This window comes from Ischnura elegans, chromosome 3 (assembly GCF_921293095.1).
Source record: "Ischnura elegans chromosome 3, ioIscEleg1.1, whole genome shotgun sequence".
NCBI lineage: Eukaryota > Metazoa > Arthropoda > Insecta > Odonata > Coenagrionidae > Ischnura > Ischnura elegans.
Window position 1 is genome coordinate 96,283,214 of NC_060248.1, and position 123,090 is coordinate 96,406,303.

A 123,090-nucleotide genomic window follows, 5' to 3' on the forward strand; every position below is an offset into this window, starting at 1 on the left:
TTTATTTTATGAAGGAAAATAATTGTGTTTTTATATTTCGGGAGGGGGGGGGGGGGGGGGGGGAGGGGTCCGGACCCCATTGGCTACGCTACGGTATTAGCAGCTCTCTTGTTCTCCCTACTTCCGCCATTGTCGTGAATGTATCGGGAGCACATTTCTGCATCCACCTAAAAATTTAAAAATTTTACTTCTGCCTTTTGGATCTCATGAAGTCAAGCTAGGACCTTGATTTTCAAGGTCCGCACATTCATCATGGGTCGACTCAACATCCATTAAAGACATCATCCTGACACCTTAACCAGGTTAACCAGCCGAAAAATTGTAGGTATGGTATGTTCATTGGTACATATCGCATCCACGCACATGCAGAAATCTCTTTCAATGAAGGGTTATTCTTCAGTGAGTTAACCAGAACTCTAATGCTCAATTTAACTCATGAAAAGTCGGCAGTGATTTTCACGCTTTTCTTATTCTGAACTTACGTGAGGGAGGGTTTGTTTTCGTTGTAATTTATCTTACCGTTTCATCCACCGAACTCTTTCAATTTCGAAATTCGATTCAATTTCACTCGATTCAATTTCGGTTTCGAGTGAAAGACGCCTTTATGCGTCACACGAGCTGCATTTCAAACTTGAATTCGAAAGAAGCTGTTCCCCTTAACGTTTTCCAAATTTGCCTTTAATTCTCCCTTTTTAGGTTACGTGAACAAATGACCCGCGTGAAATTCCTACCCCCTTTCATTCTATCTAAAAATTCTATTCTCTTCCTTCCTCTCCCTCGTTTACCCAACATTAAAACTTTAAAAAACTGAGGAAAAACCAATTTTTTAAATTCATTCTAAATGTTCAACAAATTCCATTAAGTATCGCCAGAAACCGCCAAATTCAAGTTAGAGAGGGATAAATATATTCGAAAGAGGAGCACCCTGAGGAGGGGTGCGGTGGCAGCACCCCCTACGCTTCCCACTCTCACCCTGCGTAGGGCTGCAGCCGAGGGGGCGTCCCCTCCCCGTACTCCGCCAGTTAAAGAGGGGGCGTGTGAGGCAGGGGGCGGGGGAGTGTTGGCTGCCTCCTCGACCAGGACCGTCTCTCTCTCCAAAGGGGCATATCTCCTTCCGCGCCGACGCCAGCGGGTGTTGAGCGCCCAAATCGTCGCTTGCTCCGAAAACCCTCCCCGGGAGCCGCGCGTGCGCTCAAAACGCCGAGAGGACTGCCGCTCCCCGGTTGGGTTGACCGCGATCGCCGCCGGGCGCGCCACCGGAGGACGCCCACGTGGTTCCACAAGGTTCCGCACTTGGACCCATTGACTTCCTCAAAGTGTTGGCGATTCTTTCCGCGAGCTCGTTTGTGACTTTGCGCCCGAGTGCTCGGCTTGTTAAAGTGTGCGAAAGTGTGTGTGAGTGTTCGTCGGAGGAGAAGAAGAAGAAAGAAATTAAGTGGCCGCGAACGAGGCGGAGGAGTCATGACGAGAGGCTGATTAGACCCTTCGACGACGTCGTCAAGACATGTGCGCGAGAATTTGAAAAGAAAAAAAAAGAGCAACAAGGGAGGTGGAGGAGGAGGAGGATTGGGGACGGTGACAGTGGTGGTGTCTTCATCGAATTGGCTGGCGGAAAGGGCATATCAGCGAGGCGATTGGAACAGGGTGTCCCGGGCCAAGTACCTCTCCTCACTACCCCCAACTCCAACCGTCCGCGAAAAGACGAGGAGAACACCGAGAGGGAGGAAGGAAGGGAGGAAAGGGGTCATCCCCCCCAGACGGAAAGCCTTTTGCCGCTAGAAGAGGCCCCTTCCACCTCGACTGGACCGTAATCAGGTCTCGGCGTACCGGGCCGATATTTAAACCACAAAAGAAGTCTGGGAGAGAGGCGAGAGGTGTGAAGGGAGGTTATTCCGATCCAAATACCTCCCCCTCCCTACACTCCCCACCCGTCTCCTCCACCTCCTACTCCTCTCCTCCACTCCACCGATGACACTTCGCATCTTCGCCCCACAAGGAGCCCGCGACATTCCCGGCATCCTAATTGGGAGACGGTCGCATCCAACAAACTCTCTTCCCCCGCTGCCGACAATTATAACGGCGTCGGCCAGCTTTTGAGCGGGAGGATCCAGCATCCCTTCCACCACTTCCCTCCCCCCACCCACCCTCGTCAGCCTTATCAACGGAGATCTCCATCCGCGAGTCCGGGGGTCGAAGAAAGGGGGTGGCGGCGGTGGAGGCTGCGGAGAGTGACGACTGCGCGGCCGATCTTCCTGTCTTCGCCCGCACGAGAGGAAGGAAAAAAGGAGGTAGGACATTTTGTCTTTCTCTTCTCCGGGATCGTCCCTCTTTCTTTAACCCCGTATCTCTTTCTCCACCTTTCCCCCCACCTCTTCTTCCTTTCGCGTGACCCGCTCAAGTATAAAAGTTTAATCCTTTTGAGTTTTTCGCCCATTCCGTCTCGCGGTGTCGTCAGGTTGAAAGTGCGCAGTTCGCCCGACGCGGTGGGATATCATCGAAGCGGCCGCGACACCCTCGGGGCGATATCCGTCGCGCCGACAAATCCACACTGTCCTTCCGGATACTCTAAGGACGGGGATTAATTTATACGGGATAGGGTGGATGTCAATTCGTGAAGTGTTCCTTCCAATGGAATAACAGTTTCGACGAGCGGCAGCGTGAGAGGACGAGACACTCCCTCACGCCTGGTCGTTTCTTTTTTCGCGTCGACTTATTTATTAAAAACTTGCTTTATATTCTTGAAAATTTCAGAGTATATCAAGTACTCCCTCGTCAACATTTCCCTGTAACTAGATTACAAAGTCAAATCTGACAAAATATTGCAGGAAAATTTTTATTTTTTTAATGCTGACTAGCGTTGACAAGCTAACAAGATAGACACAGCCGTATTAATTTTCCATACTTATTTATTTATTTCACCGGTTTCAACCAGTATGCACAAGTTATTTTCAGGGCTGTCTCTTGAAAATGACGCGTTTATGAGCATTGAAACCGGTTGAAATGAATAAATAAGTGTGGAAAATTACTACGGATGTTTCCGTTTGCTACCATAAATTTCCAAAAATTAAACTCGTCGATAATCGAGCAGATGTTGACAAGGGTTCAATTTATATAAGTGACTAGAAGTTTTGAAGTTGATAGCATAAGTTCCAGACTAGTTAAGGAAGTCCTGGAAACACCGGCGGAGAGGAGTGATGCGCCGTCTTAAGCTCGTTTTTTTACAAGAAGACATTTTAAGGCAGTTTATGAGGCGCAGTGAAAATTGTATCATGTGACAAAATCACGGCAACAAATCACAGATTCGAGCTAGACAAAATAGGCCCCCTCACTTCTTTTAAGGCACAGTGAAATCTGTAAATGTTGCATGCATCACCGAGAACATCTCCAGTGAATTTACCTTTAAAAGGGGTAATTAAAAAAGACTACACGCCATGAGGAGTCGCCTGGCATTTATAGAGCGGAGGCCTAAACGGGAGCAACGGCATCTCTTCTCACTTTTCATCAAAATAGCGTTCAGTGAGGATTACTGTGTGAGGTGATCTGATTGCATCAGTGTCTCGGCAGGAAAATATAATTTCACATCGGGACTGGGTCCATCGTGGAGTGTTTTCTTGAAGGGGGTGGGCCATTTCTCGGCCAATCAAGTGCGAGTGAGATGGACCCCATAAAGAGGCTGAGCGCATGATTGAATGGGAGTCTCCAAGATAAACGATATCGTGGTTGGAATCGGAGGTATCTGCTTTCAGGTTAGTGCATATGATTTAATATTAACGACAATGTGGAGATATTTGAGCCCCTCCTGTGGAAAACGTGTGATATTAACATGCCCGTAGTTTAGCACGGAGTGTACACTATCCTCAATAAACGAAACCAGACTCCGGCTTGAATCGCTAAGTGAGTGAGATTAATTCACATCCAGATACTACCCCGCAAGCCGCCTAAAAGGTGTGAGGCAAGGGGGTGTTAGGATACCAGCCGTTTACACACAAAAGGGAAATGTGAAATTACGTTTAGCAGATATTAAAGTCCTGTATGGCTCCAGGGAAAAACGAATTCCCATAACTATCCATAGAGACTAAGAAAACTTTTCACCTTAACTGAGCAATAAAATGCAAAATCGAGGAAATGAGTAATTTAATTTCAAGTAAAAAAAAGTCATTTTTCTAATACTGCAAAACGTAAAAATTCGATTTACCTCCAAATCGTATTCAAATGAAGGATACGCTATGGCAAATATTTATTGACAAAATAATGTTTCTGAGTGATGAATCGATGTTCCTTTCGCTTCGTTTATGCAAAAACGTCACTTATTTATTAAATTGAATAATTTTCCTTTGGCTGAAACAGATAGTCTATTTAAAATGCACATTATAAAAGCACTAAATCTTTCCGATAAATATAGAGTGAGAACAAACCTTTGGACTGCAAATATTGTACCAACATTTACATTCCTAATCGGAAGTATCTTTCATTTAAGCTATAATTATTCAATATTTAGCCATTTTCCTTGATCCTGGGCAAAAACCATTTAACAGTGGATTGGAACTCTCTGGTTAACTCTACGGTGTAATCGAATCTGCTGTTCCAACAAACGTTGCCAGAATAGTCGCTATCGTCATTTTTATAGGCTCGGATGCATTAATATTAACAATAGTAATAATAAATGCAGAATAATACTAGAATAGTGATAGATTGTCATTACATAGGTTAGCAAATCGTCGACCAGACCAGCGAGGAAGTTTTCCAAAAAGGAATTCCACTAATTTCATCAAACATATTTTAGATCCCTTTCTCGAACATCAAGGAACATGTTCCGACGCGAGTAGAATGTCCACTCAAACGATGATGAGTTACTCTTGACGCGATTAACTAGACTTGATGACAGAAGAGGGACAGGCAAAGATGATTTATTCACTATTTGAGCAGTTGAATCACCCCGCATCATTGTTCCCATTGTCATGCATCAAAGCTTCACAAGTCATTCAATGCTGCTAATGAGGATTGACTCAAAGAAAAAATTCCGGAGACGCTTAAAGAAACGATATTCCTTATCCTCCGAAACAAAAATTCTCTTATTTCGTCTTACGTGCAATCTGCCTTCTGCCGGAATCTGCATGATCTGTTTCAGTATAGGTACAGTAGACTTCGTTATTTGGGCCATCGGATATTAAGGACAGCTGTTGGCATGGGACAAACCTGCAGAAGAAATATTCAATGAGGAATGAATTACCTTGGTGAGAATTATAAGAATGACTTCGTTGTTCCACATAAAATAATTACGGATACCCCTTGGGTTTGGAGGTAAGACTTCAGTTCAGACCTGAAGGTGAGACTTACTTAGAAACCCGGGTCGTTTCAGTAAAGTTTTACTTATGGAATAACGAAGTAATTCATAAAATTTCCACGATGAGTCGTTTACACGAATTCACGCCAGAAACCATGAATTTTAGAATTACCTTGAGTTTTTTTTTTCAAGTTAGCTGGGAGAAAATGCGGTTTTTACGGGTCACACATCGGCGGAATTTGTCCAATACTTACATCAAGATATGCAGTGTCTTAAACACTAGAGACCAATTTTGTGAGTTGTTTCTCCCCATTGAAATAATCCTGGGCACGTATCCTCTTTCATCCTATCTCTTACCGCTGCTTAAATTACAAATACACGTTCCCGTAGGTGGAGGCTAAAAGAAATAAGCAGTTTTAAATTCCTCATTAATTCTGAAAAAATTTAGCAATTTTAATTTTTTTCCGGACAATATATAGAAGAACAATAATGCATTTTAATACTCAAACAATTCTCTCTTTTACGTTTGAACGCCAATGTACCTATCCACACTTACGGGATTCAGCCTTTACAATGCATCTCTGGAATATGAATCAAATAAAATTGGGATCACTATGTCAGCCGCTTACTTGGGGATAAGTGTACTGGTTATGTACGGCAACCTACTCTAAACTTCGACAGCGTCTTGCTATCATAACCATCGTCATCGCCTTCACAACCTCAGCCGTATCCACGGATATATTGCTGCGGCAACAAGTTAACCAACCAACGAGTTAACGAAGCCAACATTTCTTAAGCACAATTTAATTTGGGTGTTCAAATTTTCTAATTGGGAATGATTTTCACGCATTCGGTCTATTATAAATTCAGTCGTTCATATTCATGTTATAAAGGCCAAAAATGTAAGAGAATCTTTTACAGGAAAAAATATTTTTGCACTTGTAAAATTTTTGGATATATGAGGATGTGAGGTAACAGTAAAGCTTTCACCGGCAAGTTTGCAGCGTTTACATTTTCATCGGGAAGTAGTAAATTTTAATGTGCGTCAATACAGACATCCCCATCTATGAAACCGAAAATATCATGAAAGAAAGTCAATAAAGGTTTACTTAAGATTGCCAAAACTAGGAACGACTATGGTTTATTATTCCAGTGGGAATTTCATCATGAGAAGCAGATCATCTCGATGGCTGATTAAATAGTAAGTCTGTAAAAACAAACTTTATACGAAATATACATAAGAAGTATACAGGCATAGTGAATTCTGATTCCACTGGATATTAGGGACATCCATTTCCTAGAGACAAATCCCCTATAACGGAACCCAATTGAAGACCATCACTAGCTTCCTCCATTTATTTTAGTGTTTTTAAATTCAAGAAACGAATTTCGTGCATTATCCTCATCATCGAACTAAACATGGGGACCGGGTCTTCTTTTGTTGTATTTCTTGCCGCGGCAAAAGACTTCAATTAATTATATTTCTAAAAATCTACACGAAGAATTTCAGGAAATATGTCTCTATAGTTAGTTTTTTTTACTTATAGTTTGAGTGTGTATTACAGAACAATTATGAATTTTAATCTCAATTTTTTATTTGTTTCACTTCAACGTTATCGATGAATATTTACGGAATACTTCTGGCTATTGGGGCAATCGCATGGTTGCGGTGTACTTACATGTGCCCAGATTTATTTTCATTAACCGGCTTCCTCTGCATTAGGGAAATATTTTCGATACCGATGCACCACTCATTACTCTAATCAGATTCACTACTTCCATCGATGGTATATAAAAAATCGATGACCTGTTTCATAATTCTTTTCAATGATTTTCGTCTACCGCTGTCGTCCAAATATTAATGTTCTCTTGAGGTGGTTTTTTATGAGCGCATGTGACTACGGTAGCGGACATTAAGTGCTGAAAAGTAACTCCTATGAAGCTCGATTTTATGTTTAGCAAGATTTCGCGCTGAATACGGAATTTTGATGACGCAAGCGTTTGCAAGCTAATTCACTTGTAACCTCAGAGAAACATGTTGAGATAACTTACCTCTTGAATATGTTACCGGACACTCTAATATGTGATATCCTTATGAGAAAATTAGCGAGTATGAGGGTACCTAGCCCGGATATGAATAAAATAGATGTACCCTTGGACACTTTCCAAATTTTAATTTGGATTTGCAAAACACCAGTGAATACACTGCGATTTTGCGTGGAATTTCAAATAATTGACTTCAAAAAGGAAAATTTCACCGCGGGCACGTAATGACCACCTATTTCCTCCGAAGTAGATGCAAAATTGACGCAAACTTTCCACCTTACGAATGCAAAATTTCACAAACCCGAGCTCATGTAAAATAAATAGTTGAATTTATTTATATTTATTTGAAATTAAACCGTTTCATGACAGGTGCTGCAGCGATTTAAGCAAAATTCAGGCGATATTTTCTCAGTTCGCATTTAACGATGGCCATTTAGATACTACTTCGAAGATTACTTTTTTCTGTTGTGACCCGGTATAATTCACTACGGGTTATAAATACCTGAGTTTTAATTTCACACAATAAAACTGCTGACTCAAGGATATCCACGTCTCAATCGCCTCAGTACCATTGTAGTGAATTAGAATTTTAATGGTATTGAGGGTACTTGGTCATTGGTGACTTGGAAATCCACGGTCTACGTATCATATTCATATCATATCAATGGACAACGTATCATAAACATGGACCATTGGAAAAATTGACCAGAAAAGACTTGATGCCTTCGAGACCAGGAGATAGGCTGAAGGAAAATTGGATGGAGAGGTTGTGTAACGCAGAGGTGGGCAGGAGAATAGAAGGATAAATGGGAAATGTGGACCACCATACGCAAGATAAGGACACTACGGATAGACCAATAAGGCGCGCACAATGATTACATGGGCAATATAATGAAGGGAAAAATCTAAGGGAAAGGTCATAGAGTAATGCCAAGAACTTCGGGTTAGCTAAGAAAGAAACAAGAAACATTAGTGAATTGATAAGACTAGCATGGGAAAGGGAAAAACAGAAGTCTTTAGCGTCACTACATTTAAAAATCCTTTACCGACCACCTACTGATTCATACAAATGTTTGGAGTGAACGGGACGAGATACGACGAAAAGTCATGGAATCGATTCCCTCTAAAAAATAGTCTGAAACTGTAGAAAAAATCGTCGAAAAACTAAATTTTCCCTCAATTATAGTGTTTCCAACTTTCTCCGCGTCTCTACTTTTTGCGGGAATTTGGGAGTAAAAACAAATCGATTTTTCAAAAATGTATTTTTTCGAATCTAGACCACGTAATACATCGAGAAACCAAATTTCAAACCGATACACAGGATAGCATAGGAACATATTTTATGTGGGCCAAATAGTGCAATTTTACTATTTCGTGAATTGTTTTCTCAACAACGGAACAAGGAACGGGGAAGAGAAGCAATATTAACAATCTTGGGATTGCATTAACTTGAATGCATTTATATTTATACGTTATTTCCGTAACCTTCCAAGCCTGTCTACTTTATACATTTAATTTTAATTTTTTTAATTTTCAAACCACCGAATACAGCTCATATTGGCCATTTTATATCAGAGTATTCAACAAATTTAACAATTTAACGTACACGAACAACACTGCCCTGGACAGGGGAAATCTACCCGGGATGGACTCGAATCCGCGATCGCTTGTTTGGCAGGCGAGGACGTTACCCCGGCGACCCATGTTAAAGACCCATATCACCACTTACTCCAAGTTGAAAAAATATTTTCTTCGAGGGCGTGATTTGGAGATACGGAGAAGAGAAGCTATTGACAATCCCAGGATTGCATTACCTTCGTATTTATCCAATATTCTCCATGACTTACCAAATCTGCCTTCATTCTTTGAAAGGACTTATTTCTTCACTTTCTCCAAGTAGCGAAAAATTGTCTTTTTCCCCTTTATCTTGACCTCATTTAATTAATGATTAAAAAATACTTGGAGTATAGGTCATATATAATGCAAAAAAGTCGTTAGCCAAACGTTTCAGTTTATTTTATTTTTAACCTTCATCACGACTATGAATGAAAACATGAGAACACAATAAAATACAATAATATACAATTGTTACATAAATGAAGGTTACAAAAGAGTTTTTTATAATAATAAAATTTTAAAAATGCGAAGAGAATACACAAAAATTTTGACATTATTTAAAAAAATTATATTATTATAAAAACTCTTATGTAAACTTTATGTATGTAACAATATTGCATATCAATGTATTTTATTGTGTTCTCATGTTTTCATTCATAGCACTGATGAAGGCTTTACAATAAACTGAAACGTTGGCTAACAACTTTTTTGCATTATATATGACCTATACTCCAAGAGTTATTTAATCATTAAACCATTTTCTTTCGAGGGCCTGATTTGGAGCAAAGAAGTCTTAAACCTTCGTGCCTATCGCTCGCTATGATTCACCCACTTCTCTTCCGCTGGTGCAGGAGGCGAAGCGGCCCGTGACTAGAGGCGCGGTGGGTGCGGAGAGGAGGCGGTGGGCCCTGTGATGCACCCACACCCGCTGAGCACGATGGCCACGGGCATCGGGCTGACCTCGGCGGGCGACCGACCCGCCCCCGCGCTCTCCCTCGCCGACGCCGGAGTCCCCGGTTCGACGCTCGTGCAGCCTTCCGTCGGGACCCACGCCGCTGACGCCATGAGCGCCTGCTGCTACGAGTGGACCACTCACCACCAGCAGCCACAGCACCACGCGCCCCCAGCCTACACCACGCCCATGAAGCAGATGGAAGGTAAGCGGAGGAGAACCGGTCACCACGTCAAGTGTCAAAATTCGTGATACAATGCTTGAATTATGCGATGATGAAGGAGAGGCAACTTTCTTTCTCGCCGGTCGTATCGTGTCTTCAGCCTGAATCACATGATCATTTTGTTCCATCCCTTTCGAGGGACATCTCCAGCGATCGCTCCAATGATGGTGGAAAAATGACGGTTCACGCCATTTTCCGCAATGGCTCGAGGGATGGGTATCCCATCCCTTTTTCCATCTCTCGGCACGTCCCTTTTTCCGTCGCTGAAGCTATCGCTGGTAGCGTCCTCCACCCAATCAGAACGCACGGCCAATGATAGGGATTTAAACGTCACGCTTGGATTTTAAGTGAATGACAGTTGTAAATACGAAAAGTGACAGAATAAGCGATGGAAAAAGGAACGATGGGAATGACCGTGTGATTCAGAAAATGATGGGTCGAGCGATCACATTTTTAGTCGCTGAAAACCTATCGTTGAAGCTGTCATTATGAAGGACAGAAAAAATGATCGTTTGATTAAGGTTTCATTTTAACTTCAGTTCAGTTATTATATTTCAAAACTAGGCAATATTTTTAAATATATTTTTATTTAATTTCTCCGATGCTTTGGGGGGGATCTATCCCCTCATCCCCCCATAGTCACGCCACTGGTAGAGCTACAGGGTATATAATAGTGATATCGTCAAGAGAATTTAGGACTAGATAGTCCTTTCTAACAATTATCTTGTTGACATACATCCATCCCCTCTATGAAAGTAAATACACCCAGGCGAGATTCGTACTCACGGCCTCACGTATGTTTGCAGCTGGGGAATGGGGACGTTACTCCGGCGCCACTGGGAGTGAGTAAAGCTCTGCCACCATTTTCTCGTATCGTATATATAATGAGAAAACAATGGGGTAAAAATGTCGAATTTGAGGACAGACAAATGTTAACGAGGATGTAAAGAAAAATTTCAAGAAGTTAGCGTAAGTTTATAACGAGTCATAGGTCACATAAAAATGCCGAACGTACGTGAGTGATGCGTAGGGTGAAGGTACGGTTAAATGGGGCATTTTGAGAATCACCCCGCCATGTTTCCCCTTCCAGATTTAGCTTCCTTCTTCCATAAAAAAAGTTCTATTCCTTTTCATGCAATCTCTAAAACTCATTTTCTCTCTCGCCCTTCCCTACTTACCAAAGATCCCATTTTGTATATCATTTTTTTTTAGCATCCCCACTTACAACTATTACTCGCTCCATCCCCTGTCTGCACCTTATCTCCTCTAGAAGTTTCCTCGCCTTGACCATACCCACGTATCCCGAGTCTTGATGGTACCCACGCGCTTAAGAGTTAGGTGCTTCAGGCAGGCAGGCAAGAAACTATGGATTATGGCGGAAGTGTGGTAAGAACGCATCCGCACCGTGAGGCGTGCGCACTTTCGAGTTAACTGGGTCGACATGGTGCAAGAAGTCCTATGAAGACCGGACATGGCTGGTGAAGAGAGGAAATGTGTGAATCGATACCCAGGTTCATTCCTACTGTTGTTGGCGCATGACGTGCACACATCAGAGTCTTCAGAAAACAGCAAGCAAATTATAATTAAAGGTGTTAAAGGCAGTCCCGTGCTGGGCCGCCGGGACACAGGGAAGTATCCCTCTGCTACCTCGAGCCTGGAAATCTTTGGCGCCCTCCTTTTCCGAAACTCACAAATTTTACAGTCGGTATACCAACACTGAGAAGTTAACTTGATTTCAATTATTTCTCATTTAACAGCATAATAAACACAGTCTTGAGCAGGGATGCCGGCTTAGAAAAAATATTGGGGGGCCCAAACCGGGGATCTTGCCCCGGGAAATTTTATAAGTAGTGAGTTTTAAGTTTTTTAAGCATTTTAGAAGAGTCATATGATCAGCATTAGAACCCTGATAACTCGAATCTCGATATCTGGACACTCTGGGGAAAATTGACAAGCCTGACACATTTTTTCCTCATACCCATAAAGAATTCTTGAGGGGGCTCGGGCCCGCTCAGGCCCCATAGAGTCGGCGCCACTGGTCTTGAGCAAACAAAATGATAATTTAAATTAATTTAATTCAATCTGGTAAGATTCAATTCAATATCAAGAGGATAAGGATTAAAATTTCAAAATATATTTATTATATTCCACATCCCCAGGACCCCTGGTAGTCCCCCTGCATAGTGCTGGCGCCATGGCCGTCCACCACCCTAAGAAGGGGTCCAGTAGGGGCCTGGTTAAAGGATAAGGAGGAACTTAAATAAAGATTAATAGATTGAATGAAGGCTATGCATTGCAGAAATAGGGTGGTTTCCTATTATTTTTTTATTGCTTAAATAGAAAGATTATTACTCCTGGAGTATATATTTTACGCTTTTAGATTTTTTAATGACGATATATATTTCTCGCGATTAGATGAAAAGTGAACATTTTCAAGGGCGCGAAAACGCGACGGATAACTATGAGTGCTGGGAAAAGCCCGTGTGACGTCTGGCTGCTGCTGTGTGAGGCCACGTGTGTGCGAGGCTATGAACGCCGCTACGATGCAGGCTCCTTGCTGCCGAACATGGTGGTAGCTTAGCTCTTTGCAGGTAGCGCTTAGCTTGAATAAGGATTATTAATACCCCATCAAACGAGGGAAACTCTGGCAATTTTAATAGGTGATTATTAGGAGATGTTTCCCTGAGCTCTGTGCCTCATGCATGCATTGGTAATCTCAGACGATGTAAAACTCCTATCTACTCGTACAGAATCTAGGTCCCTGTGACGTCACGTGGATTGGCATCGCATGGGCGCCAATCTGGCCTTTTCCAAATGCGCTTTAAATTGACCCTTAACAGTCGTCTAAACTGGGATTTCTAAAACCAAATAATTTGTATATTATGAATAAACTAATGTTGGGCAACGAATCGCAATCAATGCCTTTCATTTTCTTCGATGAAGGAAACTACCCTATTTCGAACATAAATCATCGTGGACAAAACGAACGCACCACCCCTTCGCTCCTGTCCTAAATTATCCCTCCCTCTTGGCTTGACCCTTTCCGTCACTCCTCAAGGAAAAATATGTTATAAGCCTTGTGTGAAATATGCGATGAGAGGAAACATCTAGATAATATGGCTTCTTCTGTCGGACTCCCCCACAGAAAATCATCGACATGTGTGGTGGTTTATAGGCAGGAACTGGCCCCTCTACCTCGCATGCGTGATAGAACACGACTGTGACTGAATCTGGGGAGAGCTCTACCCTCACCTATCCAAAACAACGTAAAATTTGAATCATTGCGTGAACGTGGGTCACACAAATCATTAATCGAGGGTGATTCTGAGGGGGAGAGTCACTTTTTACTTAAAAAGCGACCAACAGCTCTTGTCGATGAGCCGGCATAATCGCACTTTCATCAAGAGTGCAGCATATTCCTGTAATTTTCTGTGTGCTACGGCAGAGAGGCTGGGCTCTCTTTCTTCTAGGAGGATTGCGACTTATTGCGTTATTGAAATTTGCATACTCAGGCATTAATTTGTTTACATCAATAACGTAAACTCAGTCACTAAAATATTTATTTATTTGAGTTTCCCTTCCTACGCCCTCATTCCTATTTCCTTAGACACTGTGACAGCATTAAGGACAGCAGATGTATTCCTTCACTCGAGGATGTTAGCTTTTTTCCTCTCTTTGATGTCTTCTTTGTAACTATGCACGAGATTATGAGTAAATTTGGTAACTTGAACGATCAACAGCTTCCAGGAAAATGACATCTCACAAGTATGCAATTCAAAATATGAACTGCAATGGGAGGCACGCCTTCCTTTTAGAATTGTCGAGTCTTCCATCCACAGGAAAAGGCCGAACGAACAAAAGGGTGTAATGACTTTATAGGCGTTTCCACGTACATAATTTCGATGAATTCAGATCAGACATTGATGGAGGTAGGGCAATTAAATTATTATCCCAAACGGAGTGGCAAGAGCGTAGCGCCCCAGTGAAGTGGGATTTAGGACTGCGGATGTGGCTCTGTCGTTACAATTATACTGTTAGATTTTGATGAACTTGAAACTGTCTGGACCGGAAAGGGAAGTATTCGCGTAGCTGAAATGGAATGTTCGTCCCAAGTATCAGCCTTTTATTGGGGGTCGAATAGAGTGCAGAATCTGGTCTTCCAGGGCAGGTCTCTGATAGGTACCGAGTTCATCCCCATGGAACATGCTTGTGACTTACATCACCTGCGTCAAATAGATCTCCATTTCGAGCAAGTTCAATGGAATCCAAACCGTTGAACCTTTTCCACTAACAATAGTTATGTCTCGCCCTGCATTCCCCCATCTCTTCTCCATTCTATAACTTCTTCAGGTTAAACAAAGAAATGGAAATGCCCATGCACGTTTTATGAATTTAATTATGAATGGTAAGCGAGGAGAGGAAATTTCTAAATGATATGGCTTCTTCTAGAGGCCAGTAAAGTCATCTATGCAGACACTTGGACGCTAAGGAAGGAGAGCGATAAAATACTAAATACCATTATTACGGAGGCTTCCGCGGTGATTCATGATTGATGATTGGTTACTGGGTTAATTCCATAGAGACTCATTTTTGGCGGACGATAGTTCGCTTTTCTTTCGGGTTTTTTACCCGAAGACGGGAGCTGGAACGCGCCCGAAACTGTCGTCCAACAAAAATGAGTCGACGCGGAATTAACCCGGATATCAATCACCAATACATTCAATACATACAATACATTCGAGATGTGGATGTGGAGGGGAATGTAGAAGGCGAAGTGGAAGAATAGGGAGAGGTACGAGGCAGTGCAAAGACTTGGTGAGGAGAGTAAACTTGTAGGTGAGATATTGACGAGAAAGAGGGTTTGAATGGAGAGAGTAGGTATATAACTTGGGGAGGACGTTGAAAACCGAGTTGGAGCAACCTGAGCATTGAAGGGGTGAAGACTATAACGAATATAGATAGAAAGTAAGAGAATAGGCCATACTTTGAATTGAAAAGGGAAGCTGATTTCTGGGAGGGAGATGAGGCCGAAGTAATTCGCAAAATGGTCCATGTAAACCTACCGTAACAGGAGAAACATCATTAGTAAAAATCCACTCCTGCTGACAATTAATCCAAGTAGATCCACCAAGTGAATAAGACAATTTAAAACAGTGAAATGATGAAAGGACGTTATTTAAACAGTCAAAGCGAAAGATCAAGTAAAATGGCTTAAAGCTGTACGAAATACGTTAAGGATATAATTTCACTTTTCAGAAAGCTCAAATGCGGCAGTTGCAAGGAACTGAAGATAATGTCATTTTGCCGGCATTTAGTTGCCTTCGTTGGTCACGATTCACTAAATGCGAGAGCAATTTTTTTATTATCATTTTCGAAATATAGGGAATGCAGTGAAATCTTTTGAATAATAGATAAAATTATGGATGCACTAAGGAACATAAAGAAAAAATTCTCAATCTTAAAAAAATTAGCCATTTCATCTCCTTATTGACTTTTCAACCCAGGCAATCGCATTTTAACCGAAATGAACAGCCTTAAAAAAATCTTCGCCATCATAGGCACCAATTAAATGTTTTAAATAAATAATAAGGAAATTTCCACACACCTTTAGAATTACGAATAGTATGAAATTAATGTTTTGAAATTCATCCAAAAAGGCCCAGTCACTCACAAAGAAGTTCTCGCAGTGCAAAAGCCACTCTAGACAAAGGCTTAGAGATCTACTCATCGGACGCGTATCTATCCCTAAAGCATCCCTTTGCCAATACATCTGGAACATTTCCAGTCTGGCTTCGAACGCATTCAAGCCCACTGAATGGTAACTTCGTGTCGAACCAAGGTAAATGATGACTGCTTCCTTGGCATTGAAATCGTAACAGACCCGACCCAACTTTCAACTAGGAAGTGCAATCTTAATCTAACGTAGGATCACACATAGGTTCTTGTCTACCTGAAAACGCAATTCAAGAGCTGAGAAATATCTGCGGCAAGTTTTGAGATGAACAGTGAAAAAAGTAGCATCGTTTAATTAATATCCGTTTTCAGAAAATATCCGAGAATCGAAATTAGATCATGAAAGTAAGTAATTTCTATGGGCTTTATTTCATTATTGATTTTTACGCATTTTCCGATAATAGAACACCTATAATTTGTAATTCATTAATATTCAACAATGATTTTTGGAAAAGGTTGAATATTCCTGCGGCATGTATTGAAGGATTTACTCTACTAGCAGATATATCATCCTAAGTTCTCCAGGTACGCAGAGGAGAATTAAATACTTGATGCTGCTACTTGAAACTGATTTATAACCGTGGGATGGAATTCATGACATTTTCGATGATCAAGGAAGATTGAGGCAAAATGTAATGCATCTATAGAATTTAAATTACTTAACAACTAAAGTGAATGGATATCCATTTGTGTAATACAGTTCTATTTCGCAAGAGTATTTAGGTAGAAATGCAAATTTTTCCGATCGTCACTTTTCACATTTTTGTACAGTAATTAATAAAATTATCCTCACATTAAAATAGGGAAACAAAAACTGGTAGAGGTGAATGAATTCTGTTATTTGGGAAGCAGGGTCAGTAGCGATGGGAGACGCTAGAAAAATAAAAATCAGCAGAGTAGCCCAGGCGAAGAGAGCATTCCACGAAAATAAAGATCTACTTAAGCAGGAAATTTAAGCATAGAAGTAGGCAAACAGTTTATCAGAACTAGCATTGGGAGTATGCTTCTTTATGGAAATGAGGCATGGAGAATAACAGAAGATTGGAGATCAAGGGTAGAGATTTTCGAAACGTGGTGCTTCAGAAGAGTGATGAGGATCAAATGCATCGACCGAGTGAGTAATTAGTTAAGTCCTGAAAAGAGTAGGAGAGAAGAAAGCGTCATGAAAACCTGACAAGATGACTGAACAAGCTCTCAGACCATATCGTGAGACATGATGGCTGGAATATACGTAAAACGAATGGAACAGGTAAAAAAAAGGATGTGAAAGACAAGAAATGCGTAGGTGTGAAAAGATTAGCTGATAGGAGAACTGAGTGGAGAGCTGCGTCAAACCAACCTTGGGATTGTTGACCAGTGATGATGATCCTCAAGTCCAACTTTCGAAGTTGGTCACACAAAAAAACAAAAGAAAATGATATTAATTTAATCCACGAAAGTTCTTGATTTCTAAAGGAAACTTGTTTTACTACGTACAAATAGCGGCACCACAAAAGTCATCGGTATACTTCCCTCCCCCAGTAGATGTACTTGTACCAACACTAAGCATTGAAACTTTCGCTTTTTTAGCCGAATTGTTTCGAACTGTGGCCTGCTTCACATGAGTAGGTAAGCATAGTTTTTGTGGGGAGGGAGCAACAAAAACGATACGCATAGGAAGTCTGTGGGAAGGGCAGAAGCAAAGGGAAGAGGGGCGCGAGCAGCCTCTCCCTCCCAAACTCCAAAGAACCTCTTCTCTCGCACAGCCTCCGGCGTTCCCTCAGCAGTCGTCTTCCCGCGTTGACACCCGACTCTTTCCATGCCTTCCCTCATCCACTTCTTCCTTCCTTCCACTCCAACAGCCCCGCTCTCCGTCCTCTTAGCGCTGCGTACCCCGGGAAACTAATTGCCAACAAGTTACGCCGTAGATAGCGATGCTTTGCCCGCCATCCCTCACTTTTTTCTTCCTCGGAAATATTTCATTATGCCACACTCCCGATCGCATTGCCTCCCCCATCGCGCAATATATCCTCCTCACATCTTCCTTCCCTCTCACACGCCCATCTTCCTAAACAAGCTCGCGATTGAAAAAAATGCTCCTAGCTGGAGTTTTCTCGAGTTAAACCACAAGGTTTTCATGGTAATAACCACTTAATAGTGTGGGTAAATGGTGGGGGAGAAACCAAAGCCTCATTCTGTATTTGTATATCGTTATTGAAGTACACTAAGGAACAGGGCAGCCCACATAAGTGATGTATGGCGCAAGTTGCGCCGAAGAAAAAAGGTAGGGAGGATTTAAATTTGGGGGTATTTTAGAATCCATACGATATGCCGGTGGGAGGAGTAGCAGTTTTTGGGAGTTGGGGTTGGGGGATGGGGAGGAGCAATGCGCCATCTGATTTTGGGAAAGTGGGAACCCATGATTATTAGTATTTAATTTTGAATAATCAAAACTCACAGTCGTTTGAGAACTTATGGGACCGAGTTACGATGTGACATTATCTCTTTAGGGGATCGATCAGCTTTTGGCTTATGAGCTCTCCAGCATAAATTGGGCCTGAGGTCAGTATAGTTTTTATGCTATATTTATTCAGCAACGGATCTTCAAGGAACAATACGAAAACTGTGGTGATTTGTATACATGCATTTTATTGAAAGAACACTGTTCGAAGATCGGTAAAAACAAGAATTTCCAAAGCTATTTGTAGCGCTTACATATAAATATATATGTATATCTGTCAAAAAGGCAGCAATTCGACCATTCGATAGCCCTTAGTTAAGAAGGTAATAAGGGCGTAAATAAGGCATAAAGTAAAATTCAGCGTCCATTCTCATCGTTACCGGAAGTGAATGTCAAGGGGAAAGTGTTTGGCGCGATGGAAGGTGACTGTTTCTCAGACCGTTACTCCAACCACTCCAACCGTGGCATATGCTGGATACTTGATATGGGAAACTATCCCTCCTAAAATGCTTTCTTACCCATCCAAATTTCTCATCGACGCTTAGTAAAGTGATAGAACGTCAAATCAACAGAGATGCAAATGAACAAAGTAAAGCAATTGTTCGAAAGAGTTAATATGAATTTTGTGAAGATATGAATGATGTAGTAGGACGTAGATGAAACGACTCTGTACATAAAATTCTCCCTCAGTACCAATTAGAGAACTAATCGCAATCTAATGCAAGAAACAAGGGTGCCTTCATTTAATGAAACAAGACTTATTCACGGCATTTTTCCATATATTTACGATAATTAATTGATGCACGCTAAAAGATGTTTGTGCACATTTTAAATTGACCAACATCATCATAATTTTCCGTTTGGTTTACTCATTGAAAGAACACTGAACCACGCCCGTACTCGTACATTGTTCAAAAATATGACTCTACGAGAATTATTTCACACACTTAAGAGTTACGACGTTTGAGATGAAAGCAGTATTTTTATCAATCAAGTAGACGATTCATTCTCCAGGCCATTAAAAACAGAAAGCAAAAACGGCTGTTATTTCGTGCTGGAATAGGTTGAATGAACGCCGACAAGAGATTGTAAAGGCGACACGGACCGATTACCTCACACGATGTGTTCAGCTTCTTTTAGTCAAGCAGCCAGAAGGAAAGTTCGAGCCCCTCAAGCCTGTCCGAAACAAGCCCACGGTGATTATAAAAGATGGGAAACATTTTAAATCCCATCTGAAAATCCATTACATCTCGTACCCTGAAGCACGCAACTGGATCGAATTACGTCGACGGGATTGAGATAGGGCTTGCTCAAGCGTCAAGGGTTGATCCACACTCCTGTCCATCAGCTTGTCCCCCGAAAAACCTCTAAAGTTCCTCTCATGTTAACATTCAACCCGTCCCTTCAAGATATTCCCCTCTGGAACGCTAGAACGGGGTACCGCCGCCGCCTCCAATTTCTCGCCGCGTTCCCTCCGTTTCCTTCCGGCATCCTCCCCGCGTCTTTTCCCGCTGACTTCCTCTCCTTCTGCCGGGACACGTGAAGCTTCGGTGTCGCGCTCGCATAGCTCCATTAATTCTCATCATTAGCGGCGACCCCTTAGGCGTAAGAAGTCAGTCGTGAGTTGTGTCGTCCCAACGGTTTGGCGATCTCCCGAGCAAAACGCTGACGGGAGATTTATCGGCGAAACGTCCGCTTTTAAAAGCGCCACCTCTCCGCTGCCGTCTCGAGGGTTTTTGGAAGAGGGCGGGCGGGCAGCTAACAAGCTCCCGCCACCGCAGCGCGCGGCGGTCGTCATTTTCTCCCGAGTTGATTGGCCGCGGTGAGCGGGGATGACGTGAGATATTGTCGCCGCTGACGGTGATGGTCGTAACCGGGAGCGTGAAGGAGGAGAGACATTTCTCAGCCGCAACCGAAAGCAGTGAAAATTTGATGAAGATTTTATTATTATTATTCTATTATTATTAATTTTAAATTGCTTCAAGTAGGCCATTGGCCTGGCGGCAACATTACCATACGGTGAAAACAATTGAAAACATTATGAGAAACCCTTGAAACTTACTTCTTCAGCCGACTTTTAGAAATACTTAAATTTTTCGCGAAGGGCTAAAATATTTTGCTGGTTGGTAGTTTCAGTCCCGTAAGGCCCTGTTCAAGAAGGAGAACTGAATTAATTTTTGTCCTTTGTGATTGGCACTTTTTCTTGAACTGGTGGTAATTTGCTCCCACAAAGCTTGGTTTTGTAGTGTCCATCCCAAATTCCTCCCATGCTTTTTTCTCACTCACTATTATATACATAGGCTGCTCCTTGTCCCCCTCTCCCGTAAACTCTCCCAGCCCAGTTCTCTAAGAATTTCTGTAACGCTCTGTTTTTTTTGTGTTTTCCCAACACATACCTAGCAGCTTTTTTCTGCACCTTCTCCAAGTTCACCACCTCTCTTTCATTGTGTGAGTCCAAAACAATACTCTACTCTAAGGTAATATACATAAATACATCCAATAAAATAGGAACATAGTGGATTCTACCAATCCGAAAGCAAGTGTTACTAATTCATGAAATTATTACATTATTGGGGGAGTGTGATGGCCTAGAGGGTAGAGCGCTTGGCTACTGAGCGAAGAGTCCTGGGTTCAAATCCCAGGTGAAACGATTGCACACCCCTCAAACAAAATCCTCGGGGCACGGGATGGCTCAGGGAAAGGAATTGGCCCTCCTACCCTGAACGTGTGATGTTTACGGTTCTACCCTCAAACATCCAAACTAGTATTCGGGTTGAATCATTTGGTGAGTGATAACATTATTAACATCGGACACTTATTACCTAATTACTTGCCTTTGGACACCCCCAAATAAAATCCTCTTAGTGCGAGGAGGTCCAGGAAAATAAATTGTGCCCCATACTCGGAATATGTGATACCAACACATCTGTGGCTAAGTCTGGAGTGAGTTCTACCATTTCCCATGCAAATTAACCGAAGGATTGAATTACAAAGTAGTTGAAAATACTTCGAGGCTTGTTTTTCTGGAACTGGAACTCCGGGAGATCGTTTTTCCGGAACTCGGTATACGGATACATTTTTGTTGCATGCATTTAACGAAAATCCATTCGATAATATGCAAACAAAAATCTGAAATTCCGAAAATCAAGTTTTAACAGAATAGTCCGTTTCACTTTTGAAAAGATGATGAAAATATTAGCCAGTCAGGAAACTTTTCATGAAATTACTTTGGAATCGCAAAAGTTCTCCTTTTGCTATATCAATGATATTTCCATACAAATTATACTTTTTCACTGTTATCATCATTCTGTTTTAAACGCGGATTACCATTTTACTTAATCATCAGACGTAAAGGACAATCACTATTAAAGAAAATACCACCTATTCTAAATATCATGGTAACTGCCTTTCCTACATGCACTCATGCCTCCATGACCCTTAACTGATCTGTTAAATATATGTGCACCGATATATCGCATAGACATTTTGGTGCAAATTAAATAGTGACGGAAAATATTAGTGAATTTAGCCAGGAACATTTAGAATTCCCCTCAAATTTTTATTGGGTTTTCAAAGGCCATTGAGTCTCTTCAAAACTGATTTCTTGCCACTGAAATATTTTCACTAACTTTCAATCATTGGCTACCGAAATAACAGAAAATATGGAATATAGAAGGTACGCCGGAATGAAAGATTTGTAAAAATTTATTAATTTAAAGTTAAGTTTTTTGCGTTAAAATTTGCATCACAGATATTTTCTTCAAAACGAAGACTTAAATGGGATAATAGCACGCAGATAATTCAGTCATTCATTGATAAATGTACTCACAAGACACTCCTAATTAGACGACTTGACAATTTTGAATCGTAGAAAACGCCTACCTTGATCCTCGGTATAAAATCCCTTAAAACAGGGGCGGCTAATCCGAAGCCCTAGGGCCGCATTCATTGTATATTATTCAGCCAGCGAGATTTATCTTACTTTTACAAAATGCATTTATTTCATAATGGGAAAAGTAGTGAAAGCATAGGAATAAAAATTTATATTCTAATATAATAACTAAAAATATACGGCTAATATGGATATGGTATATACATATATGCATAATAATATGGGGGTAAGTAATTTTATATGCGGGGCGTGAAGTTATGATGTATTTCCAAAGTGGCCCGCAGGATACACACACGGTTGGACACCCCGGCTTTAGTATGAACCCCATTTCTTCCCCTGCCCACAGCTTGTCTGCAGAGCGCCGGGAAGAACAGCCTTGCCGGACAACGCAGGTCCCCTCCCTCCTCCGACCTCCAGGACCCCTTGCAGCCGCACCACCGCACCCACATGCACCACCTCCACGACTACCTCCCGGTCAACAAAGGCCACAACCACCACCACTCGGCACCGTCGTCGCCTTCCCCGCACGGCCAGCGCCCGAAGGAGCGCCGCGACAGCGGTGGCAGCGAAGACGGCGACGAGGCGGAGGCCAAGGGGCGGAGGGGCCGCAGCAGCAGGTGCGGGCGGGAGGGCGGCGGCGCGAGGGAGCGGAGCCGGAGCGGCGGGAGGCGGAGCGGGGCCGAGGGATCGCCCGGGAGCGCGGCGGAGTCCTCGAGTGCGGAGTCGACGACGGTGGTGGGGAAGCCGCTGCACCCGCGCCTCGTGTGCGCCGGAGCCTCCCTCGAGATGAAGCCGCTTTGGGACGAGTTCAACGATCTGGGCACCGAGATGATCGTCACCAAGGCTGGCAGGTACGTATCACTAATAATAGCAATAATATGGATTATGGAACAGGAATTATCTCTGCTGCCGGAATCGTACCGAAACAAATACAAAATAGTTGAAAAGTACTTACCCTTAATCCAAATACGTATGTTGTTAAATCGCAAAAGGATATAATAATTTCAACAATGGAATCACTCCAAAAATATACGGATATGATTAAAAAAATACAAATCAATTTATTCTGAAAAGACTCGCTTCCGAGCCAAACTCTTACTTAAATAAAAAAATTACTGTTTGCGCAGAGAACGGTTTAAAACATTTAACAGCATTTCAGAGACTCCCTTAGTTTGTAAACCTATCTCCAATTAACCTTAATATTCGTTTTGCAAACAAAGGTGGCAAATGACGAGAAAAAAGATATTACAAATTATATGCATGTATCTCCCTCTGACTTGTAGGCGAATGTTCCCCACCTTCCAAGTACGGCTGTACGGTCTGGACCCTGCGGCCGACTACATTCTCATGATGGACTTCGTACCGGTCGACGACAAGAGATACAGATATGCCTTCCATAGGTAAGCCTCGCGATTATTTTTCGCTGGCCAGTATCGTTGTCTTAGAAAAGCTACTAACAACTCACCTATCTTCTCTTCCCGCAGTTCCAGTTGGGTGGTGGCGGGAAAGGCGGATCCCGTGTCGCCTCCTCGGATCCACGTCCACCCGGACTCCCCGGCAAAGGGCGGACAGTGGATGAAACAGGTCGTCTCCTTCGACAAACTCAAGCTCACCAACAACCAACTGGACGACAACGGACACGTGAGTGACTTATCTTACTTATTATAATTGCTTCAGGAGTTAATGCAGGTGTCTACATCTTATGATCTACATCTGCACCTGGAGTGCCGGTAGTATTTTTGATGGATGTTAGAGGCAACATTTCTTTCCTCGTAATATAAAGGTTAGCAACGGTGTCTCGATTAATAGAATTCACGGCGTCCCTCGCTAGGTCGTTTCATTACATGTTTTTATTTTTTCCATTCTTATAATATTGCATGGATTTTATGTAGGAATTGCAATATTTGTTGGCACATTTTTTTCTTTTCATGAATTTCCACGTATTTTTTTGTTATTATACGATATATCTTATGACCGTGCGGTGCGCATCTTGCGGTCCTCTTGCAAGATGCATGTTGGTGATTGATCACCCCCTGCTAAACACCCTAGATGTTGCTCGCAGGGGAATATGTAGATGTAGATGAACATTGAAAGGCGCCAGCATTTTTTTGCGGATAGGACGGAAGAAAGACTAGAATTTCGCTGATAGACTATACGAAAGTGTGAGAAAATGTGTTTAAATGTAGGAAATCAATCAGAAAACTTGTAAAAATTAATAACTTACCTAGTTTATTAATAAATGAAAGGGCCTGTGGTGAATCAAAAAGGGGCATTCTGTCCCTCACAACCTACACCAATGACCTGCACACCATCTGTCAAGCTACCTCAAGGTGAAAGGCAGTGCAGGTTATAAGGATAAAAGCTGTGCAAATCCAGAGGGATTGTGAAAAGATTAATTAGCTACGCTTTAGGTGTACCGACTGATGTCTGTCTGATGACTGATGTACTGCTTTATCTTTCTTGCTCGTAATTTACGGCCCATGATTAGTATACCCCTCCATTGACGCAGCGAGGAGGGGTTTTGGGGGGATAAAACCCCTCACAAATCAAGAGAAAATTTTAAGTTAAATCCATTTGACTGAATTGCATTAATATTACTTATAGAATAGTGCAAGGAATTATAAAATATCCTTCAGAAAGTGGTAAAACTCACCTTTTTGAGCTGTTTATCGTAAACTTTTTTTCTGGGGAGGGCCCCCGTACCTCCCGCTTACCCTGGCGGGCGTTCCACACCCTCATACACCCCAGTATTAGTTGCGCCTAAAACCCCATGTAGCCTTAATTCCTAGCTGCGCTCCTGTACCTTTCTACCCCCTTAAATTCTTATCTCCTATATTCTTTATTTCTGGCCGGCTCAGGTACACTGTCCCAGTCCCCTGGCCAAACGCTATTATTTTTGTCACAGTAAGAAAAAACGCTCACGGTTAATCAAGAAACCTAATTGTGAGCAGGGTGAGCGGATTCCGTGTCTCTGGCGATAACAATCCCCCCGCGATCAAAGCTGAGTTATATCTCTTCTTCGATCTCTACCCGTGAAATACGAATCCGGCTGTTTTCCTTTATGTTCCATCCAGCATCACATTTATACACCCAAGGTAGCTAATACTTGCGGCGTAGGTACTCAAGGCAATGATACATTAGCGGCAGCATCAACGACTTATTGCAGCTGAATAGTGATAACTCTGAAATGATGTTTTTTTAACTGAATATCCTTTCCACCGGATTTCGTAAGTTTTGTCAACAGCTTCACGTCACGTCAACAGCCACGTCAGGCGGAAAAACTGTAATAAATTGGACTTCTTTTTTAATCCCACAAGACAGTTGGTACAACACAAATTTCCCTCCATACAATTATCAAATCGATATCTACAATTCAGAGGTGAAAGAGCATAGTAATACAGCTTAAAGTTGAGTTGACATGAGCGCAAATTTGAGGAAACAATTTAAAATTTCGTCTCAGAGTTCATTCTCAACAATGTGAAGATGAATGTTTAGCTAAAACCGGAGCGAAATGAGATAAAGTAAATTATTGAGGAAGCATAAAAAATTAACTGTTTCAGAAGTAATTAAATTCAATCCGCACATTTCACTTATAACAACGCGAAAATTCAGTCGAAGCTCAAGGATGAGAAAAAGTGGAACCCGATAAAAAAGGTGTATGGGTTATAAAAATATATATCCAAACAGATACGCGTTGGCAACGGAATAAATAACTAGATACGAGGCGATGAAAAGGCAAACTCGGGAAGGATAAAACGAAAAAAATAAAGAAAATAGAGAACCCAAAAAAAAGAACGACGAGATGCGTGGAGAAGGGGATGGAGACGAGGAGAAATTCAAAGGGAAATATAAGGGTGAGATAGAAAAAGAGGAACGGCAGAGAGGGTAGATGAGAGTTGGGGAGATAGTAAGGGGGAGGGGTAGGGTTCGTTAAGGAATCCACGCGGCACGGATATTCGTCGGGTTTGAATAAACATGGGATTTTGAGGGAGGCAGAGTGAAAATGAATACGTACGGGCCGCTCTGGTGGGAGTTATGATACGACCTAGGCGATAGGGAAGTGGGCGAGGGAGAGGGGGCAAAGGAGGAGGAGGGGGAGGTGTCGAAAGGTCGAAGTGGAATGGAGTGGGAGGGGGGGAAGAGGCGGGTGGGGGAGGGGGAGCGGCTTCGGGAACGGCTATTATTAATCGCGGGATGGAAGGGATCGTGAATCGGGGAGGACGTCGCGATATTGTGCTCTGTAAATGCGATGCACAGATCGAGTTTTTTCGAAGTAGGAGCCCGAGAAACAGATTGTGATCGTTTACCTAATATTTTGAAGTCCGCGGGAATTTCATGTGTGAGTTGTATGAAACCCAGGGTTTTTGATGTTTTTTTTTAAATAAAATCCAGTACATTTAGGAGCTCGTGAAATTCGTACGTATAGGTTTCCGCGGCGCTGTTCACATTGACTGCTTAATTCCAGATTCTCCAATCGCGTCTATCGTTATTGATGGACTACAGTAGTACTGAAAAACAATTACGATCATTATCGCTTGTCACATTTTCAATACATTAATACTGGTAGAAATAATTATCTTCATCGACGCCAGGAAAAAAATTTCAATAAAATTGTTTATATTAAATCCAATGGAGTCCTTTCCCTCAATAATCACAGAACTCACCACTCTGAAGTAATTATATGTTCAGAAGTCCTCGCCAAGAGTCAAAGGCTTAAGTTAAGGAATTATATGAAATTCTTGTCGGTGCAGTTACTTTCTCCATGCATATATTACTTTAAGTATAATTAAATAATTTAGGAATCGGCAAGAAAAAATGCCTTTAAATGAATCATTAAATCGACCTCAGAGGCTCTCTCTCGTTTTAAAAGTGACCGATACTCTATTGATAATGTACTGTAACTGCATGAATCTTTTCACTGATACGCAATAAAACAAGAAATAGAATTTTTTATCGAAAGATGTGCTAACAGCAGTGCTGGCAGAATATAACTGCCAGCCTTCAGCTTACATATGGACAAACAGTGGCGTGAATAGGAATACCTATTTATAAATGACCTAAACTCCAAGAAATACTATATTTTATATTAAACAAGGTCAAGAAAAGGAAAAAAAATAGTAAAAAGGAATATGCCTCGGGGGGGGGGGGGGGGGGGTTGGATGGCCTGGAGTGGCGCTTCTCCCCCCCTGAAAAAATCTGGTAAAATTTTTGAAAAGTGACATGCCTGGAAATACATTTTACATTATTTTGGCACTAAAAATTGAACTTGAAGCAGATGCAGTTATTATGTGTCAAAACTAGACAATAGCTTTAAATTTTTTTTTCTCTGAAGCTTTACCTATACCCTCATTGTGACGGCTGCCCGGTCCCACGCTACTGCGCTCGCCGCTCTTCTTTTGTCATCACTATATTTCCACCTCCGACCGCGGCGGTGGCGCATCGTAAGGAAGCGAGGAGGTGAGCCAGAGAGGGATACTCGAGGCAGTCGTTCGAAGGAGACCCGACGGCGATGCCTGCCCGAATCACTGAGGTTTCAATTTTCGGTAGCGTAGTTTTTTCTTTATGTTGGCGAGTGACCTGCTGCCCAGATCCTCGCTTCGAGTAAGCTCATCCTGTTTGGGAAAAAGGCCAGTCTATACCTTAGTTTTTTTTTATCCTGATTACCTTCCCCTAATTCCCGGTGATGAAAAAGGGAGTGGTTTGACCGCTAGCACGGTCCCCCCCCCCCAACTTTTACTGAGGGAATTACATTCCCCAAGTGGGAAGTTGGTATAATTCCGTGTACGGGCGGAATAATTTCACTCTTGCTCAGCATCCCGTACTGGCGCCCAATAGTTCATCACAACGGACCTCGACCCATAGCTTAACCCGCGGCAGAACTGTCACATCATCCCCCCATAGTTACGCCGCTGTGGAAAAATATCGTCTCGCGGCCGATTTAAGTTTGATGACGCATCTGCACTACGTCGTCTCAGAATTTGAGGTTAGTAACTGAGCGATACCATCACTCTTTTACACCCGCAGCGCTAAGACTCATTTTTCACCCAAAAAACCTCTCACAGACGCAGTTTTCTGAGAAACAGAAATGAACTGCGTATCCTCAAAATATTGCAAACAGCCGAACTAAAAAATGGTCGCTCGATTGCGAGAATGGTTTAGAACTGGATGATCACGAGAAACATTTTTTTATTTCTGCACAATAAAATATTTTAAAGATACGACTACCATATATGAGTACTAGTGTCGAGTACAGGGTTTTGGTATTTATTTCAGTACGTGAAACATCTTATTTCTCCTAATGAAATTCCTTGTATATTTCCACTCTTATTCATTTCAAACGACCCAGGATTTCGACTCATGTTTCTAGGAGACCCAGTTTTTCACCTTGAAAATGACATGTAATGCATAATGGCATTATGCGCCGAAACCAGGGTCGGATGAAATAAGTGTGGAAATAGACAAGTGCTATAATACGTTAAATATCTAAGATTTTTTAAGAATTTTAAGAATTACACCGGAAACTGTGTTAGAAGCATACGTTAGAAATGCAACCGATTACAATATTTGTCACGGGTACTCGGAATTGATAGTGTACACAACGGAGAAATTAGCCGCCAGAATGTCGGGTGAATAGTCTCGTTTGGTCGCACGAGTGGCGTAACTATTGGGGGGGGGGGATAGATTCCTCCAAAGAGTCAGACAAATACAAAAATTATTTAAAACTATTTTCTAGTTTTGACAAATGGTAACTGATTATTATTAAAAATGGTAACTGAATCTGCTTAAAGTTAGATTTTAGTGACAAAATGATGTAAAATGTATTTTCAAGCATGTCATTTTTCAATAAAATTTCCCGGAATCCTCCTTGCCTGGGGGGGGGGTCCCCCCTCCTGTGCCTCTCCATCCCCCCAAAGCGTATTCCTATTTAAGCTACTGAGTCGCACGTATTCGTGAAACCAGCCAAGAGGAATCAAGCGAAGACCGTCTGTGAAAAATAGATTTTCGAGAAATCTTTACCTCTGGTCGTGGGATGGATCTCTGTGTTTTATTTAGGAAACTCCGTCACTGTAAAATATCAAATCGTGGCCCTCCAGGCGCCTTTCATTAAGAACAAGCTAATTCTAATGATCTTCCATTTCTCTTCACCACTCTTCGATTCTTAAGCGCCCCATCATTTACATCAGCCCAACCATCACATGCCATAAATATCCACTTACCCTCATCTGTCCAACGCCTAATAAACCAACCAGTGGCTCTGCGAGGGGGAGGGGTCCGGCCACCCCAGAAATAATAATGCGCACTTACTTAGCATCGCAAAGGAAAACCAAATATTGAAAAATCTTGAATTTACAAAAGATTTCTTTGAAAAATGAAGTTTTTTCGATTATGAAAAGTATGAAAATTAGTTTTAAATCCTTTACTTAGTACCCTGTTTTTCAAAAATTTTCTCCCCTGGATTTGCCCCGCCCCCCACTCCGAACAAAAATCCTGGCTATGCCACTCAAACAAACCGTCAAATCAACCGTTTGAAACCACTGCGCGTTGTATTAAGAAAATCATTTTCCGCGAAAATCATTTATTCTTCATCTTAAAATATATAAACCAAGGATAAATAATTCCTCTCTCTCTCTGTCGAAAGGGACGTTGTCTGTCTGCGTGAGGCTAATCAGCGTGGGGATACTCTTTCACTTGCTTCTACAAAGTCTATGCGGATTCCAGTACTCTAAAGTATTCATCAATGCTGGAGAGTGTTTGTTTGCGTAGCACAAAAACATCAGATATAATTATTTATTATTTTAAATACAGGCTTCGCTATAGATAGCCTTTATTTGGATTTAAGGATTGAATCATTGAACGAGTAAATGAGCCAGATCCCAAATGACTTCACCAACTTATGATAAGTGGGTGGCAACTGTAGCAATTAGAAATTTATACCTACGAGGGTATGGATAAATGGAGGAGATTTATTTTCCGTCGCAATTTATCTTCCCCCTCCATCCATCGAAATATTTTAATGATTGCGATTCCGCGTTCGGGTGAACGATTCCAATAGGTATAACCGTAGCCAAGTTGTAAAATATTTTACGTGCACCTTGCCTTGTTATCCAACCAGTGGCGGATTACATTTCTCGAAAATATCAGAAGATGGAAAATGCAGTTTTTAATTCACCAGTTAAAAAATCTATGCTAAACAATAATTAACGGATAACTAAGAGCCACTTGTCAACGCATATCAGACCGCGGACGCATTGTCGTAGAGAGGCAATGCATACCACGAAAGCGTCGCGGAAAGTGATCAACAACATCTCCCCCACTCCGCCATTCCCACGACCTTAACCCGCCCAATTATACTCCGAAACCTAATGTTGTTTCAGTACGAGGGCCCCGAAATACATTTCCCAATGAAGAAAAGATACCTAATACGAGGTGTTCAGGAAAAACGGAAACTAAATCTTTAATTTTTCGCGAGTTGTAAATGTCCGATTGTCAATTTTTTATTATGCTGGTATACATGCCTCTGACGTATGATAAAATTTTCAGTTGCATTCATTGCTTAATTTGTCTGTGGGAGCCGCTAAGGTTAGACTTTTTTATGAGCTCAGCGATTTTCGGCTCGTACTCAATTGCTTGTAGTGATTTTTTTGCCAAAAACAATAGAGTAACTATGCATGGGCATACCCAGCAGCTGCCCCTGGAGATAAAAATAAATTTATTTCAAATTGAAAATTTTGAACAAATTTCCTTTGAATTCAAGAAAATTGATATTATTATAAAACATGCAATCAAAATAAAAATATTTTTTCCGAGGAAATATTTTAAAAACCAAAAGGCGCTATTACGTAGGCTTCCGCGGTGATTAAATTGATGATTGGTTTCCGGGTTGATTCCGCGAGGACTCAGTTTTTGGCGGAAGATAGTTTCGACCACGTTCCTGCTCGAAAGAAGATCCAAATACGGGAGCCGGAACGCGCCCGAAAAAAATGAGTGGACGCGGAATTAACCCGGAAACTAATCATAAAAAAGCGCTGTTATAATGTTCTTGAAATTTTCGTTTCATAACCTTTTCTGTGTTACAACTTCAACGACCACGGCTTGCCCCCTCTAGTTTTGATGCTGGGTACGCCCTTGTAACTATGCCCCAGCCCAGTGGCGTTACTAGGAATATACTTTTGGGGGGGGGGGGCCTAGGGGGCGCCTCCCCCCCTCCAAAACAATCGGGGTCCGAGAAAATTTTTGAAAAATGACATGCCTGGAAATGCATTTTACATCATTTAAGTACTTAAAATTTAACTTTAAGGAGATGCAGTTATTATATATCAAAACTAGACAAGAGGTTTAAAATAATTTTTTTCCCCTAGGCTTTGGGGGGAATCTATCCCCCCCCTAGTTACGCCACTACCCCAGCCTCCATATTCGCCAGACAAGACTCCTTGTGGCTATTTCCTATTTCCAAAAATAAAGAGAAACTTCAAGGGCCGTTGTTTTACAAGCATAGGTGACATTAAAAGAAATCGCTGAAAGAGCTGAAGGCTATCCCAAAGATCGAATTTGGGAAGTGTTTCTAGGATTGGAAGAAGCGCTGGCACAAGAGCATGCTATCAAATGGGACTCTTTTAAAGAAGGAAAAATTAATGTACACGAGAGAGAAATATTTGTTGCAGAGCCCTGAAAATAACTGGAATTCGTCAAACGTATACTGTGGGAAGATTTTCGGACGAGAAGTAAAAGAGTGGTGCTATTTCGCACCAATCCGGCCACACCATGAATATGCATCGAGCGTATGAGATTCGGTGCACAATGACTTAATCCTTGAAATTAACAAAATACAAAAGAAAGCTGCGTGATTCGTCAAAAAGTGCTACGGGCGTACAGAAAGCGTTGCACATGTTAAAAGAATTTGGTCGGGAGCCGCTTGGGACTCGTCGGCTGCACGCTAGACTTAGGTACATTGCTTGAGCAATAGGGTAGTTTCCTTCATCAAAGAAAACGAAAGGCATTGATTGCGATTCGTTACCCACCATTAGTGTATTCATAATACACAAATTATTTGGTTTTTGAAATACCGGTTTAGACGAATGGCAAGGGTCAAATTTTATCCTCATTTGAAAAAGGCCAGATTGGCGCCCATGCGATTGATTCCACTCCACGTGACGTCACAGGGACCTAGTTTCTACACGAGAGGATAGGAGTTATACATCGTCTGAGGTTACCAATGCATGCATGAGGCACAGAGCTCAGGGAAACATGTCTTAATAATCACCTATTAAAACTGGCTAAGTTCGGAAAGTTTTCTTCGTTTGATAAGGTATTAATAAACCTTTTTTAAGCCAAGCGCTACCAGACAGCAAGGTACTAGGCTAGCCGCTAGCAGCCTGCGTCGTATCAGCGCTAAGCCTCGCCTCAAGGTCACCTCGCAGGGCGGGAGGGGGAACCAGAAATACGTCACGCAGAGAGACTTCCCGACATTCATACTTAAGCGTCGCGTTTTCGCGCGCTTGAAAATTTTCACTTTTCATTTAATCGCGAAAAATAGATGTTGTCATTTAAAAATCAAAAAGCGTGAAATACGTACTCCAGGAGTAATAATCTTTCGATTAAAGCAATAAAAAAATAATAGGAAACCACCCTATTGACATTGGCTACATGGGCGTACCCAGCGAGGGGCAGGAGAGGGCAGCTGCCCCCCCTCTAGAATCAAAAATCGCAAACGTCTTCTAGGAATATAATAATTTTTCAAACAAATAATTTGAAAAACTAATAAATAGCTATTACAGTTTCCTTAAAATGTTGATTTCATTCACCTTTTCCATGCTCAGGGATGCCGACTAACAAAAAATTTGGGGGGCCCAAACCGGGGATCTTGCCCAAGGAAATTTTATAAGTAGTGAGTTTTCAGTTTTTTAAGCATTTTAGAAGAGTCATATGATCAACATTAGAACCCTGATAACTCGAATGTCGATATATGGACACTCTGGGGAAAATCGACAAGCCTGACACATTTTTTGCTCACACTCATAACGAATTTTTGAGGGGGCTCGGGCCCTCGGGATCTTTAAGAGCGACACGGAGAACATCATACTACAACCGTATTTTTCCCATCACGATAAAGGAATTTGGATTTGAAATGAATGGTTGGCGTAATTTCTTTAGAGCATTTCCCTTTTATGTGTCAACGGATGGTGTTCTAACATCCCCCAACACACGCCTATTGAGGCAGCTAGAGGGGTAGGTACTACGTAGATGTAGACGAATAAATAAATATATTTTTCAATAGCCCCGTTATTTTGTGAACACACCTCGTATGTATGAAGATCGTACGTATGTACGCAGGCGTATATCACTAGAATCGCAGAGCTCCCTCGTCTTCCTGGCCATAGTTCACGAGGGCCAAAATACCCTCACAAACCTCATCTCCCCTTCTCCCTCGCACCTGCCTTCCTGCCCCATCGCTATTCGCGCAACCGTCCCCCCACTCCAAGCGGAGTTCCTTGCGCCCCGTTGGAGGTGTTGACGGACATAGGCGGTCCTTTGGAGCCGAGGAGGGAAGATAGGGGAGGGTTAGCTGCCGCGGGGTGTGGGAGCAGGGATTCAGGACAAGACGACCGGCATCGCAAGGGCCACTCACAATTAGACGGGCAGGGGCGCACAGAAGATCCAGACATGGCGGCATTAGTCGAAGGACGATCTAAAATCTCTCCATGGGCTCTTCAACAATTTATTTATTTATTGAGAGAGTTTGAAGAATGAAGAGAGAGCCGCATTTTTTTTTGTTTTTCCGATACGTCGCCTACTTCTCGAGCTATTCGTGGCGAAAAATCGAGGGAGTAAACCCTCTCGCAGATAAGTTGATGACGTCACCGATTCATGAAAAGTGCGTGGCAACTTTCGCGTTTCTTTAATTTAAAAATTATGAGAGAATGGTTGAACAAGGAAAATTTATTTTTCGTCGTAACTCATTTTTCTCTTTCATCATGCCGGGGTGCAGCTAGGAATTGAGGGTAGTGGGGGTTTAAGGCGCAATTAATACTGGAAGGTTTGGGGGGCATGGGATACCTGCTAGGGTAAGCAGAAGGTGCGGGGACCCTTACCCAGAAAGTTTTCTATATAAATTGCTCAAAATGGTGAGTTTAACGGCTTTAGGAGGAATATTTTAGTAATCTTTACGCTATTTTGTAAGTTATATTAATCCAATAAGTAAAATGGATTAAAATGAAAAATTTCTCTGAGCTCTGGGGGGTCGGGGGGTTATCTCCCAAAACACCCCCTCGCTGCACCACTGACCTAGTGTATATTAACATCATTAATTAACAATCTTAAGATTGGTTTGACGCAGCTTTCGATTCCGTACTACTGGCTGCTAACTCTCTCCTTCTCTGCGGCTATCAACGTCCAAGCCTCGCTTCCATATAGAAGCATGCTCCAATCGTGGCGTCTGATGAATTTTATTCTTACTACTATGCTTGTATTCTCAGCTGTAAGAAGAATCTTCTTTTTGTCGAAAACCCTCTTCGTCTGCGGTATTCTACTATTTATTTCTTGCTTTGTTAGTTCGGCTTCCTAATTATCAAAACTTTTCCGACTCTTCAAAATTATGTTTTCTTGGATTAATGTTTGTTCTGGCCTCCTCCCTTTTGCCGCATATTGGTATCTTAGTATTATTTTAATGAATAAATATTTCGAATCTGAGTTGATGACCCCCATTTCTCAACTGTGGAAAGCGATAGTAAAATATTGTCAACTTATAAAACTATTTACTGCTGTGAAAAAGAAAATTTTGGAAATTTCAGAATATTGTATTAATAAAAGAAAAATCAAAATTTCAGGGTTTTTATCAGTATTGTCCACAAAAAAACAAGGCGTTGGTGAATTTTACAGAACTTCTTTGTTGTAACAATTCTAAACTGTATGTCAAAGATTGTATACTAGTTCTCGATCTCTTTAGTGCTTGGGTGTACCGGAGCACTTCGAACTGGATATGCGCACTTTATTTTGGAAATACAGAGGTACGCATTTTATCTCAATGGTTAGGCCAATTCGATATTGACTCAAAATAGAAAAGACAAGATTATGTTGACTGTGTGCAAATTGGTTGCTGCATTAAAAAACAACATTTGAAAATCCAAATAAAACAGGTAAAACTGAAAAATTCTTTCAAAGATTTTCAATACCTTGGTTAGGTTCAAGTTTGCAAAGGCTCAATTTTTGTCAAATACAGATTGGTAATGAAACGTAGCGAACACGTTGTAAGAAAAGACGAGCATAATGATTGAAGTGATTTCGGCGAAAAATAGGTTATTTATACTAGACAAAAAAGAGAGATTTCCGAATCTCTTTAATTATATTTTTCTATATTAAATACAAATAATGTATAATACGAATAGTTCTATCCCTGAAGTGCCGTTAAAATTATTTTAAATCTAGGAATAGGCTGTCAATCTATAATAGTGAACAGGTATGGTTCGTAGATTTAAAATTCTTGCGGATAAAAACTTATATTTATGAGATAATGTTACCGCAGATGAAGGATTAAATCAATCTTCGAAAAATTGTTCTCATACGACGAATAATATCTTGAAGTCAATCAGCCGATCCTTCGTTCGAGTATTTGGCTTCATTAGTTTCAAATTTGAGTTTAATTAATTTGTAATTCTAAAAAAGAAATCTAGCCATTACACTTCCTGTAAATATCATTGCCATCGTCGCGCATATATGAAACCTTCATACCACCCCACACTGAGCTTACTGACAGATGACGTAATTGAAGTAGCAAATAAGATCTCCGACTTCCTCGATTACCCTATTATCATCTAAGAAGAGCGTTTCCTCTTCTTGTAGCGTGCGTTATATGCCAAAACTTCAGGACGAGAATATAGGTAGGCATTGATTATTCGGAAAGTGTTGGCTACCTCCGAGAGAAGCCAAAATCACCATCATGAAATAAAATTCCTCAGAATCGAGAGGGTGTACGGAGTACTTAATGTAGGAGAACGTTGCGTTGATAAAAAAATTTCCCTCATATCCTTGTACGGGTAAAACAAGAATGTAAGAAATTTCTACGTAGTTTGAAAAGAAATGGAATCGAAATCAAATTTTAAAAAATGAAAAAAGGAACATGGTTTGGAAATACTTCTATGAGATATCCTCTATAGTATTTTTTATGCTAAATAGGTAGAGTTTCTCGTGATTAAGAAGGTATACATTTTGTTACTACTCTCTTTGATTGTTTTTGGCCAACAAAAGATGAGAAAAATTAACATTTGGTAGCGGTAATACGTAACAGACATACCTAACTGCTCAACAGTCACAAAAAGTGCCGGTACAGTTCAACTTTGGAAAGAGAATTCTAAAATGTCACCAATATCTGAGCAGGTCAACGTCTCTTGCGAGCAACTGGCATTTCTATCTATGGACGCAACCGAGTTCCGAAATGAAAAGGCCTGTACGCGGTGACGTGATGATTTCGTGGCAGCTTCAAGCGCTCTATCAACGCGCGTGCGATTATCGGCGTAATCGCATCGATTAAAGTTTGGAAGGAGCAATGTTTGAGCATGCTCTCGCAGCTGGAGATTTTATGGCCGAATAGGACGAAACGAAATGCATGGGAAGGAATGCGTTGTGTACTGACCATCGCTTGTTTCCTTTGTCGTCCCATTAATAAACAGGAGTCATCATTCTCATCGTCGGGGAACGGGAGGGACTTGGGAAAACAAACGCGTGGAAGGCGAGCGTTTCGCAAATGCTGAGTCGGCGTCCGCACGGACGAACAGCGGGGAATGCATTGCGCGGTCAAGTCATTGTTAGGATTCCATAGTCTGGAAGAGAGAGAGAGGGGCAGAAGGAGGGGGGTATTATTTAAGGAAATAACCGTGGAAAGCTGGTGGCGCACCAATACGCAGTCACCCACAAGTGCACCTAAGGGGAACGTAAGTGATTTTGGAGTTGGCGAGTGAGATATCGTGGGATTTGGTTCGATTTCTCCCTCTAATATCGCGTGAGATTGTTCAAAATGCGTATTTTCAATGTAAAGATATTAATGTATACTATAGTATAATTAATGTAATTGTATAGTTTATTGCGTTGGATTAAAAAAAACAATTTGTTTAGTTATTGTAAGGGGGAAACACGTTTTGCTCTTTTTAATCCAGTTTTATCGCAATTTAGCTCTGTTTCTTGCGGAAAATAATTACTTGATACTTGCCAGGACTCCCCTTTCTCCCACGTGAGATTGGGTGAGAATCGTATTGATTCTCTTCCCAATAAACGCCTCACGTAATTAACAGATAATCGATAAGGTGCGATGATTTCAACTAGGTCATTTGCCTTGACTAGGATTATTGCACTCCGGATCTCATGAATTTACGGATAGTTTTCCTCCTCTGACACTTCCACGGCATTCTCTACTACTGCAGTTTAAAGTATTCAACCATCAGATTTTACTATGTAAATTTTATTCCATTGTACTCTAATTAATTAACAAACTCTCCATATGGAAAAGTTGTTTTAAATTTTCTCAATAGATGGCGACTGTAACAATTATTTTTCAGAAATTTATTTAATCGCTCTTGTTCAATTGATTGCATGATTCGCCACTGAAAAGTAGAAAATATAAATATAATATTATAAAAAACACGCTTGACCTAAAAAAAATCAAAAACAGATTTTCATCACTCGGAGAATAAAGCGTGGTTTAATAAAGTTACACGTTTTATAAAATATATTGTGTACCTATGAAGGACCAGAACACTCTACAGCGTTTGTTGTCAGTTAAGTTTATTTCCTTTAATTTTAGTGTGCTTTTGCACGCGCTCACTTGAAGCCTGTATTTCTCATTCTCCTTCACTAACACTGGAGAGGTTACACTGATCCCCTGTACACTTGTATAGTGATATTTCCCCTGCGGGAGCACATACATTCATGCCGCTGAAGAGGTGGTATCGGATGGTATTCACCGGAAGCTGGACCGATTCCGGGTTTATAAACCGGGCAATTTTTGAGGGGGAAAGACGGACGTTGAATTAATTGAAACTTTCCCGATCCGAAATTGCCATGGAACGCCCACATAACTTGTGCAACCAAAATGACTCAAGCCGCTATATCTTCCCTGAATCCAATTATAAAGAGGAGCAAGATGCGTCTGGAGACAAAAAGGACCCTCTACTTATCAAAGTCCCGTCCACTACTCACATATGGATACCCGGCATGGGCAGCTACAACAACCTAAAGAAAATCTGCGCAGTACAAAATAAACTGCTGAGACGAATCGTCGACGCTCCATGGTTCGTCAGGAATGACTTCATCTGTGGCAACCTCAAAATCCCTCCTCTCGGCCAAAACCTCACCACTATTAAAACACAATTCGAAATTTCTCTCAGCAAAACAGACACCCGCCTTTTACACCAAATTTGGAACTATGAACCTAACCCTCACTTCAATCATAGATGACTAAAATTCCCCCTTCGATTAACACCCCTCCAAACCCAATGAAAAACACTTAAATAAACATACCTTCCAATAAAAATACGATCAATATAATTACAATCAAACCATAAAACGCATTCCCCACACAGGAACTGTATAATACGCCCTACACATGAAACTACCTAAACTTAAAAAAACCAACGACACACATGTGATTAGCAGCCCGGGCTGAACATCGCAGGATATGCGCACCAGCGCAGCCCAACCTGTCTGTCGTTGATTTAATTGGTTAGAAAAAGTTTGATGGCTAGGCAAGGCATGTTTTTCATTCATGCGGCATGCTTTGAATCGCGATGTCATAGAAGCCCCGCGCTGTAATCTACAGCTTTTCACTATTAAATTTTTGTGGAAATTAAAAGAGGTAAATATTACCATATTTGTAGTTTGACATTCATGCCAAATAAATCTTGTCTATTCCGAAAGTCATAGCAAACGGGTGCATAGCAGCTATGAATGTTTTTATAGTGATAAATTAATTCATTCTTCATATATCAATTCAAATAGGTACATGATACGGGTCTTTTATTCAATAACTAGATGAATTTGACATAAAGTGATATTACAAAAAACATTTAAATGCCTGTCTATCACAAATGTATGGAGATAAGTAAACAAAAGGAAAAAAAACAAAAGAACAAAACCATGGGTGAAAGCTTAATTGAACTGAAACGATACTTATTTAAAAAGGTTATAAAAATACTTAATAATATAGTAAAGGGTCGAGGGGAAATTTTATGAGTTAAATATCTGAGTTTTGCCAATTTTACCTATAGAAACATTAAATTGACATGGCAGTTAATACTTTATACAAATTTGCATTTTATAATCAAGAGTATCTTCCCAACCAGTTTTTCCATTGTATGGCTAGGATATGAGTATTATGCGCCAATAAACATGTCCGAAAACTTAAGGAGAGTTATCACCTGTTTTTCCGTTGACGATTGCCTTAGGCAATCGTAAAACAGGTTACCGAGATTTTTGCCTCTAACTTTTAATAACATTTGGAATTCCTGCCTTCACATATATTTACTTTAGCTAATTAATAGCTCAGCTTAATTATTCTAGTGGAGTCGTCAGTCTATCGGAAGACCTTTGGAAGATTTAAAGAAGTTGGGCCCGCTTGGACCCTTCCCAAGTCTTTGAATTGAACATATGTTTTTTCTCTGAAGCTGAAGCCTCTCCATGAGAATAAAATACAGAAAGTGGGTGTTGAACTCTCAATAGTCTCACAGTATCATTGTCAAAAACATTATTAACGATAAAGCAAACAAATGCATGTAAATACAAAGTAAATACACAAGAAAGGGTAGGATTTAATGCTGATCAAACAAGCAATCACGATTTGGACTTGGTAACTCTAAAAAATACAAGGCAATTTATATTATATTTTAACTGATATAGAATTTAAAAAAATGGTAAAACTCAGTCATTTTACTGTATTATATCATTTTTTTAGAGATATTTTCCTTTCAAATTTAACGAGCATTACAAATTTCTATCATGGAACTAATTGGCTACTCCACGGCACATATCATCACTACATTTCAGTTTTATAGAAATCAGACATATTAGCAATTCCAATATCATGTGGTTCTAAATGTTCTAATGTTCTAGGGTGCGAGCGTGAGATGATTCCTAGGAGATGTGAAGGGGGAGGTGTAGCAGTGGGTTAAGGGGTGTGGAGGGGGAGAGATTGCAGGGACGGCGCGCCGCCGCCGCACAAGGCACGGGAGTAAATATGTCGACGAGGGCATTAGTCGGGAGCCGGAGAGTCCCTGACTCCTCCATCCCCCGCCCTATCCAAGGGAATGGTAAAATTTGTCCTGGGAGTGTGGAAACGATAAAAACGGAAGAAGAGAACGGACTGGGGGATAAGAGGATGCGGAGGAGGAATGGTGAGATGTTTTATTGGAAAAGAGGAATGGGGTCGCTCGAGCCAGGGTCATTGCAGAGACCAAAGAATATTTATTTATTTATTACATTAGGTAATAAATAAATATTCTCTATAATATACTGGTTTAGGATGTGAAGGAGGAATGTTTTATCAGAAAAGAGGAATGGGGTCGTTCGAGCTAGGGTCATTGCAGAGGCCAGAGAATAGTTATATATTTATTACGTCGCAAAAAATATTCTTTGCTATGCGTCTGGACACATGAAAATATTGAACTGAGTTGATTTTCTGGAGTGCCTGTAAAGTTTAAATATGAGTAATAAGTCGGCCTCTGTTGATATAATATGAAGAACCGATTATTTCTACAGGGGTACCTAAACCGTCATTGTACTATGCAGTGGCGTAACTATGGGGGGTGGATGAGGGGATACATCCCTCCCAAAGCCTCAGAGAATTAAAAAAGTATTTTAAAAAATTGTCTGGTTTTGAAAGGTAATAACTGCATCTGGTGAAAGTTAAATCTTTAGTGCCAAAATGATGTAAAGTGTATTTCCATTCATGTCATTTTTCAAAATTTTCCCGAAGCCCCCGTTGCCTGGGGGAGGGGTCGCCACCCCAGGCCATCCCATCCCCCCCAAAAGTATATTCCTAGTTACGCCACTGGTACTAGGGAATTGTAGCATTGTTTCGTATGTATTACAATATGGTAAAATAAAATATCTATTGTAAAGCAAAGCAAAAAATTCAATCCGCAAGGAACATACGAGAGGTTGAACTGAGTTGGATGTGTACAATTGGGTTTATTCAGTGAATATATTATGGTATAATTTTATGTAATATCATTGAGTGCAATTAGTCAAGGTCTAATCGAAGAAGCATTATAAGGTCGATGTGTAATTCATTACTTATGACCGCAGCACGATGAACTGGATGTGTTACTGAATAGAAAAATTTAACATTTCTAAAAGCTCGATAGCAAAATTATCATACGACTCGTCTCTAAAATATACTTTTCTTTGTTCCCGTGCACAGATCATTCTTAACTCGATGCACCGCTACCAGCCGCGATTCCACGTGGTGCACCTGACGCCAAAGACTGAAGACGGCAGCCAGACGGAGAACTTCAAGACGTTCGCATTCCCCGAGACGAGGTTCACGGCTGTCACGGCTTATCAGAACCACAGAGTGAGTGAGTTATGTGCTCCCATTGTGCTATCAAAGGACAATACATCTACTCTCCCACACCCCACCACTGCCGAGGCCACTACATTAAGCGTTTCCTTTTAATTCCTGTACGCTACCTCCTTGACCTTCCGCAAGTCTATTCCCAAGTTCCGCCGCGTCGTGTCGACGGTCATGGTTCCTCTTCATTCTACGCCAATGCTAGAGACAGTCCCATTTCGGTCACATTCAAGAATACTGGCAACGAGAAGCAGATGGTGTAGAGTGTTGGCTTCCCACACCGTGGGCTCGGGTTCAAATCCCGGTGGTGATAGAGAATTTTCAGATACTGCCAGATCCCTGCTAGAATGTTGTGTGGAGAACATTTCAAGCGCAACACTCCGTCCGTCGGATGGGACGTTAAGCCGTGGTCCCCTTGGCGCCTTTCGTTAGGAGTATGCTAATGCCGACGCCGGGTTTTTCTCCACCCTACCTTACCTACCCCTTCCCTCATGGCGCAAATGACCTAAGCTGTCGGTCGCCTCCTCCAAATACCATAATACCATACCATACCGAGATTTTTAGGCCAATTATTTATATTCAAAGCGAGGGAAAATACCGCTGAAAATGACCAATGGCTTTTTAAATGAAGATTGAAACATAGCTTAAATCAGTTATACATGAGTATATTGATTCAAATGTTGATACGTCTCTTTCGGGTAATACACCGCGTGGGTCCATTGTTCTCGGACGACAGTTTCGCCGGCGTTACAGTCGGCTTCTTCAGGTCAGTCACTTCACACACTTCACTGACCTGAAGAAGCCGACTGTAACGCCGGCGAAACTGTCGTCCGAGAACAATGGACCCACGCGGTGTATTACCCGAAAGAGACGTATCTTCATACTCATCGACCCGCGGAAGCCTGCATAATGATTCAAATGTTATTTATTTTTGTTTATTTTTTGCTACAATATCGAAAAAAGCACTACTTGGCCTGTACATCTGGGTTTTCATCACATTTAATAAGTGAACTAACGCGATAATCCATACCTTATATAGGGGTAACCTACCCTGGCGGGACTCGAACCCGCGGCCTTCGGTTTGGCTGGCGAGGAATTAACCCCACCACCACCGAGGTCGGCAACACATTAAAATCTCGTTAGCACGTTAAAAAGCAGCCCCTAAATTTTTTTATCGAGATTCTCCGTTGAATTATTATTTATAGGCCAATTATTTTCTATAACCATGCGATTTCTTGAAAGTTCTCTCCAATGTACTAACTCCTTCCATATCAGCAGCATCTTTAACAAAGATCAATCACATCACCCCAAATTGTATCCTTATCATAGGTTTGTGTAGCATTCTCACTCCCTAATAAACTCAGATCCATTACTCTGCATAAAATTTTGTTGCTTCTTTTTTAATTTTCAGATCACCCCTAATTCCTTATTCTAACTCACTCTTCTTATCTCCAAAGTACCAAACTAAAACTTATTATTGACCATAGTTATAGATCCTACCAAAAAAATCCTCGCATATGTTGGTCGAAAATATTGCAGTGAATGAAGGGTTCCGCGTTTATTAATTTTCTTTAAGAGTTGAAAGAAATCTTTCATACATCAAAAAATTTGGGTGGTGCAATGTTTTCGAAAAGAAGAAAAGAGACCGCAGTAAGACTTCTACATTATCGCTCGACTTTTCATGCTCACCCAACAGTTGATGATCGCTATTCGAATGGAATGTATAGTAAGAGAAATGGAAAAAAATCGGGTTAGATTTCAAAAAAGGCTACTTCTGTCGGGATGACTACAAATAACTAATCTGCTAGGACTGTTGCATGCTCCGAAAATATATTCAAAGGTAACAACTGAAATTACGAAGGACTGTATAAAATACGTGCATGTTTTTATAAAGTCAACGTTTTATAAAATCACTATACGTCTTACACCCTTTCCTATATTACAAAATGACTTTCCATTTTTTTATTTTCGAATCAAATAATAGACAATTTGCCAATTTTGGTCGAAATCGGATATATCAAGGACGATCACCCGGTCGCATTTGCATGGAATGTCCCTTATGCATGAAAACTGCATGATACGTATGAGAAAAAATTCGCTGATTGGTTCGTAAGCGACAAATTTAAAACTAAATAAAATGGCATCAAATTCTCATTCGAGGGTTTCGTGGAAAACGATCGTAATATTTCGCTACGGGGGGTCGTCCGATACATTTTCAATGCCGGCCACGGAGAGATCCTTCCCCGGAAGGGGGGCACTGCAAAGGCTCGACTTAATGCACCGGACGACAGATTAAATGCTCCACCACGTATTTACTCTCTCAAAAGGGTTCGGGAATCCTTCAAGGGATCATAAAAGGGAGAGATCTAAGAGGAAGATGTGGTAGACAGTGCCACGGATTCCACTACACGGCTGAGCAAACAAAAAAAATATGATCAGAGATGCAGACGATTCGCATCCGTTAAACCCATAATATTGATTCTTCTGATGTCGTGTATTTTAACCATCGATTCGCCCTGACCTTTATAAAACTCTTATACAGACATACCAAAACCACATACTTGAAATGACTTCGACAGAGATCTAGCAAAAAAACTGGCGAAAGAGCATAACTACGGCGATAACTACGCCAAGGGCTGAGCAATCTATGCGCTATTCGAAGACCTAGTTAAATGTCACCGCATTATTTCAAAACCACTGCAAATATCGCTCTCGACGGATCACGATCCATTTTTAATTAAAAGGAATGGCTACTAACGCTACGCTATTTATTTCATTACAAAATTAATTGATAACTTTCGGAACAAAACGATCCTACGGAAGTTTCTAGCATATCGATGTAACTAAATATAAATCTTTATTTATTTTTAACTCACGTTTAAAAAAGTGTTTCTGCTTGCTCATCTTGACCTCCATACGGGTTCCATGCTCTAATTGAACATACAGAAAATCAACTTATTAAATTTTATACATTCTCCACCCATCCCAGACTCAAAACACTTTTTGCAATGCACAAAAAAATTACCCTTGAAAAAAATAATTTTTCAGAATATTTTCTGTTCCGCTGGGTGGCAATAGCTTTCCTTTAATTCTTCCGTTTCTATGTTATAATCTATAGTAAAGTTACATATTTCGTAAGATACTTATATATTAGTTTTCATTTTACGTATATTTGCCATTGTCAAGGGTATGCACATACTAATCAATACTGCTTAAAGGAGGGGCTGCGGTTTACATTTTTAATTGTTCCCCACACTAAGGAATATATATACGAATGGGTTTGGGTAAATACCAATCCCAAAAAATAAGTAGTCAAATGGTTAAATAGCATTTTAAGCGTTCTTTTGAAAGTAGAGTTTCTGGATTAGAACGCAGTGACTCCCAAACAATACTTGAAAGTTAAGGCCTGGGCAAGGTTGCCGTAGAATTATGTCCGCTGGCCGTTGAAGGAATTGGCCGCTGAAAAGAAGTAGAATTTTCATTGCTTACACGAGAAATTTGGTTCGTTCGGAGAAGAAAATTGGTCCCTTGTGTAGAAGGCCTCTCATGAGAGGTGGACGTTAAGAGCACGTTGCATGTTTATTTAGGATCAGAGGCTTCCCCTAAAAATGACGAAGTGACACAGTTCTTAGAAATATTATTCCTAAATGGAATGCATTAGAAGTTGTTTGTAAGGAAAATCACACCAATAATTTCATTTTCTTTTGCAGATAACCCAACTGAAGATAGCGAGCAACCCTTTCGCCAAGGGATTCAGAGACTGTGATCCGGACGACTGGTGAGTATTACGTCAAATATTGTCCACCTTATTCCTAAATTTACCCAATTTTCGATTCTTGTGAGCTGATATTCACGGAACGATACGGTTCCCTTGTATACATAACAAGGAGCCAAACATCAACTTAATCGATTTAAGGAAACCAAAAAAATTTTTAAAATAAAATTAGCTCATTCAGGCATAATGCATTCGGTATTAACAATTCAAGCGGAAGTGACCTATCAAACAAGTAGAAACGGCCTATAGAATAGCGAGGAACCATTTCAAGGAACGAAGTACAAGATTAAATACCATTAGGGACAAGTATGGAAATATTTTGATTGAAAACGAAGACAAATACGAGGGAAAAGTGAAGTAGAAAAGTGTAAGTATATTACTTTGATAATGTTATGTTAATTAGTTAATATAATAGTATGATATTCCGCGGCCGTGCACACGCGCATTATTCACATACCTAGTTCTTACTACGGCACTTGATTTTCTCGTTTCGGAGGGACCTGGTGCCCCATATTCTAACCTCTGTTCCAACCGAATGCTATGTAAACAAAACTGCTCACCCCGCACACAGTATGATCTCATGAAATTTTATTGCAAAACGAAACCACGCAGTATATAATAAATGTAGCACTCACAATCAGTAAATTATGCGGAATATTGGTCAGTTATTCTGTTATACCCAGTGGCGCCGACTCCATGGAGCCTGAGGGGGCCCGAGGCCCCTCAAAAATTCGTTATGGGTGTGTGAAAAAAAATGTCAGGATTTTCGATTTTCCCCGGAGTGCCCAGATATCGAGATTTGAGTTATCAGGGTTCTAATGTTGATCATATGACTCTTCTAAAATGCTTAAAAATCTTAAAACTCGCTACTCATAAAATTTCCCGGGGCAAAATCCCCGGTTTGGGCCCCCCCAATTTTTTTGTAAGTCAGTATCCTTGGTTATATCCTCCCTATTCCTGGGACATATCTACATATTTCTGGTTAATTAGATGTTAACAAACAACATTAGCGATTTCTGTGAATTATGCTTCTGCATGATGCCATCATCTGTCAGGACGCACTGAACCAGTTGCAAAAACGATATTCCTCTTAGCCAAGCGGGGAAAAAATTCAAACGCCGATGCATTGTATACAGTGCGCCAGGACCGACGAGGATTCGTGTATACTAAATAGGAACCGGATATCTAACTGCTGACCCAGCAATCATAAATTTAATAATTCCTCGAAAAGCAAGCAATCGTACGCATCGCCTTAGAGCCCATAATCCTTGGAATGTGATATTTTGTACACTCCCGATGACGGGTAAAACAGTTCTCTTCAGTCTTATACCATGGGCGTACCCAGCGGGGAATAGGGGGGGGGGGCAACTGCCCCCCCTAGAAGCGAAAATAAATTTAGTTCAAAACAAAAGTTAGCAAAAAAATTTCCTTTTGAAGAAATATGATATTAGTTAGTATGAGACATGGAACTACAATAAAAACATTTTTTTTTCAAGCAAATAATCATAAAAACTAATAAATTACCGTCATAATTTCCTTAAAATTTTGGATTCATTAACCTTTTCTGTACAAAAAAGTTACAACTTAAACGGCCACAGCTAGTTTTGACCCCCCCCCCCCCCTAAGTTTTGATTCTGGGTAAGCCCATGTCTTATGCATGTGTGAACGAACTGGTAAACGCTGTTTAAAAACGGCCGACGTAAACCCTTCATAGGTACCTAAGATTCCGATAGAATAGTACCACGGCCGGTATGGGGGAGAGGAGGGTTGAGTTTTGGAGGAGGAAGATTTGGAAGAAAGAGAAGAAGAGAGAGTGAGGGGGGGAGTTGATGGATAGGGAGTTGACGAAGGAAGACGAATGGAGACGGTGGCGGCGTCTGGAGGGACTGCTAGAGGGTGAGGGGGAGGGGGGAAGGGGTGGGAGGGGAATATAAAGGGAGCGGAGGGGTGGGGATAAAAAACGAGCCGAGGACAGGTCACGGGTGGGTAAGAAATAGAAAAGGGAGGAAGGATGAGGGCAGCAGCAGGAGCAGGAGCATCCGAGGTGGAGATGTGTACGTAGGAAGGGTTGAATGGGCAGAGACGCTCACGGATGCTGCGAGCGGGGAAAGTGGAGAGATCAGTGACTCGGAAGCTGTGACGCATTTGAGGAAGTTCCAAAGAGAAACAAAGTACCGTGAAACCTACCTAAAAGACCTCTATTAAAGAAGATAATAAAAATTAATTACCCCTAGAGGTATGTGAGAAGTTCAAATCACCGAAAAAAAAAAAACTTCAAATGTTCAGTAGTACAAAAACCAACGATTCAAAAGACCAACAGTTTACAAATCTAGCCTTCTATCCGCGGCCAGCAGACATTATTGCTTCATGTATACCCCCAGAAATGGCAGTCCTACATTAAATCGAAGTTTTAAAACTCTAGCCAGATAATCATGCCACTTGTATGGAGAAAATTGCATACTAGGTCATTTTATTATCACTATTTAGAGAAATCCTTCACCTCTTTCTCAATTTCGTGGAAACCTATTCATGCGGCCACTAATGTTCAACCCTTTCGGTAGCCGCTTACTACAGGTTTCCTTCACTTACGCGGCGTGCATGCTTGCTGGTTATATAGCCCAGAAAAAGTGTGAAAATTCAATGCTATGAGATCGTCCCAATTAATTCACGCTGAAAGTTCTAAGCATAGCTTACGTGTGTAAGATTTCTTAGCAAAACAATTAACGTAGTCCACGGAGTTTGAGTCCTCAAAACTTATAATCCTAATTTCATACCGCAATGAAGTATTTGAATAGGTCATTTTGAATCATTACATAAGTTAAGCGTTATGGGCTAAGTCATCTATTGCAAGACAGTAATTTTAGCATGCTTAGATAGAAAATCATCAGGTGTAGTTAACATTATTTATATCTCCAAACCATGGCAAACTTCCGTAAATAGGAATGAATATGACTCGCGTATGATTGCCGATTTCACGAGTTTGGTCGGTTTCGCCGCATATAGAGATGGGCATGAATGAAATTCCATCCCAGGCTTTTTAAAGTACCAATCGAAAAAAAATCGGAATGAGAACCAACGATCCATTATTACCGCTCCTTAAATAATTAAGTCATTCGTATAACTAGGAGGTGTTGTGGGTTAGACCGTTGAAAAAGAGGAAACTCGCTGAAGGTAAATTTGTGTCCCCGTTTTTTCCAGTGCTTGACATTTTTCTCTCAGCAAATAATGTTTAATTAGTTTCTAGGCCATAATAAATTTTCCTCTGATATGAAGGTTTTGGGTAAAAAGTAGCTCCACATAATGTTAGAAGAAAAAAATAGAAATCATCTACGTGGTATAGAATCGTTAGTTTTTATCTCATCTGTTCAAAATACATACCGTTTTCACTTGATTAGCGAAAGCCTAGCAAGTCTTTTCTGAGGGAAAACTTTCTGAGCCCTCATTTTGTTAACAGGCCTTGGATATCCTATATCTCCCCGAAAATATGGAACCCCTCCGAATAGGAAAACTGCGTATATACGCTCTTAGTGCTTCCTCAATTCTATTCATAGTAATTTATAGCAAAAGTAGAATTTCTGATATCTAAAATGCTAAAAATCCGTGAAAGCATCACAAAGGTCCGAGAAAAATCCGTAAAAGTGACAAGAAATAACGGCATCCAAGTAGGCAGAATAATATCCCGAACAGAGCACTGTTTAAGCTGTTTGTTCTTATTTTTAGTGTGTTGTTCCTCTGTACAAGCCCCGATGTCGTTGATTTCAATTGTCCTGAAATACAATGTTACACCATCGTTAAAGCGTCAGGGAGGTCTCAGATAGAGATATCATACTCGGCACACAATTAGTCTCATGGAATAGGATATTATGGCGTCCAGCTAAAATGTTTGACAGAGGCCGAGTGTTGAAACACTATCAAACTTAAGCCAAGGGCGGGCAAGGTGGCGAAAATAAATATACCCTATTGATTAAAGCCACTGCATGTGTAGGTTCGCCAAGCAGGTGTACCCAACGCAACGTCCAAGTTAGTTTATTTGTCAATGTGAAAAGCACAGCCTTGGGCGGTCTGGCCTGGTCGGCTGGCCGGCGATATCCGAGGGCCCCGAGGTTAGGGGGCCCCTACAACGTTATATAGCGTCTATCTTGAAGCGTATATGAAAGATGTAGTAAAAAAGACACAGATTACTTGAACCAAAGTTTTTTGATACTATAAATTCTACGTTTTCATGAATTTGAATCATTCACAACATACTAAGTGTAAAAATATCTTATGAAAAATAAATCAATGGAAGTTTCAGAAGATAGATGACAACCTGACGCTATTTTTAAAGGGTTATCCGATAAGGTTATTTTAGAGGTTTCTTTAGATTTCAAGGCCGTTTCAGGGAAAAAAATTCATTAAACAGATATTAGAAACATAATGCATGATAAAATTTTATAAGTCGTGAAATGTTCACCTTTCACCGTATTTTTTCTCACGAAATTGTAATTTTTATATTATATTTAACCTGCTTTTTAACAGTGCCAAAAACCATTTTCGGGCATACAATTTCCAAATATTTCTGGAGGAGGATCCTCATGAGTCCCAGTCGAGGGCCCCCAATCACCCCAGCGTCATCTATCTGGGCAGAGCTACAAAGATGCTCCTCCCAATCTACGGAATCTTAGCCAAAGAATCGTGGTAAAAATAAAACTTATGCTCATCACCGGGCTCATCATCAATCGTAGTACGGTAGATTTCGGTTGATTGGACCACCGAATATCAGGGAAAGTGGCTTGTTTGGAACAAATATCCAAGAACGGAATCCAATTGAGGTATTACCTTAATTTTCTCTAGTTTAGGAGGAGCAAGAAGCCATTTTAACGAGCCACGATCGACGGCCAATCTGTGAGATTCGCTCAACACTTCAGTGAAGAAATGCAATTTTAAAGCAGTAGAAATCGAATGTATAACCTTTCCCTCCATTGATCTAATCCTGATCGCGTATCCTATTACATCATTTCTCTCATCGCTGCTGAAGTTATAACCACACGTTCTCATGCTCGGAATGAGACTTAAAATACATATTAATCTTCATATTCATACTAATTTTAATCCTCATAGTCTTCTTTCTTTCTTTTCAACGTCTATGAATATATGTTCAGCTCTTTGTAAGCCAACGTTATATCCAGGAAAAATTTTAATCGAAGATTTATTTTAAAAATTCGTACATTTCTAACTCAGTTATAACTATTGGTACATACCATTTCATATTTCAGCGTAAAAAAATAGTTGTTCAGATCGGTCTTTAATAGAGCTGAAAATGCAAATATTTTCAAAACGACGTATCCTCAAATTTGTTGTTTCTTAGAAGCAAAACCGGGCGAAAAAGGGTTTGGGAATACCTCGGATAAATGGGGTAGCCGCTTAATTGGGACGAAGAGCATTGGTCCCGATGTGTCTCAGCTATACGGAGTGTACTTAATTAACAATAAAACTTTCCCAGCCTCAACATTACTACAGGCAAGTAAAGATTTAAAAATGAGAATTTTTTTACCGCGTTGTCCGCTTTCAATTCAATGATCTGTGCGCGTGATTTAGCTCATTTTCGATATGAAGGACCAGATAGTTATTTAATTGGCACCGGAAAACGTTTAGTCTTTGCGTTATATTGTGCCACAAGAAATTACTATTTAATGAACGAATATATTATTCCACCAAGTCTCGGCTGAGTTGGTTGAACTCGCTGTGGAGTATTCCTATAATTTTAAGGCTACCGTTTCACACGCATCAATCATCAAAATATTTACGTAAGCACCCAAGTAGTCGACGCTTGGGCGCCGGCAAAAGCTGAATATATCCGAAGTGTAAACCTGATGTAATTTCATCACTACCACCTGCAGCGAAGATTGACTAAGGGCCGGAATTGTTACTTACGTCGTGGCACCCCTGATTGATGTGTGCTCCATTAAAGCGACGATTGGCTGATCAACACCTACTGCTGGCAGGTTGGACTGTTTTCCCTTGAGTGCCAGTTAACGCCTTCCTTTCTGTACGTTCTTCTTAATGGCCCATTTTAACTGCTTTAACCTACTCTTGTACGACGGTATTACACTCCGTACTGGCAGTGAAAATCTTAGCGACACCAGGCTCGGCGAAGTTCAACGTTGTGCATGAAAGGGGCTCGATGGCCGAATTTTGATGAAAATAGGCCCTAAGCTACTCAACTTATAAGGGAATTTCACCTTCTATTTTCAAGTTGTTAGATTATATGATAGGTACTAAAACACATCATTACTGTGATATATATCAACATTTCAAATGAAATATGTCGTAATTGGTTCTGACCAACATTTACAATAGCAGTCAATGAACCTATGAGTTATACTTGCTATAAACGAACGGACCCAAAGAGCCAAGCACGTAATTCTTAACCAATAAATTTTTCTTTGTTTTTTATTCATATTCGTAGAATGTCTCCTTGTTTTCGGTTCAGTGCTTTAGTTTTCACCGTTTTTAAAATTGTGTAATTTCAATTTGGCTTACAATATATACTGTAGATCCCAGCTGTTAAATTATGCCTAAATTTTAACTCAAACATTTGAGCCGGTGTTGATAGTAATAATCTACCTACATTTACTCCGAAGCGTAATTGATTCATCAAATTAAAACATGTATCTCACGGAGATATTGTTTCTTTGAAAAATCAGAGGGTTAAAAAAAAGAGGATTGGGAAAAGTCGAGGCATTCTAGCGGGAGCGAAAATTGATGGTAAAAGAGAATTATGGGAAATGACGTCAAGGGCGAGTTCCTCGTACCGTGTTTGCTGTACCGAGGCATTGGTACCAGTGACGTCATGGAAAATTTATAAGTGTCGGAACGCACTTTCTTTAACTTTTTTTAGACGTGAAATATTACTCTGTGTGTTTTTTTTTATTACAAGTTATTATTTTTTTAATTACAATTTTTTTTGTTTTGGCTACGAATGCATATATTAGAAAATTTGAGGCAACAAAATTGATAAAAGTGTTATTTGACTATTATGTCTTTTGTTAGCCAGTTAAATAAATGCATTATCGGCTGTAATGATTATGTAAACCCTTGAAACGGCGTTCCGGCGCGTTCGGCACCATGACACCACTGATTGGTACCGTTCAGTATATCAAATTAACAGATATGACTGAATGGATGCTACGCTAAAACTATGTGTGGAAACCTATTAAAAATCTCCATAACTCAAACGATGAAATTTCCCATTGAAAAGGAAAAAATGTTCATTCATTTTCAAACCACGCATACACTTTCACGCACTGCAAGCGATTCTTCATTGTTAAACGTAAGCAGCGGATAAAGCATTAGCATGTAGTGCCTCGGGCTGCCTCTGATCTACAACAAATGTAACTGCTAGCAACCTAAAAGCTACAAGGCAGGAAATGGCAAGCCATCAGGACATAATTAGTTGCATAAAACGTAGTTAAATTTACCGAGAGAAATAGATACCACAATAATTCTACTAAAAATTCATGACAGAGTATCACGTATAATGACAAGAAATTATCAAATTTAATGTTTTTATGCATGAAAATGATAGCGAAGATTGTATATTAATTAATAACATATTCAAACTCAAAATTTCACACCTGTGTTGATAGTAATAATCTACCCAGAGTTACTCCGAAGTGTAATTGATTCATCAAAATATAAATGTATCTGACGGAAGTATTGTTTCTTTGAAAAATAAGAGGTTTTAAAGATAGAGGATTGGGTAAAGTCGAGGCCTTTTACCATAGCATTTCATACCATACGCTACATAATCATTATAGCCGCTGATGCATTTATTTAAAGATAACCAAGCAGACAATAAACTTAACAAACTAGAAATTCAGGTAAGTACAGAGCAACCTGTAAGCAACTAAGCAACCTATAAGAATTGAGGTGGCAAAATCGAAGGAGATAATCGAAATCGAAAAGGTCAGGAAATTTTTTTAAGCTGAAAACGATTATAGTTGTAAAATTAAGGTAAGGAAGCGTAACGTATTAATCTTATGCATATACGATAAACCTTCACACAAATGGTTCTATTCCCGTAGCAAAATGCTCAATTTCTTATGGGGTTACAGCCGAGTGAGTCCTCCAAGGATGCGACATCTGCACCCTTTTACTTCAAATCTTTTCTTCCCCGGGACTTCCTATGTTTTTATTTACCCCCGACTTCTCCCCCTCATATTCTTCAGTCGTGTATCTTCTTCTACCCCACCCCCCCTTCCAAACTCACTCACCCCATCCCCAACCCCCTCCCCTCGTCGATTTGGACCGCGGACGTGGCAACCTGCCCCTATGCGTCTTTCATCGTTTCCAGATTCGCTCGCGCTCCGCAAAGGGGAAAGAAGTGGGCGTCTTCTTCTTAAAGGATTAAAAGAAGAGCGTTGGCCGAACGAGAATCTTCCCCTCGACCGCAAGCTAGCGAAAAACACGGCTCAAGCCGCGAGGTAAAATCCTGAAAAAAGAAGTACGACGATAGGTATTTTGTTTTAAAATGTTTTTAAAGTAATTACACGCTAAAGCACGCGCGGCGTCTCTCCGTAAAAAAAGGGAATGGCATTTCGTTCAAATAACACAGCCTCAATCACAGGCGGAATTAGGGAGGACACGGGGGCACGTGCCCCCCAAGCGCTTAGAAGATAGATAAGATTTTTGTGTATTGTTATCATTATGTTTGTTTTATTTTTTGCATTGCGGAGTCTCAATAATTTGATTTCATATTAATAACTTTTTTATTAAAATAAAGAGAATATTACGTTCAGTAATTGTGGTATGTTGGTTTTTAATCTAAAAAAAATTTAATGTGACAGTAATAGGAAATGAAACTTAGTGAATTTTTTTATACATTTTGTGCTTTAATCAAAGTCTAATCTTTAAAATAAGCTATAAAGTATGACTATGCGACACTTTAGTGATGATAAGGAAGGAATAATATGATTCAAGGCACTTTTTTTTTTACAAAAATGCGAAAAAATGAAATGCGCATAGAAGACATAAAAATGTTTTGTCGCAAAGCGATATCAAGGTATTTAGTTTGAGGTGAATATATACGCCTCAAACTAAATATTCACCCCATACATATAATATTCACCTCAATATAATCAAAATGAGAGTTTATAAAGGACAAACGTTTGAGGCGGAATGACCCGTACTTGTATCATCCGACTTTAGTTTGACTTTAAATGCGTATATAGAGCGGATTTCAATACATAAAAACCAGTTTCCGCTTCCAATAAATGACATAATTAGTAAAATGATGACGAAATCGGAGATGAATTCCATATTCATTACAGCGACAAAGGCGGTCGGTACACATTCCGTCGAAGATTTCCTACAATTATTTACAAGCCCTAATTTCTGAGCTTTCTGTTACCTAGAGATATAGTATAAAACTTAGAAATGACTGTGACAAACATTAATATTCGATAACGATAAACTCAAGCAAATTCTTCACCAATGATTATTGTTACCGACCAACTATTGTTTTTATCTTGCTCTCCGATTGATTATTTTTTTCGTGATCCATTTCTTTCAAGGTTCTTTCCTAGTCGAACGGTTTCGTAGGGACAGCGATATTTGCACTTATAATTGAGCTTCTTTCGGTCCAACGATGGCCTATAGATTTTGCAAAGCCTTCAGATTTACTATTCCTGCCACACGGACTAACGCCGAATGAATCCGGAAAGAAAAAGATCACTTGAACCATGTACATATACGCATACACCTTAAATTAATAAATATTTCCCGACTAATGGCTGTCTGTACCCTGTGCTAAGCCTGTGAATTATATAAATACGCTCCGCGGAGCCATCCTTAATGGTCTTTCATTCGTCATTTCCCAAGTTTCTATCGTTTATCAAAAGTTGACTCGAAGCCAAATCACACTCATTGTACCCAATTATTTCGAGGCAGTTTGAGCTGTATATCACGGACGAGAGCATATATCTAGGTTGTTGGGGATTCGTCACCTCAGAATTCATTTAATGGAGTACCCAGATTCTTTCTAATTTGTCACCATAATGAAGTGGAGAGTATTCGAGGGGGGCGTTTTTTCAATCATCAACCTAAAATACAGCTTTTCGGTCACAACAAAACTAACTGAGACTTGGGTATTTGAAAATGGACCTTATGGAAACATAGCCAGCTTCAACGCAAGTATCGTGCTTCACTACGTATCAAATACATGCTCTAAAATTATTTCGAACTTTTAAGTTTTCCACACACCTTTGTGATGGTGCGAAGGCCGGTGTCCTAACTAGGTCACCACTAGTCTGTCCAGCCGATCTATGTCTCACTATCACAGACGCTGAGCAAAAAAGGGTATTTGCGACTTATTTAATACCGTTTAAGGGTTTATCATATAATTTTTCTCGATGACATCCTACTATTTTGCATGGTTGAACCACTTTCTCAACTTCGAGCATAATAAAAATTACAGTGTGTGGTATAAATAATAGAATTTAGTATCAACTCAAGGAGCAATTCAAGTTACAATTATTTTCCATAGAAGCTGCAGAAAATTTTCATTTAACATGCAATTGTGCTTTGATATGATTAGTTACTATCTCCAATGTGTAGTTGCACTTTTTAGATTACAAATTCCATTTAAAAAAATATAGGTCTTAAACCTCTAGTACAGGGAAAAGGCGAGTAATATGCAATAAATTTGAGTTTCGTGTCTTAAAATTATTACCCTGGCCCGCAAAGTTTTGATGCACCCTTACTATTTATCATATTTGACACAATGCCCTCTGTTGAGAGGCCGAGCCAACCCCAGGGGCAGCTGACATAATGCCAACAAATTTACTTGTAATTTTCTCCGTTTTCCTCAAACATGAACGCTGAGTCTACATTTTCATATGAATGAAAAACAATTTCCATGTATATGGTACTTATTCTGCAGCTTTACTAGCCTCCCTCGCCATAGTTGTTTCACCACCATTGAGTTATTTAATCGCCCAGTTAATTGTCCACTGATTGTTTTATACACTAAGTCACCAGAAGGAATAAGTTTTCCTATTTGTTTATCCAGAAATAGATAGATACACATGGTTGTACATAAAAACTTCACTTTCGATGGAATGTAATATTTTTGGCTGCAATGACGATCACTCATGAGAACTCAAATCTCCGTTTCTATAGATTAATAGCAAATAATGAGAAAATCCCATTTGAGAAAAAAACATTTTTTTGCAAGAAATGAATTAACCAGGGGTTCTATTAAACAGAAATGTCGATTTATTTCGTTGGATATATTGATGAATAATGATAATAATTTTCTGTTAAAAATTTATGTTGATTTGATTCGGAGTAAGTTTTCAACGCTAAGCCAATGTAGTACTTCAAAACGATACCATTAAAAAGTCAGTGTTCCACATCTTTTTAAAATAATTAATTTAAAATTTGAACTCGAGTGACACCCCTGTAGTATTTGCAGGTAATCATATTAGGGGATGTGGAATTAATTTTTTTATTTTAAAGAAGATTGTCTGTACAAAGGGTAGGCAATACAGTAAAATAATAATTAAAGTACAATAGCAAAATTTGCTGCCAAAATTGCTCTAAATTGAAAAATATGTGTCAGTGCGATGTAATTTTGTCAATTTATCCATAGGTTTGACAGAGCTCGTAAAAAATGTTGGAACATAAAACAATGCATCGACATAAAATCTCTCGAGCACCCTCAGCATATTAGGCAAATATCATAAATAACCCTAGTAGCACCATGTGCCAAGTCTAAAAGATATATAAACATTGTATCACCAGTGTCTCTTTTATGTGTCCATCCCTTGGATGACTTAAAAGGGATATCATTTAAATATCACCATGGATATTAAAATTTCATTACACAACAACACAACACACAACAAGATGAAAAAAAGAATTTCAAAAAGTAAACCTGTGTATCGAAATTTGATATCACAGTTTTTATGCAAATGTGAAACAAATGTAATATCATCTCCAAAAGTAATGCAACTGACCAAAATTTGGCCAGTTAATATTTTTCATAATATTGAACTAAATCAATATTCACAAATTGATAGCAAATTGAATTTGTCTTTTTTCTCATTAAGGCAATAATCGGTAACTATTTTTTTATATAACAGTTATTTTGATATAATTTTTTATTTTATATTAATTTCTAATTAATATGTATCACCAAGTGATACCTATTTTACATCAACTTTAGATAACTGGTAAATGTTAATTTTGTGATGAAAAGTTGTCGTTTTCGACGCATAAAAAATTACCGATAATATCACTATGCTTCTGGGGAATAAGTTGCGGGCCAAGTTGCGTTGGTAAACCAGGAAGCTACCGATGTAATGTCGACTTCTTAACGCGGCGCACCGTGGCGGTTCCATGCATTTGGAAAGGAACGGTTGGCCCTTGCACTTGAGTTGTAGCGAAGGGCGTGTGGGACTTTCGTGGAAAGCTCTGTATCGATGTCTCCCTCCAGGAAGGAATGGAAGCACTTAAGAACAGAAGAGCAGGAACGACGCCGTAAATCTGCTGGGGCGGACCAAATTAAGCGGCATTTACGGCATTCCCGTCACGGCCGCCATACAGTAGCATTTGTGAATGCATATTAATAAATGTTGGCTCCAATTTATCTCCTGCGGCTAACTTGAAGTTATGAGAGTAATTTATATTCTCACTTCTCAGACTTAATTAATATTTTCCTAAGGTTGAAGGATATCGCACAACTTTAAGGGTATTTATTGGAATGGGTAGGATCTAAATTTTGTTCGCGGAGACATTGGAAACGTGTGTATTCTCGTATCTCGTATTTTTATATAGCTTGTCGCCGGATTTGTACTCTTGACCTTGAGACCTAAGATAAAATAGGCCACCTGAGTAAATAAGCCTTACGTTATGCCTGGTTTTCCTACTGAGAGCCTAGAAATTATGTAAAGAATCTAACAAAGCTATCTTTTCAATACGTATATCGTCCTAATACTGCAAACACTATTCTCTAGCATCATAAGTTATTGTTTCGAAAAAATGTATTGTTATTGTCTTTAGATATGTTTATTCTCTAGTGATAATTTAAAATTTCCTATTTGCGGATTCGTTTTACTTTAGGAAACTTTTAATACTTTTCGTAAATCGCATTAAATAAAAATAAGCAATTATAATTTACGTGCTTAATTATTTATCATCTTAGGACAAAGCAATCATTTTCTAGCCTTCTTAAATAGACTAAGAAGGACTGCCTCTTAATCCATAGATCACCCATTTTGTTTCATCAGGTAGGTTGAGGAGCTATCTCCTGCTGAAAAAAATGCCATGGCCTTTCATCACTAGTTATGTATTTTTTTTACATTCCCTCAGCAAAAAAGGCGAAATGTTCTTTTTAGAGCATTCTGAAACGAAATGCGGCGAATTTATAAATGCAGCCAATTTTTTTTCAATCGCTTGTAGCGAATCCTTCCTCATAAACAAGAGCAAAGTGTCAAATAAAAAGAAGAAATGCAGAGATCAATAAAAAGAACATTGCCAGCGCAATAGCTAACTCATGCTAGTCATCGTATTTGTACGTGAATTTGGCCATGTTCCTGATTCTTTTTTAACCTCTGGAGGGATTGTAGCCCCAAATACAAATTTAACCTAAGATACTTAGGTATCCATTGCAAAATGCAAAATTACAGTTTTTCAGAGCATAAGTATTTAGTTAGCTTTTTGAGACACCCTTTGTGACCAGTTCTCAAATTGCGATTACGTTTTGAGCGAATAAAAATCAAATCCTGATCAACTGATGCGTTTTCCTCTTTCTAACTATTTTTGCCCATCCCTCTTGACGTGTGAGGTGCACAGGAGGACTAATATTGTAAATATTTTTAGCATTTATATTTAATATAATTACACATTCTACCATGACGTATTGTAAAATTTACATTATATTTTAATTTGGTTAATGAATACCTAGCTGGTAACAAGAGTTTATAACTATATTCCTATTTTTATAGGCTACATGCGTGTGTATTAACATTGATGCATCAAATATCATGTACCCACGAATAATATAAATTGATCTTTGAACCAATAAATAACTTCATTAATAAAAAATCCCTGCTAAGTTCGAAAAATAAAAACTGGCGGAGGGACTTGAGTGAATGTCTCATAGGACTGCACTTATGCACTTATGCACTGAATATGCATGAAAAATTTAACACTTATTGTCAGAATATTTCACAATTTACACCTAACTTCATGCGCGGAGTTTAGCAGCTCAACCTTATTATAAGTATTTTTTGTTACTGCGCTCCTTGCTTGCAGTTTCGCATATTTTTTGAATTGTGTGTATCGATAATTTTAAAACGGACTGTAGGCGTGTGCTTTACTAAATCGCCTCGACGCTCCGCCGTCTCCCACTTCTTCTCCACTGTTACTCACCCTCTGTTCCATTCTTCTCGGCCTATCCTCATTCTGCCCAACAGTGGGACTCATCATATCCACGCTCTGCCCCCACCCCCCTACTCCCCTCCCACCCCCTCCCTCCTCCCCGCGGTTAGATGGATGATGCTTGGCCGCTAAACCGCTGTCACTTCCCAACCCTGCCTCAAATTTTTTGCTTAATTTAGTCTCGCACTCCGGAGCGACACTCTTCCGGCTAACATTTGTCTTTGGGGACTGCTGCACACCCCACCGCACCCCTCCTCATTCCCTCCACACCCCCCTCTCCAATGTCTTTTTCCCCGTTTCCACTCCTCGGCCGTCAATAGCCACACGGCGAGCGACCCGCTAACGAATGCATTCGTGCGAGACAGAAGCGATGCCACCTCTGATGCATATATCGATGCTATAGTATTCAAGTAATAGAGTTAATACCAGGGAAAAAACTAAACGAAAGTCAAAGCCAGGAAAATTTCAATAGTTTCGTTCCCGGTAGCGAAATGTAGAAACGAAACGAAATGGATTTAAACCCAGGGAGCTAAACTCAGGGTCGAATGATGGAAAAAGGGATGGGATTTCCATCCCTCGAGTCACCGCGGAAAATGATCGCGTTAACCGTCATTTTTCCACTGTCATTGGAGCGATCGCTGGAGCTGTCCCTCTAAAGCAGGGATGGCAGTTGAAACAAAACGAAAATTAAAACCAGTAAAATTTCAACTGTTTCGTCCCCGGGAGCGAAAAGTAGAAACGAAACGAAATGGATTTAAACCTGGGGAGCTAAACTCAGAGTCGAAATGAAATCGGAGTCAAAACTCCTTCGGGTCGAAACTAAACCAAAACTCTGGAACGAAACGAAACGTAGATAATGTTTCGCACCGGAGGGACCACGCGCTTCACCTTCGAACAGTTTAGTTTCGACTTTCGACCCACACACCGACTACGAAGTATGGTTGAATGAAGTAGAGGTTCGGCCTACCGCCATTAGATGCATGGGGCACTCATTTTTTCAACACTCAACAGGAGAACGGTTAACACAAACTGGCCATTCGATTTTTAAGCTTTTTTTTTACGGTCCTCATGCAATAGCGAACAGCATATATGTAAGATTGGTACACTTAACCGAGACAAGTTTTACATCAAATATGAGGTAAATATTTTACATCTAAGGATAGCTATCTAACTGAAATAAATTTTGTATTAGTGATGAGGATTTACTGAATATTTGAGGACGAAAAGTTTCATGTAGCTCAGGTAAGGTTGTGCCTAGCGCTTGAGGTAAGTGAAGGAAGGAAAGGAAAAACTTTCCGCTACCACCTGCTCCGCAAGTGAGAATTTTCGGATGTGACAAACACGATTAAGATATATATAATTATTGTAGCGATTTTATAAAGTAAATAACATATGTTAATTATTTATGCAATAATATTTATATTTATTTTTTATACATTTCAGTTTTTAAGAATATTCTTATTATAACATATGTATAAATATATGTAAAAAGTAAATTATATTAATAGTAAGTACGGCCTTGAAACTCAAGTTTAGGGACATGAACTCGGAAAGAGGGTTTTTGGTTATGAAAAGTATAAGGACACCGCAGTCCACATATTGTGAAAATACTAAAGTTATCCGTTCATTTTTCCTCAATAGTGGCGTGGAGGTGCTCAACCACCTGCAGCTTGGTGCCACGACCGCCCACCAGCAGCAGCACCAGAGGGATCAGAGGGCACTGCTGAGGGGAAGTACCCACCACGGTGAGTAACCACCACTTGAGAATCAATTTAGTGCTAATTATTTGAATCCTAAATCATACTAGCTTATCTGTAAAGGAAACCAACTTAATTTCCGTTAACTATCCACAGGGCACGGCATAGCATACTTAAAACGATTTTTTCAGCAAAAAAAATCGATGTTCGTAAGAGGGGAGGCTGATATAAACTCGGTGCACCATAGTGTGGCATATTGAACCGCTTTTTAATTATTCTTTGCACTGAAGGAGACTTGGAGTTTTTATTTTTCTAGGATAAATTGAAGAAAAGTTTTTTCTGAGAAAAATACAGAGTAGACAATGAGTTCATTAATTATGTTAAGGTTTTTTATCAATTCGATTAAGGTTCATGAATGTCCAAGTACTGGAGAAAATATAAATCTTCCAAATACCTAAGATGCGAGCCAAACCTAAGATGTTTCGCAGGAGGTGACCAATCACTTACATGTAGCAATGCTATTGTAGCATACAGTAGGTTTGCTCATAGTTTGCAGATATAATCTCGCACATTATCATATATCAGAAACGAGAAGCATCAAGCATGACATTAACCCCCTGAAGAACTCAAATACGGAAACACAATAGCTCAAAGGGAAGAATAGACTGGAAAATAGCCCATCTTTGCGTTTTAATTGAGACCAAGTTCCCTAAGTGGAAAAATCTTGTAGCAAGAAGGAAACTGCAACACTAGCGCTCATTATCAGTCTCAAATGAAACTCGTCGGATTCCTAAGGTTGCCTTGTCTATCTGGATATCTTCACCATACGTCTTCTCACGCTCGACACTATGCTTGAGAACTATCCGTCATTCTGAGGAGCCTTAGTTAAGACAGATGCCCAAGGGACGGCAGATAGTTGGGGGGTAAGCAGGCAGAACGGGTCCATTTTTCACGTGATGATACCGTAAATCATTGTTAACACAAATATATCCAGAGGAGACGACGAGAAGGCTTCGAATTTCATGAATTCTGGCACATGTCAGTCCAGTATGGAGACACTGCCCAAATGCAGATTTTTATAGCTGCCTACATCGATTTCAAGATAAATATTTGAAAGAGTAAATCCAACTTCCCTTTCCCTTATCTATATTCAGGCATAACCATGATATTTGTCTACGTGACACAGTCCTCGCAAAATACTGAAGCAGAATTACCTCTAGGGCGAGAAAAAAGGGAAAGAACGAAATTAATTGAATCTGAAAAGTTAAATTCTATTTTTGTGCATTGCCTCCTGGTCGATTTCGCATCGTTAAGTCATATACAAATAAAGAAAAAATTTCAGACTCAATATGTATGTCCAAATAACATGGAAGAGAACACTAGCCACAAATTCATTATCCGATCATTTATCTATATTTCGTTAATATTGCCAGAAATTAGTCTGAAGCGTAGGGGATTTCGTCAGTAGCAAACAAAACATATCTGCGGCTTGGTGAAGGTCATTAGTTCCAGAGATAAAACTCAGGATTTCCAAAGATTTCATACAAAAAATACACTTGACTTTAGCCTTAGTTAAGTTAAGGAAAGTTAAGTTAAGAACTACCACAAAAAGTGGGGAATATGTGATGATTGACAATGAGTGAGTGAATGATCACTTACTAGTTTTCAATCTAGCAACATTTATAAAAAAAACGAATAATCTGAATACCTACTTAAGTGCTAATTTTTTACGGTAGTTTCAAGCATGAAACCGTAGCCATCTTAAGCCCAACTACGCGACGATCCATGCAGAAATGGACTTCACGAAATAGCGCAGCTTTATTCTCAATGACTTCCTCTCGGGTTACATGCGACTTTTTACGGCTATTACCTGAAATTCCGGAGACACATTACTCCATATGAGCACATAGAGTAGTCCTCTGGCGTATATCTTACACCATACGACGTTGAGACCGTTTAATAAATACGTGGTTCAAGCTTTAGTGGACCATGATTCAGTAAAAATAAAGAAAAACCTTTTTCAGAAAATTAAATGAACCCAAACAGTTTATTTTATTTTTGAGTAGCAATGCTTAGAAGAGAAGAACAATGCAGAATATTGATCCTCACCTTCCAACAGGGTGCAGTTCTCTAGGAAGTCCATTCATTTTATTCTTATTCTGTACGAGTTTATTGAGAATATGAGTGATTTCAGGCGTCGTGGGTTGAAAAATAAAATCAATTTGGAAAGCAAAGTTGAGAGCTCGGATAATTTATTAGATCTCGGATTCGATGAAAAAAATAAGGCAGCAGTGAATTTTCGATGGCTGCTGAAAATTTGAGCAATCGTAAGACGGCGTTCATGGGAATTTTAATGAGGATAGAACATTTGTCCATAATTTCGGCTCCATTGAAGAGCTACATGGTGATCAAGTGACTCGCGCTCTCACCTCTTGCGCTTATAGCGCATTCGAACGTGGGAATCTCAGGCTCCCAACCGATTACTCGAGGTCATAAGTAATCCCTTTCTCATAAAAGGACTCGTTGGAATCGAGATGCCCCATAAATTGAGCAAGCCAATTGGTATGCTCTCCTTGAGTAGTAACAAAAAAAAGGAGCTTGAGAGCTGACCGCAATAATTTGAAGTGCCTCCAAGTGATTTTCGTTCAATTTTCGAAAAAAACGAGAGACTAAATTCGAGAACTCAAAGTTCGACAAAGCTCGTAAATATGGTGGAACAGTGTCACATTTGTTAAATCGTTCCATTAAAGATAAAAAAATCACTTATTGGCGACACAATGTACTTTTTAATGTATCAATTTCCTTCTTTGTGCCCTACCTTAGCCTAACTACATGAAGACGGATGCCTGAAAAGTTTATGTGAACTTCAATAAAATTTGATTGCTTTATCGTATATTTTCCTGGCAATATCCGATGCAAGATTAATACTTCATATCAAGGTAGCGAGCTAACTCAAGATAAAATACTCTTGAGTCAATTTTCGCATTCATCGTTACATTGCCATAGTAAAGCGAATTTCATCGCATGAAATATTGCTCTTGAATAAGAATCGACTGTTAAAATTTTCCGAGAACCTTAAAGAATTAGTAAAACAGTCGTTTAGTGACTCCAGACTGCCAAATACCGCTAAAATAAAATATCCAAAACAAAGCAAAAATGCATATGAGAAGTGAAGAGTCACCCGATGATGGCAGAAAGTTTCGGACAGACGACACCGTACTTAAACCTGAGGCAAGAATCATTATTATTAAGGTAGGTTTCCATGGAGCATTTTAGAAGTATTCTGGCAGTCTCCCTCGCTTCATGGACTTCAATTCACAATTCCTTTCATTTCGTCTAAAAAACCTATTCTTTTCCCTCCTCTCCCTCGTTTATCCAACATTCTACCCTCTAAAACTGTTTTCAACGTCCCCTCGCCGCTCAGTACTCGCTTCATCCATAACTTCTATCTCCTCTTCATCTCATCTAGAAGCCCTCTATCATAACCCACCATCTCCAGCACTTCGTTCCTCCTCCTTTCCGTCGACTTCACCTTCTCCGCTCTTCTCCAGACCCAAATCTCGAACGCCTCCAGTCTTCGGGGCCAGAATACCGGGATCAATTCTATGTGCCAGGCATTAAATTTATATCCGATCTAAGGATAAATTCAGCGAACGTTAATTAAGGGCGCGATTAGAAAAAAGCCAGTACGCCGATAAGTTCTAAAATATTTATTTATGCACGACGCTTTTCTTTGTTACTACAGCAACGGAGTAGCTTCGCGCGCAAAATGAATTTTGCGGAACTATTGAGCAATGTCTAGTTTAATCAGCATTAAGAATGTCCATCATTTCGTGCCACAAATCATACATGCATTCTCCTCTTATTCAGTTACCGCCGGCGAACCATTGGTGCTCCTAACCTTCGACACAGCAGAATGTAACCTCGCTTACCAGCGAAGTAAATATGGCACTTATTCAGTGTTTAGATGGAGTTGCGAACTTATAGCAAGCAGGATAAATTTCAGCCCAATATTCTTACCCATAAAATTTATGAATTATATTAAAAAATGTAATTCATCAAAAATATGTAAGATAGGATGAAAGCTTCTCGGGTTTCCAACAGCGTCAGGATCTGCATGGTTTAGGCCGATGTTTCGTTGGGAGACTTTCCCAACATTCCCAGGGCTGCATGCAGACCCTGACCCGGTTGGAATCCCGGGAAGATTTCATCCATACTATTCATCGGGAAAAACTCAGATTCTTCATGAGTAAGATATGTTATTTTACCGTATCTTGCGGCGAGAGCGTTATAGAGAAACAGAATAGTGCTAAATCTTATTTATGAATCACTATATCAAATAATATAATCCATCAGACATGTGCAAGATACGCTATTTTACCGTAGCGTGCGGGCACGGCGTTGTGAAGAAACAGTCTAGCGCTCCTGGTGGGAATCTTGGCGATCGGTGTGGGATCTCTGTGCGTGAGAAATGGGAAAGGCATTATTTTTACGACGCGCCCGCCACAGTAAATGTCACGCGGGATTAGTGGCGCGGGCTTCAGGCTCAAGGGATTGATTTTTTGACGTTTTGTGTTCGGAGAGCGTCGGATAGTTTGTGCGTGCATATTGGGAGGAGGGACAGGATGGGGGGAGTGAGGATTACGACCTTCGCGAGGTGAAAAGAGGGGACGGAAGATAAAGGAAGGGGCGGGCCATATGTCCGCGGTTCTTGGCAGGAGAAGAAGGCAGTCACAAAGTTCGTTAAAAATTAATACCGATAGATAGTGAACGTCGTTAAAATAGAGAACGTTGGGCATCGAATTTCACGTGGACCGCCTGGAAAGGGATGAACTTGTTCACACTTTTTTCTGACCAGTTTGTGGTTTTTAAGTTTAAATTTCGAAAAATCCACGTATTTTTCCTTTTGGATTCGCTTCTTACTTGCTGATTAAATTAGACATTTATCAATTTTGCCATAACATTTATTTACGCAAGACGCATTTCATTGTTATTACATCAACTGCACAGCGTCGCGTGTAGATAAAGTTTGCGAATATATTGAGTCAATATTATGAATTAGTCACTATTATGAATTTCCACCTCATCGTGACACAAATCATACGTACAGTATCCTCTTGTTGGCGAATTATTGGTGGCGAATCATCGAAGATCTTAAACCTTCGACATAGCAGAATGTCATCTCGCTTACCAGTGATCAAATCGGATGATTCATTGGTGTTTAAGAGTTGCGGACTTACAGCAAGGGCGATAAATTTCACTTCAGTGTTATTACCCGTCTAAATTATGAATTATGTCCAATAATATGATTCATTAAATAATTTAATTCAAGCGTTCATTTAATAATACTAATTAGTGTCAAATTGAATGCTTCTTTTGTTTAAAGACAGCTTAATAAAGACAATGAAGGCTCTTAGTTTTATTAAAGGCAACTACTAGCGCTGTTTCGAATTTTAAAGGTGCCAAAAATACCAGGAAAAGTAGTCTTCGGAAATTTAGGGACAAGCAAAATTTAATCATCACCTGCGGTACAATTGAAAACCTCAACCTTTTATCGAGCTCTCGCAAATAAACTACCCATAATATTTCGGAATACTCGAGATTACTGTTACTATAATACCCAAAGAAGGCATTCTCCAATTATTTATTTTTTGTTTTAAAATTAACGCTCTTCTTGGCCTTCCGCCAAATCGACTTTTTTCAATTTTAGTAATAGAAGGAGGTAAGTTGAATGGCATATAAAAGAACAAATATAAATTGCCGATGGAAATTGGTCAAGATAAATATTTTACCCGAGACAAAAAAAATAAAGCGAAGATAAGATGCTAATAAGAAAAAAATACGGCGATAGCGAACATAGGAACATGAAAAGGAACCAAAAAGTCATTAAGAATACAATTATTAGTTGACAAGGTGATAAATATACCTACTTCAAATATTAGTGTCCTCTTGAAACCTCATAAAGACTTTTGCAATCCCCCAAGGGTTTTGACGTCAAAGCTTCGACGAATTACTCAATGTCCAATTGGGATTGCTGAACTAAATATTGTCGATTATTACGATTTTAGGCTACAAAAGCCAACGTCCTGGTTATACAAGATCACGTTTTCAAATAATTTAGCGTAAAATGGCTTTATTGGAAGCATTATTTATAAGCATTATTACATGCACATATATGCATACTCATAACTTTTGTATTTTTAATATTTTTTCTCATATATTCTTTCATTGTTTGCATTTTGTTTAATTTTTATTCTTATAGCGTTCCTTTAAAATGGGAGTAATGCTTTGTGCGAGCAAATAAATAAATCTCTCTCCTCTGTACAGCGTTTAAGGAACCACTTTTCTTCAACCCATTCGCTGAAGAAAGGCATAACTGTACCTGAGTCATCAGCAAGTACCTGAGTCACAAGGACAGAGGAAATCAAAATTCATAGTTAAAAAAAGGAATACTTTTCACGTGTGTTGAGTCATAGCGGCAGAAGAACGGGAAAGATAAGCTATGGCGTAAAAAAAAACCTCTCCTAAGTTCATTTTCTCCTAAGTTAGAAATAAAAAAAGAACGCTTTAAGTTGTCGCCCACTTTTCAAGAGTTGGTGACGTCATTAGAATGTTGGTTCGATTAACAGATCAAGAAGAAACGTGCAGGAAAGGAATCGCTCACTAGTGTGTAAAAAAACAGCGAACCACACGCGGCGCATGCACAAAATTGAGGAGTAGCATAATCACGGTGACACGCTAGACATCCGTCAGAGATGTCATCAACTTTTATGCGAAAGGGTTAAGGTTGCTCGTCGCTCGAGAATTATGGGACGGGTCGAAAAATGGGAAAGTGCTACTAGTCTCTGCATATTTTAAACTCTTTCAGAAGCAACAATAAAGTAAATTTGGAGAAAGATCTAATTCTAGCTCGCGGAAGACGTGGTAGTGGAAAGGTTTCCTTTCCACACCTCACTTCCATTATCATTTGATCATAATTTTTTTTTAATTAATCACCCCGAAAACAGCTCTATTGCGCCTTTATATCGAGGAGGGGGGTTCTGTGTATAACAATGGACTATCACAAATATCCATGAATTTTCCTTGAAAATATCAAGTGCTTTTCCGTCATGTCAATTGAATGAAATGCTCTCGGGTCTTCAACCAGGTGAGTTGCATCATTATTGCCCAAAGAGTCGCTTGTCTAAACGTCGACAGCAATGGATCAACTCACTCAGTGGACGACCGAGAGCATTTCATTAAAGTTTTCCTTAGCTTCACGAAACTTTTCGTCTTACACATTTTAGTTAATTCCATCAAATTACCGGAATATCATTCTAATTAGCCAGCTTAATGAATTGTGTGAACGAGCTCACATTACGTCATCAGCGGATACAGAAAAAACTCGAGAGGGGGGCGCAAAATATATCTTGAGTTACCTTTACTTTTATCCTGATAAAAAAAATAATCAAGTCGCATGCAGAGTATAAGAAAATTTTAATTAAATTTGTTGCACACACTTACAAGAAAATGCCTTCTTATGATATAAAAAAGTTATAATTGTGGTTCTGCAATGTTTGGCAATACGAGTGGGCCCGTAAGGAGGGGGGGGGGGGGCGCCCCGCATCTGTATCCGCCACTGCATAACGTGTGTAGGCGCAATGGCAAATTAGCATTGCACATGGCGGTAAGAAAGCGAAGTGGGAAGAGGGCGAAAGGATGTCTGGGAGGAGTCGTTACTCTTTGGCGCCTCGAAGAAATTAAGCGATGGGAAAACAACAACAACGGCAGCGGCGAGAGAATACACGAGGAGTCATCAACGGGAACAGGGAGGGAGGGGGGGGAGGGTGGTGGGGGGAGTAGGAGGAGGGGGAGTAGGGGAGGGATAAGGAAGATGTCCGGAGGTGAGGTTTCCCCCTCCAACACATTTCGAGGATTCTCCAAAGAATCCACCCCCTTTCATATTTTTTCCCACCCCGTTTCAACTCGCTCCTTTCTTACAGAAACGATGTGCTGAGAGATCTTTCCCTAAGCGCGCCCCATAAACCGACACAGGCATTTAGTAAAAGTTTCACTTCTTATCTTCTTCTACACTCAAAAATATCGAGTGGCGGAGACAAGGGTACCACAAAAAAGGAACTCCCGCTCTCTCTCACTCTCTCGTCTTTAGCGTAGTATCGCGTTGCTCTATAATACTTTTTCGAGTGACGACGGCGACAGTAGTAAAAGGGGTGGTTTTTCGAGAGCATGGTCACACAAACCTACGCTCAATTTATTTTGAGACAAAAGAGTGATTCACGGGGTCTGAAAGGGCGCCTCGTTTGTTCAAACATGAGTTCCAATTTTCAGGAGCGTGACACACCGGTCTATCAATTCTCTGGATGCCATAATTGCTCAGTAGTAGAGCTTGATTCCTGTACAGTTCAGAAATGGTAACGACAGATTTGCCTTTAATATGGCAGTCCCAACATATCGATGGCTAAGTTCTAACAACACCTATCTCAAAATTTGACTGGTCTGAGTTAATACCTACCGCTAATAATGTCATTAAAAAATAAAATTCAAGCAAAACACGACTCTTTGTTTGCATACGTATGCTTCTTTTACATTTTATGTATTTTAAGTTTTTAATTTCAATAACAATTATATAAAATTAAAAAATAAATAGTTTTTTTGCTCTCCTGAAAAGTTGCCATTTTTTACATACGTGTTGTTAAAACTTAGCCATCGATATGCTAGCTGACCAGAGCATTTAGCTGTTAATTTGACCACGAGTACCTTTCATATATGCAGGAATAGTTCTCGGGTTTCCCACCGGGTGAAGATTTGGGTCACAGGTCCCAACGTTTCGATGACTTAGTCCACCATCGTCTTCAAGTTCAATGTCGAGCCATGTTCTTGCCGATGTTTATACCCTTGAGATCCGTTTAGCTATATATGCCTTGATTGGGCACGAAAGTTCTATACCGCACGAACAATTATTGGGACCGAATTGACAAAGAAGCAATGCATATCAACCCTGAAAAAAAGAGCATCAACAGATACAAAGGCTTCCAATTAAGTATTAGGTGGAAGGGTGTCATCAACCCCTATAAACCACACCGATCGAGAGCGGACCAACATCTACACCCGAGAACAATTCCTTCAGAGCGTGCGCGGGGAAAAACTCAAATTTTACATCTTTCATGTATGTTTAAAATAAAAAATTAATTGGTAGGTGCCTATTCTGCACCTATATTTTAAATTTAATAATGAGAAAAATGACGCAGGGTTAAAACTGTGTAATATTACCAAAACTCTAAGCAGGTAAAATTATCAGACGCAATTATACGAATGACGATTCCTACCATTAAACATGGACATTAAAATCCCACTTTGTCTTTCTCCACCCATTCGCGTAACACCGTACTATAACTGCAAAACTGATTGTCTGATAATGAGTGAAAAGAATACTTAAAAGAAATAAAAAAGATTGACAGCGTGTACTTCGTATATTCAAGCGAAGAATATCCTAAAATTATTTTTTTTACCGCGAAGGAAATTATAAATTAGCAAAGTAGCACGAAATCTACAAATAAGTTATTGGTAAAGCCGGCTATGTACTACCAGCTTCAATGAAAATCTCCGAACGAAAATGAAACCAATATGCATCACGTTTTTAAAAAACTTCAAAATATTGTTCATCTCAAATACTTCAGAGATTCAGAGAAGGACTTTATAACTTTTTTGTTAAAAATTATGGGAAAAATGGTATTGATATCACGTACTGGTATCCCATGAGGTACGTTACGGTACCTATAGCCGTCGGCGCTGAAGAAGGAATAATTGCTTTTAAGTTCGAGCACTTAAACTTAGCCACTAAACTTTACCTAGCCAATTTTCGCGAAAAATATAATGAAGCATCGACTACTCTGAACTCGGGAAAATATTCCCGTGCACATTTTTTTTGAATCGTTAACGTTTCTCGCTCCGTACTCACGCACACGACTCCTATCCGACATGTGTGTGAGTGTGTGCGTGCCACTTAAAAACATCATCGCGAATATTCGTTCCGCCCAACTTCCTCCTCGAGCAGCCATCACGACGCCTCCGTTCCGAGTCCCATCTCAACATCCGTGAAAAGTATCGTAAAGCACATTTCCAGCAAAGGCGCAAGCAAAATATGCACGTCCCACAACATGCGTGCGTGCGCGAATCGCAGACATTCCGTTGCTGCCGCTCGCGAAAATTTCTTGGCTGGATCTTCCATATTTCGACATTAGTAAACCACTCCGAGCACTTAAAAGCAATTATTCTTTCTTCATCGCCTAATAGCCCTCAGGAATGTTACGATTCATGAGAATCTCAGCGGCTATATCTGAATGAAACTGATGGGATACCAGTGCGTGTTATCAACACCATTTTTCCCAAAATTTCATTGAAAAAATTTTAAAACAAGCCATCAAATTGAAATGGTGGGTTATGTGTACCTATGGGTGTACTAAGATTACATCAAATAAGCATTATAATACGTATTGAAATATGCTTCAGGCAAAACAATAAATGATAGTTGTCATTGGTAGAGTGCATTTAATTTATAATACGCAATTAGCAAATGTTTTGATAAAAATATTGTCACCAATTGTTTTTTAAACTAGAGTAACCAGTGGAAATACAATAATATTATATAAAACGTCTTTCCGACAAAGGTTCAAGAGAATTCATTTCACACCTTTCCGACCATCAAGTGATCATAATTCTAACAAAATCGCAGCAAAACAAATACTTCCATTACGGCAGCAGGGAAGAAAATTTGAGAAGGGAGGCCACAATCCGTCCGACCAGTTATGACCAATGGGTGAAGCGGACACGATGAAAATGTCATAGGGGAGAGGAAATAGACTTAGATTATATTATTACAATTCGAGAAAGGGAATATGATATTGGAATTTTATTTTTTAATTATTCGCTCTGATATTTGGATATTAATTGTCCTTTTTGGTGAGGTTACTACGTTTATAAAATTGAAGAAGAAACCAGGTGTATGAATCAGAATCCTTTTTGCGGTAACACTTTACAGGTAAACTTTCACATTTGGCCGATTACAACGTGTTTTAAAAGAGGGAAATATTAAAATACGAGGTTTAGTGGTGGTTGATGGTGTTAAAGTGCCGTGAAGGATCACAGTAATTAATTATTCAAATTGAAAGCCAATAGGAATGATATGAATCGAGAAAAGTTTGTTATATGCGTGTATTTGCCGTAAATTTAAAATGAGCTAGAAGCTTGGAGTATGTAAGTACATAGCAAACTTCTCAAGAAAACCAGATGTGCAGTTTCTCGGCTTCACCCATGGTCGCAGGATTGCCATTCGCGTCGTTGAGTTCAGAGGCCGATATAAAATTTGCCAACGCCAAAAAAAAGATTGAATTTCGATAAAAATTACGCCTAGAGTTCCATTTCTTAGCTTATTCAAAAATTACCCTCATTATCACCTTAGAGTTTTTAGAGAATTTAAGTTTACCTCTGTCGACATTTGTTATACCTCACACGTAAAAAAACACACCTAAGAAAATGCCGAGGAAAAATCTGCAAACTTGAGGTAGAGAAAAATTCTGACCCGGTGCTACATTATATACCCAGAAATTTTCAAAATGATTACCTAAGTTTTAATCAAGTAATATGTCAAATGTGATTCGATGCTTTCGCGAAGAATGATGTGGTTAAACTCTTCTCGGGATTCCCATCGGGTTAATTTTCCCATGATGGCCAACATTTCAAGCTCCGACAATATTTTCAAAATTTTTTTTTCGCCCTTGAGGATGAACCCCGAGTCGGAGCTTGATACGTTGGCCATTACGGAAAAATTAAGCCGGTGGGAATACCGAGAAGAGTTTACCCAATAGAAATATGACATAGAAAAAAACCAGTATCCTCTTCAGACCCATGAGTCTATGAGGTGTTTTCTTTATGTTTCAGGATCCTTATAAAATCGGGGTGGATGGAAAAAATAACATCATATTGAATTTTGAAAAAAATATTTATTAGCAAATATTTCACAGCATGATACACCTTCGGATTTTTGACAATATTTTTATGCACCACGATAATGCAAAGAAATTATCGTCGTCAAGAATACTTTATTATCATTCATTATTTTCAATTGATATAATATTTATAAACTTTATTTATTAGTTTTAAACAACTGAGTAAATAGCTTCATACTAGGAATACCGGTCTTGACATCCCTCCTAGAACTACGAATGGAGTCATTTTGACTCCTACCTTATAATTGCTCATTTTTTGCAGTTTATATCTGCATTTATTGATAAGTTGCTTTAGTTTACCATTTTTTAAATAATTTCAATATTTCAGTCGTGGTTTTAGCAAAAAAATGATATAAAAAAAGCAATGTTCGACAGTAATGCTTTGAAATTATTTTTCCTTGCATGTTATATTGTTTTAATGGGATTATCACTGAGGAATTGTATAAAACAGTAAACATAAACTTTTCGCCATATTTTATTATGATGTTTATATGATAAAAAATATTACGGAGGCTACATAGAAAGTGGGGAAATAATTTAATGAAAGAAAAAATATTTTTACTACAGTTGGTACCTCGTCTCTTTGGTACTCAACGGTAAATTTTGAAAAATGTGTACTATTTTTTTCTAGAACTATTTTTATCACAAAGCCTTATTATATGTCAAAAATGAATAAAAGTCACTGATTTTCAGGCCAAAATTTGTAAAATATTAGTCAGAGCAGAGAAATAGAAATTTCAAGAAGTCAAAATGACTCTATCGTTAGTTCTAGTGTTAATGAAAACACTTGACAACCCACACTCATCTTGTTTGCCGTTATGTCATCCATCATGTTTGCACGAATGCAAAACAAAACAACTGTGACATGTAGTGGGAGAGTACTGCAAGGTGCAAAGAAGTGCAGCGGCGGGTTTAAATGACAATAATTCACACTTGAAGGATTATAATAATAAAAACTTGGAGGTCCACGTGTCCGAAGAGGGTATACGATATGCTGTTACCGAGTAATGCGTCATTCGATGTAAATGTTAACAAACGTCAATCGCTTTTTCACCGGAGAAAAAAATCGAGCAACCACGTGGGATTAGGCCGGCGATTATATTTAAAAAATGATTCGATTTAAGAGTTCATGGTCTCAAAGTGTGCGAGTCAGAGAGAAAAAAGTTATATAGAAAGCACCAGGTTCCTGCGATGACGGATAGCCGTGTCTGAGGCGCATAAAATCGCCTAAATGCAATTATTTTGAGTGCTAAGGTTTTCGACCCGGATGAAATGTTTTATAAAGTAAACTTGGCATTTTAGAGCACTTCTGGCCAATATTTCAACCTTTTTGTCGTATTTTGATTACTTCATGCCGAAACGCTGCCTCAATCGTTATAGTTGTGAACCGAATTGTGCAGAGGTATAAGCTACCAAGATAATTTGAATGGTTGAACATATGGAATGAATTTAGGAGATTCGGAGTCCACTCCTTATCAAATCAAATAATTTTTCCTCGTAGAAATGTTCACATTTTTAGCCCTTCTAACGAAAATTTTGTTGTCGAATCTTTCCAGGAGACGAGGACTCGGGCGAGAACGGCACCTCCGGCATCCGGGGACCGAGCGCCTTCCTTCCGGGAGGGCAGCTCGAGAGCTCCCCCTCACCGCACCACAACGCCACCTCCCAGTGCCCCATCCCGCCTCCGCCGCCCGCACCCGCGCAGCACTACACGACCGCAGCCGCTGCATCCGGCGACCCTTACGCCGTGCCCTCGGCCCTCGCATCCCTCTACCACCACCCTCACCACCACCAGCACGCTTACAACGCGTACAGCGCGAAAGCTGCTGCGGCCGCCGTCGCCGCAGCCGCCGCCGTGGATGCAGCCGCCGCCGCGGCCGCAGCGGCGGGGCAGGAGACACCGTCGGCGAGGGTGACGGGGCCGTACGGCAGCGGAGCGACCATGGGAGTTTCCGCGGCGGTCGGAGCGGCAGATGCCGGGGTCGTGGCGGGCAGCAGGGCCGGGGTTTATGGCACCGCGACCGCTGGGTACCACCCGCACCCGTTCGGGCCTCCACAACACCAGCAGCAGCACCACCAGGCGCACCAAGGAGGAGGTTTCCTAACGGGTGCTTCGGTGTCGACGGGAGGGCCATATGCGGGGGCCAGGGGCCATGGGGCCTTCGAGTATGGGCCCAGGTAGCAGTCATCGATGAGAGGCGGGTGACTGTTCGGGCCAAGTGCTTCTACTCAATGGTTCCCGAGACTATCTTCACTTGGTCACAGAAGAGAGGCTTTGGTGTATTGTGCGTCGACCTTTAATTGAGCTACCGCCGAGAATATAAGGACGGTGATTGAAAATGTAGAGTGATTCTCCGGTTATGCCATTGATGAAGTCCACAATGAGTGTGCCCACATCCAATATTGTACTTCCGTAGTTGAATGACTTTCCAAGACTTTACCGGGAAAATTAACATATTTGGAAAACAATTACTTGCACCTGTGCCTTTCTGTCATCGGCCAGAAAAGACTGCGAGTTGTGTGTTGACGATTGTTAAGATCCAATCGAGACGAAATATGTGTGAATTCAGTGATAATCCTAGCTCGCCATTAATGAAGTCCAAACACGCAATCACATATTCGAGAATAGCAGTTCTTACGCAAAATGTCGTAATGGCAATAGCGTATCGCACACCGCCCGAATCTCGCCCTCTGTCTGGGTTTGTTGAGCACATTTGTCGTGCCATCACTAAGACAGTTCTGGAGTTGCTCACAGAATTTATAGCATCATTTCCTCGCGGAGTTATAGCGTATCATTGAAACAGCTCCACGGTCTCTTTTCATATATTCGGAAATATGGATCCCAGAATAGGTTAGTATTTATTTATCAAAATTTATAACTTTTACGCGATAAAATTTTCGATTTGTTTTATTTTCGAATTCTAATAAGAAATTTCTTGAGAAGTGGACATTGAGCTTAAAATTATTCATTTGAGAATCAATTATATTGTCCATGTACACCACTTAACATCAATTCGATTAATGAAGTAGTGCATATTTCGAAAATAATGATGGGAGTGGAATATGGCAATAGCAATCATCTATAGATCCAATTCCTAGAAGGAAGATTAACATTAAGATTTGACAATAAATGACTATGGAGTATCCTATTGAGGATTAACTAATGGCATATATTCAACCTTATAAAGCCCAATACCAAAGAGATTTTGATAAATATATTGATATCAAAGTACACTTCGCTTCGGTGCATTTCAGTTCAAAGGAATAATAAATACACAAATAAATACACGGCGTTTGAAAGTAATATATGATTCAGGAACTCATCGCAGTGTGTAACAATGTTTCGGAGGACTTAGCCTTTCCATTACAAACGACGCGTTCCGACGACTTATGGCAAAATATTCAAAGCCTACAGCTTAATCTTCTCGGCTTAATTCTGTCCAGAGTAGAGAATGTGAACAAAGATAAAGCAGTGTAAGCTGAAAGACTTAACCGATCGCTCAACATTTTGTGATATGTTCATGAGTGACTGTAAAAACACTTCAGGAGTGTCTATGCCTGCAATTGCCTGCTTTAAATTAATATCGCCTAATCGCGCTGATGTCCCACTTTTTAGACTATACAATATTCTAGGATAATTTTCTCATCTTCTAATTTAAGGGTGGAAGAGATTCTATCTTGAAAATTCGAATTACAAGAAAAAACATTCGATTATTGTTACGCGTATCCATGATGCTAAATTACGCAGGCATGCAAATATGTATTAACATGTAAATATGAATTAAAATAATATATAATGAATGTGTGGTCTTTTTTTATTACCACTATATCCTTCTGAAAACATGACAACAAAGCTGAGAAGGGGAAATTTATTTCTTTTCTTGCAGCTCCACTACGCTGAAGTCATCATTTAAACAGTTAAACTAGCTCAGAAACACAAATTTCGCTTTTGATTTAATAAAATCTAATAGCAAGGTTATAATACAATTTGAAATCGGTTACTTATAATTATTTATATGCTTCACATACACCCGGATTCACGGAAAGAATTTTAAGGCAAGCAAGAATGGGAAAAAGGAAGTACAGATATAAAATGAATAATTGATGTAATGTTAGGTTAATCCACATTCTCGGATGATTCAGGATTATTCAGACGTAAGTACCTATAATCTTCCGAGCCTGAAGGCATGGGGCAGGATCTGAGGTCCAAAACAGTTTCACTGACCACCTAACTGCGCTCCGAGTCATGACTTGAATCCTCGGTAGACAATTGATGCATGCGATCCTTTTGGATTTTCGGAAATAAAATATAACGACAGATTAAGAATTCAATATCAGCATTAAGGTAAACCGAGAGTAATAAAATTAGTACCTATAACAGACAAATAATTTCAATATATAAGTCTTACGTAAGACGTTTTATCAGTTCTGCATTCCTATCCCTCCTAAATAACAGATGTACTGAGTTAATTTTTTTCATTTTTTCACGGACGTCAGCACCTTGAGATAAGTTAACGTTATCCTCTTTATAAAAATAATTTAAAAGGTATGGATAAAAATATCGATAAGAATGCGAAGGACAGCATCAACTACCTACATTCACATCGAAACCGAAATGAGTGACCCACTTCAACATTCCGCGAGCAAATTCTTTTTCCTCCCCGAGCATCAAAGTCAGGAATTCGCCGACGTTTTGACACAAAAATTTATTTTTGATGCGGCTTCAAAAGAGAGATTATTGCGGAGAACATTCACGGGGGCGGATATGAAAGTAAACGGATACCAATGGAGACAGGGGGGGTAGGGAAAGAGGAAGCAAAGTGATGGAGGGAGGCAAAGTGAGAGAGCAATGGAGGCAGAATGCGTAAGGGAGGACTTTTTCGGAATGGGGATGGCAGGGGGTGGGAGGGAGGAGAAATGCTCAACTTTGTTGCGGGAACCCAAAGGGAAAGGACGAAAGATAGAGTTGGCGATATATTTAGACACGCGTTAAAAGACAAGGCGCCTCCTCATCCCATCAAAAACCTTTCGTTTTCTTTCCCCCCCCCCACTTCTCGTCTCTCCTTCTCTTTCCTTTATGCACATCCCCTCATATCTACTCAACACCTTCACCAACCCTCCTCCCTCCGGGGAAAGTACACGAAAGGGATACGCTAGATCAGAGGTTGGCTACCTCCCCCGAGGTCCGCATTAAACATATTTCCGACACACGAGATTCATCTCACTCCTACAAAGCATAAGTAACAAAACTCTAAACTCTTCAAGCGTTTGTTTTTCTAATTTTGTGTTTGTCCTAGCCTCCTCTCCTTTGCTGCATCCTAGTATCATACTTAGTATTCATTTTGTTGATTTTTAGCTGATATCTGGCCATTGTCCTTGACATATTTGTCAGTGTTCTTCAAATCATTCTCTGTCTCATATATGAGTGCTACATCGTCAGCAAATCGTAGCATATCAATTCCTTCTCCGTGAATATTGACAGCAAAAGCCTTCTCTTTGATTTCAGTGATGGCTATGTGAAAATACCGGAAACAGTGGACGCCATTGTCTCACTCCTTTTCCTATTCTTGCTTCTGCACAGTTGGGCCCGCATTTTATGATAGCTATTTGGTTTTTAAACAAACTGTGCACAATTCTGCGTTCATTGTAAAGCACTTAAATTTCTTTCAGAATTCAAATTATTGAATTATACTCCACGTTATCAAATGCCTTCTCCAAGTCCACTAGTGCTATAAAAGTATTTTCATTCGCTTGATGGAGACTCATTTAAAATGTATTTCGCCGTGACCCCTTTAGTATTTTATTGCAAAAGCACACTTCTTGAAATAGGATTTATTTCTTTTCTCGCCGAAATATCGAGATGAATTCTTCTCAAGAAGTGGAAGTCCAGGGTCAAGCTATTTGTACGGTGACAATAGTGCTATGGTATCACGTATATCAAATTTACATAACCAAAATGAAGTGCCCAACTTCCCAATGTGGATCATTCCCTGTTGCGGACAGAGGAGGACACGCCCCCTCACCCCTTTGCGACCCTCTGCCCCAGACTGCCTTCCAGGGTAACGGGAGGGATGACGATGGAGAACCTCTCTCAGACCCTGTCGTCCCTCGAATGTTTTCTTTACGATGCCGCGATACGGAGGCCTTTGAGAGTCCATAGTTGATGCCCGGAATATTCTCGGGTCCCGGAGACTGTGGGAGCATAAACAGGGAGGCAGAGATAAACGATTAGATAAGTTTCCTCTCGGCTCGCTCGGGTATCAGAAGGTGCCGACGCGGCCTAAGAATGAGAAAGAGAAGGTTTTTCTCAAGAAACCCTTTGGAAGAAGGACGCAGCTGGGCCTCTTTTATGACTTCTCTCCCCACCTCAGTGCCTGCGTCGATATTGAAAATATTCTCTCCTCGGAGCAACTTTCCTCCTCACTCCTAGAATAAGTGCCATCCCACTGAGGGAGGCGGTACAGAGATAACCGCAACAGTAGAAAAAAGCGCAAGACAAAAATATCTCGCTCATTCAGTGATTCCATCCGAAGGCTGTACGGATAGGTGAGGGTTGATCCCTCCTCAGATAGTCGTGTGAATTACACACATTCAAAGTGGGGGGCCAGTTAATTTCCCAGGGCCACTTCGAGGATTTTGGCTATGGGTGTCGGAAGGCTTCACGCGGGATATGAACCCGGTGCCCCTCGTTCGAGAGCCAAATGATTTAACCGCTAAAATTTGTCTCTTTATATACACAATAGAAAAAAGTTCATGGGCAACAAAAGTTACGAAAGGATTTGGTCTTGTTGCCATGGATTGAAGAATTTCCTAAATCTAATTTGTGGAAATAGTACAATCAACATTCACTCACGTCAATCAAAGGAAAAACTTAAAATTTTACTTCATTCATTCTCGCAAAGTAGATCACTACATTTTCGCTACCTCGACAATATAAAAAAAATCCTTTGAATCGAGGAGGCTGCATGTAAGGACGATCGATATTCGTGGGAAACTTGTTTCAGTGAGCTATGTTGAGAGATAAATGAAGTCAATTTAAAGAAGGTACACGAAGGACCTCGATAACAACTGAGCAGCACAAACATTCAATCAATATACCTTTTTGCCTTCCTCTTTCATTTACAATGTATGTGTCCCAAAATACCCATACTACTCCGTGCTATTTAGATGCAAGTAAATACTTAATTCTCAGTTTACAGTTGCCGGTACTCCAGTGATCGCAGACACCGAATGCAAATCGATGCTAACAAAGCCATCTAAACTTCTCCACGAACACAGTTTTGCCTTTTTATACCACATAATTGCTTAAGGAAAAATCAATCCTGAGAAAGATTGCTTTACTTCTCTACTTTCTGACTTGCGAGAATGAGTTGAGGACCATGTTACTCATGCAGGTGCGAAAGAGAATGAGAAGTAGGTACCTTCATAAAAAGGAAAAAAACAAATTTATTGAAGAAAAATAATGGCTGAAATAATGAAGTGAATATAGAAAAAGAGCTTTAAAATGTAAACGAAAAACTCCTCGAACAAATGATAGATGGGAGCACATTCACAGCCAGACACGATATATTTTTGTTGAACGTACGAGGTTTAGCAATTCTGCCAATGTTTTTCACCTCAATGTTGTAAAATTTAATGATTTTAACTATACCAGTATAATAGGTATACAGCATAGAGAGGACCATGAATAATTTAACTAGGAGATGCACCACTGCTCGCAGCCAAAATTTTATTTTTTCATATTTTCTTAAATTTCACGACCGGCAATGGTATATTCAAGCAACTTCGCAGTCTTTTAAACATATCTCAGCGATACGCTGCCCTGGCTTTTGCGGTATTCCTAGGAAAAATCGATTTTAAGTAGCAATTTAAAGCAGAAATAGAGAAAGATGCAAATAGGTCTTGCCTGTTGTCCACTCTACAGATAAATTGGAGGACACCCAACTGAGTCAACAAATCGATTAAAATAGCCATTAGACCTACAAATGGAGGTTTAAGTTACAATATTCGAAATAACTGAACTCAGAAAACATTTTTCAGCCAGAGTGGTCCAAAAACATGGTCATGGACTGTAAAAAATAAATGACAGTTGTGCTGCTTTACGTCGGAATTTCGAATGCTAGAGGAAAACATTTTAACGTGAGATATCAATAAATGGGGAAATAACATTCTCATATACAATATCGACACTGATTGGCGAGTTTTTTTTGGTATTAAAATCAGCTCCGAAGAAAAAAATGGCCAAAAGTGATACCCTGGTGTGAGTACCCATAAGACGATGGAAGCTAGAGGAAGGCGGAAAAAGATAGTAAAAAAAGGAAGTTTGACGAGAAGGAAACAGCAGAAAAGGTTGAGCACATACCACCCATACCACGCCCCTCATTGCCTCCTGTTCATCAATCAGTTGCCATGGAAACGCCATCTCTTTCCCCTCCCACTCTCCGGAACTTATCCTCTCCAACATAAAACTTTCTTTCTCCCGACCCAACCCCCCCCCCCCCAACCTCCCCACATATCGGGGGACCGCTAGTGAGAATTTGACATCATTTTCAATGGTCCTTTTCTCTCTGAGAATACCAATTAAATATATATTAAACAGCTCTAAGTGACGCAGAAGGGTCATTAATCACTTTGTCATTCAAGGAGCGACTCCTCCGCCTCCTCGTCGAGCGGAGATTCTTAGAACTAAAATCAGGAAGGAGGGACGGTGAAGAGCTATTGACGGAGCGGGGACCGCAGCGAGTATATCTTCATAAGAGGCACTGGGGTACTATTCATCCAGGAACATTTCCGCTGCACCAGCTTTCCAGTCAAAACGAGGCAAATGTGTGTCACGAATATGATGTAATACATTATATACATATAATTAATAACCACGAATGAGTCATGTGTCGTAACAAAAAGGCCAAGGTTAACATTATATAAACGTTGTTTTCTTTATAAGGCGCCAAAGTTATTTCATTTACTACCCGCTAAAATTAAAAAAAATTAAATCACCAAATAAAATGTCTAGACTTTCCAAAGACTGGCTTTTCTCACAAGAAATAATTGAACATTTACTTTGATGTTGCATCTCTAAAACACTCATGTATTATTTGCTTCATTATTATTTTATTTTATTGGCATACAGTTATGTTATTTGATGGTGCTGAATTCTGGTCCTATGACCTTGGAGACCACTTCAAGCTCCGTCTCTTCGTTATCTTGTATTCAGCTGTAAAACCAAAATGTAGGAATAAATAAATTATCATTATTATTATTAAATTGCAATATAGGATTTTGTAGACGTCCTCTAGCCCTGCTAACACCTACAGCAGATTAAAATGGGTTTAGATAAGCCAAAAATCGCGTAGAGGATTAGAATAGAGGATTTTCTAGTAGGCCTTAAGACGTACTGTCACCTACAGCGTAATAAAATGGGTTTACCTAAGTCGACACTCATCGCTGACGGTTGAATCATCCTAATTTCCCCGGGAAATAAACTGTAATTTGCGCTGAGAACCGAATTTTACATTCATAACGATATAATGAGTACCATCCATAACTTTTTAATGGTAGTCTTTACTATTATTAACCATTTGCAATCTAACGTGGAGGCTAGCTCGACAGGTCTAGTGCTAACATCAGGTCCAACGACGAGTTGAGCTCTACATCACAAGACGCTGCGATTATACATACGATGGCAATGTTTCAAGAGATATCACACAAAGAAAAATTTCAAAGAATAAACACTTTCATTGAACAATCCCTATTTTACAACTAGTGGGCGTTTACATTAAACAATAAAATAATAATATTTAAAATGTCAACAACACAACAAATGTAAACACTTTGATTGAACAAGCGTAATATTAAAACTAGTGGATATTTACATTAAACAATAAAAGAAGAATATTTCAAATGCCAACAATCAATCCTGTTAATTATTTATTTTTTCCTAAAAATTTATTTGGGCCAGACTGATTGAATTAAAAAATAATTTGCCCGCTAATGGTTCCACTACTGCAAACATTGAGAATTATTGGATCGCTATGCTCTAATAGCTGCGCTGCGGGCATTCTTGTAAACTGATTACAATTAGCCTTACTGGTAGCTATCAGCACACATACTCGTATATATAGTCTCTGCACGATGCATCCTGCAGAGACTATATGGACTGAAGCCTCCTCTAGGCAGTCCCTTGCTTCGGCATTCCCGACATTTACACTGACAGTAAAAATTCTAAGGTGCGCCGCCCGGGGGCATTTTTAGCCACACAAGCCAGCGTCCACTCCGATTGCACCTCCGCTTTTAACTTGGCCCGGGATGAATTCCACCCATTTATTATCAATTGGGCTTTATTATCAAACCGGCCTCGGTGGCGGTGGGGTTAAGTCTTCGCCTGCCAATCCGTAGGTCGCGAGTCCGAATCTCCCCAGGTAAGTAATCCCTAACCAGGGTAACCAGCCTTGTTGATGTTGAAAAACCCGTTATAAAGGCCGCAATGTGCTGTTAACGGGGAAATGGGAAGTAAATAAATAAAAAAACCTTCACATGGACAGGGGGGCAGCTGCCCCCCACTACTCTAGACGCAAAAATCGCAGAAGTTTTTAAGCAAAATTGGTACTGTATTAAAAAGAAAACATTCAACAAATTTTCCTTAAACCCACGAAAAAAAGATATGAATTTGCATAAGATATCTCACTAAAATAAAACTATTTTTTCAAGGAAATAATCTCATAAATTAAATTAAGAAAGAAGAACTTTGTACTTTCACATATTAATGTGAAAGTACAAAGTTCTTCTTTCTTAATTTAATTATGAATCGCTTTCACCAAGTTACGCCTCAAACAATTAATTTTAATCTCATAAACTAATAAAGCGCTGTGTAATATTTCGGTCCGGTCTTCGGGTCGGTAATTCCCGGTCCAGGGGAATTTTTTCTCATGGCAATTCTTGTATAATAAAGCGCTGTTATAATATTCTTAAAATGTTGGTTTCATTCACCTTTTCCATGCTGAAATGCCACAACTTGGCTTGCCCCCCCCCCCTTCTAGACCATGGCTTGCCCCCTCCTAGACCATGGCTTGCCCCACTAGCTATGATCCTTGGTACGCCCTTGAACCTTCAGTTTGAAGAAATGAGCAGATGAATGTCCTTTATCCAAAATATTCGCCCCCAGAACACGGCTCGCGATGCATTCCCCGATTTATAGTTAAAAGCTCTTAGCCCTACTACGGCGATGGAAATTCAGCATCACTGTGACCATTCAAAATCGATCCCATCGAAAAATCGGCATTGACATTGGCGTCTCACGCAAGAGGAATACGTAATCGTCTTACACTGCGATTCGCCAACTAATTCAAGAGGTCCATCGAGTGGGGATGCCATCATCACATGAAAAAATCAAGTAAAAACTTCCCCATGAAAAGAACTTTAAGATGCTCACTCTGGCCGCGGAGTGATACATGGGCGACCATCGCGGTGGCGGTGGTGTTTTCGTCCACTTCTGGGGTCTGCATCAAGTTCTTCGCGAAGAAATGAGGGTACGAGTAGGATAGGTCATTTTTGGTGAAACCGATGACACTCTTAGCCCCAGACGGGTTATAATTTATCGCCTCGGAAAGAGAAAGACCTCCCACCGCGCAGGATAGGGAGAAATTATCACCCCACCGAGTGATATTACACATTCGCAATGTCCCGGCGAGCTCCCAAGGGGAATGCGTCGCCGAAGGGGTTATCGTGGCGCGTGCACTTGACGAGTATTTCACTCAACTCGACCGAGCTCAAACGTTCCCACGAATCGACTACTACGTACTTACATTCCCCAGCCTACTTCTACTGCTGGTACCTGCAGTTTCAAGCAACCTAATAGGGTGGTTTCCTATTATTTTTTTATTGCCTAAATCGAAAGATTATTACTCCTGGAGTACGTATTTCAAGCTTTTAGATTTTTAAATGACGATATCTATTTTACGCGATTAAATGAAAAGTGAAAATTTTCAAGCGCGCGGAAACGCGACGGCTAAGTATGAATGCCGGGAAAAAGTCCATGTGACGTCGTTCTGGTTCCCGCTGCCGCAACTGAGGTGACCTTGGGGAGAGGCTCTGCGCGCTGATACGACGCAGGATGCTAGCAGGTAGCAGAGTAACCTGCTAGCTGGTAGCGCTTAGCTTAAATAAGGATTATTAGTACCTTATCAAACGAAGAAAACTTTCCGACCTTAGCCAGTTTTCATAGGTGATAATTAAGACATGTTTCCCTGAGCTCTGTGCCTCATGCATGCATTGGTAATCTCAGACGATGTAAAACTCCTATCTACTCGTATAGAAACTAGGTCCCTGTGACGTCACGTGGAGTGGTATCGCATGGGCGCCAATCTGGCCTTTTTCAAATGAGGATAAAAATGACCCTTGCCATTCATCTAAACCGGTATTTCTAAAACCAAATAATTTGTATATTATGAATACACTATTGGTGGGTAACGAATCGCAGTCAATGCATTTTGTTTTCTTTGATGAAGGAAACTACCCTGTGAGGCCAATATCTTACCGCAATCATAACGCTAGCCTTAGAAATACTAGATTTGCAAAACAATTACAAATTCTAAAGGCAATTCCGTGGCCACTTGAAGGTAGGGAGAGTCCATATCCACACAACAATCCCGTACACTGCCTCAATAGGCGTGTGGCGTAAGGTTTTAGGACAGCAGTCGTTGAAGAGTCTACATGAATACGAAGTAAAATTAAGGGCGTGTATTGAGATATTTGAACGCCTGAGTTCGACCTAAAATTTACTATTTTAGCCCTTTCTTCTGTGTGGAAAAATATTATTTATATCTATCCGTTCGACAAAATATCTTAATCGTTTTATCGTTTCCGCGGAACTTGTAAATATATTACGTTACTATATTTTCATTCTCCATGTCAGTCGTAAAGATATCTGTTCTTAATTTCTCAATCAACCTGATCCCAGTAAGCGGCATTCGATACTCTTTCACAATCGGCTTTCACAATCAGAATGCTCTCTGTTAGATCGTGGCAGTTTTTGACGAATCACGCCGCTTTCCTTTGTATTTACTTTCGTTCGCAGATTGAATTTTTCTTCGCTGTGCTCCATAAACTGGACCCATATTCAAGGTGGGGACTAGCTTGTGGTAAGTAGCTCCTATATTTTACATGATCATCCGAAAACCTTCGCACAGTACACTTGACGAATCCTCGCTCCTTTAGGGCTCTGCCGCAAATACTTGTCATACGTGATCCCCACGGCGTTGAATGAACATTGAAGAATTATGTTTACACCTAAATATTAGACTTCATCTGAAGCCTTCATGTCAACTCCATCCACGATATGTAAACGTGTATAATTGTAAAGAACGGCGTTTCTCAGAAGCTTTCATAGTACCAGCTAACGCTAACGAAACTTTGGAACGGGGTAAGAAAATGGTATCATCCATTAATTAGACTTAGACAGTATTTTAACTTATCGTTAGTGACAGAGAATTATAGCGGAGTTTGTGGGCCCTTATATTATAAAATAGCAGACTTAATTTTTAACATAAAATATGACGTATTAAAGTATTCGCATCGTGAAATTAATTTTAGAGATTGACTGAAGTGTTATGAAGAAAAATCAAAAATTCGCTTGCGATGCCGAAAGTTACGCTAATTTTTTGAACGTGTTTTTAAATTAAGCCGCGGCGTCAGCTGAATTTACTTCCCCAGTAGCGAACACTGGAGGAGTGCATCCAATTGATACATATATTAAACGGAGAGTATATCGATACTGCAAAGGGGAGGCGGAGATATATTCTGTAGGGAGATGAGGGTGTGTGGGGGATGGAAGTCAAGAGAGGGTAAAGCACCCCCGCACCCAGACAATCACCCCTCTCTCCGTCTACGGGGGTGGTCCCTCATCCGGACCGCCAAGGGTGGGAAACGTGAGGCCCGATGAGACCTTTGCTTAGCGATCTTGAGTCCCTTTTTTCTGGCAGTCCCCCTCACCCCACGCAGATGGCACCCTAAGAAGCCATCGGCACGCGAAGAATCCGGACGCCTCCATGCGTCATTAAGAGGAGCCAGGAATTGAGTTATTAGCGTACTTTGGCGGGAGCGATGCGTGAGTCTACTAAATGGACTGGTGCCTCGACCACAAAGTCGAAGGTCGTTGGAAAAACATAAGATCGTTAGGAAAGCTTCGTCTCGAAGAGGATGCGATAGCTTCCGCATGGCGTCGTATTCGGGAAATAGGGTTTCGTTTATTGCATACGAGAAGAAACGAAAAATAACATTTTTATTCTTTCCCGGCAAATTGTTCTTGACAAGTCTTCTCGAAGATTCCACTGGGTAAATAAAACAAACATCTGTAACGATCCTCTCATAAGCTTCTTCCTATTCATGGACGTATCCTTTTTCAACGCAATTCTCTTCCTGATGTCCATACTGCTGCATCCGTTTTTCTATAATGCGCTTCTCAAATGACTGAATTGCCAAAGTAGAGCAAGTCGACTATTTAGGCAGCAAAAACATGAAGGATATCAGAAAGTAAAAATCCGTTGGCAAAGGAGACGACCGTGAACAGGAGAGAGCTCATGAGAGGAGAGAGTTACATAAGACTTTAAAGAAAAGACTTTTTCTGGAGTTAAGCTCCTAACGGTGCGGTAGGATAGACAATGAGGAAGGTGGACGAAAAAAGACTGGGAGCTTTCGAGATGTGTGTGTAGAGAAAATTGGAGAAGGTGACGTGGACCGAGAGGATGTTGAACAACTAAGTGCTGGACATGGTGGGTGAGGAGAGGCAGCCTGTACGTGAAATACGGAGGAGACAGAGGGCTTGAATGAAGCGAGAATTAAAAGGGGAAGGGATATTAAAAACAGTGTTAGAGAGAAGAACGTTATATAACGAGGGAGAGGAAGGAAGATAGGTATTAGAATTTTTTGATAGACTGAAAGACAGTAGGCCTTACTGTGAATTTAAGAGGGAAGTCTAAGAAGGGAGGGGAAACTGCCAGGACACAACGTAAATACTCCACGCAAACCTATTATAATCGGTAGAATAGTTTAATAAATATAATCAGCATAAAGTTCCAACGACTCCCCCATCGCCTTCAGGATGAATCTCACCCTGAAGACGACGAGTCTTCCATGGAAACATTGGTGTTGTACAAATATTTTAATCGAAGAAAATCCCGAGAACACTTCACCATACAAAAATTATTATTTTATCCCGGTTTCTTCACATGTATATGGCTATTGCTATGGCTGTATGGCTTTCATTTCTTATAAAAGTATATGGCTATTTTCCCAGCTTTATTCTTTTTATTTTGGATCACGTAGACTTTAACTGAAGTCTTATCGAAAAAGCTATTGCTATGTTCTAAATGATACACTTTGATCGCTCGATTTACATGGTAGGTTTTAAACTAGTCCAAAGCGTTGTACCCAAGCCCCAGTATTGCATTGCTTTTTCGTATGACAGACATATATATTTATCATTCTATCTATTCAAATCACAGCAATGACCGAATAACTTTTCCCATAATCAACGCTAACTCCTACCATCTCCTTTGGCGGGATATTTTTTAAAAGTTGCATAACCAGAATCATTCCTTAATTTTTACCGTAACCACTTACAGTGATTTCCATATGTACTAAATTAACAATAAAAAATATCAGTTTATTAACAAAACGTATCAGAAAATTAAAATTTCACATTTGGCTGGTAGGAAGATATAACTTATACTAACCCATAGGGGTGTGGCGATCGTGCTGTGAGTACAGTTAATGTCGTGCATCGAAAAAAAGGCTTTGCCTTCATTATAATTACTACTATTTATTGCCCATTAATGGAAATGGCGAAGTGAAGAAAATATTTGAAAATTATGCCTCGAATTGTTTGACATTATATGACTTAACTTTTCTCCGCTATTGGTTAAGCATAATTAATTAATAAAAGTTAAGGCAATGCCAAAAAAACTTGTTATTTTTTAAATAGGAGGGCACTGCATGGCAAAAAAGAGGTACATATCAGGTTATTCCGAAAATTAAATGTTATTTCAAGAAAGCATCTTACAAATATCATGTACTACCATTTTTATGGAATTATAAGTAAAATGAAGACATTTATCATTTAAGTGTATCAACGACCACCAATATGGATGGAGAGGATCAAAAAGGGAATATAAACTTTGGATTTCTCATGAAGTCCTCAGCACTTTTAACGGCATTTATGCAGGTCTTGTTTACAGTTGCTATGCGACTGGAAACCGACCGACTTCGTAGCTTAAAGAAAATCTGATTTGAAATGATTCCCAAATTGTCCTCCTGGAGATTTCTGCGGGAAAATACATTACTAATCAGCACTATTTCTTAATTCATTCAACATGCTTTCAAGTTCCTCTCGTATTTCTACGTAAGGATTCTCCATCTCAAAGGAGTCATATTGCGAAGAGGAATTAATAGAAACTTTTTAAATTTTGGTACATATTAGGAACTAAGCCAACGAAAAAAATTGTGGAATAGTAATAATATCAGAAATTTTCACGTTTCTAAGCTACTAATTACGTTCATGTGTACTATTCTACAACACTTTACAGTAGAATATGAGCATGAACACTAAAAACTTCCACGAAATCCACCTGTTATGACTGAACATGTTTTAACATTAACCTCGCATTCAGCCGTAGTAGCCCTCTCAGTACCCTATATTAGAATACCATAATTGCTAGAGAAAAAAGCGTAGCTCTTTAAAAGATCATCCTTGAACTGAAAGAAGGGGGAAATGAGGTGTTCCGGACTTCCTGTGTCCTCTTTACTTCCTCCTCATCCCCTCTGCGCAACCAGAACGGCACTAACAGCCAATTTGTTGGACTTCATTAGCTCCCCAAAGCAGAGTCCCGGAATGGGTGATCAGGACTTATGGCATAAGGAGGGGGAGGCCAGGAAGACAGAAAGTGTGTTTGTACAGGCGGGGGGAAAAGGGCTCGCTATAAATTCAAACCTGCCTGTTCCTCACATGAAAAACCATCTTGTCTCCAGAAGAAACAGAGCGCAGGGATGGCTTCGGAACGACTGGGAGGTAGGGATTGCTTATTACGTAGCATTCCATATCCACGACGGTGGCATACACAGACCAATAGGGTAGTTTACTTTGTCAAAGAAAACGAAAGACATTGATTGCAATTCGTTACCCACCATTAGTGTATTCATAATATACAAATTATCTGCATTTGGAAATCCCAGTTTAGACGAATGTTAATGGTCAATTTTATCCTCATTTGAAAAAAGCTAGAATGGCTCCCATGCGATGCCACTCCACGTGACGTCACAGGGATCTAGTTTCTATACGAGTAGAGAGGAGTTTTATATCGTCTGAGATTACCAATGCACGCATGAAGCACAGAGCTCAGGGAAGCATCTCTTAATAGTCACCTCTTAAAATTGCCTAAGGTCGGTAAGTTTCCTTCGTTTGATAGGGTATTAATAATCCTTACTTAAGCCAAGCGCTACCTGCTAGCAGGGTACTCTGCTACCTGCTGGCAGCCTGCATCGTAGTGGCGCTCATAGCCTCGCACCAAGGTGGCCTCACACGGCGGCAGCCAGAACCAGAATGACGTCACCCGGGATTTTCCCAGCATTCATACTTAGCCGTCGCGTTTTCGCGCGCTTGAAAATTTTAAATTTTCATTTAATAGCGAAAAATAGATATAGTAATTCAAGAACCTAAAAGCGTGAATAACGTAATCTAGGAGTAATAATCTTTCGATTTTGGCAAAAAAAGAGGTGGGGAACTGGTTGTAGAGTTGGCTAGATTGCTGGTTTCCCACCCCATTAGCTCGGGTTCGAATCCCTGTGGTTACAGAGAATTTTCTGAAACTGCCCGATCCTTACTCGAGTACTAAGCGGAGGGCACTTCAAGTTCAAGTGCAGCCCTCCGTGGATATTCTCTGGGTTTTCATTATCAATGAAAGTGATTTAATTGGTATTTTTAATAGCAGAAGAAGGGCTTACTACTGCAGATAGATTTATTTACAAAGTTGAAGATGGTAATTCACCCACTTGCCCACGGGTAAGTCCCACTTGTAATGCCTGATTCCGCAGTGCATCAGAGGATGCAAAACTCCCACTCAATCACTCTTTTTAGAAACGAATCACTCGTTTAAAACTTGGTTATCAACTGTATGATATCGAAATGTTAAAATGCGTAAGGTGCACTAAATATATTATAACCTTACGTTGCCATCCTTTATTTACCGCAAGGGCTCAACATCTACCACCGTGAACTGCGCAGTGGCTCGGAAAATCAAAGGTCCTCGATTCAATTACCGGTGAAAGGGATTTTTTTCCCACTCCAATTAATGCGATAGCTTAAGTTTTAAACGAGTAATTCGTTGTCAAAAAATGCAACTTACGATCAACGGCGGATTCAGTATCAAATTTGGGGCGGGAGGGTCATGGCCTTGGTCCGAGGATTACAAAATACCCTTCGGGAGAGAGGGGCGTTCTTACAGTAGGAAGTGCTGCGCTATACGATAAGTACAACTAAGACTTCTCTCACATTTGGTACTTGTAGCCATGCATTTGCATATATACTCACTTAACTCCTTTAAAAGGATACAAGACAAATAAAAACTAAAACTATATAACTATTAAAAAACTATAAAACTAAAAACAAATAAAAGTTTTTAATAATATTTGGGGGATTATGATCCCGGTAAATTCCCCCCCCCCCCTTAATTCGGCTTTAGAATCGGCCGAGAGTGAGTGTTGCGTCATCTGAAAGTTTCCTATCATAATATGTAGGCCTATGCCTATAGTATACTTCGAGTCTCTGAGTACTATAATTTGCTTGTTTAGCTTCATCCACTCTTATATTGTGGCCTTCTTATGACGGGACACTACTTGACACTCCTTCTGTTGTTACAGCAATTATAATTGCATGTATCGCAAGTGAAATTGCAACTTTAGCAATTTCAATGACTTAATCATTCCACATTCTTACTGCAGTATTCAAGAGTTTCCAGGTGGTCTCTGAAGTGGACAATTGTAATTGTAACTTTAATTTTACTATTTACTTTTTAAACCAGCAATTTGTACTCGTAAATGATTAATTTTACACGAAGGAACTGTAATTGAGCCCAGTTCCTTTTACTCAGTACTTTAACCAACACTGAGCATTTGTAGGGATGGAGTTTGGAGACCAGGGTGGTCGGAGGACTCTAGAACGTCTTCCACGAACTCCTCGCTTTTAATGAGGACGGAAAAAGACTGTGCATGCGTTTGGGTGCTCGCGGAGGGCAGAGGCCATTGGGGGAGGGAGGAAGATGGTTGCGACCGACGGAGGAGGCCCAGGGGAAGAAGAAGGGGTGCAGTTTTCGGAAGACGACACTAAGGGGGCGAATGGGGGAAGCGATAACTTACCAATCAATGTGAGCGTGGCAATGTGTATGCGAGAAGACTTTTACGACCCGATTCGGAGTACGCCGTATGCGACACACTCGGCGGATCCCGTTTGTCGGAGTAAGACAAAGGCACAGTTTCTCACCACTCAATTTTCCACGGAAAACAAATGCTCATCGACATCTACGTTCTACCACACAAGCCGCCTCAATAGGAGTGCGGCGAGAGATGTTTGGACATAAGCCGTAAAATCTGACCGGGAATGCTTAAAAAAAAATAGGCGCGCGGTGTGAGAAATTTGACTGCCGGAAGGAAGGATATGCCTTGAGAAAAAGCTTTGAATCATTCTCTTTCTCTTTTTGATTGAGGATTTTGCAGCACTAGATTGCAGTTCTCTCCATGGTTTCTGGGTTATCTGCGACAAGTTGTTTTTAAGATATCGTTTCGTGGCCACATCTTTAGGAGGTCTGAGATCTGTTGATTTTATCTTGAAAAAAAAACTTGACGCAGCTAACCCGGGAACCATGGAGAGAGCTAAATTCTCTTTCTCTCTCTCCAGGAGCAGTAAATCTCTGGTTTCACCAGAGGTAGTTTGCGATGACCGCGTGATGTTCTCCCATTCCTTCTCTATCCCCACTAGGCTGGGGTGGCGGTGGGGTTAGGTCCTAAATACTAACCCAAAGGTTCTCATCCCGCCTGGATGGGTTTCTCCCAATCCAGGGCTAGCTTGTGCATGATTTTCCATTATGTAAATCACGAGAGAGAAGTGTATAGATCTAAATCGCTTCATACGTAAATACGAATTTTTTCATATACGTACTATTAATACTACGGAGGAATCGCCGTACTCCTTATTCGCGTCGCCCCCTTTCTCCTTTCCTCACCTACCCACTCATGCGGTGTAGGGCGTAGAAGCCTGCCTTTCACATATTTCAAATACATATTTCAAGCCTGCAAGCCTTCTACGTCCTAAGCTTCAAGAGTGTACCCCCTCGAGAATCTCAAGGATCTCGATACAATTACCGGAGAAAACCCTCATATCGATGGCTAATTTCTAACAACACGTATCTCAAATTCGGCTGGTTTGAGACAGGTATCTTAAAAAAAAGTGTAATTACATATAAAAAAATAAAATACAAGCAAATAACAACTCTTTGTTTGCAAATGAATGCTCCTTTTTCATTTTTATGAACTTTTGTTTTTTTTATTTCAGTGCATAAGTAATATAAATTAATCATTGTTTTGCTCTCCTGAAAATTTGCTAATTTTGAGATACGTGTTTTTAGAACTTAGCCATAGATATGTAGTTCATTATATGGTGTGAAATTCTCAGTCGATTCAATATTTAAGATATTAATACTCTAATGTAGCTGGGGCCACTGCGCAGACCACTACGCTATCCTGGTTCCTTGATTGTCATTTACCTACCTAGTATTACGTTGGGGAGAGAGGCGGGGGAGGGTATGCACCTGCCAAGAATGAAAATTCTCGTGGCCGTCAAATTGTGCACGCGAGCACTCAGAACGGAATGTAAATATGAAGATGTCCCTAGGGGGAGCAGCGTCACACGAGTCATGCAACGTTCAAACTTCTTTAAAAAAATCGTGTCCTCTGGTCCTCGGGCCAAATAGCCACTCGAAATCCTTCCTTTCACATATTTCAAAGCCACCTCCTTGACGTAGAGTAGAAGACACGTCGTCGCTCGGTCGTGTGGCTCCTCGGCCTCAACCCAATATGGTCCAGCGTCCGACTGTCTAGAGCTGCGAATCGTCTGGTCACGCCCAGCGCTAACTCCCTCCTCCCACCCAAACAGTCTGCTGTCGCTCTGGTAGCCTCAGAATGTCCCGGGAAGTTGATATGCCGGGCGAAGGTATTTGTTGTGAAGGAGGCAGGATGAAGAGGAGGTCGATGACAAATGTGGACGTTAGGGGTGGAAGAATGTAGTTCGGATGCAGGAGTGAGGACACTCGTTCTCTTCAACCACAAATGCGAAGGAAATACGGAAATGATGGAAAAAACATTTTCGATGTACCTAACAACCAACCGAAAGTAATGCTTCGAGGCCGAAAAGAGCAGAGGAAGGGGTGGGGGGCAAGTGGTTCAACCCTACCCACGTTATTCTTTGTTGAGACAATGTCAAGTGAGCCCCTTCCATGTGAACATCCAAAATTTACCCCGTCCCCAAGAGAACTGCCCAGAAATAAATATTTATTTTTAATAAGTTTACAGTGGCTTCTGCTTCATAAAAAATTTATATAATAATTTTATAGTGGCTTCTGCTTTATAAAAATCCGTTGACCGTCTCACGTTTCGAGTGCTTAAATGCTGGCTATAATTAGGAAAAAAATTTTCTTCCGATCAACAAAACTTTAATTATTCAATACGCAGATTCCTGGTGAGACGTGGCGCAAATTCGTTATGGATGTGGAAATTCATATTGGTCACTGAGCACTCGTCAAACTTAAAACGGCTCTAAATCTTTCCGTGCTACAGGCTAAAACCACGCATATTATCATAGAGACACAAAGAACGGGAGTAAATTTAGCTACTTCACGGAATAAAAAAATGGCACAAAGTGGCAAAGGAATGCTTAAAACGACTGGGAATGTATGTTTCGATCGTATAGAGAGAGGTTAGAAGTGACTTAAGAGTGAAATAAAGACGAGTGCTATCCACGCATGTAAACGTGCAATTAAAGGAAAAGAAATTTGGGTTGACCTGTCAGAAAGCATAAGCACACTAAAATCCTGTAATCAGCGCAACCATACGGAAAGAAATTTCTTTGTTCTTCGTAAAAAATACGCATTTATTTGCCTCCATATTTGTTGTGGAGACAAATATATCATTAATTATAGCAAATAGCTTTTAATTCACGGAAAAGACTGCAGTATCATGAAAATTGTCAGAGGAAAGCAATGTCTGCAGTTGAGTTCCTTCAGGACGTTAAGTAGAGGCCTTCGTAAGTGAAAAATCGAGCAACTGACCTTCAGTACTATACACAGCAGACAAGTAAAATATAAAAGAAGAAACTACTTCCCATTAAAATATGATGTAACTCTCAGATTTTTGTAATAACTTCTAATCATTCCCATAACATCCATTATTACATATTCAATATTTTTTCGATGTGTACACCATCAATGTCATGTAATCAGTTCTGTAGTTGGGAATAAAATTTAGGCGGTACTCTCCATAATTTGCCGAACATGTATTATGCATCTGGCCGCGATTGAAATGTCAAACTCCCAACTCTTAAATTTGTTCCAACTCGTGCCACGAGATAACTCTGAACAAGTACATGATTATTTTCCGATTTTTCTTTCTGAAATCCATTGGACAATTTACAGCAGGGCTATTTTTTTACATACTTTAAAAGGTAGTTTAACCGGTACGCTTATAACGAATTTGGATTTTAGGGAGTACGACGTACCGGCTCGTACCGGCCCAACTACAGCACTGCATGTAATAGAATACTGCAGGAGGCTAAAAACCTAAGGTGAGTGTTAATGATCATGTTGGGAGTCTGAATATAAGGATTAGAGCTCAACAGCCTTGAGAAGGAATTGTAATATTGCGGGCACTTCATCCTACAATCATGATGGGAGGTATTTTCATGATATCTAACCTAATTACCACTTCCGTAAGAACCTTCCTTTAATATCTCCACGCACTCAGCCGTATTTAAAATTTAGCGTATATTTGGCAGTATTAAAGTTTACTCTCCGTCGCCTCCTTGAGTAAAATTTATTTGCTCGCGCGACTAGCTCGCTGGACCACCATCGTTCTCCTGAGACGCTCTACCAAGTACCTACGCCTCTTGCGAGCTCATATCTCTAGATAGAAAAAAAAGCACGAAAAAGATTTATTAGGGAGCAGCCACTTGTCTTGAACTATGCACGGGAGCGAAATCTCCTAGGGTGAGAGGTCGAAATTCCAGCCTTTTTGCGATTATGATGGACAAACTTGCTCCATGGTTAGAGAAGATAGTCCGTCCACTGTGAAAAAAAGCGAAGACCTAAGTTTTTCGAGAACCTCACGCAGGCACGTTCTTCTCATAACTTACTGCCATCCCAGATCTAGTGTCAGGGTCAAGTTTTTCCACAGGGATTAGGGAAAGGAACAACTTATCTATGGGCAGAGGGCCAAAACTATGCGAGCCGTGACACGAATAAATTGCATACACATTAGCCCTCAAAGTCTCTAGAACTAGCAACATGGAAAGTTCCATGTTCCTACGATTATCTATCCTATTTTTATTTGTACCAGCCCTGGACGGGGTATGTGTGCCCACCGTTTATGATCAACCCTTAGTACCAAGGAGGTTACTCTGCGGTAAGGCGATTCAATCAAGTACTACTACCATTTTTTTCATGCGTAAAATATAATGAATAGGCTTTTTAAATACGATGGCTATCAATTTTAAAAGGCAAAACTATTGGCATATCAGATAAGCCAATTCATTTATATTAAAAGTGTACTTTTTTAGCATTTCGGGGCGCATTTTTTTCAATGACTTTCTTGAATTCTGTATATCACGTGGAAAATACATAAAATTATTGTCTTGGAAGGCTACTCCGGTTTCCCATCGGGTAATTGTTGACATTGCTGCCAAAAGCGTCATGAAGGTTAAACGAAACAGTAGTAAACTGGATACGTGACTTTCTGTGTGGTCGTAAACAAAAAGTAGTTCTTGACGGAATTACCTCTGGTGTATTTAAATATTCATAGTGATATCCTGCAGTGGATCAGCGAGGGGGGAGGTGGTTTGGAGGATAAATCCCCCGCCCACAGCTCAGAGAAATTTTTAAATCTAATCAATTTTACTTTATTGGATAAATATTACTTATAGAATAGTGTAAGGATTAATAAAATATGCCTTAAAATTTATCAATTTGAACCATTTATCTTAAAAATTTTCTGGAGAAGGGCACCCGCACCTCCCGCTTACCCTGGCGGGTATTCCATACCCCTCGCACTCCCCAGTATTAGTTGCGCCTAAAACCTCCCTGGTCTTAATTACTAGCTGAACGCCTGATATCCTGTGTCCCACAAGGAAGCGTAATTGGTCTCCATTTGTTCTCTAATGTGCCTTTCGCTAAGAGCACGCTAATGACGACGCCGGATTTTTCTCTGCCCTTACCTGACCATCTCTAATGGTGCTAATGACCTCAGCTGTCGGTCGCCTCCTCCAAATACCATTCCATACCATCGAAATGATACTTGTGATGATGAGCAATGCATCTCCGGTTGCATGATCGAAGTCTAGTCTAGCCCAGCGTCGCCATTACCTTGCTATCGGCGAAAGGCGTCAAATAGAACAAAAGGGGGCCGATTACGCTTCCTTGTGGGACGCCGGATAACACTTTATCCATGTAACTATAACAGAGCTAACTCCGTCAAAAACTACATTTTGCTTGCGATCACGCAGATAGTTGCGTATCCTGTTGACTTATAACCATCATCGATCATGATGACTTATAATGATGAGTAACACATCTCCGTTTGCATGATCCAAGTCTAGCTACGTACCGCCTCCATTCCATACAATCACATGTTCATTTATTTCTTTTCGAATTTTCTCTTATTCTGTCGTCATGAGAATTAATTGAGGGAAAATTTGAGTAAAAATTGATGGTAGTACTTGTTCGAATCGCTTCATCGCGGAGTAATCTCCTTGATACCAAGGGGCGATACTTCAATGTACGCTATGCCGCGGCAGTTCCCACCCGCGTCTCCATGCTCCTCCTCAATGTCACCAGCCTCCCTCAAGTCTGCTCATTGACTTCGCTCACTTTTACGGCCTTCGCCCGCATTCTCGCCGTTCCTCCCGTCGATAGCCGCTATCGCTCAACTTAGTGCGAGGCCCTTGAAATTTTCCCAGCTCATTTCTCATCGAATGCTTTGTCGAAAACCCTTCGCTCTAAACGTCAAAAGTTTGGAGAAGACGCGGACGACGAAAAATCCCTTGACTGATCTTTTACGACTCCATCTGATGAGTGTCAGAGACCAATGTCAAGTAATTTTTCTGCGTTTGCCGGGTGTTTTCCGGAGATGGATGAATTTAAAACTAGGTGAATTACACGTTGTAGCGTAAGATAGGATACGTTGGGTCTCCTCCGATATTGATACAGGTGATGCTATCCACCCCCACCCGAATCTCATATCGCTTTAATTTTCTGGTGTAAATCAACATTTTTTCAATGAAAGTAGTAGAAATAACGTGTTTTAGGGTACCTACGTAAACAGCGAAGTCCATCTTCCATACTTCCACTGTTTGAAAATTCCTGAATGTTTTGCCAAAATTCGAATTTTATAAAAATGCCAACAAAATGTAAACATTACAGGAGTTAATCAATACTCTTATGGTGATCACCGAGTATTTCATTAATAATAACAATTAAATAAAAAAAGTTGCGTACCGTCTGATTGTTATCACATTGGGTCAGGATGTGCCACACACTGAATGGACAATCGCATTTTTCACGCATATTTTTCGTGTGATTATGTCGCCATGATACCCAGTAAAAAATCTAATTTAAAATGAAAATTAAAGAAATCAATATGAATCTGAAAGCATATTTTTGCGGCCCTCAGTCGATAAGATATAATTTAACACCTACATATTACCATACAAGCCACCTACAGAGGTAATTGGCAGGGGGTGAATCAAATCAGCACATTTAGTAATTTTTGGTATAATATACTTTCACTTCATTTCCCTGGCCAACCTCCTTAACAGGGTGAAGAGAAACTACAAAAAGAGTCACGGAGAGATAAAGGAGGGGGCGGCGGGTTGGAGGGCGTTCCGGCTCGTAAACTATATTCCCACTCCAAAAAACAAACCTCTCTCACCCCATTTTCCACTTCCCCCCCGTTTCCGAAGGGGAGAATGAGACGAGGGAAGCAGAGTAGCGAGTGTGTCTTGTCCCCCGTCCACTAACCGCACACATGTGAGCCACCCCTTCCACCCTTCCCCCCACCCTCCCCTTACCCACGGCCACGTTCCTCATCTGCTCCCCACTTCAACGTTTTTAAGACGACGCATCACTCCCACTGCTGTCGACGTCAAAATGATGTGCCGCTGTACTTTGAAAATTTATATCTGGGCTTCAGTCCATGCTAAAATAATAATAATAACTTCGCTCTAAAGGCAATTTTATTCTTAACCCTGATTTATTTTTTGTTTTATGAAAAAGCCAAAAATGTAGACACACCAGTTCAATAAATGACTCCGTGTACCGTAAAGTTGGTCGTTTTGTCACCTTCATGAACTTTTCAACTCAGCCTAGGGGAAACGTCTACAGCATTCATTTTCTATAATAAGTTGCAAACTTTACTTGAGATAAATAAAATGGCTTTTTCGTATTTTTAGAACGCATATTTTGTTGTAAATTATTGAATGAGTTTAAAAATGATCTAGTCCTATAGTTTACCTCGAAGGAAAAAATAAAACTGATAGAAACACTTTTTATTTTATTTTTGTAATTTTTCTATGACCCGAAAATGCATGATTTATGTAGGCCGCTATTTTTTTCGCAACGTATTTGTCCTTTACGGCGTATGCTATCATATTTTATTTTATTGCATTCAAACAAAGAACAAATGACTACAAATGGGAATATCAAATGCAGGAATTCAGTCGTCAAAGCGATTGCAGCAATTCCTTCATTGAATAGCGCAATTGTTACACCAGGAAAAGATATCATTTTAAATCACTCTGTTACCAATTCTCGGTCCTTTATCTTCTCCTCGTGGTCCCTTCAACCACGACACGAAGGTAAACGGAGGATATTTTCTTCAGAATCCTCACATTTCTTTCCAAACAATTGGAAGATTGTGACTAATAAATGAACAAATCCATCAATAAAAATAACAATAAGCAATAGACAATAAATTTAAAAATTAACAAAACAACGACAACAGTACTAAGTTACAAGAACCATATGTAACACGCATATATTTCTCCATCCTTATATTCTTTGCAGGCTAATTTTGCAATTCATCTGCAAGTCCTGAAATACGTAACAAAAATTGAACAATTGCTTTGTCACATTATTTAACATCAGAGTACCCAAAGCATCCACCTATTCATTATTCCCATCAAGATTACATTAATAAAGACCAAATTACGCGAAAAAGGCTTAAATTTAAAGTAGTATGAATGTGGATGAAGTAAAGCATATAAGCATTGTATAAAAGAGTAATACATAATCACTTAACTTCCGAAACATGTTATAGAGTAAAATATTAATGCTCATGCCAAATCGAACCATGAATTTTACGAAGAGTTGAAGGAAGGGAAGACAAGATGCGGAGCAAAGCCAGCAGGGTGTGAAAGTTAGAATCAGCGATAACGCAAAAGATAAGTCGACCTAGGCTGGAGAAGCTGTAGAAAATTTTCTTTCAAGATCACCTCTTCAAACGCCTTTCATCCCCCTTCCTAGAACGTGAGAAAAAGGGTGGCACTTCGTTTTTCTTATTTTTTAAAAACCGTCGACCCGTAGGCCATTGAACGTAGTCCCATCAGCGTCCAGACACTTCCAAAATGCAGAGAGCTATACCCAATCGCGAGGCATTGTCGTTAATATAGACGAGACAAAGTCGGAGTGAAAAGACGGAGCTAACATGGAATGAAAGAACACTCATGAGAATTATGATTATGAAAGTTAAACAAATTTAGAGCGAAAAGATAGAGCTAACGTGGAATGAAAGAACACTCATGTGATTGATGATTTTGAAAGACATATCTTTAGAAGATTCTACCAAGGCAGAGAGAACCAAAAAGCGAATAGGTACAGCCCTCGCGAGAGCACACGTCCTATAAAAGTCGTCTTTATTCCACCGGGAGCATTTGGGAACAGTACGTCCTTTCTTGCATTGGACTTGCAAGACAATTACGAACACCAACGCCCTAGAATATTTCCACACATAGAGCACAAAGTTAAGGACAAAATTAATATTCCAATTTATAAATTTCAGGGTCGCAACGACAATGATACCAAGTACCTATGTTAACGCTATTTCCATTCAATTAACGTCTTCTACATCGACTACAATAATGATTCGCTAATACATCAATAATGCGACAATGTGGAATTTCTTTCTCCACCCTACAAAGGCAAGGGTTGTTGCGTCCCTGATTCCATAGTTGGCAACGGTAATTGAAATTTCTATCTCGTCCGAGCAACTAATCTGCCTGCGACAAATGTGCCTTGAGAAATAAGGCAAAAATCGTCAACTGCGCGGCGCCCTGAACTTTCACGCGAAAAGTGCTCAATTCCTTTTTCTAGTAAATTCTGTCTTTTAAAAATAAGGTAAATTGATTATTCAATGAATATAACTTTTAGGACACTTATTTTTACCAGCACTTCAATTTGAATGTAATGCCATGGACGATCTCAGGGGGGTAAGAGGGACAGATGCCCCCCAAGAAGCAAAAATAAATTTAGAACAAAACGAAAGTTTTGAACAAATTTTATTTTGAAGAAAAATTATATTAGTATAAGACAGGGAAAAAAATAAAATCATTATTAATTTCAAGCAAATAATTTTAAAAAGTAATAAATCGCTGTCATAATTTACTCAATTTTTTTTCTTTAACATTTTGTATGCTAAAACGTTGCACCTTGAATGACCGCGGCGATAGTACTTCATGACTCTTGCCTCGTTCCATGTCATCCCCAGAGTCAACGCCGGAAAAATTACCAAGAGAAAACGCCCCCCAGTTTTGATCGTGGGTACGCCCTTGATTTCCATTCAACCAACGTTTTCGACTTCGTCTACAGCATTAATTCGCTAATATCTTAAAAATAGTGTGGTTGAACTGTCTAATGATTGTTTTTATCACGAATCGTAATGCATTAGGTACCTACCTTAAAAAATACTCATTTTTGCTTTACTCAGAAAAGTATTGCTAAAAAAGTATATGATTTTTAAATGGAAAATGGAATGGAATTTTTAAAACTATATCGCACGAAAGTCTAACTTTTTAACGATAGCCGGTATCTTACAGAGAACTTTCCCGAGACACTAAGCAGTCCAATGAGATGGGCGTATTTTGAAATAATTACGTTTGGTGAACTTTGATTCCATTTCCTTAAGAGTGGTATACTCCCACTAAATTAGTTATATTTTATTCTTTTTTTTACATATTACTGATTAAAAACTAATGTTATTATATAGAAAATCTCCAGGCATACCTATGAGGTAAACGCTTATGAAAATGTAAAAACTCCGAGATTGTATGGGAATAATATTTTCAGATTTAACAAGCAAGTAAATATTCAAAAAGGTCCGCTCTATGTATTCTGAAAATGCAAATATGGTGGAGTAAGCATTAAATAAGATAATGACACGAAAAAAATACGAGTTTAGCGGTACAGCGATGAACCCTGAAATGGCGAAACTCATGTACCCTACACAAGGCAGCTAGAAATCGTTTACACTTTTCGTTCGTAAGTTATGCCTCGCTCCATGTCATCCCCAATGTCAACGCTGAAAAAAAACTGCTGAGAGAAAGCTCACTTGCTACAGCATCGTAAATTCTGATTCTGAATGTTAGTACCGAGAGCTTTCAAGTCCATGGGTGAGCCGTAAAAGTTGAATCATGAAAATATGACGAAATGAACCAAATTCTTACACTGATAAAAGATCAGCATAAAAAACAGTAGTTAAAAATCATTCATGCTATTTCCAATGCGTCACTGTAACAACTGAACTTTTGAACCATTTTTCATATTCCTCGAGGAGTTTGACTTGCGTTATGCAGATCCTCTATACAAACCGAGACAACTGCTAGAGCATCGTTTCATGAGAGATTTAATTGAATACAACAGATAAAATAAACAATTAAATTGTTAATTATATCTTATTACAAATCCTCTGTGGTTTGTAAAATTAATGCTAAATTTATTGACTCGAGGTTCATTTTCGTACACATCTCAGCATTTCAAACTTTGAAAAATCAATGAACTCGCAAAAGTATTGCAATGCAACAGCACGGGAAGAACACTTGCACTGAAAAAGAATTAGATCATTTATTCCAACATATAGTGCTTTTGTAACGGTCTAAATTCTACTGGGTACATCAAATAATTTAGCAGGATTGAAAATAAAAGTATTATTTCTGAGTAACACCACTGTTTTCTTCTATGCCGACTACGCGCAATAAAAAAAATTACTTCCAAAATTTGTTGATATTATATGGAACCAAAGGTTTATAATTTGTTTGATATTATGAAGAGCAAGATACGGAATGTCAGTTCATGTTTTTCGGCGTTCTAATTTAGTTTCTCGTCTGTGTGACATACTCCCGTAGACAACCTTAAAACAGAATTTCATAAAGATAATACTAGGGAGCGTACGTCATGAGAATTGGTTGAGGGAAGAGATTCTGTACGCTATTCTTCTCAGGTGGAGAAACACATTTCATCCGTCATTGATATGGATTTAATAATATTTTACAGCTTTTATGCAGAGAATTTCCCCACAGCGAATTGGAGGATATGTTTCCTTCTTTTCTGTAGCGTATGAATGAATGCTACACCATATTCTCAAGTTTCGCATTTTTCATTCTAAGCCAGGAAGCTTCGGACTATACTTTTGAACGGGCCAAGATGAACCTCAGAGTCACGCTCGAGAGAAAAAAGCTTTCTTTGGTTGAGAGCGGGAGGGAGTAAAGAGTTTCTGGCCTATAATTTTTTTTATACGACCGGGGGATGTGCGTAAAGGGTTTTTCGGAGATTTTTCAAGAGGCCGGCAGGATATTTTTTGAAGGGGATGAGTTTGGTTGGGATAAGGAGACGTGAACACCCACGTTTTCACATGACTTCTTCACACACTTTCTCTCGTTCCGCTGACAAAGCGCAGAAGCCCCACACCGACCCACGATCGCGTTTACACTTACGCGTGTATACACACAGAGTTTGTGTGCGAGAGGTAGGGGGGGAGAGAGAGAGAAAAAAATAACTCGGTTCAGACCGCCAGTCAACCTTAAAAGGCTATTAATTTTCCCTCCTCGCGCGACTTACGTGGCTGTTTATGTTTTCGTAAAGGGAGAGTTGGACTTCTCGCCGATCTCCAGATGTTTTTCCAGAGGGTGAGGTGGGGGAGATGGTTACATTGGCCCCCCTCCCCTCTCGAAGGAGAAGGCAGACGCTTATTTCGCATCGACCGAACTCGTATTTAATATTTTGTGGTCAACCCACTCGCTGTTCCACGAGGTTTACCACACAAATTATGAAGAGAACGAAGCACGATTGGCCTCGATGGATTCCTGTCATCATTAAGCGGAGTGGTAGTCTCGTTTGGCTTAGGAAAAATATATTAAATCACAACCAAGTTTAGAATCCGCGATGGTGTGAATTCTGCATATACGAGGTACCGTGCGAGCCACCACAAGGGTGTATGGCAGTGGCGTAGCCAAAAAATTTCGTTAGGGGGAGATCCAAAAGTTGGATTCTTCTCTAGCCTTCCCTTTGTACAGGAACAAATTTATCCTCTAAATGACTATTCTCCTCATCTCAAATACCTGTCATGTGAACGTTATTCTCTTCTGGAGACACTGCCCGCTCATTTTCGCCCGGAGGATATAAAATTTATCCAACAAATCGCAAAAGAGAAAACCGAATTACACAAAAAATATAAAATAACATTTAAGTACAATGTGATTAACGATATTTTTTTATCCGTGCATTGTCTTGTGCGTCGATTGTCTCCTATAAATAACTTACCAGTAACTTCATTTTTTACACCGTTTTTCCCACTTAAAAGAACTCAAAACGAAGCAGCCGAGTCTAGTTTGAGATAGGATCAATACTTGAGTATAGTTCCAAAATATGGCCCTAAGAGTATTTTAGACGGGGTGACCCGATAGAAGTTGGTGACCTCACCAACTCATCTGCGAAAGCGTCAAGACCGTCGAGATTTTTGCCGCGAATAACTGGAGAAATAGGAGACGGATTGAAAAACGGAATTACACCGGTCACTATATTTTTCAGTCTCCATCAAAATACACAATGAAATAAATTAGGCGAAAGAGTCCATTGCTCATTCTCCTCGGTGGCTCTACTCCACAAGCATTGAAATGACCGCATCCTGCAAACCAAAATTTGAATTTTTAACAAAAATGGATGTCACCAAGGAAAAAAAAGCAATGAAGTAATGTGGACGCAGTAATAGGTACTACTGAACATGTGAAATAGTCATCAAGCGGAGTAGGGACCAGTTCACAGGAAAGACCATGGGAAATACTCCCATAGCCTGGAGAGCCGAGATGCGTGGTTTGATCCCGGTTCAGTATAATTTACTCCCAAGGCGATTTCTTCTTTATACTTCACCGCCGTCAACGCGGAGGTGTGCGAAAACCATTTCCTTCTACCACGTATCAGAGAGTACCTTTATAAATTTTTACGATATAGGGAACGTGCTAATTCCTAAATGAACGCCATCAATTATTAACGCCATTTAAACGCTACGTATTTGTTTCAAGTAGTTAAAAAATATTACGCAACACCAAAATACCGTTTGGTTCGCACTGACATTGAAAAGTACAAGGTTATGTAATTTCCACAAAAACGACTCTCAAAAGCTAAGCGGGAGACTGAAAACATTATTTATTTAGCCAACACAAAAAAACGTACAAACGTAAAAAAAAATACATTATATCACTTCCATTTTCGCGGTTTCCGATCAATATTGCATATTGCGCACAGTTGTGTATCGCAAGCGTGTCTACTGGTTTGCAATCGCTCAGTCACGTTGGAGGCTTCTTAAATAAAATAATGTGCATAAAGCGATCCTTTCCAATAGTTTAATCTCAATCCCGCCTTCATTTTCATAACTCTCCCTCATTTCCCGGTCTCTCTCTTCCTCCAAGAAAATGGGACAAGGGGGTTAAGAATGCAAGAATTGGAGTGGGAAGTGTCGGATGACCAGAGGCCCTCCTTAGACATCCCGCGGAGGGTGTTGTCCAAACTTTCGAGACTCATTAATCGCTGTCCGACGGAAGAAGGGGATGGGAGCGGGACGAAGGGAGGCAAGAGGGTTGCCCCGGCAACGACACCTCTCCCTGTTGCTGCTACGGGGTAGGGATGAGTGATGGCTGAGGGGAGGGGTGGACGAGGATAAGGAAGGAGAGGAAGTCTGCACTTGCAATCCCATACTCTTTACGGTCGCATGACATATGGGCCAGTTTGTCCACACCTGCATATCCCATCAAAAATCTATTGTACATACATGGTACGGTTGAAATTTACTCGAATTCAAGCATAAATCGATGGCTGCGAATGTCTTGGGCTTCCCACCGAGTTAAGCACTCCATTTCGGCCGATATTCCGAAGGAAAAGTATTTCATCGAAACGTCGGCAGAAATACCTAACCCGGTGGGACGCCCGAGATGAATTCCTACCCACCATTCGCCGGGACAGATTCGAATCCTTCACGAACCAATGTTTTTGGACAAATTAGAATAACTTTTTAAATAAGTAAACCTTCATTAATATTGAGTTTTTTTTTAAACTCAAAAGCTCACCTCAAGACTCTGTTCTAAGTCAATTGAGATACTTTACGTATTTGAAACCACTTTGGTAGTTTAAACCCTTAGAACCTCTCAGTCTCTAGAAAATAAACCTGAATTCCATGACAACTCTCATTGGAATTGTTCATTTTCCTAATTTAAATTAACATTTTTAATTAACTTAATTGTCCAGCGATTAGCAGTAGTCACCAAAACGAAAAATGGGTTTGACGCAGATCACCACTCAATCGTCCTATCAGCTAGTCTGTTAGCACTTTAGTAGATTCCGCTGTACGTCCTTTATATCTTGTTCTATGTTTTTTATCCGAAGCATTCATCTGCTGTTCTTCCTATTCACTTATCATTCCACAATAATTTTCACCAGACCATCTTCTCTAATGATGTGACCAATATAATTGCCTGACTACCATTTAGAAACATACTCCAAATGAATTGTTTCCTTACTTCAACGATTATGCTTACAGCTGTTGAGAGGCTCCTCTTTCTGAGGAATGCCCTCTTTGCTTGGGCTATTCTGCTCACTATTTCCTTCTTAGTTCGTCCATCTCTACTTATGTTAGTCAAGGAAACTTTAAGGGTGGTTTGTAAAAAAATAGCTAAAATTTGGTTTGCCAACTAAACGAAAAATTACCTCTACAATTCCAAAGAGTATATAAAAATAAACGCGTAATGGAGTTTTAATTTGAATTGCCTCACTTCAAGACGAAGTGAGTTGGTGAGGATTTCATTTCTCGATGCTTCAACAATAACAATGACGCGGTCACTATATACCAAGCTGTGGCGGATCTAAGATTGGGACAAGGGGGGGCTTAGTGAGGGGTTGCTTCCCAGCAGTGGTGGGGATCCGAACAAAATTACCAATCTATCTATTGTAAATTGGACACCCAAGGGAGGTCTATAGCTCCCATAGATCCTCCAGTGCTACCCAGGAAGAATAAATTGAATCTAACAAAGGGCATCGTTTGTCATTGCATAAATACGATTCTCTGATATCAACCCACGCTCTAAAGCTCCAAAATCAGAAATCGATTTCATATCACTTCACTTTGTCTTTCATTTTGAATGAGCGTTCAATTAATCCACAACTGCCCGTTCTGACAACCAAAATTAGTCCTGTTGGTTTTGGCTTTTTATTGCGGTTTTCCCATTCTTTCTCATTTCATTACAGGCTACATCCGTTTAAGAGCTTCATCGACGAGCGCGTCTACTACGTATATGTTTCTGCTCTTTCTGGATATTCGGAGTAGCTCATTCTTTCTTCCTGATTTCCATGGGGACCGCAAATAATTAAGCCATGCATATTAATCCATTAACAATTGATAGGTCTACTTGACCTCAGCAAATAAAAATGGACGTAGCTCATACTTTTTGCATTTTTACACGAATTTTGGTATTCGAGGCATTATTAAGCATTATCATGGCATCTCCTTATTCGCGGTTATAAAACTGCTCACCCTTGCATTCATTCCATAACCTTGCTTTTATACCCTCAGAGCAAATGAATGCATGTGCAATCGATGTAGCTGCGCACAGTGCTGTAGTTGGAAAAAAAAGTAGGCGGTACTCACCAAAAATTCCAACAGCTGAACATGTATTATACATCAGGCCGTAAAGGTATTTTAACGGGTACGCTTACAACGAGTTAAGATTTTAGGGGGTACACCGCACCGGCCCGTGACGGCCCAACTGTAACACTGGCTGCGCAATAACCAAAAGCTGAGGCCAAATTTGTAACATAAGCTTCAGTATTGTCGCGGGATATGGAAGCTGTATTTATGACCATGCCTTCGTTAATACTTGTAACAAAAAATATCATTAAAGCCGTCTATTCCATTTTAATAGTTTTTAAATGCAATGAACACACAATCATCTCCCGGAAACAGGACAAGTCACCTAGGTTTGATTCAAACTCGTGACCTCTAGATTAGCAGGAGAGGACTTTACCTCTCCGCCACCGAAGCCAGCAAATAATATACTCATGGATAGATTTCATTCTTCTTCTAAATACTTCCCTTTCTTCACGAGTGCTAAAGTTAATGGGAATAAAGTCGCCAATCGAAATTAACATCATCATCAAGCAAACGACATTGCGGGGATCAGCCAATGAGATTCATCACGTTTTTTTTTTAAGGACGTTTTTGAAACCATCTATAATCAAGTTACCTCGATTTTATTTCCTTTGACGACGAAAGACAAGCATCACACATGAAAATATATGACCTTCCTCCAGTTAAAACAAAACAACATCGAATTTCCAATAGTTCCCATAGTACCGAAGTCATCATCTCGGGGATGACTACTAGATGTCTCTTCAGTAGGAAGTAATTCGTAAATTGTATCGCTCTAGTTTATTTTCGCTCATTGCCAGAGGTTATGCCACTCGTGTTGCAGTTTCCATGGCGAGGCGTAGCTATTAGCAAGAAGACACGTGCATGTCTTTGAGACGAGCGACCTCGGGAGATAAGGAAAGAGGCGGTAGTTCGAGCGAACTCGTTGGACTCTTGGCTCGGAGACCGCGGTGCGGGAGAAATGGATTGGAATGCAAGTCAGCAGTTCTTTTGAAAGCTAACGTTGCAATAAGGAAGGAATAGGCGACTCGCGTCGAAGGAATCCGTGGGACCACTGTCTTCGCAGCCGATCGCTTTATTCACCGCTGCAATACCAGCTTATGTGAACGGATGAAAGGCAAATCAATATCAGTTCGCTCGCTGATTTTAACTAGTCAATTGGACGGCTATAGAGATAAAATTGCACACAGGATGTTTCGGGAGGAACCAACTATACTTAAGGACGTGTTAAGAGGCGACAATTTTGGAATTTTTCGTCCATAAACATGGGGTCGCAACTTCTTATTTACTGAGCTACGGCAACGCAAACATTAAAAAAAAATCACTTTGGAGTTACCATGAAAACGGTTTTTTTGTATACAGCCTTTTCTGCATTTTATTTAATATCTAATTTGGATTTTTAAGGTCATTAAATAATTAAGTTTGAACGAAATTTTTCTATTATAATTGTCTAAAACAATTAATCTAAAAACGGATAATATTGCGCAATCATGTTGTTGATATTCAATCAAAGCTCACGTTTAATCGAGCTCAAAGGTTAATTGTCGATGCCGTCTTATTTATGAAAATGTATAAAGTACTTGAAGGAGGTTGGCCCGGGAAACTAAGGACATGCCATTTTTACCGAAAAATTCAAAATACATTATAGTGTTCTAAATATACTTTATTGACTGGTGACCACAAATACTGTCTTCCCATTGTATTGTTCATAGAAAATGCACATGAAAATCCGCATTTATCGACAGGTTGTGACGACAGTACTTGTATAACATTACGAAAATTGCTAGTCACTGCTTTATATGCATGTATTTTTGTCAAAAACTGAGCATTTGTTCAGGTGCGGATGAAGGCCTTTGTTTGGGAGATGGGGGCGGTTCTTAATTTTCAGTAGTCCCTCGGTGGTATGAATTATCTTTCAGCTATAATTATTCTTAGGTCTGATCTGCGTAGACACTCCACTCCCTGTACCCTTATTCTGATGTTAAACGTCGACTTATATCGTTTACACCGCAAAATATTGATTGTTTGAGGCGTAACTTGGTGAAAGCGATTCATAATTAAATTAAAAAAGAAGAACTTTGTGCTTTCACATTAATATTTATTCACGACCATGGTTTCAACGTTAGACGTCTTCATCAGGTGATGACGTCTAACGTTGAAACCATGGTCGTGAATAAATATTAATGTGAAAGCACAAAGTTCTTCTTTTTTAATTTAACCGCAAAATATATTAAATACAAGAATAATTACTTCTATGTAAAAAAGAATGACTCTCGCGCAGTCGAAAATTGACAGCGGTAACATTTCTTAGTCAGTTATTTCTGAATAGAGGTGGGTCGCTAGTAATCATATATAATTATGTAAAGTTAGCATGTATATTTCGCTTTATAATCTCGGTGGATGATTTCAAAGATGGCAAAAAAAATTTTGTAACATTTACGCACATTACGTGTTTATGGAGAACAACCTATTCCTATCCCTAAGAGTTCGACTATATATCTTCTATCCTCTTATTTAACCATTCCATCATTACGGTGCTGCTCCAGGACTGACTCTATTTCAATTTTTCATCCGAGAACCTTAAAATAATTCTTGAGAAATCTGTACAACGCTTATCTAAGTATACCGGGACTAGCCACGGTGATAACTTTTACGGAGCCACCCGCACTTTTCGCACAATCTGTACAACGCTCTCCGCTTGCTCGGATTGCCCTTGGCTCAAGAAGTAGTAACGAGATTTAAATAAAAAAACACAGAGTGCCGCTGAGGCTGCCGTTGGAATTCCTTCCGAGAAGAGGAGGAAGATGAATAAGCGGTAGCTTTCTCCCCACAGCGTATCTATGAGCGAGGACTCCTCTCTGCTATGAGCTAGGCCCGGACACTCCCTTGCCGTCACTCAGTCTCGTAACTCAGGAGACCGCGGTCGAGGGGCTGGGAAGCTGGGGAGGGGAGATCGTTAAGGGAGGAGATAGTGGTGGAATGGGCAAATGAAGCCCTCCCCTCCGTGGGGGGCCCTGAAGAGCCTAGCTGAAATAGGGGACCTCAAACACTCACCCTCCTACCCTGGTCCCATAAGTCAAGCGCACACCTCATGCTCCCTTCAGGGAATACCATCCAACATCCTCTAATCTCCTTCCTCAGGATGAGGCGGCAGTAACTACTGAACGGAAGTACAGTGGTTCCAAACATGCCTCTCCAACGGACTCGTTCATGAAATAAAATGATAAAACTTATTGTACTGTCCACTATCCAACGATTTGATCGATGGATTTTTCTTTTTAATAGGAAAATCCTCGAAAATCTGTGGTACATTAATGGCTGATGCCTGGTTTCGCTAGTGAGTGGGCCCTTTCTGCTTCTATGGTGGTAAGGTGTCTTACCGCGTCCCATCCCTTCCAACCCTTTTCCTACCCCAGAGGCGTCGTCGGGCTCCTTATCGCGGCGGCGCCTCTTACCTTCTTCCTTCCCTTCCAACCCCCTCCCCGGGTAATCGGGCGAAACAGCACGATTGCTGGGTCCCGGCCCCGGTGCGTTGTATCCTCGTAGGGCTCCCCTGAGCCCTCATTCTCTGTACTGTCCACTAGTTTATTAACTGGTTAATAAACAATAACAACGCTTTTCGACGTTTAGTGTCATTGTCAGGTGAAAGAGAAATAACAAGGGTCTGTTATTTTTGACTGGTTATTATTATTTCACCTGATGATGACGATAAGCGTCGAAACGCGGACTTATTATTAAAAAAAAACCATTGGAGATTACTATAAGTTTTATCATTTTATTCAGAATGCTGCTCCACCATATCTCGCCAAACTCAGTTGAACTCGTTCATCAAGTTTACATCTACATCTACATAATACCCTGCGAGCCACCTCTAGGGTGTTTGGCAGGGGGTGATCAATCACCAGCATGCAGCATGCATTTGGACTCCCACATGCACACCACACCGTCTAAAAAAACGTCCCATATACTAACAGACTATACTACTATATGCTGTTAGAAATAATTATTGAATTAAGAAACGTGCATTAATTTTTACATAGGTTAGTAGGCTACACTACAAGTCATGCAATCTATTTACGAGTTCTATTGCTGCCGTGATAATGTCTTATTGATCGTGGAAAAAATCACATTCGGAATCTGTCTGTTTTACAATCTATCTCTCTTATTTTATTCATATGATCTGATCTTCCGTAGTATGTTGGTGTCCGCAAGATATGGTTAACTTCGTCAGAAAAGACACTGCTCTTGAATTTATCTAAAAGGTTTAGTCTATTTTTCAATCTACGGTCCGACAGAGATTCCCATCCGAGTTTATCTAAGAGGTCAGTTACACTAACAAGACTATCGTAACGAATTTTCGTTTGGAATTTTCGTAACGAATCGTTAATTGTATTGTTGATTGCCCCTTTCCGTATTTCAATTCGTTGTCCACTTCTCGAGGTATTCGTGGCGAAAAATCGACAGCCGTAATCCCAGGAGCGGATTCAGAATAAAATTTTAGGGCCGTGGTCATGAACTGGGTTCGGGGAGCGTGGAATATCTACCCCGGGGCGTTCTCGCACGTAATTTTTTTTTAATTCCCATTTTTCATTGAATTATAGGTACCCAAATCCGTGTTCTCTATAATGCCTAACGAGTTGGGACACAGCTTATTTTATTTTTTGGCTTGATATTTGGTATTTTTAGCCATGCACTTGCGTATATTTATGTACACTCCCCGTACTCCTTTACAAAGATACGAAAACTCTTAAAGTAATAAAAATTAAATTTTTAAAATGACAATTGTGGGAGGAGTCATGACTCAGCCGCCACTGCTCAACCCTTTCGCAGAGAAGAGATGTAAGCGGAGCGTGTCGACGATTCTGCTTGACTCCATGACCTTGGGCATTTGCCGCGTGTGGTTAGCCTTTGTTCAAACTTTATGAGCTATTTCTTCTCTCAGTGAAAGATTCTCCCTGAACGAGTATCTGAGCCACAATATCTAATGAAGTCTGCGACGCATGAAAAGTGAGCGGTAACTTCATAGTTTCCATATTGTACACCTACTAGCGCATGGCTGAGCGATGAAGATATTTTGTTCCGTAAAGACTATTGTGTAATCATCAAAACTGAATCATTCATAGAAAGGAACGGTTTTATCTATTATAAAGTAAACATTTAATAGCTGTTGATGAACATGATCTTAATTACACAAAAATTAAAAAGTTTTTCATGAACGATTCTATTCATCGCCAATGCATTGCATCACAACTTATCTATAAAACCACTGAATATCTATATTGCCCACTCCCGTTGAAGTCATTCGAAATATCGTTCGAAAATTTCACCAAGACATCAAACCAAGCATCTCTCATCAGCCAAAAATCAATTTAATTCCTCAATTTACGTCTCGAACCGTAAAATATTTACAGCAAAAGTAGTGACAATAGGATAACGAACGAAGATTTCCAAAGGTATGAAAGACATAAGGATTCATACGGTGTGATAATTCAACAGCAGGCAGGTTAAATATTTTTCTTAGATTCTAAAATTAATTAGACATTAAATCTGAGCAGCGATATGTGATTCCTAATTTAAACAGCAAGTGTTCAAGGGGCAAACTTCACCACAAATCCCATAACACAGCACATACTGACGAAAAAATAAAACTTGGTCAATTCCAAATTTGTTATTTTCCCAACCCAGGTTTCGACCGTCTTTTATCGATATTTTTCGAAACGTAGGCCAGGAAAATGAAAACGTGTGGGGTTGAATAACATTTTTATTTTTTCGTGTGAATGAAGCCATTAAAATTCCACAAAGAGACGCCGTAACCCCATTTCTGGCACGTCTCACAGCCGAACAAGCCCTGAGCAAATTCTCTTAAGTAAGAATGACGTATGATAAATAATAATACCTTCTATAAGTTCGAGTAATCAGTGATGCCTATTATATATTGCTAGCAGCTGATTTTACAATTAATCACAAAAATATTGCGTATAAGATGAGGTAATTAGGTAGTCCATATATTCAAGATCAGTGGCGGATCTATGGGGTAATTTTATTCGGACCCCCAATACTGCTGGGAGGGTAAGTCCCACTTAGCCCCCCCTAGTCTCTATCCTGGATCCGCCACTGTTAAAGATTATTAGTCAAAATACGAGTACAATAGAATAAGGTGATTCAGCAGTATTGACGAATACAAATCTGTACACAATGTACACATTTCTTGTAGGTACTACGTGAGACCGTGTACATTAGTTAAAGAAGTGGGGACTATGAAGTTTAAGCAAATAACTTGAATAAATACATAGCAGTCAACACAGCGGCCATTAGCGAATCGATTAATTCTAGCTTTAAGGAAAACGAGATTTCAAAATATTTAGCCAGAAATGCTAAGGGCTAAATGACAGCGAAATCAGGAGTTAATGTACCGTTTGACCAGCGCGGAACATGGGTGGCCAAGAAAAAAATGCATGAACGAGATGGAGGTTATCTGAAAAGGGGCCAAAAACGTCCATAAATCAAGGGACAGACAAATGATGATTACCGCAGGACGATTCCTCGTCTGGGGCCGGCCACACGCTCGACTGGGAACACTTGAGTCGTCTGTTTACTTACGCGGGGAGGAGAGAAAGAGCATCTGCGCGAGGGCTTCGACGTTTAGACGACTCGGTGACCCGGGAAGCCATCCTTCACGCACGGAAGGGACCTCCGGAGAAATAGATTATCCCGGTCACCAAAAATGGGAGACGAAGTCGTGCGACCCCTTCCCCAAACATTCCCTTCCCTAAACTCACAATTTTTTCAGCAGAAGCGTTACTCATTCCTGCGCAGCAAGCGGATGACCCAGAAGAGAAACCACCAATGGTCACCACACCTTCCGAAAGCTATATCCGACAAATTGTTCCAGCTCTTCGAGCGGGGATGAGTGAGGAGACACCAAGACCAACTCCCCCGAGAGTAAATCGCCCGTGGTGGGCAGCGGTGGCGGGTGCGGCACCCCTGGTGGGAGGTCCTTCCTGGGCCCAACGCTGGCCGAAGGGAGGGAGTCCTTCGAAAATCGACACGGTGTAAAGTGATTCTTTCGACGCGACGATTCATTTTGGTGGACCCCCCTGGCGTCAGGTAACACCCGGCGGAGAGAGATTTCGATGCCCGTGGTGAAGACAGGATCTCTCAGGCCAACATCCGTGGGGCTAAGATAAAAAAATGGTGAGGCTGTGTGGGTCTTATCCTGAAATGCCTCAACAACCGCGCCAAATGTAGAGAGTTTTCATTCCCCCACCAATTTTTTTTAAATTGAAGGAGTGAGAGGCTAAAGGGTTCAATCGTTTATGTTTTCTAAACGGAGTTAGGTACAGAAATTATTAGAAGAAATATACAAAAACTTGGTGGCCGATGGATACGAGTAAGTCTCTGCTCTGCGCTGACATCGAGTGGAAAATGAAGTGTACTACTAAATATCTAGTTAATCTAGTTTATTTTCTTTGACTAATTTCTGTACCGAACTTTGTTTCAAAAAATTACTTCTAACCTCTCACCTTCTCACTCCATAAATTTTAATATGATTCGCGGAATGAAGATACCCATACAATTCCGTCTCTCGATCCGTCACAAAGTTCGCGGCGAAAAATCGACGGTTTTAAAGACAGAATCACACGATCATTTTTCCCATCCCCTCCGAGGGACAGCTCAAGACTCCAATGATGGTGGAAAAAATGACGGTTCACGTGATCATTTTCTGCTATGACTCGAGGGATGGGAATCCTATCCCTTTTTCCATCTCTCGGCACGTCCCTTTTTCCATCGGTGAAACCATCGCTGGTACCGTCCTTAAGCCAATCAGAGTGCACGACCGCTAAAAGCGATTGGAACACCACGCTTGGATTTTAATCGAATGACAGTTATAAAAACGGAAAGTGACGGAAAAAGCGATAGAAAAAGGGATAGTGGGAATGACCGTGTGACTCAGAAAATGATGGGTCAAGCGATCACTCCTTTGGTCTCTGAAAACCTATCGTTTCAGCTATCATTCTAAGGCATGGAAAAATTATCGTGGTTTGACCCTCTCTCAGATAATTTGATTGTGTCACACCGAGCGAAAGGCTCCTTGCTTACACACCAATTTTGGACGGTTAAAAAATCGGCAATCCACATTCCAACAGTGAACCATTGGAGGAAATAGGAGCTTGCGCACTGACCGACCAGGACCCGGTACCTACCGATAAAAAGTCGGTCGATCACGACGACCAATCAAGTGATCGATTGAAGGGTTAAAATCCGGCGTATGTGCAAGCAGAGCTCCACCGATAAATATCGGAAAGTTTTATACCGGTCGTCCACAATCGGTGTGTCTCTGCAACTAGCCTTACCGATCCTAAGGTACTCCTCGTCCTCGCACTTCCGCCACTCACAGTTCGTACTTGTTTACTCAATTGTTCGTACTTGTTTACCCTGCACTCAATGATCGGATCACTCTAAACGAGTGACTGAGCCGGAATTCTAATGACGTCATCAACTCATTGAAAGTGGGCCGCTAATTTTTTTATCTAAAATTGTCGGAAAATGGATGAGAAGAAAAGATTATTTTCTTCATAATACACCTTTCACTTCCATCAACCTGTTACGCTAAGTGAATTGAGATTACTGGATCCCATCGGATGCCACTTCCTTTTTATTCTCATGTCGTTAAGATTGGAAAAATCAGGTATATTTCCTAGTTGGAAACATTTTTGCGGCCTTCTCACATTTTATTAATCACCGCTTACAAATGCTTGAGCATACACGAGATCGATCAAGTGATCAATTCAACCACAGTTTTACTCATCTTTTTTTACATTAATCAACTTATTTATCCTCGTTAAAATGGACATGATCTTTATTATGTAGGAGAGTCGCAAGGCCGTTAGCAGCATCATATTTCGGGGGTAATGATGTAGGAATTTTGGGCGCCAGTTAAATATTCTCTTAGTAATGAATAAAACCGTCTTTAATTAATAATAATAGACTAGCACAAAAAAAGAACAAATGCAACAGGGACCACGCCACTCACACGCGTCCACTATGATGATACAATAACCACTTCTCTCCTATAATTTTCCCCAAGATCCTTACAACATTATAGGGTTCTTACCATTCTTACTTTTCCTTATGCCAGGTCCTGCCATTTGCATATGGTGGTGAGTATCTCAGAGCAAGGATAGCGGAGAGGGATTTTTGGTTTCTGCGCATGCGGACAACATTGAAAGAGCCGTGGTGGGGGTAGGTCACGTGTCATCGGTACTTTTTGCTGGAATCTCCTATTTAAATGCATGGGATTTCTGTGCGAGGTATGCTATTTTGAAGTAAATTCGACAAAAATATTTTTATGAAGAAGATTCTAGTGCCCTCACGTTGAAGAAGAGATATTGTTTTTATCACGGAAGAATCTTTGGGCCGATACATCGCCTATTTTTTGTATTAATTAGCTTCAAATATACCGGCAAGTCGGTTATGTATTGCTGAGCTAGAATTGTACGGAATCGTATATATCATATATTTCCTCTGAGGTGAGTATAGCATAGGTGCTGCCATGTAATGGTTGTTAGAAATAATACAATAAAAAGGAGGGGTAGAACAGAAGACCGTACATATCTGGTCAACCTACCTACACCCCTCGCTCATAAAACCTCTAGGTATCCGGTACCGCTCGGGATACTGGCCGTAGCGAAGGGAGAATTAGAGGTGTCAAGCGTTCAAACCCCTCTCCCCTAAAATGTTAGGGAGATGCCGTCCTAGGTTCGTTCCATCCAGGTAGCCCCCCTGGAACGCTTTCACTTCCCTCCCGATAACCTTTCTGGCTACGACCTTGTTCGGAACGATTAGTACCCCGGAAAGATAAATTATCAGTCCACACCATGAACTCAAGTGAAAAGATCATATCAATCATATTCTCGGTGTAGCCTATGATTTTTATTCCTAATATTGCCTTCTTTATACCAAGGGCCCTGTGGCGCAACGGATAACGCGTCTGACTACGGATCAGAAGATTCCAGGTTCGAATCCTGGCAGGGTCGAATTTTTTATCCGCGTGTCATCGTTAATTAATAAATGTTTGATTGCAGGTTATTTCTTTTAATTGCCTTCCCCATACTTCGTTAAGCGAAGTTGATTGTAGGTGAATTAACTTAGTGGAAAGTATGCATACTTAGTGATAATATAAGGCTCATTGTACTTTCCACACTGGTTTAAGTGTAGTGGTGTTTGATAATGACGTAAAATATGTCGGAACCGATAGCCGAGCAATTAAATCAATGTGGGAAGTACAAATTACTTTTATTTAGCAGCTAGTATGAACATGTAACAACCCCGAGAAAAAACTGACACAAGATTTCTTTATTCGAAATGCAGGAAAATATCGAGATCTAAAAGTTCTACTCTATTTACAAAATTGGCAATTTTTAAGATGGTCAAAAAGTTTTCAACTAGTTACGAGTCAAGAGAAAAGATCGTTCGACCGAAGTGATTCGTCCTCTTAAGGGTGAGCATGAAAATATTAGGATATCCCGCAGAAGATTGGAGGAGGGAGGTGAAAAGATGGCTCAACTCCTTCCAAGGCCTCACCTGGGGAGAGGAGAGAATCGTTCGATGAGGAAAATCAATAAAATGGGAGGTGGGGGTGGGAGCAAGGTGTGAGCGGAGATAGCGAAAGAATGCTAGAGAGAGAAGAAAGGTGCCGTCATCTCCGCTCATTAATTCCGCCATCTTGTCATCGCCGGACATCTTCCTCACCTTTTCTAAAAAAAAAATTAATTCTACCCCTAGTCTCCCAATAAAATAAGCACCAAGATTCATACCTTAAAACATATTTTAAACCTGTATTATCGAGTTCCACCCACACGATCGATGTTAAAATATCGATACGATACCTATTTTTAAAATAACGATGTAAGCCCAACTTGATGATGGGTGTGAGGCAAAAATAATGATTAACGTCAATGGCTTTGCGTTTTATTTTGCTCTGGTATCACATGTTGGGCCTATGAAAAGTGTCCAACAATTGCCGCTCCAATTACAACATTCTAATTCAATAAAATACATTTTATCCGGGGTGTTTTTGAGTTTTAGTCTTCATCAACAGATTCAGCCGTTTATGGTTGAAGTCCGACATGTTTAAATAAAACATGATACCACTTTTCCACAATATTGTGGAAAAGTGCTACCCTCTTTTATTTAAATTTAGATTAGTTCTTACGTCATCAATGGAGGTGACTGAAAACTGAAACCTATTCCCATGTAACAAACTCTTTGCTAGTTTATAAGTATTTAGTCACAACGGATCACAAAAATTTGAACTAAATTCACTAATTATGAACTAAACACAGCGGTTCGGGGGGTCCGGACCCCCACCCCCGAAATATAAAGGTACAATTATTTTCCTTCATTAAAGGAAACAAAATATTGAAGAATCATGAATTTACAAAATATTTCTTCAACAAATGAAATTTTTTCGATTATGAAGAGTGTTAAATTAGTTTAAAACCCATTACTTAGTAGCCCGTTTAAAAAAAAATTTCCCCCCTAGTTTTGGACCCCCCCTACGAACGAAATTCCTGGATACGCCACTGACCAAATCAGTCAAAAATATATAACTTCAATTAAAAGACAAACCGCAAATAATTTATTTCGGTATAAAAAATAAAGAGGTAAAAATAAAAGGTTATCTCAATCAATAATTAATTTTAAAGGGTAAAACGAATCATCGAATTGTTGGCAGTTGATGATGATGGAAGCAGCACGAAGGACTGATCAGCCGAAAAAAACTACATCTACATACATCTAAACAATATCTTGTATGATATGAGGCACGATGTGGTGGAAATTCTTAATATTAATTAATTATAAATTAATCATTCCTTTATTTATAATTTAAATTCCCAACTCTTTAGAATCCCTTGAGAAAGCGACCAGCATCGGTCGGGAAACGTTGGCGCCACCCAAGAATTGACGCGGCGACATCGCCCAAAAGTTTTTATTCATAATGACGAGCACCCGCGAAAGTTTTAACGAAAAAATATAAATTATTCACGAATAAATATTAATAAATTATTACTTAATAAATTATTAATTGATAAATTGCAATAGTTATTCTTAATATTATAAAAATCTGAACATTACCCTAGAAGTCACCTAAAGAGGTGTTTGGCATCGGGAAAGCTATCGAACACGCAGGTATTAAGTATGTGTACGAATGAACATCGGTCGATATGCATCGTACAAGCCCTGGCTATTGTTAATTTCACTTTTCCTTCAATATCCGACGCGATTTCTCGGAAGTAGGTGTGTACGCACGTTCAAGGGTCGAAGGGGGAGGGAATTGCTGTCCATGGCTACGATGGACGAGAAACAGCGAAACATCCCCCCTCCCCCTTTCCAATCTACACCCTCCTGAAATAATATATTTCATGCATGTATCAAAGGCCATACCCATAAAGCATGTCTGTTTATCTTTCCCTTCCGATTTTTTTCTCTTTGGCCAAGATCTCCGGGGATCGCGGAGATGCTGGGTGCCTGCTCACGGCCTGTCGTCGCCCGGTGCGATGGAGAGAGGGAGACGGCTTTAGCCCAGACAGCCGAAAAGAGAGGAGAAGCCACAATACACACGCCTCGGAAGATTCCTCGCACCCGGACACCCAATTCTGACCCTTTCTTCCTCAAAAACCCGCGAGCTGGAAACCCGAAAAAAATCCGTCTCCCGCTTCCCTGGTTGGTAAGGTACTTGAAGGAAGTGGCCAAACCTCTATGAAACATTTTTCCGACCTTTACCATTTCAGTCATAATGTCCATTAAAATGGCATGACTTTTAGGGGATTTTGAACCCCCAATGTGCATGGTGGTCCATAATTAGGGACATAGGACATAAAATGTATGAGTCAAAAAATCTCCAAACCTCTTGGCAAAGCGTTCATGACACCATTATAGGGTGGTTTCCTATTTTTTATTGCCTAAATCGAAAGATTATTACTCCTGGATTACGATATTCACGCTTTTAGATTTTTAAATGACGATATCTGTTTTTCGCGATTAATTTAAAAGTGAAAATTTTCAAGCGCGCGAAAGCGCGACGGCTAAGTACGAATGCTGGGAATAGCCTGTGCGACGTCATTCTGGTTCCGGCTGCCGCTGTCTGAGGTTACCTTGGCGCGAGGCTATGAGTGCCGCTACGATGTAGGCTGCTAGCAGGTAGCTGAGTACCCCGCTAGCATGTAGCAGAGTACCTTGCCAACAGGTAACGCTTGGCTTAAATAAGGATTATTAATACCCTATCAAACCAAGGAAACTTTCTGACCATAGTCAATTTTAATAGGTATCATTAAGAATCGTTTCCCTGAGCTATGTGCTACATGCATGCATTGGTAATCTCAGACGATGTAAAACTCCTGACTACTCGTATAGAAACTAGGTCCCTGTGACGTCAAGTTGAGTGGCATCGCATGGGCGCGAATCTGGCCTTTTTCAAATGAGATTAAAATTGACCATTAACATTCATCTAAACAGGGATTTCTGAAATCAAATACATAATTTGTATCGTACGAATATTGTATTTCCTTCTATTATTATCGAATCAGAGGTAATTTTGCTAATTTGGCTAGAGACAGAAACAATAAAATATTTTTCCGAGTACATAATATGTTCTTTACGTTTTTGGTAGTAAAAAATCGGAGTTTATTTCCATATAGATGCTGTACATATAAGTCTTGATGTTTCACTTTCAATATTCAGACGTTAAGGCCGAGCAATCAAAGATTTGGGCGCTGAGCCAGAGCTGAGTTAAGATAACAATTTATGAGGGGGTGGTGGAATGTAGAATGATATTTTTTCACCGTAAATTGATTTTCCCAATAGTAAAATGGATTCGAGAATGAGCTTACTTTTTCAGACCACTCATTTAATTAATCTTATCAGCAAAGTATGCCAGGAATATTTTCATGACGGCTTGTAGATC

General features: G+C 40.2%; 1 protein-coding gene and 1 non-coding gene across 3 annotated transcripts; both read left to right on the forward strand.

Annotated features, from left to right (window-relative positions):
- The first annotated feature begins 1,121 nt into the window (after positions 1–1,121).
- LOC124156191 (T-box transcription factor TBX1) lies at positions 1,122–77,441 on the forward strand. Of its 2 annotated transcripts, none has more exons than XM_046530571.1 (9): positions 1,122–2,288; positions 9,799–10,104; positions 22,534–23,038; positions 23,471–23,587; positions 23,672–23,828; positions 41,590–41,742; positions 45,450–45,517; positions 61,580–61,683; positions 75,197–77,441. In XM_046530571.1, the coding sequence occupies exons 2-9, from the start codon at positions 9,861–9,863 to the stop codon at positions 75,820–75,822; spliced, it is 1,974 nt and encodes a 657-aa protein (XP_046386527.1). In that variant the 5' UTR covers positions 1,122–2,288; positions 9,799–9,860; the 3' UTR covers positions 75,823–77,441. The 2 variants fall into 2 exon arrangements, with proteins under 2 accessions (XP_046386527.1, XP_046386528.1); XM_046530572.1 differs by lacking the exon at positions 1,122–2,288 and adding an exon at positions 2,438–3,746.
- Positions 77,442–119,088: 41,647 nt separating this feature from the next.
- On the forward strand, positions 119,089–119,161 carry Trnar-acg. Its single transcript has one exon. It is a non-coding gene; the product is annotated as a tRNA-Arg (tRNA).
- Positions 119,162–123,090: the final 3,929 nt, after the last annotated feature.

Bases quoted from the DNA above. Each gene is read 5' to 3' on its own strand.
- LOC124156191 (XM_046530571.1), top strand. From the start codon at position 9,861: ATGCACCCACACCCGCTGAGCACGATGGCCACGGGCATCGGGCTGACC. The intron at 23,829-41,589 runs GTGAGTGACTTA...TCCCGTGCACAG, and splicing joins AACTGGACGACAACGGACAC to ATCATTCTTAACTCGATGCA. The intron at 45,518-61,579 runs GTGAGTATTACG...TTTCCTCAATAG, and splicing joins GACTGTGATCCGGACGACTG to TGGCGTGGAGGTGCTCAACC.